We start from the raw sequence: 144,179 nt of genomic DNA, 5'->3' as shown, positions 1-144,179 counted from the left end.
GATTGTGTCACCTTGACAATGCACCCTGTCCTGAAATGGAATGGCCTGCCCAGAGGACTGACCTGAACCCAATGGAACACCTTCAGGATGAGCTAGAATGTCAGCTTCACTCCAGACACCAGAGTCCAAAATCACTACCATCTCTGGTTTTGGAAGAATGGGCTGCCTTACCCCTAAAGACATTCAGATGCTTCACTCAAAGTATCCTCACCTCCATCATAAAGGAAAAGGGTGGACACACTCTGTGTTAATGTTGACTAGCATGTGTCTAGATACTTTTGATCAAAGAGTGTAATTTTGCCCAGCTTCAAGTATTCAAGAATTCTTGTGTGGCTACAGGGAATAAAAAATGTTATTACTATTGGTTTGGATTGAATCATGGGTGGATGAAACTGACCTTCCTTAAAATCAGTTCCACACATCATTCTTTTAAAAAAATTGATGGAAGGGAACATGAGGATGAGAGGTGAGTGCTGGCATAATTCACATCAGCTTCCCACCGACAAACCCAGCTGAATACACCCACAGAAAACAATTGTCTACACCTATACCTACATCTATATTCTGCAAACCACTGTGAGGTGCATGGCATAGGGTATGTGCCAATGTATTTCTTCCCATTCCATGCACATATGGAGTGTGGGAAGAATGACTGCATGCCTCTTACCTTCAAGATTTATTTGTTCATTATACAAAGGGGACTGTAGTACACTATGCACATAAATTAAGGATAATGCTGATACATAGTGAAACAATGCTCTGGTGGGTGGTTTGCGGGTTTAAATCAGCTCGGGGTATGACCACGCGGTGTGTTTGACCTGCGGTTGCACGGAGGTGCTGGCAGCAGTCAACATACGCAGAGTTGTGTTGGTGCATGTCAGAGTACGGTGCAGCGAGTAAGTGTGCAGACATTTTCAGACGTGCTAATGGTGACTGTGTGTCAAAAATGGCTGAAAGAACACATACTGATGACGTTATGAGGGGTAGAATACTAGGGCCACTGGAGGCTGGTCAAACACAGCAGGTCGTAGCACAGACCCTCCGTGTGCCACAAAGTGTGATCTCAAGATTATGGCAACGATTCCAGCAGACAGGAAATGTGCCCAAGCACTACAGTATGGGACGTCCACAGTGTACAACACCACCAGAAGACCGATATCTCATCATCAGTGCCCACAGACGGCCATGGAGTACTGCAGGTAGCCGTGCTCTGGACCTACTGCAGCCACTGGGACGGTTGTCCCCAGACACACAGTCTACAGACGACTGAACAGACATGGTTTATTCACACATAGACCTGCAAGGTGCATTCCACTGACCCTCGTCACAGGAGAGCCCATAAAGCCTGGTGTCAAGAACACAGTACATGGTCATTGGAAAAGTGATCCCAGGCTATGTTCACAGTTGAGTCCAGGTATAGTCTGAACAGTGATTCTCACCGGGTTTTCATCTGGCATGAACCAAGAACCAGATACCAACCCCTTAATGTCATTGAAAGGGGCCTGTATGGAGGTCGTTGTTTGATGGTGTGGGTGGAATTATGATTGATTGCACGTACACCCCTGCATGTTTTTGACAGAGGAACTGTAACAGGTCAGGTGTATCGAGATGTCATTTTGCACCAGTATGTCTGCCTTTTCAGGGGTTGAGTGGGTCCCACGTTCCTCCTGATGAATGATAACACACGGCTCCACCGAGCTGCCATCGTGGAGGAGTATCTTGAAACAAGATATCAGACAAATGGAGTGGCCTGCCTGTTCTCCTGACCTAAACCCCATCAAGCACGTCTGAGATGCTCTCGGTCGACGTATCGCTGCACGTCTTCAAACCCCCATGACACTTGAGGAGCTCCGACAGGCACTGGTGCAGGAATGGGAGGCTATACCCCAGCAGCTTCTCTACGACCAGATCCAGAGTATGCCAACCCGTTGTGAGGTTTATGTATGTGTGGATGGTGATCGTATCCCATATTGATGTCAGGGTACATGCACAGGAAACTGGCGTTTTGTAGCACATGCGTTTCAGGACGGTTTCTTCAACTTATCACCAATACTGTGGACTTACAGATCTGTGTCGTGTGTTCCTATGTGCCTATGCTGTTAGTGCCAGTTTGGTGTCGTGCCACGTTGTGTGGCACCACATTATGCAATTATCCTTAATTTATGAGTGTATATTCCTAGAGTCATCATTGAAAGCTGGTTTTTGAATCTTTTTTGTAGACTTTCTCAGGATAGCTTATGTCTATCTTCAAGACTTTCCGTTCAGTTCCTTCAGTATCTCTGTGACACACTTGCCACAGATCAAACAAACCTGTGACCATTTGTACTGCCCTTCTCTGTATACATTCAATATTCCCTGCTAGTCCTGTCTGGTACAGGTCCCCCACACTTGAGAAATATTCACTACCAGCCACCTGTATCATTTGTAAGTAGTCTCTTTTGTAGACTGAATGCTCTTCCTCAGTATTATACCAAGAAACCAAAGTCTACTACCTGCTTTACCCAGAACTGAGCCTATGTGTTCATTGCATTTCATATCTCCACAATGTGTTACATCCAGTTATTTGCATGAGTCGGCCAATTGCAACATTGATTCACTGATATTATAGTCATAGGATATTACTTGTTTTCGTTTGATGAAATTCACAGTTTTACATTTCTGAACATTTAAAGCAAGTTGCCAATATTTGCACCACTTCGAAATCTTATCACGATCTGACTAAATATAGTATGCAACTTCCTTCAGATAGTACTCCATCACAGATAATTGTAACACCTGCAAAAAGTCGCAGGTTACTATTAACACTGTCTGCGAGGCCACTGATACACAACATGAACATCAAGGGTCCCAAGGCACTTCCCTGTGGCACATCTTTAGTTACTTCTACATCTGACAATGACTCTCTGTCTGCTGTGTCCTCCTACCAAAATGTCCTCCTCCAGTCATAAATTTCACTTAGTACCCCATATGATCATCCTTTTGACAATAAATGTTAGTGCGGTACTCAGTCAAATGCTTTTCAGAAACCAAGAAATACTGCTTCTAACTGACTGCCTTGATCCAAAGCTTTCAGTACATTATATGAGAAAAAGTGCAAGTTGATTTTCACATGATTGATATTTTCAGTGCTGGTTGGCATTAAGGAGGTCATTCTGCTCAATATGCCTCATTATGTTTGAGCTCAGAATATGATCTAAAAGTCTACAACAAATTGATGTCAAGGATACTGGACAATAGTTTAGGGATCACTTCTACTACCCTTCTTACAGACAGGTGTGACCTGTGCTTTTTTCCATGAACTAAGCACTGTTTGTTTGTTCAAGGGATCTATGTTGGATTATAGCTAGAAGAGGGGATACTTGGGTACAAATTCAGTATAGAACCTGATAGGGACCCAATTGTGCCTGGAGCTTTGTTCAATTTCAACAATTTCAGCTGTTTCTCAACGCCACTGACACTAATTCTTATTTGATTCATCTTTGCAATGGTATGAGGATCAAATTGGGGCAATTCTCTTGGATTTTTCTTTGCAAAAGAACATTTGAAACAGAGTAAAGCATTTCAGCTTTTGCTTTGCTACCCTCAATTTCAGTTCCTGTTTCACTGGATAGGGACTGGGAATTAACTTTGGTGCCATTTCATCCTTTACATAGGCCTACAACCAGAATCTCTTTCGGTTAATTTGAAATACCATTTTGACAAGATTCTGTTACAGTAGTCACTGAAGACACCACATATTGCTCCCTTGACAGTCAAATGTGTTTCATTCAGCATCTCTCTGTAAATAGCCCTACAGCTTAGTTTCACATGTTTTACGCAGTAATCTCTATTTCTTTAGAAATTTTCTTACAGTGACTGTATACCATGGAGGGTCCCTACCATTACGAACAGTTCTATTGTGTACATATCTGTCCACTCACTATTCTTTTAAACTTAAGCCATAGTTTTTCTTCATGCTCCTGCACTGTGCTGAAAGTTTTAAGTCTCTCATTGAAATACAACACTATCTATTTTTTTTTATCTAGTTTACTGAACTTACAAATCTTTCTGGTTGTTTAGTTGTATTAACTGAACATTCATATCTTTCTTTTTGTTGCACTTTTTCACAATTCTAAGAGAACACAAATTACAGTTTCAAGACAAAGACCTTTTATTTCATATTTCTGTGGTGCATACTTCTAGGAGGATACCCAGTTACCCTGCACATAAATGTGAACCAGGAAGAGGCGCCAAAACAAATTGATGAGAAAAGGGCTTTATAACACAATTTGGCTAAAGGAATGGATACATTCATAGGACACATCCTGAGACATAAAGAATAACTGATGCATAGCGTACCGGTAGCCCCATGTCTAGTTTAGGTTGAAAGGTCACTGACACAAGTTGACAAAGCACAATTGCAGGCTTCATTAACCCAAACTGTCTGTCTCTATAGTCTTAAATTTGTGATTATCGTTCACAGACATCACAACTCCTTCCTTTTCCACATTGCTTTTGCAGTAGGAAGCTGCTATTTTAACAACATTCAGCATTTTTATCCACGTCCATACTCTCCAATCCACCATGAAGTAAGTGGCAGAGGGTAGCCTACGTCCCATTGTAAAAGTTGTAAATGTTTCTTCCCATTCCATTCCCGTATTGTATGAGGAGTGGATGATGTCTGAGTAGTTGTCGCGTGATAACATGAGGTGTTCATTGCAGTGAGATAGGTTAAAAACTAATGGGAGAGGGAATAGGTTGGTAAAGGGATACGGTGTTACAGTGGTTGTTGATAGGCTGATGATTTGACAATGGAGAAGGCTCATCTCTAATTATGCCGATGAAGTATAGTTGTTGAAAGATTTGGTGAAAAATGGTTTTGAAGGTACGTGGTGATCAGAAGCAATGCCTGTGACAAGATCTCGGTACCGCTATACAGTGCAGACTGCAGCTAACGATGACGCCATAGGAGACAAGAAGCGACGACTGAACGGATGACACGTGCAATGGCGGCGGTGGCACAAAAACGAAACAGAAAAATTGGGAACGCAAAAACTTTACCCAAACAATGAAAGCAATCTGAGAGCAGTTAGGTTAACCACTCCTAGAGAAATAATAGGGGCTCCAACCCTCCGATGGGAGGAGTTATCTGAATTATTCTGGATTCACAGGGTACACATGCAGATGCAGAGTTTTGTTCGTAATTTGGGCTACCAGTTGAGAAAATACATGTAAGTTATCTCAGGACGAAACCATTAACACAGTAAGCTACGTAAAAACGATGCATTTCTTCCAAATAGCGCAAACAGTAAACCGACAACGTGAAAGATAATGCACTCATTTGGCCTCAACGTTACAAATTAGCGTTGGGAAGGTCCATAGGTTTCAATGTGCGTATTTCCTTTCAAAAATTTCGAAATGAATTTAAAGTTTTATTCTCTAGTGAAGCCGATGCGACCCCACAGACAAAGAAACACTAACATGAACATATAGAAATGACTTTTCTGTCACGATATTCACAGTAGTTACCTCACGTTTAGTGAATTTCTTTATTTTCCTATCTGAGCAGTACTAAAATTCCTTCTGCTGACGATATCTCAGTATACAGCTAATTTTAAATTCTTGAGCGTCGGGCCGGAGTTAGTATCTACCGTCTTACAATTGCACGCGTTGCTAATAGTTTTGCCGTGGTTGGTAAGCCTGGTCACTGAAAAGTACAGCGAACAACTGGATGCAAACGGGAGTTGTGGTTATTGTTGTGGTTAATGTGCAATGTTTTGGTTGGCGTTTATTATTGCGGATTTGGTATTGTGGGAGTTTTACAGAACAGTTATTTCTAAAGAACTTGCGCAAGAACAAGCCACATTTACCTAAGTTTATTGGGTCAACGAACTCTGATGCTGCGTCGGTCGTCAGGTTGAGGTAAGTTTCATAGCACATAATATAAGGAACCTGCCCGGGACAGGCCACATTTGTCTAAATTTAGTATGCCAGCCTACTCTAGCGTTGTGTCAGCCGTCAGTTTGAGGTAAGATTCATATAAGAAACATGATATTAAATACAGTATAGCTTTCGGCATCAATTTCGAAGCTAAACTAATTGTTAAAGTGTGCAGTGCAACCACCCTATCATTAATGTGGAACCACAGTGTATTCAATGAAAATCAACACGATACCGGTGTCTGCATTCGCTGCATAGGTAACGCGCTTAAGGTTGCAAAACAGCTGCGAGGTAAATTCAGAAACCGAAGTACTGGATACTAGCCAAGAAATGGTGGAAAGCCGGGAGGACCTAACTCGTTGGCAACAACACAGAGTACAATTTCTCATCCAGCCTTTTGTTTTAAATAAAACATGTAATTTACTCGTGTAGTGTTCATAAGACATATCATGTTAATCCTCCCCAATAGTGTGTCAACAGCAACAAGCAGCTCATTGATAGTTTTGATTGCTTTTGAACTTACTGAGGCACCTTCGTGGTTCGTGAATCTGTGATCGAGCAGTCTTGATTCTATAATGTTAAACTGTTCACTTTGTCGTCAGTGTGTTCTAATTTGTAATCGTGTTACTCTTCAGGCTGCATGTATATATTGACCAGGTGCTGAACATCTCAGTGCATAATAGGGGCACCAGTTGTATTATTTTTACAACACTAAACATTTCACATTTACACTTATAACTAATTCGTATTACTCATTCCTAAACTCGAAACTAATTATCTGCATTTCCGTAGTATTGGGCATTTGTGAACTAGGTTAATTATTCACTTATTTACCTTACTGACTTTGATTGTGTGCCAGATTTTTTATTTTATTCAGCATGCGATTTAATGGTATTACGCACAAATGCCTTTATTTACTTTGAACTGCAGATAATAGTTGTCAGTCGTAATAAGTGTAGATTTTTTTTTTTTAATACGTTCATGGCCCTTACGTTGTTTTCAACATCGATTTTACTGTGCTTCAAAATCGTCATAACTATACGCAATGTCGATGTTGTAATTATCGTTGATCATCTTACGTATCTAGGTCAAATCTGCACCGTAATTAGAAAACATATATGTTAGACACTGTGATTCTTAGTTTTCCCGGCGTACTGAATATTGGATGAGGTTTCGGGATTGAAGCCGGATAATGTTGACTTCTTGTCACAGTATTTTTGTTGGAAGATATTCACGTGAAGATGGCTGGACTATTGCCAAGGAGTCAACATGTTCCGGCTGCAATCCCAATCCCAAAACCTCATCGAATGTTAGAATGTGTCTGCACCCTATCACCCAAATTTAGAACTTCCTTGTATTAATCTGCAAACAAATGACCTCAATGTTGCCGAGGATCTTAAAATCTCACATTCCTTCCTAAATTGTAGCACCACAAAGAACGGTGAAAATATTACGATTATTTAACAGGGCATTCAAAAGTTATATTGCGCATCTAAGCGGCAAACTTACTTTATTTCGATTATGTATTGCAGAAAAGTATAGCATCAAATTGTTGTCTGGTAGTGGCAACTTTTTTGCTGCTGCAGCACTGAGGCGTCTGTGCTATACGTGGACCCAAAATAGCCGTAAATGTGTTATTTGATTTAAATTAGTAATAGTTCATAACATGTCATTGACAGGATACGAGATACTTCGCGCAGTTAGGTGTATTGAGAGTAGTCCTACAAGACACGGCTAGAAAGCAGTGACTTACGACAGCCAATTAGTCCTTATTGCAGGCTGTAGTTATATTCATGGAATGACAGGAATACATTTGCAGGTATCATTGTCTTATCATTTATCTAGGATTTTAAATTTAAAGTCCAGACTTTCCGTTTCATGTCCATGACTGATCTATCAACTGGTTATACAGAGACATTAAGAAAAAGAGTGAATGTTTGTGCCACAGAACGCAAACTAAACCGTCCTAGAGTAATAAATACGGTAGCTGAACACGTTGACAACTTCACAGAAACATTACGCTGATTCAAATAATACATTTGTACAGGTAGCAGAAAGAGACATTAATCTTATACGAAGTGAAGCACTAGGGGTGCTGCACTAAAAATTTCAGAAATATAATAAAAAAGTCAGTTCAGTTGTTCTGCGCCGGCCGCGGTGGTCTAGTGGTTCTAGGCGCTCAGTCCGGAACCGCGCGACTGCTACGGTCGCAGGTTCGAATCCTGCCTCGGGCATAGATGTGTGTGATGTCCTTAGGTTAGTTAGGTTTAAGTAGTTCTAAGTTCTAGGGGACTTATGACCACAGCAGTTGAGTCCCATAGTGCTCAGAGCCCTTTTTTTCCAGTTGTTCTGGAAAAAAAAAAAAAACTGTGGGAAATGTCTTTACGGTCGCTCCCATCAGTCACAGCGTTGAGTGTTGCCATCAGTTTGGCAGCGGATACTACTTCCACACGGGTAGCTATAGCATCACATGGATATTTCCCATTGTCCGACTATACTCCGCTCATCATAAGAATAAACCTCATGTAAACGTTACTCTATGCATTCTACCGCGTTTGCTGAGACCTCATTGGATTTCGTTTCACGTGGAGCGGAAGCCAAGCTGTCTCAAGTAAGCACAAAATGAGGATACTTCTTAGGCTGTCCGTTACGCGTGCATCGACTCAGCGATGATACGGGACAACAGCTTTACCGGCGCATTTAACTTGGACAGCGCTAGCCGGGCAAGTGATTCACCTAACCTGCAATGATGTGAACAGCTGCAGTAAAGACGCGAAAAGAGACGAACCGAGAAACAATATAGCTTTAAATGGCATTTAATTGTCAAACAGAAAGAAATAATACGTGGCAAAACAGGCGTTACGCTTAGCTGACCGGAACGGAAAACATAACATGCTGTCGATCATAGTTAACATAGTATAGTAACTAAAAGCAAGAGTGATGAAAATTTCTGATTTTAACAAATTTTTCTAAGTGAGCTATGTATGGCGTAAAACCGCACTACAGATTTCCCATGTAGTTAAATATTGAAGCCACTGAAGGTACTAGGAGTCAGCCGTCTGGTAATCTCATAAATCATTCCATATCGGACTCCGATGAATAGGGTACATTTCAGTACAGCTACGTTGATAACGAGGCAATCAGCAACTGCCACTAAAAAAAAATCCACATTTCCTCCTCTTTCATGATGTGCTGATCTGCATGTCATCGTTCGGCAGTTTCGCGCATTAGTTCCAGTACGTTTGGCAGCTTAAGTGTCTTGTTATTTCTCGCGACAAATTCCTTAATTTGGCTCCAGATCAATTCTGTTGGGTTCAGATTGTAGTGTTACGGCGACAACTGTAAAAATGCAGTATTTGTGCAGTGTGCTCGACTCCGCGAAAATTGTTTCCATGTTTCTACGACGCGTATCACTTTGCCTCGTGTGAGACCACATCTGTCGAAGAACAATATGCATATTCAGATAAAGAGTATTTGATTCTTCATTTTACTACAAAAAAATTAATTGTGTAATGGTTTCTTAACTTCAACAATCGTTAATAATGTTTCATAAAATATCGATAATTAAGAATGTATGTTTGCAATGAAACCAGAATTTCGCGTGCGATATCATCATCATCATCATTTAAGACTGATTATGCCTTTCAGCGTTCAGTCTGGAGCATAGCCCCCTTATAAAATTCCTCCATGATCCCCTATTCAGTGCTAACATTGGTGCCTCTCCTGATGTTAAACCTATTACTTCAAAATCATTCTTAACCGAATCCAGATACCTTCTCCTTGGTCTGCCCCGACTCCTCTTACCCTCTACTGCTGAACCCATGAGTCTCTTCGGTAACCTTGCTTCTCCCATGCGTGTAACATGATCCCACCATCTAAGCCTGTTCATCCTGACTGCTACATCTATAGAGTTCATTCCCAGTTTTTATTTGATTTCCTCATTGTGGACACCCTCCTGCCATTGTTCCCATCTGCTAGTACCTGCAATCATCCTAGCTACTTTCATATCCGTAACCTCAACCTTGTTGATAAGGTAACCTGAATCCACCCAGCTTTCGCTCCCATACAACAAAGTTGGTCGAAAGATTGAACGGTGCACAGATAACTTAGTCTTGGCACTGACTTCCTTCTTGCAAAAGAGAGTAGATCGTAGCTGAGCGCTCACTGCATTAGCTTTGCTACACCTCGCTTCCAGTTCTTTCACTATGTTGCCATCCTGTGAGAATATGCATCCTAAGTACTTGAAACTGTCCACCTGTTCTAACTTTGTTCCTCCTATTTGGCACTCAATCCGTTTATATTTCTTTCCCACTGACATTCCTTTCGTTTTGGAGATGCTAATCTTCATACCATAGTCCTTACATTTCAGATCTAGCTCTGAAATATTACTTCGCAAACTTTCAATCGAATCTGACATCACAACTAAGTCATCCGCATATCATCGCGTGCGATATGTAATTATGAAATAGAAAACATGGATTTTACTTCAAAAATGATGGTTAAGTGAGTTAACATATATTTCATGAATTTCATATTTAAATGTTATAGGTATTCAAACCGAATAAACAAAACTTATAGATCATTACGAGTTTCGAACCGCAGCCCGCCAGCATATACGAATATCACTCTATGAAGCTACCAGTTATGCCGCTTAAAAACGTCAGCGCTTATCTTTCTCTGCAATCTTGTGAAAAACATAAAGAACACATTGTTTCTTGCCGTTAACGGTGTTCGGCGCACGTGTTTCAGTACGAAGCGGGAAGTAGTGTCATTATTTTCACAGTACCCATGAACAGCGAGACAATCAGAGCAGAAGTAGCGTTTACAGAGACTGTGACTGTACGGGATTTTTTTTAAGTATAAATTTCACAGCTGAAGTATGATTAAGAAACACGTTGATGGCGTTAACACATCAGCATGTCTTTGAAAGGTTCTTTCACAGTGACGCAGTAATAAGATATCCAATACATAAAGTTGGACCTACTTCCATGAACGGAACAGCATCTGTGTACGAGAGCTACGGCTGACCATCATCGCGTTTGTGTGTATTTACAATAGGTTTAGTCTTATGATGGACGAAGTATATTTCCAGTCAGCCATGAATATTTCCACTCTGTGCGCGTCGTCGTACACGGAGGAGGGTTCATTATATTCTATAAATCGGAAATAATCATGGATAAACTTAACTGTATTATGTATTCAAAAACACTCGGTGTTACATAAGTTATACATAAGTTATACATGATGTGGTTATTTTGAAAAAAAAGTTTAAAATAATATAAAATTATGACAATGTGAGGTTTTAGTTTTGTGTCTCGCTGTCAGTTTTAACCGGGAACCTGTAAACAGTACGAACGTAGACACTTTTTCCGGCATCTACCGATCAGAACCAGTATGGTAGGACATTGAAACAATATACAGATTGTCTTCTTATACTGAACACTAATTTACGCATTTCACACCCTCTCCCCGCTGACACTGACGACCAGTGGCAATCGCTTTACTATTACTGCAAGATTTAGTGAAACTGTCATTATTTGCGATTGACAAGCGAAATGGAAGTAGGATACATAAATAAGACTTACTGCTGGTCGTAGAATCAGATCAGAATGTGGATCAGGTACTCCTCAGACAAGAATATTGCTGTCTTTGATAGCATTTGCGGACTAGAACTTCCCACTTTATAGTCTTCAACGCTTTGGTCCTATGGAGCAGTTTAAAGAGCCGTGTCACCACATGAGACAGAATTACTGGTGTGTGTAATCACTATTTTCTTAGATTCCTCAAACTTTAGAGTACAGTAATTAATACCTTTACAGCTAAATATTTGTGTAAGTTTTCAAAAACTTTTCTACAACGTTACTACTTACACGTGATGTTTTTACCACGTGCTCTAACGTCAGAAACATGAAATTCCCTACCAAGGTTAACTGGAAAGAAACGCTCATATTTCCCTTTTTTCGTAATCATTAATATTGAACTAAAATTCTACCACTTATTGGAAAGCTCAATTGGGAGCATGCCTCAAAGTTTGGAGTACATTTTATTGTGTTTCCATTGTGATGCAGGAAGGCTTCGAAGTTTAAAAATTTATCTAGTAACCCCAAAAGACGGTAGCACTTTTCTACACACCGACTTTGAAATAACTGGACCCAGTACAAGTTTGTTCGAACAGTTTGAAATTTGTTATACAGTGTGAGTCACTAACTATTGCCACCAAGAATAACTCCGGAAGTATGATAGGAGCTGAAAAAGTTGCATGGGGCAAAGGGGGCCATAATATGACGTTGGTTTTTTGTTACTTGATGGAGTCACTTCAGAGATATGAAGGTCAACTTTGTTTTTATAAATGGGATGCTATAGTTTGGTACCTATTTTCTGATAGCGACTATCGAGACGAATCCAATGATGTGTAACAGTTGGGTCGTTAACAGCACGTTGCAGGACATCCAAGATATGCTCAATAATGTTCATATGTGGAGAATTTGGTGGCCAGATGAAGAGTTTAGACGCACAAGAGTGTTTTTGGAACCACCCTATAGTGCAAAGTCTTGTGTGGTGCAGTCATCAAGGGTACGCGACTGGGTCTTCGGCTCCGAAAGCTCATATGGATGATGTTTCGCTGAATTGTTCGCCCACTAACACCTATTGATGGCCCAGCATTGAAATCTGCAGCAATTTGCGGAAGAGTTGCATTTCTGTCACGTTGAACAATTCTCTTCAATCGTCATTGGTCCCATTCTTGCATGATCTTTTTCCGGCCGCAGCGATGTCGGAGATTTGGTGTTTTACCTGCTTCCTGCACGGTACACACGTGGAATGGTCGTATGGGAAAAATCCCCACGTCATCGCTACCTCGGAGATGCTGTGTCCCATCGCTCGTGCGCCGACTATAACGCCACGTTCAAATTCACTTAAATTTTGATAATCTGCCATTGTAGTAGCAGTAACCGATTTAGCATCTTATATAGGCGTTGCCGATCGCAGCGCCGTATTCTGCCTGTTTAAAAATTAAATTATGACTGACTGCGTGCTCCGACGATAGAATTCTATTTAATGAGGTCGGGTGTAAAGCTACAGTTGTATTCAACATGCTGCCCCTTTCCTTGTGAGCAATCGCTGACGCATATGAACACAAGCGCAGGCACAAAAATTGTAGAATGAACGCGCGTTGGGTATTAGAATTTACACGTTGCTCATTGTTCAAGCAGTCTGGTATGTATCTATTTCTTTGCTCCGCAATTTGTGCTGCGTTTATTGTGACGAGAAAGGCCAGAAAAGAAAACACAATGTGGCTACGTGTAAAACTGTATCAAAATAACAGAAATACGACACACGAAAATTGATGGCAACGTGTTGTTGCCAAATTTCAGATGTAATTGACTGCGATTACTCCTTAGAGAACTGCAATGATAAGGCTGGCCATAACAATTCGCTTGCTAACAACCGGCGACTTATAAGGGTGTTCGGAAATTTCCGTTACAAACTTCTAGGACTTGTAGAGAGGAGTGAGTATATAATATTTTGAATAGGAACTCATGTCTCAGTGCAGATGTGTCACGCGTCTGTTGAGAGAAAAAGAGAAGTTGCATGTCCTGGTACGCAGTAGGGTAGACAAATTGACGTGCACTACGTCACACAGTCACCTGATCTAATGCATTAGTGCTGTTCTGTACTTCAGTACGCTGGGCCCTTTTATGTTTTGGAATAATGTAAACACGTAATGTTTAAGTGTTAATAATACACTTAAGTGATAAATGGCTGTTTCGTTATGTTTCTCTTTGAATTAATAACTAATAATTGTACTGCGTTGCACCTAAATCAGTTCTTCAGGCAAAAGTGGATGAGTCAAACATCTGAATGGAACCATTGTACCGACATTGGTTTCTGTTCAAAACTTCCCTGTATACAAGGTGGAGCTATTTAATACGTTTCTCGAAATAAAGCTTCTCGGTGATTATTCCTGGAATAGAAATACTTACGTAAGGCGCCTAGTAGTTCTGTAAAGTTATTTCATTGGTATTTTATAAAAAGTTGTTTAATTATTAACGTCCTCGTACCCTTCAAATGCGGTATCGCCACGGACCCCAGTCTCCACTAGAACGTATGCCCTTACGCACGGCCTACATTTAGAGGAAATAACGCATACACAAATGCACATGCGTAGTTGAGCTGTTGGAAACGAATGCGTACGCGCAACGTCGAACAGAAAAAGGCATCGTTTGGACGCATCTTAAACGACAACATATTAGAAAGAAATAAGATCCTCCTGTGTCTTGCTATGGTCACAACAGTCTTTGCTTTTAACAGAGAGGTCGTGCTACTGTGAAATGCGGTAGCGTATTTGTAGTTAATTACCCCTAAATGATCATTTTTTGAGTGGTTTTATTACAGCTTTACACTTTTGCATGTTGAAAGATATCGTATGTTTGAATTTCACTTATACTCCCGGAGGAGTGTGCAAAAATTGCCGTAGCGGACGGTATTTCACGTCCACTAGGCGGGGTATTGGTAAAAGTTTTCAACTAGCAATAATCGCACCTCGGATAAACCTCATTGGTTACGATATTGCCACTGCGCAAAGGTAACCGAAGTATGCTGCTGTCCACTACTTATGACCTAAGGCAATACCGATTTTTGACGAGTATAATATTCAGAAATTTGTTGGAAATAAGCAACGAGGATTATAAAACCATCTCAGCTCGTAAGCTTTTGGAAAAAAATCGTTTTTCATTTACTAAAATGAAATTTTAGTTCGTAAACAATAAGCTATAAGGGAATGAATAGAGCCCAATGTTGCAGAGTTGTGTCCTGCCATCTGGTATACAAACAGCAGTGTTGCAGTCGTGATTCAGTGAAAATACGGAAGAGGCGCTTGCGTCATTTCCCGGCATTCAACGGGTTTAGAAAACTATCGTCTGCTGGAATGCATGAATATCTTGTATTTAAAATTAATAAGTTATTGATGGTGTGTGGAATTATGACAAAGATCGTTATAGTCAGTGGTGCGTCTGGGCTTACAGTATCATGCTGTTAAGTTGCTCCCAGTAACTAATGTATTGGCTGGTTCATTTGAGGTTAGGGCGCTCACACCGAAGTTATTAGCGCCCAATTAATTTAGCATCGGACACATGTTTCCCGATGTATTATCGCTACTCTCGCACCTTATGTGATTAGTGTAGGAAGCTGCTGTAGTAAATTAAGTCACTGCGAATATATTCATTTTCAGCCGCAATAGTGTTAATTATGTTGGTATCATGGATTGCATCCCAGTATACACATTCGTATCCCGAGTTATCCCCATTTTTCTTATGGACACAAATGTAATTAAATCCTTGACGAACATAATCTGCAGAAAACACTGGTAATGTAAAGGTTGATAACAGTTGTCCAGAGTAATAGGGCATAATAAACTGTGGAAGAACTGTGACATTTAGGTAGGCCTAGTGTCCTTGACAAAAACGAGTCTTCATGCCTGTTTTTACAAATTGACAAGGAAGAAAACTCCACAGTGATACACACATTTTTTGGTATATGTATTAGGAAGACTTGAATGGGAGATAACGCCTTATCCATCTAAATGTAGTGTCACCAAATCATTAATCGAGATTACAACAGCTTTAAATATTCTTGAGACGCTCAAAAACGACTTCGCCGACGAAAAATTCTGTGTAGTCTCACCTTTGTAGAATAAGTAAAGACATTTAAAAATATACACTGTAAGATACCAGCAAAGGCAATATCTTGAGAAACGATAGAGAAACGATCAGACAACAAATCACAATCTCCATGAGACATTGTAGAAAGTGGAAGAGGTGAGAGATGTAAAGGTTGGGAAAGCACAGATAACATTAAGATAGGTTAAAAGTCTTACCACATTATATAAATAAAGTACTTCTTGTATTCTAAGACTGATTATAACAAACCAGGAAGAAAATTAAATATCCCAGACATGCATGAAGACAAATGTCATAGTGCCAAAGGTAGTACTGATATGATAATAGACATGTATTAAGTACCAATGTTACTTCTAGTCAAAACTGTCTCACCAGTTATACAGCTCTTGGCACGAATTGCTACTCTATCGCCCGCTGCAGGACAGACTAAGAATTGAAAAAGTGATAGCATTATTAACTAATCTAACAGGCACGAAGTTGAAAACTATAAAACTATATCACTCCTTTCAGCATTATCCAAAGATTTTGAGAGTGTAAATGCTTATACTGAAATGGATAGTAAGGTTAAAATTAGAATAATGGATTACACTGATCACATACCTAAAAACCTAGAGAATACTGGTACATATGTGTTGTAGGAGTAGTCAACTTTTATGTTTCTAAAGATCTCAATACTATCAGCTGTGAAATTCCTTTAGCCAAAACTGACTCGCTAGGAATTCAAGATGTAGAAAAAAAGGGTGGTTAAAATCATATCTGCGAAATAGAACATAATCTGTGGAACTCGTGTCAGTGCATACTAATAATAGAATCTGACTAGTACATTACAATCTTCCCTTTGTTAATGTTATTTCCACCTTTTATCTTAATGCTGGAATTACTTTTTTACTTCTCCTTATGATTGAGGATTGCTTCATTTTCTGTAGGCAGATAATAGCCTTGTGCTACTCCACTGTGAATCTGGATCTAATAGACTGGAGTGGGAATATTAAATATTGCAGTGAAATGATGTAGATGCATTGAAAAAGTTTTCCTAAATCATATTTTCATGTACTTATTTTCATTTATTTCATAAACATTACACTGATTATAATGGCATTGATTGCAGACGGTAAGCCAAGAATTGTTCCATTCCTCTACTTACTTTCCCATATCATCTTCTTCTTCCTTTTGGAGTCAAATGAAACTCTAGTCAACAGTAGAGATATCGTTGCTCAGATGGCCTTTTATTTGGGAATAAAATATATCAAGGTAAAAAAAAATACAAACATAACTGTAAATCATGAAATGAGGTGGATAAATTTATGTCACAGATAGAGGACGTTATGACAGTATCTGTTAAAATGGAATTTGAAATAATTGTATCACAAGATATGTGGTGGTTCATCATCTATATCAACATCCAGACCTCAGACACTGCAACCAATATCATGCTGTTCTCCGATGACAGTAGTGTAATTATAAGTGGTGTTAAGGAATCTTTGTGTAGCTAGGTAGTTGGTTACATGTTCCATGGATATTTTTACTTATACAACTACTGATCCCAATTTTCAGTCCACACATTCGTGCTTCAGTCCTAACAGACTGATACTTTCAAAAAATTTAAATTCAGTTTCAAAAACAGAGCTTTTCATTTAGACTGTGCCACATTGTCTTGGGATCAGAATGGAGAGATGTACTCTGGTGGCAAGATATTCAACAATATCTTGCCTCTTGCAGAAAACTATGTGCTGATTTTGCTGGGTAACCTGTTAGCTATGTCATGCCTGTACTATTATGTTAAAAAAGTCAAAGAAAAATAAATAAAAAGCTGAATAATAGGTCAAACAGTGGAAAATCCATGATGGAATAACAATATGAAGTAGGACAGATCGCTATTCATCTCATAGAGTAGGTATTCAGCAGCAGACGGGGGCATTTAACAGCATAGTTAAAATAAACTAAGCTATCAGACAAAGTCTTCTTTAGATTTAAAAAAAAAAAAAAAACACATACACATTCGTGTGTGTGTGTGTGTGTGTGTGTGTGTGTGTGTGTGTGTGTGTGTGTGTGTGTGTGTGAGAGAGAGAGAGAGAGAGAGAGAGAGAGAGAGAGAGAGAGAGAGAAGATGCAGTCAGTAGTATGTCTCTGGAAAAATTAACGGGAAACAAAGAAGAGCCTTCTGGGGTGTGAAATGAGTCAACTTATACATTTAAAGACCTTAACAGCCACTACAGGCTCATCTGTGAAAATATTTAAAAAAAATAAAGACTAGTGCTAATCTAGTCACTCTGACACTACAGGTAGTACTCATCTACTGAGTACAGCTTGAGCAGGAATAGTTGCACTTTCAATGTATGTAATGTCATTACATAAGAAGGCAGATTGATTAAGCATCTGTCTGGGTACATACAAGTGAGAATTATGTTTTAACATATTTTCCTCCTCCCAAGAGACACTGCTTTATATGGACTAACATTTCATAGATATGAAAATCAAGACAGAGGAATGATGTATAGATCTTTAATAGTAGTTTATAGGAGTCTTTGAAAATTTTGCTTTGACATTCTTTTCTGCTTCTGCTTTTCATGCATGCAACTTGCACACATGACCACTGTCATTTCCAGGTGCTCAGGCCATGCTCAAACCTCTGTTTTTATGATACTTCATAAGCTTTCACATTTTGAGTGTCTATCCTGCATTGTGGAGCTTTGATTGTTGCGTCTGTGCCAGTGCAGAATAGTTTTCCTACTGATTTGAAGCACAGAATTATTTTGTATAGTGTTTATCGTCCTCTGTTGATTCTTGCTTCTTCCGTCTGTGCCAGTACAGAAAAATTTCCTTACTGATGTGACATGCAGAATTATTTTTGGGAGGAATTGAGCCATTTTGGGAAAGAATGTTGGTGCATGCAAACAATCCTATAAACTATTATTTAAAGAACGGAAAATAATTGACTGCCTTGTTTTTGGCACCTATGAAATACTGGTGTATACAGTATAGTGTCTCGTAGAGGAAGAAAATATCTTGTAACATAATCCTCTTGCATATGTCTTTGGCAGATGCTTAACATATCTGTTTCTAATGGAATTACTTTAAATATATTGTAAGTGAAAAATATCTCTGACAAACTAGTGTATACAGTATAGTGTGTCTTAGAAGAAGAAGAAATCTTGAAACATAATTCTCTCTCAAATGTAACTAGGCAGATGCTTAACATACCTGTTTCTAATGGAATTACTTTAAATGTATTGAAAGTGAAATTAAATGGCTATTGCTTGGTCTTTCTCGGTAATCTACAAGTAAGGCGTAAGACCTGTGTTGCCACAAGTGAGTGGATTAACACTAGTCATAATCTGTTGTTAATGTTCTTCAGTGAGGTAGTCAGAAGTGGTTACTAATGCCTGTTAATTTATAAACTGACTTGTGCCATATCCCTGAAGTGATGGGATTTATGGAACGTGATGTGTAAATTAATCCAATGAAACAATTCTTCCCTGATCATTTTTCTGGGCACATCTTGCTGATAACACCTCATAACCAGTTTTAGATGTTCATAATGTTAGTGCATATATGTGAGATTATTTGTAGATGCAGCTGTAGGATAATTAGTTGCAGTTGTTTTGTAAACACTATATTTAACTCTTTTCATATTACAATTGATGAAATAAAAAAGCCCCAGGCAAAAGGTAGAGGTAATTGTATAGGTACTGTAATTGTGTTTCATTATAATTGTAATGTCTGAAGGTTGGCTTATTAAGACTTGGGCCTCTCGGTGGGAGGACTGGATAACTGACTTGGTCCATATGCCAGTCAATAAAAAATACATGGTAAAGGAGCAAACCTGGAATATACTGGTTGAGAGTTAATAAAACCAATGAACTGCATCGATAGATTCCTGACTGGATATGGAGGAACGAAGATCCTATGAACATATGTCCGGAAATGCATTGTTGCCGCACTAAAGGGCACTGATGAGCGACAGTTCATCTGACTACGCGCAATGTGTTCCTTGTGGGTTGCAGGCTGTGTAATTGACTCAGCTTACTGTAAGCAGCAGAATGGTCCATTATTACTGTCGGGAACAGGCTGAGATGGTGTTTGTGTACGACCAAGCAGATGGAAACAATTGAGAGGCAGCTCGGCTGTATCAAAACAAGTACCCTAAAGACGCCAACCCTATTACACATCATTCCAAGCCCCATTTCTCAGCTTTTTCCCCAACGTGAATATGGCACTATTCTGCTGCTTATAATATGCTGCGTCAATCCTGCAGCCGGCAACACTCAGGAACATACAGTACATGGTCAGAGGAACTGTCATTCGTTAGTGCCATCTACCGTGACAACTATGAATTTCTGGACCCATGTTCATAATAGCTCCTTTCTTCCAATGTCAGTGAGGAATCTGTCCCACCAGTTTGTCAGTTCTATTAATGTTCACTTTGTATATATATCATCATGAAATTGGTAACTGGTTGCAAATATATAGAGAACATTCCATGGCAAAGAAAGTTTAAGACCTCCTAGCCACTCATTCCTTTCCCAGGAAAAGTTTAAGTAAAAGTAAACAGCCAGATTTAATAAGATGCATGATGAAGATGTGGTGAAGATTAAGGCTGTTCTGACACAGTACATCAATCAACATGAAGAAACAGTGGCTCAGAGACACCTTTTTAAATTACCAAAGCTGTCAATAGTGGGTCCCATGAAATACTATTGAATAGGCTACATTTCTATGGATATGTCCCTGCCCTGATGCTGATATCCATGGATAAAAACATGTGCCAACGCAAATACATGGAAATATCCACCATGATAATTCTTTGTAGTTAAAAGTTAAAGTTGGTATTATGATTTTTTTCTGTATTGCATTCCATCGATAGGAATTACAACTCACTATTACCCATTTGGGGAGGAGTGAGACTGCGTAGTGAACAGGACGATGTGGGTCAATTCTTGTTTGCTATATGAACAATTGTTGTGTCAGCTAAAGATGTTCGAGATGTTTAAGTAAAGTAGGGGGGGTTGAATATTGACGCACCTACTGTGTGTACTGTATCTGTTCCTACAGAGAGGGCATACGAGGAAAGATATAGCTACAGTGTGCGGAAGCCAGGAGAATGTTGATTACTTGCTGGGCATCTGGTATGTGGTCCATGGACCCAAAAGACCCACACAGAAGAAACGGGATTATTGAATCTCTTAGAAGAAAGCCAAAAATATGTTTTTTAATTGTAATGTAAGAACGATTTTGTGGTGCTGTTAGATCAGCAGCACTCTTGTTTGAGTTCCCATAGAGAAAGATTGTATTAACATCAAGTTAATGGGCTGAATTGTAAATGCAGTTATGCAATAACCTTCTGGAAATAGAAGTTAAAAGTGAAAATATGTGTTCAGTCTTCATTTGTAATGTGGTGTAAGTTGTTAGCAATTTCCTGCATCAGAGAAGATGCTTCGGAGTAGTTCGCATGGGTGTGGCACAGCATAGCTGATCCACAAAATTCTACACGACGACTGCAATTAGGTACAAGCCAGGTAATCCTTTAACAGAACACCGTGACGCACATTACAGGATGCAAGTGAAATGGCACCTACGTTACCAAACTAAACTGAACCAACTAACACGAACAAAACCCAAATGGATATTTATTTTTTATTTTTTGCCATAACTGTATTGCTTGACTGAGCAGTGACCATGAGATGATAGATCTTTTGTTTATGTTGGCAAACACTGAAGATGGTGACATACTCAATTCCTGATTTTTCACACAGTCAGACTTGCATCCTGCTTCTGTCATATCAGCAGCTGCTTTAGGTCTGTCAGTTTGTTTTAGTTAACAGAGATCACTTATGCAGTTACCGAAAATTTTCACGAACGGGCATTAAGGCTGTCTTAGGACTCTCCATCCAATGGAATCTTTGTATCATAGTCTGATCCCTGTTTGTGCATCACATCTATTACAAATAATATTCAGCATAAAATCAGTAAATCTATCAAAATACTTCTTAAACATGTTTAGAAGTATACAAAGCAGTGCTTATTATGTTGAGAAGTGTAGCACACTAACTTGATGTAAACATTGTGGTGAATTTGGTAAACACACTAAATGAATAACTTGTATGCCAGGTACGATGACGACTTCTAACACAACTCCATTTGGCTTCTCAATGTTAAAGATATGTTCGGCAGAAAATTTCAGAAAACTGATTTCAGTAATTACAAAGGATGTTCAAAACGTTTTGCACAGTTTTTATTTTTTGCAGTAAGAGAATGAATTTTTTTTGTGAACGTACTTGGAACATTTAGCTATACATTGAGCACACTCAATGTAGCCTTCATTAGCTGTGACACATCTGGCCCAATGTTCTTTCCATGATGTAAATGCTTTGTGGTAAAATTCTGGGGATTGACTTTTACACCATCTCTTGACACAGGAAATAAGGTCTTTCTTACTATCAAATGTTTTACCATGCAGGTGGGCCTTCAGACGACCAAAGAGGTAAAAATCAGACGGAGCAAAGTCTGGACTGTAGGGAGGATGAGGAACAGTTTTCCCACCCATATTCCTGATTTTCTACTGTGTCATAAGGGCTGTGAAGGGTTTGGCATTGTCATGGTGTAGTCTGATGAGCTGACCCTGAAGCTGTAGTCTGTGGGTCTTGATGGCACGTCGCAGCTTGTCCAGTGACAAACAGTAATGGTACAGGTTAATTGTGGAGCCAGGTTCCAAAAAGGCAATGAAAGTGACATCACACTGATCTCAGATGAAAGAGGCGATCACCTTTTGGCCCACTGTTCATGAAAGTCTTGGTTTCTTCTTCTGGGGGAACCCAGATGACGCCACTCCATGGATTGGGGTTTGCTCTCAGGTTTGGGCAAAAAAATCCTGTTTCGTCCTGGGTAATGACAGCAAAACACGGTTTCCACTCTTCAGAGATCCTTGCACACATTCTTCCTCATCGTTTTCATTTCTCTTGTCAATAATTTAGGCACCCAAACTGCACAGATTTTTCTATACCCTAGTGACTGTACCAGTGATACCACACTACCCAGTGACAAACAAGTTATTTCAGCAAGCTGTCGTGTCGTCACATGTCTTTTATTGAGGATGATTTGATCAATGGTCTCCTTATTCACATCACTCACTACCATTGATGGCCTACCGCATTGTGGATTGTCCAGTAGAGAAAAATCACCTTCTTTAAACCTCTGCAACCGCCGCTGGATACTGCTGTGACCCACTGTGTCCTCCCCATAAACAGGGAGCAACTTCCTGTGAATCGATGTGGTAGAGTCATCGCCAGTCTTGAAGAGGAACTCCATCACTGACCATTGTCACAACCTGACATCTACTTCATGGTCCATTATGGCTCACCTGTAAATAAAAAAATTCTTTTATATGCCACCTTCTAGCTAAAAGTTCCAAGTATGTTCACAAAAAATTTCATTCTCCTCCTGTAAAAAATAAAAAAAATTAGAGAGGAGAGTTCAAAACTTTTTGAACGCCCTTTGTACAACAGAAATTTCTAATTTATGAAATGTATCAAGAATACATTATGAGTGGCAAGTTCACTAAAACTTCAGACCAGGTTCAATTCTATTGCCAGACTTCCAACATTCCAAACAAGTTAAAATGTTTTATGACATTTTAATATTCACATATGTGGTTAAAAGACTTGTAGATGTAAGTGCAGACATGAGATAAAGAACTTGAGGATATGTACAAATCTCATTTCCCTTATTTTTATTTTATTTTATTTACACGTCGAGTTCTGTAGGACCAAATAGAGGAGCAAATATCTAAGGCGATGGAATGTGTTCGTACATGAAATTACAACATAACAAGTAATAGCAGATTAAATAAAATGTTTATGAAACTAAAAAAAGGTCAAGCCATAAGTAAGTAAATGCACTCAACAATAAAACATAATAATCAGCTTAATTTTTCAAGGAATTCGTCAACGGAATAGAAAGTGTGTCCCATGAGGAAACTATTCAGTTTCGATTTGAAAGTGTGTGGATTACTGCTAAGATTTTTGAATTCTTGTGGTTGTTGTTGTCTTCAGTCCTGAGATTGGTTTGATGCAGCTCTCCATGCTACTCTATCCTGTGCAAGCCTCTTCATCTCCCAGTACCTTTTGCAACCTACATCCTTCTGTATCTGCTTAGTGTATTCATCTCTTGGTCTCCCTCTACGATTTTTACCCGCCACGCTGCCCTCCAATACTAAATTGGTGATCCCTTGATGCCTCAAAACATGTCCTACTAACCGATCCCTTCTTCTAGTCAAGTTGTGCCACAAACTTCTCTTCTCCCCAATCCTATTCAATACCTCCTCATTAGTTACATGATCTATCCACCTTATCTTCAGCATTTCGAAAGCTTCTATTCGCTTCTTGTCCAAACTATTTATCGTCCATGTTTCACTTCCATACATGGCTACACTCCATACAAATACTTTCAGAAACGACTTCCTGATACATAAATCTATATTCGATGTTAACAAATTTCTCTTCTTCAGAAACGCTTTCCTTGCCATTGCCAGTATACATTTCATATCCTCTCTACTTCGACCATCATCAGTTATTTTGCTCCCCAAATAGCAAAACTCCATTACTACTTTAAGTGTCTCACTTCCTAGACTAATTTAATCCGATTTAATTTGACTACATTCCATTAGCTGCCTTTTGTTTTTGTTGATGTTCATGTTATATCCTCCTTTCAAGACACTGTCCATTCAGTTCAACTGCTCTTCCAAGTCCTTTGCCGTCTCTGACGGAATTACAATGTCATCGGCGAACCTCAAAGTTTTTACTTCTTCTCCATGAATTTTAATACCTACTCCAAATTTTTCTTTTGTTTCCTTTACTGCTTGCTCAATATACAGATTGAATAACATCGGGGTGAGGCTACAACCCTGTCTCACTCCTTTCCCAACCACTGCCTCCCTTTCATGCCCCTCGACTCTTATAAGTGCCATCTGGTTTCTGTACAAATTGTAAATCGCCTTTCGCTCCCTATATTTTACCCCTGCCACCTTCAGAATTTGAAAGAGAGTATTCCAGTCAACATTGTCATAAGCTTTCTCTAAGTCTAAAAATTCTAGAAACGTAGGTTTGCCTTTTCTTAATCTTTCTTCTAAGATAAGTCGTAAGGTCAGTATTGCCTCACGTGTTCCAACATTTCTATGGAATCCAAACTGATTCTCCCCAAGGTCCGCATCTACCAGTTTTTCCATTCGTCTGTAAAGAATTCGCGTTAATATTTTGCAGCTGTGGCTTATTAAACTGATAGTTCGGTAATTTTCACATCTGTCAGCACCTGCTTTCTTTGGGATTGGAATTATTATATTCTTCTTGAAGTCTGAGGGTATTTCGCCTGTCTCATACATCTTGCTCACCAGCTGGTAGAGTTTTGTCATGACTGGCTCTCCCAAGGCCGTCAGTAGTTCTAATGGAATGTTGTCTACTCTGGGCGCCTTGTTTCGACTCATGTCTTTCAATGCTCTGTCAAACTCTTCATGCAGTATCTTATCTCCCATTTCGTCCTCATCTACATCCTCTTCCATTTCCATAATATTGTCCTCAAGTGCATCGCCCTTGTATAGACCCTCTATATACTCCTTCCACCTATCTGCTTTCCCTTCTTTGCTTAGATCTGGGTTTCCATCTGAGCTCTTGATATTCATACACGTGGTTCTCTTCTCTCCAAAGGTCACTTTAATTTTCCTGTAGGCAGTATCTATCTGACCCCTAGTGAGATAAGCTTCTACATCCTTACATTTGTCCTCTAGCCATCCCTGCTTAGCCATTTTGCACTTCCTGTTGATCTAATTTTTGATATGTTTGTATTCATTTTTGCCTGCCTCATTTACTGCATTTTTATATTTTCTCCTTTCATCAATTAAATTCAGTATTTCTTCTGTTACCCAAGGATTTCTAGCAACCCTCGTCTTTTTACCTACTTTATCCTTCGCTGCCTTCACTACTTCGTCCCTCAGAGCTACCCATTCTTCTTCTACTGTGTTTCTTTCCCCCATTCCTGTCAATTGTTCCCTTATGCTCTCCTTGAAACTCTGTACAATCTCTGGTTCTTTCAGCTTATGCAGATCCCATGTCCTTAAATTCCCACCTTTTTGCAGTTTCTTCAGTCTTAACCTACAGGTCATAAACAATAGATTGTGGTCAGAGTCCACATCTGCCCCTGGAAATGTCCTAAATTTAAAACCTGATTCCTAAATCTCTGTCTTATCATTATATAATATATCTGATACCTTTTAGTATCTACAGGATTCTTCCATGTATACAACCTTCTTTTATGATTCTTGAACCAAGTGTTAGCTATGATTAAGTTATGCTCTGTGCAAAATTCTACAGACGGCTTCCTCTTTCATTTCTTAGCCCCAATCCATAATCACCTACTATGTTTCCTTCTCTCCCTTTTCCTACTGATGAACTCCAGTCACCCATGACTGTTAAATTTTCGTCTCCCTTCACTACCTGAATAATTTCTTTTATCTCATCATACATTTCCTCAATTTCTTAATCATCTGCAGAGCTAGTTGGCATATAAACTTGTACTACTGTAGTAGGCATGGGCCTCGTATCTATCTTGGCCACAATAATGCGTTCACTATGTTGTTTGTAGTAGCTTACTCGCACTCCTATTTTTTTATTCATTATTAAACCTACTTCTGCATTACCCCTATTTGATTTTGTATGTATAACCCTGTATTCACCTGACCAAAAGCCTTGTTCCTCCTGCCACCAAACTTCACTAATTCCCACTATATCTAACTTTAACCTATCCATTTCTCTAGCGTATTGAAAATGAATGCAGCAGTATTCTGCACTCTTTTATGCAAAAGAGTTAAGGAAGTGTGATTCAAATGCAGATTAGATTTTTGCCGAGTATTAACTGAGTGAAAACTGATAATTCTTGGGAATAAGCTGATATTGTTAACAAGAAACGACAGTAAAGAACATTGAGATGGCAGTGTCAGAATACCCAGACTATGGTACAGGGGTCGACTAGAGATTTGCGAACTTATACCTATTATTGACCAAACTGTCCACTTTTAAGCCAAAAATAGCCTTTTAGAATGGGAAGAGCTATCCCATAATATAATACCATATGACATCAGCAAATGAAAATAAGGAAAGTAGACTAATTTTCATGTTGAATGATCATTTACTTCAGATACTGTTTTAATAGTAAAAATGGCAGCATTAAACCTTTGAACAAGATCCTGAACATGGGTTTTCCATGACAGTTGACTATCTATGTGAACACCTAGAACTGTAGAGTTTCACTGATCAAATGCCCATTCTATGAAATTTAAAACGTCAGGTTTTGTTGCATTGTGTGAACTGTAAAAATTGAGTCTTACTGTTTGAAGAGTTAGTTTATTTTCTACAAGCCATGAGCTTATATCAAGAACTGCAATTACCTCCTTCTATGAATTTAGAGGAGATTCTATTTAATTATTGCAGTCTTAATTAATTAATAAAATGCAGATGCCATAAGTTAATGCCACATTTTTAGTACCTACAAATTTGGGTCTCTCCTCACAGGTCTGTTCTCGGTCCAGCCTTGCCTGTATATACACTCCTGGAAATGGAAAAAAGAACACATTGACACCGGTGTGTCAGACCCACCATACTTGCTCTGCACACTGCGAGAGGGCTGTAGAAGCAATGATCACACGCACGGCACAGCGGACACACCAGGAACCGCGGTGTTGGCCGTCGAATGGTGCTGGCTGCGCAGCATTTGTGCACCGCCGCCGTCAGTGTCAGCCAGTTTGCCGTGGCATATGGAGCTCCATCGCAGTCTTTAACACTGGTAGCATCGCGCGATAGCGTGGGCGTGAACCGTATGTGCAGATGACGGACTTTGAGCGAGGGCGTATAGTGGGTATGCGGGAGGCCGGGTGGACATACCGCCGAATTGCTCAACACATGGGGCGTGAGGTCTCCACAGTACATCGACGTTGTCGCCAGTGGTCGGCGAAAGGTGCACGTGCCCGTCGACCTGGGACCGGACCGCAGCGACGCACGGATGCACGCCAAGACCGTAGGATCCTACGCAGTGCTGTAGGGGACCGCACCGCCACTTCCCAGCAAATTAGAGACGCTGTTGCTCCTGGGGTATCAGCGAGGACCATTCGCAACCGTCTCCATGAAGCTGGGCTACGGTCCCGCACACCGTTAGGCCGTCTTCCGCTCACGCCCCAACATCGTGCAGCCCGCCTCCAGTGGTGTCGCGACAGGCGTGAATGAAGGGACGAATGGAGACGTGTCGTCTTCAGCGATGAGAGTCACTTCTGCCTTGGTGCCAATGATGGTCGTATGCGTGTTTGGCACCGTGGAGGTGAGCGCCACAATCAGGACTGCACACGACCGAGGCACACAGGGCCAACACTCGGCATCATGGTGTGGGGAGCGATCTCCTACACTGGCCGTACACCTCTGGTGATCGTCGAGGGGACACTGAATAGTGCACGGTACATCCAAACTGTCATCGACCCCATCGTTCTACCATTCCTAGACTGGCAAGGGAACTTGCTGTTCCAACAGGACAATGCACGTCCGCATGTATCCCGTGCCACCCAACGTGCTCTAGAAGCTGTAAGTCAACTACCCTGGCCAGCAAGATCTCCGGATCTGTCCCCCATTGAGCATGTTTGGGACTGGATGATGCGTTGTCTCACGCGGTCTGCACGTCCAGCACGAACGCTGGTCCAACTGAGGCGCCAGGTGGAAATGGCATGGCAAGCCGTTCCACAGGACTACATCCAGCATCTCTACGATCGTCTCCATGGGAGAATAGCAGCCTGCATTGCTGCGAAAGGTGGATATACACTGTACTAGTGCCGACATTGTGCATGCTCTGTTGCCTGTGTCTATGTGCCTGTGGTTCTGTCAGTGTGATCATGTGATGTATCTGACCCCAGGAATGTGTCAATAAAGTTTCCCCTTCCTGGGACAATGAATTCACGGTGTTCTTATTTCAATTTCAAGGAGTGTATTAGTGACTTGCTGTATAACTTAACTGAACCAGATACTTTCAGGTGATCTTGTTGCCTGCGTAACACCAGAAACTACGGGGGTACTGTGATACGAATTAAGAGTGAAAAACTGTTAAAGTTGAAGAGTGGTGTAATGCCAACTCCCTTTCTACCAGTAAAGACAAAGTGTTTGTGTGGTATCGTAACATGCAAATGGAAAAGGATGTAAGTGCTGTTAATGTCCTTGGGATAACAATTGATTCCAAACTATTTTGAGATAATTGTATCGAGAAAGTGATGTGGAAAATGAATAAGGGTAACTCGCTCTGAGGAAACTAGTCCTGTGTGTTACTTCTCCTGTTCTCAGTTTTGTTTATTATGCCTTGATATGCAGTCGTAAACCATCTTGTAAAATTTGTTTGGATCACTAAAGGAGTGCAATCATTGATCACAGTTAAACTTTCATAGTATGACATGCTCTTTAATAGAGATTATATTTACAAATGACAAATAAATTTTTACAGATATTTGTCACTTTGTTTAAAATTGACAGTAGTCACGCCTACATTGATGGATTATAAATCTGGTATTAACTACTTTCAGGTGATCTTGTCTATGTAACACCAGAAACAACAGGATACTGTGATATGAATTAAGAGTGCACAACTGCAAAAATGGAAGAGTGTTGTAGTGCCAACTGCCTTTCTACCAAAGCATTGGCTTTATTGTCTTTCTCGGAGTATGAGTGTTGGCACAGGCTTTGTCAGTTGCAAGAAATTACTTACAAAGTTTAATTCCGATTACCAGTGTAGCTCCTGCTTGAATATTACAAGACTTCCAATAAGGTAGTATTTTTGGTAGTAAGTAAGCAGTGTGTCTTACAATGATAAACCAACTTTCACAGAAATACATTTCCCTGCGATTCCAAATGACCCACGTTTACAACATTTCTTCCCACCGACCACGAGATAGATACTGCAACCAAAGCAAAGGATCTAGTCCTTTACAAAGCTGGCAATTAAAGTATTTAAATTTTTCTTTAAACAAATTTTTAATGTAAATATTACAAAATTTAGTGAAAACATTATACTTTAACTTTATAAAATAAACATATTTATGTTTTTCCTTAATTAACTGCAAAATTTTTCTGTCTGTGGTAAATGAAAGAAGAAATTCACACAATTTACATATAAATCAATTTATACATAAAATTGTTATAATGAAGCCGATCATGAGGATTTAGTACATCACAACAGGAATAAAAGTTCACAGGTGAACAATGTTGATGGCAGATTCCAGTTCTACAGCTTGGCTGTATTCATTGTTCTTAAATTAAATAAAAAAGTGGAAAAGAAAACACTTGTATGTGAGTACAGCAATGTAAAGTGTTCGCTCGCCATTGGATTCCCAATCCTTCATCTGTCCAGGAGAGAATGTTTCACAGAATGGTATGTGCAGCCGTACATGTAAACAGACGTGAGATGCAATGTTGATGATAATTTCTTTTGTGCCTGAGCACATATTCTGTCAATTCTATAAATTTATTTTATTTGTCTTTTAAACTTTTTTCCCCCAAACAAAAATCTTCTTTTTTATTTTGAAATTTCCTGTTTCTCTATAGGGTTGGCAATGTTTGTGTCATATGGTGGTCAATTGTCTTCTTGATGCCACCAACCCCTCCAGGAAGGAATCTGTGTACCCCAGTTGTTTACGTCTGCCACAGACGTGTTTTCTAAATGTTCATGTAGCATGTAGCTGAAGCAGGACATGGGGACCAGCCAGGTGTTTACTTAGTTGGATGTGGAAAACTGTCTTAAAACCACATTTAAACTGGCCAGCCCTCCACCCCTCATGAATCTGCGAGGCAGATTTGATCTGTCTCTCCATGACCTGGAAGTGTGCACTTCAGCACTAATAGGTGTCTGGGCAACTCTATATATATTTTATTGTGATGGTAATTAGCTCCAATGTTGAAGGTGGACGTGCTAGGAGCTGTTTTGTGTGTGTGTGTGTGTGTGTGTGTGTGTGTGTGTGTGTGTGTGTGTGTGTGTGCGCGCGCGCGCGCGCGCAAATGCCTCCTTCCATTTGGCTTCTCTCTAACTTGTAGTTTTAGATGGTTATGTCATCAGCTAAATGGAGAATTAGTTGCACATTGTTGAATATTGACAGTGCCTGGTATGTAACTGGTGGCAGTTGGGAAGTACTTCCGACCACATGTATTCCATCCTTCCTAGAGGTGCCAATTCAGCAAGCACAAGACATGCAGGGACAATTATACTGCTACCATCTGCACATTGATTCCATAGCAGTTCCTGACAAACCCAGGAAGTCATAGATATCCTACTACAGGGTAAAAGTTCAACAGTGATAAATGGCTTCAGATTATCTGTAGGTTTTGTATCCACCCTTTAGTGGAACAATGAGAGGCTGCACCATCCATCACAAAGAAACTACATAAACAGTCAGAATTTGCAGATAAACTGGTGTGTAGCAGCTAAGGAATGTTTGTAAAGGATGTGCCAGACTTCATTTACAACATTGAAATCCAGGGGCAGTTTAAGGCCCATGAAACGGAAGTGACTGTGTGAAGTGCAAAAGTTGTGTACAGGATGTATCATAATTAGGGAATTACAAACAAGCATTTTGATGTACCAACAATTAACTCTCTCCGTCATTTATCATGCTAATAGTTACCAATAGTAGCACGCGGCAGAGAAGGTATGATACATTGTACGTGCACTTTTCGGAGTATCTTAATTATTATTTTATATTTCCTATTTTTGTACCAAATTTTTATTCCATAGAAATACTCACAATTTCATATAGTTATTAATTAATAATGAAAATGCTATTTTGCCTTAAAAATCATGATTCAAATATACATATTTGTTAATTTACCTTTCTTAGTCCATTCGTCACAGAGTGCTGCAGTGAGTAGAGGTTCCGATGTTGGTCAGTGTGGCCTGGCATGAACTCGGCGTTCCAAAACATTCCAAAGGTTTTCTGTAAGATTCTGATCAGGAATATGTGCTGTCCAGTCAATTACAGGGATGTTATTGTCATGTAACCACTGTGCCACAGGCTGCGCATCATGAACAGGTGCTCAATCGTGTTGAAAGATGCAATCGCCATCCCCAAATTGCCCTTCAACATTGGTAAGCAAGAAGGTGCTTAAAACATTAATGTAGGTCTGTGCTGTGATAGTGCCATGCAAAATAACACCACCGCCTCCGAATTTTACCGTTGCCACTACACACGCTGGCAGATGACTTTCACGCGGCATTCGCTATTCCCACACCCTTCCATTGATTGCCACATTTTGTACCGTGATTCGTCACTCCACTTGACGTTTTTCCACTATTCAATTATCCAATGTTTATGCTTCTTACACCAAGCGAGGCGTCGTTTGCCATTTACTGGTTTGATGTGTGCCTTATTAGCAGCCGCCCAACCATGAAATCCAAGTTTTCTCACCTCCGGCCTAACTGTCATAGTACTTGCAGTGGATCGTGATGCAGTTTGGAATTCCTATGTGATGGTCTGGACAGATGTCTGCCTATTACACATTACGACCCTTTTCAACTGTCGGCGGTCTCTGCAGTCAACAGACGAGGTTGGCGTGTACGCTTTTGTGCTGAATGTGTCCCTACACATTTCCACTTCACTGTCACATTGGAAACAATGGATCTAAGAACATTTAGAAGCCTGAATGACGTATGACACAAGTGACACCAAACCACTTGACCGCGTTCGAAGTCTGTGAATTCCTCGGAGCATCGCATTCTGCTCTGTCACAATGTCTAATGACGACTGAGGTCACTGATATGGAGTACCTGGCAGTAGTTGGCTGCACAATGCTCCTAATATGAAATGCGTATGTTTTTGGGGTGTCTGGATACTTTTGATCGTGTAGTGCATTTGTTCAAACTTAATGTTAATTTTTTGTGTGTGTGTCACAAGTGCTGGTGAAGGAGAATACTCTGATCAATAAGGTTATTGTATTCAGCTTGTGCAGGAGGTCATTAATATGCTAAGCACATGAAAATTTGCCATCTGTTGTCAGTCTACAGGGTTGCCATAAGTTTTGGAAATCAGGGAATATCAGGGTATTTGAAAGGTATGAGGGAAATTTGGAAAAAAAGGGAAATATCTTGTTTTGTCTCAGTAAATGAAATGGTTTGTTTGCTGAGATGTTACACATTGTCACTAGCTGGGCGCAGTTTGATAATTTGTGGAGACTTTAACACTGACTTTCTTATTAAAGTAGGAATGAAGATGGACTTTGAAACCTTGCAACAACCTACAATTTAAAAGTAAAATGTTTCTATCTAACAACGTGTAAAACAGCACTTGATCACTTCCTGGGTAACAAGAGTTTATATGACATACCACTGGAGACCATCTGGCTCAAATACTAAGCATAAAACTAAAAATAAATGTCAGGAATAACATTTTTAATAAGAAAAAGTAAATGCTGTAGTCAGGATAACATAGACCATTTCAACAGATTGCAAAAACAAAGGAAATAAAAAAAAAAACATTAATAAAAAACTCCCAAAGTCTTTGTTGGTATACTAGTTGTGCCCAGCATGTGTTGCAATGCTCTTTTTCTTGTGATCTCTCAGGTCATTTGGCATCATTAATTAATAGTGTGTTTCAGGTGTTCTGTTGAGTGGCTGAGCTCATTTTATGTGCTTTTCTAAGTAGGTACACATGTATAAAACACACACATTTAGAGGTACAAAATAAAGGCAAGACAATGATTTTTGTGTAATAAGTTAAATTTGACAAGTTTATTCAAGTGCTTTCTGTCTTTCCACCTTCTGCAAAACAAACAAATTTTTCGGTGGCCCTACTCGCGAGCGTGTAACATATAACTGACCGTACAAAAAGCATGGATTTTCGAGATTTAATCCACACACTTGAAGCGGTTGACCTTGAGTCGTGTTGATGGCCATTGAGAATACAAGGTGAATGGGATTGCACTCATCTGAAATCAAATGGCCTTTGATGGGGATTATGGGAATACATAGAATCAGCACCTATTTTCCTTTTGACATATCTTTCAGAATTGTCATTTCAGTGACATTTCGCAAGCTTGGTTCCATTGTACAATCTTGTTGGATTAATGTTGTGCAAAAGAATTATTGGTGAGCCAATTTTGAATGACAATATGTGAAGTGGCACACAACAAAGAGCCAATGACTTTAAAAAACACATTAGCTAATTTAAAATCTCAATTGCATGGCAGCAGATAACTGACACATGTGCCTTTGCTAACAGCATATCATCATCACCTGTAGCACCTCTCCTGTGCTTGTGACCGTATCAGTTGGACAACTGGAAAACCATGTCCTGGTCAGATGAGTCCTGATTTCAGTTTGTAACACTTGATGGTAAGGTTTGAGGGCGGCGCAGACCACATGAAGCAGTGCACTCGGATTTCAACTAGGCACTATTGCCAGCTGGTGGTGGGTCCATAATGGTGTGATCTGAGTTTACATGAATGGATTAGTTCCTCTGTCCAAGTGAATTGGTCGTTGACTGAAGTAGACCATGGACTTCATGTTCCCAAACAATGATGGTTTTTTTATGGATGAGAATGTGCTATGTCACCAGACCACAAGAACATTCTGGACAATTCAGGCAAATGATTTAGCCATCCAAATTACTTGACACAAATCCCATCAAACATTTGTGTGATATAATCAAGAGGTCAGTTCATGGACAAAGTCCTACACAGGTGACACTACTGGAATTGTGGATGGCCACAGGGGCAGCATGGCTCAATATTTCTATTTCTGCAGGGGCTTCAAATGACTTCTTTGAGTCCATGCCAGTGAGTTGCTGTACTGTGCCAGGCTAAAGGCACTCTGACATGATATTTAGAAAGTTATCCCATGACTTTTGTAACCTCAATGCTTGTAATGTGTTTTCACCCGGAACCCTAAGCACTATGGCTGTTAGGGGTATGTTATTTCCACAATAAATTTTTCCAGATAGCAAATGCCAATTTTTGTAGAAATTCATCGAGTCATTACAGAAAGATGTGGATATGTCACTGTCTTTGCACCTCCCCTACCCCAACGGCTGGGGTGAAATGTCATTGTGACTGTCACCAATAAGTGTAATGACCCCGAAAACTATGGATTTGATATTAACATTGGTCGGCATTGAATATTTTTACTTGTCATTTCTTCTCATACCCACAACTACCCCTAGAAGTTGTTTGTGTACATTACGTCCACAATATTGCATGTATATATAAAACTTAATTGAAACTACTGCAGATATTCCTGAGTGAAGCTTCTGTGCCCTCCCCTCTTCTAATCCACACCTGTAGGTAGTGGTTCTTATCCCCACAGAAACCTCCGTGAGCATCAGAACAATTACTTACGAAAGTTTGATTCTAATTGGATGAATGGTATAGGAGTGTATAGAAGATGAACAAACAAATATCCATTTTTGTACATCACATTGAACCATCAGTTTCAAAAAGGAAACCTGAATAGACCATTTCAAATCCAGCAACTTAATTCATCTTTAGAGATGTCAGGGCCAAGTTACATTCATGTATATGAAAATCACAAACACTCTGAGAGTGACATTCCGAAGAAGGTCTGTTTGAGTATAGCTTTTTCTTCGCAGTTTTTTTTATGTGTGTTGTACAGTTTAGCAGGAGGTCAGGCATGTTTGCTCGACCTCGTTCCAGTGATGACAGGTGCTGTGCCCAACAACTTACTGTGCATTTGTGCACTGTAGGGTCTCCATAGGCATTCTGCAAGTGCCTACGAATATCTGCAATGCTCTGGTTTTCCACTAAAAGAAACTTCAATGACAGCTCTGTGCTTGGAACACACCTCAATTACAGACACTATTTTCAAGACTATGGATAGCGCCTTTATCTATTGGTACTTAATAAAACTATAAGGGCTAAAGTGGGAATATTCAGTGATGTCCCACAACAAATTATGCATGTTTTCAACCAAAGTTGGCTGAGAAAAAAAAAATGTTGCATTACTTACTGAACCCGACTCATACGATATTGTGTGATGTCTAGACTCTGTTGGCTGAATGGAAATGACTTGACAACTATAATTTGTCAGTCTTTCATTGCTGGAGGTTTGTAAGAACACTATACAGAGATAAGGAGAAAAACCTTTTGGTGTCTCTCAGATCTAAATATACCTGAATGTTCAGCATACAAGATGAGGTGGGGATTGTTCACTTACATGCAGTCCCCGAGAGTGGTTCCATTTCCGTCTTCTTCCACGTGAGCCCACTCATGGCTGTGGCTGTTAAATGAGTGTAATCATATTATGTGATTGTGTCTAAAATAAAATGAAAGGTATAAGAAATGAAGCTGTGCCCGAAAGCTCTATGCAAGTGTCTTTTACCTGCGGCTGTGTGCAACTTGATGTGTCTTCTTTATGATAAGTAGCAATCTGTCTTTTTCCTACGTTGTGTATAATAATAAAATTATGATGCCAAAACTTGAGCAGTATTGTATTCATTGCCTGTTCAACAGCTGTGTAAGTTCCTTTGCTCAGTAATAATGAACAAGCATGAAGCACACCAGTTGAAACCTTAAAAGTAATACAGAATATTTATAAGGGTGCATCATGATCACTTGAGTTTTCTCAATGTGGTTGGTTAATAATATGCTTCCGGATGTTCTAGTGAGTTGTTGTTCCCATTTTGTGCACAATATTTCGGTGACTGATCCAGCTGTCTTCTTCACATGCTGCGAGCTTTTTTGTTCTGTGTACTGCTGCCTGGGCTGATAGTATGAATGGAATTGAAACAACTAATACTTGGCAGGACACTCAGAAGCATGCCATTAGGGTACATAATATTTGCTCATGACTTCCCAGTTTTGCCAAAAGAAGAAAATGCAGCCATTTACCCTTCACAATGAATCATGCCGTAGTGAGAAAACAATAAAATGTACTTACCATGGTTACTTTATTTCCCATATTTTATGAAGTCATATTTTGGTGAAGCTCAAAGGCAGCAATGCAAAAAAAGGGAGGACATTACAGACATGAGTGGATGCAAATATAAACCAGTTTTTTAAAATCTCAGATATTCCTCATTTACTGTGTAACTACATTACTGAAACTCTTATGTTCTTTAAGGTAAATGTTACAGAAAAGGACACATGACTGAAAAAAGATTATATCCATTACCATCGTATCAGGCTTAACAAAAACTTGTGTTTGACATATATATATATATACACACTCCAGCATCAGAAAATTTCAAACTTTATCACAAACCTGCTGAACTTAAGAAAGCAGTTACTGAGGTAAAAACTTTTAGAAATTGTTTAGCATCATATTTAAAGTATAACGTTTTTGCCTTATTGATAAATATCTGAATGTATAAAATTATTATATGGTGACATGCATAAAAGTAAATGCTTTCGAATGTATTATGTGAAACTCTTAAAGCTTTTTAAGTAAAACAAACAGCTTTATTCTTCATGTCTTCACATTTGCAGCCCTCTGTCATTTGAGGGTTCCAAGTTGTATTGTGTAACATGGCAGTGTGTAAAGGAACTGTGTTAGTGGGTGAGTTACAGCGCTCTATAATCAAGTTTCGAATCCAAAGACTTTGTCTGCAAATGAAGCACCATCTTATTCAGCATGACAATGCCAGACCACACACGAGCTCTGTGACACCTGCAACAGTCTGACACCAGGGTTCACTGTCATTGATCATCCAGCATACCCCATCTGATTTTCAGTTGTTTTAAAAACTTAAAGAACAATTTTAATAGCAATGAAGCAGTGCAAGCAAAGGTGAGGCCTTTCCTGTCTCTTATGTAACTGAGAGACTCCTTAATTTTAGTATGTAATTTCTTAATTAGTAATTATTGAATAAACATTCATGCTTAGAAATGTAGTTGTATGTGTAATACATATTATCATCTCATCTTTGTCTTCATGAATGCACCTTTCACGTATATAAACAGAGTTGTCCATTACCTGACACACAAACTACTTATGAAGATAAACAGGACCAATAAAAATACAGTCTGTGAAAATCATAAGTCTCTCTCTCTCTCTTTATAAGGAAGAACTCATCATTCTTTTGGCATATTCTTCCATGGTCTATGACATCTATACAGGGTATATCTTTTAGGAGATGTTTGTATAGAGTAATTTGAATTAAACTTTTCACGTAACACGTATCCAGTTTTTTTATGCTTACAGAAAGAGATAGCTGCTCACAGATATATGTTATCATTTTGTATGTTGGTATTCCAATTTCTGGGTTTATTTACCAACTGACATTTTTGTTTTGAAGTTCTAAGTTGTGAAGCTGTGATGAAGTATACATAATTGAATCTACTGTACTGTACTTTTACAAATGCTGAAAAGATCACTGTATTGTAAATAGGACAAGATGAAATTCTTAACTTTGAAACAATTTATTGCCACAGGAATGTCATATATTTTTGTTACTGTCAATGAACACTAACATACCACTGGGCACAGTACAAAGTAATAGTCTCTTCTCTTAGAGTACAGTTGACTTGAACTTTACTATGTGATTCTGTTTAAGACTACTTTTGCACTGCTGGCTGTAGTCTTTCACACTGCTGGCTGTAGTGAGATGATGCTGTCATCTTCAGCAGTGATGGCAGACAGGAGCTGACTGGCACTCCGCTTTGGTATAAGTATGCATGCTGCAGCAGTGGCCTGCATAACTCTTGAGGGTGTATCCATACCGACTTTGCTCATTTGTTCCTGCATAAGGCAGCGAATATGCTTACTTGTGGTTCCATCGCAAGTTTACAACTTTGTCTTGGGACCTCATTCCTCAGACAACAGCACAGTTTCCTGACCTCGGAGGATGAGCTTCGAGAGTGTTTAATTGTGTTTCCATTAAACTGGGGGGGATGGTGACATGTCCAGCAGTCACACCTCATCTGTGTGGGGAAATTAACAGAGTGTGGCTGAAGTAGATGACATTATTCTGTAGGCAAAACAGAGCCCTTCAACAAGCACACACAGAATTTCTAATGTATTCGTGTTTCACGTTCAAGAGTACAGTGGTCATTACATAGGCATGGTGTGACCCTTCACAATTAATAGCAAATTCAACATCTTTGAAAATGAGATGACTGTAGACAATTTGAATTTTGTTTCTGGTTAATTTCAAACTGCTGTGTAATCCCATTAATACCATTTACTAATGAAGCCACTTTCATCTATGATAATACTCCCTCACATCAGTGGTCTGACAGAAACCTGCACTCCTTTGTGGAGGTGCATTTTGAAGAACGCATCTCTGTAAATGTATGGTGTGGGATGGCAGACAGTCAGCTGACAGGGTTCTTGTGGTGTAACCATTCAGGCCAAAGAAAGATGTTCATGCAAACCATGAACATTGTTTAATGTACTTGATAAGTGTGGAACTTCCCACTGTATGTGATCTGCTTTATTAAATGAGTAGACGGGATGTGAAAACATCAACAAAGTGCAAAGGGGAATAAACATCTGCATCTGCTTGGTGGAGCACTTGTTCCTTGGGTGTCACAGTTTGGTGGTGCCTTACAGGTCATGGGGCAAAGGGTGGAGTCGACAACATAAACACCCGAACAGTTGAAGATGTAGAAATCTCTCTCGCACTTTGAAATGTCATGTTGATACATGTACATGACCTATTGATAGCTACACATTAAGAAATATCTTCACTACAAATTGTAATCAAGGTTGTAAAGAATTAAGATTCTGTTATACATAAAGAAGAGTTCATGCAGATGTGAGTTTGTCATTTGGTAGCTTGAATAGATCGGGGCTCTCTTTTAGCAGTTGCACATCAGAACAAGCTTAAGAACCCAATATCACAGTTCAGTGGCACTGCATAACATGTCCACTACTTCGAATAATTTCAAGATCGGTGATCAAAGATATGTTATAAGGTAAAAGTTGACACAGACGTCCAAAAGGTGACAGATCATACAGTACCTGCTGTTAACAACAGTAATTCCCTCCTTACCTTGTTGCTCACAAGTTTGCATTCAAGAATCAAGAAATTTTATTCACTATTGATCATTTTACAATGAAATAGTCTTTGTCATTGTTGTAAAATACAGGAAGTAGAAATAGATATGGCTATATAGTAATAAAATAAACTAATGTCAGTTAATTGAAGTATACATGAAACTTTCTGGCAGATTAAAACTTTGTGACCGACCAGACTCGAACTCGGGACCTTTGCCTTTCGCGGGCAAGTGCTCTACCAACTGAGCTACCGAAGCACAACTCACATCCGGTACTCACAGCTTTACTTCTGCCAGTATTCGTTTCCTACCTTCCAAACTTTACAGAAGTTCTTCTGCGAACCTTGCAGAACTAGCACTCCTGAAAGAAAGGATACTGCGCAGACATGGCTTAGCCACAGTCTGGGGGATGTTTCCAGAATGAGCTTCTGTAAAGTTTGGAAGGTAGGAGATGGATACTGGCAGAAGTAAAGCTGTGAGTACCAGACGTGAGTCGTGCTTCGGTAGCTCAGTTGGTAGAGCACTTGCCCGCGAAAGACAAAGGTCCCGAGTTCGAGTCTCGGTCGGGCACACAGTTTTAATCTGCCAGGAAGTTTCATATCAGTGCGCACTCCGCTTCAGAGTGAAAATCTCATTCTGAAGTATACATATTAACCATCACAATAATAATATATGCTGCAGGAAGATTGCTAAGAGCTAATATTCATAAGTTATACTATTATGTAATGTGGTTCAAACACTGTGCAGTAATAACTTGGTAGATTATACAGGACATAATTATACAAAACATAGAAGCATAATTATCCAAAGTATAAACTTACCACATAATGATCCAGTAGACTATCGGAAAATTTTTTACGTGCTAATATCTCAAAGAATTCTTTAAATGGTAAAATGGGCGATGTGATAGCCAGCTGTACCATTTAATTAAAAAAATTTAGATCCATAGACCAAACATAGATTTGTAATTTGTTGAAAAGTTTGAGTGGTTCAGTTTGTGAGAATTTCCAGTTCTTGTTAACCTGTGCCTTGGTATATCTAAATTAGCCTTAGCTCTGGTGTTGTGTTGAGTTTCTCCCCTAGCATCAAATTCTGAAACGTTATTCTTAACATAGAGCACAGACACATATAAGTATAAATTTATAATTGTGAGTATTCTGAGCCGGGAAAAATGAGGTTGACACTGCTCCAAGTACTGCTTGGTTCTGTCTAGGGTTGAATGAATCATAATTACATTATTACTTTGCAATGAGCTACTGTGGACTGTGGGTCCCCTGAACCAAGGTATCCCTGAACAGCCTCTGAAAGTTTGTTGGTGGAATTCTTGTTTACCCTGTAGATGTCAGGTGACATATTACATAAAAATGACGTTCCCCCACAGAAATGGCTATGATTCCTGGTCGCCAAGATCCCCTGACCTAACCACCTTTAGATTTTTGCCTGTGGAGGTGGTTGAAAAGTGAAGTCTACAAAGAAAAAGTAAACGCAAGAGAATAATTGATTGTTAGGATTAGTAGTTGTACATTACTATGGAATGCCTGACTTATTACATATCAGACCTGACAGTGCAGTGAGGTAAGAAGGGAGTGAAATAAAAAACGAAAAATTAGAGCCTTGATTTGAATTCACAGTATTTTGATTTCGGAGGCTTACTGATAACATTTCTGTTGACCAATTTGGGGTGAGAGTGAAGGTGGAGGTTATCATTGTGCATTGTGTGGAACAATACCAGTCAAACTTCGTTAAATACATTATTTTATATTCAGCTCATTATGTTCTGTAAAAGTGGATTTGATAATGTAGTGGCATTATCGTGTGGCAACTTAATTTCACCTATGCAAAGTTGTAGGACCACCCTAAATACCGGATTACTGCATTTAATAAGTTGAGCCGTGTGCTGTTGGCCTTAATCAATAATGTGAGGTGCGTAACCTGCATTGGCACGTTGCCCATGTGAGTGATTCGTATTATGATGGGTTACAGGTAAAGGTAATGTAGCTAGGCACTGAATTGACAAGTTCTCTCGAGAAAATAATCTTCTGTACGCCACTATAGAAGATAAACGTTGTTGTTATAGACTAAAAGCTATATTGGGGAATTTCGTAAGGAAAAATGTAGTAATTGAGCTAAGAAATAACACTCCAAACGATATATTTCAAACGTCATTTGAATATGAAATCTGTTTCAAGAATAAGTTTAATGCTTTCCTTGTGGTGTAAAACGGAAAATGAAAGTACATTAACGCAGCAAAGTCGATCATTTTTAATTAAATTGATATTTTCTCGTCGTTCTGCTACTGGACAAAAAAAAAAAAAAAAGTAATGAAAGTTGACTGTGCTATAAAGTTAGATATCTATGGCTGTGTATAATATCCTTGACGCACGAGGTTTGTTTGTTAGTTTCAGAAACGTCAAGAGAGGGAAGAGTTATGTGTTTACATATCTGAGTAACACACTGATGTTTAGGTTGAATAATGGAGTGTGGCGCTTTCTCAAAATAAGTACAGGAATTGTATCTCATTCTGGTGCAAGGAGATCAATCAATGCCTCATACTGCAGCAAAGATTTGTACATACCGAACGCCGATGTAGGTTGATGTAGGCTTCTCGGTTTCATAAAGGCCGAGAGAGGATGGAACCAGATCCATTAAGTGTCATTCTTGTGAAGAGCGATAGTAAAGGTGACCGTTTATTATTTCGGTATCCTTATGCAAATGACTTGCGCACCGAGTCTGGACACCAGAAACGCCGAAAAAATCCCTATGCACTCGTTGTGACTGAAGATTTGCTCCAGAGTCCACCTCCTCAGACTTCCAACATTTCCAAAGGACGGCTGACAGGTTTTTCAGATGAAGTACTATCAACGCTGTTCGCTGTAAAACCTGAGTTATGTGAGAGAAAATTTGAACTCAAAGTGAACGATGTGCGTTTTGTCGGACATCCTACTTTGATGCCGTCAGTACACGGTAGAAAAAGAGATAATTCTTCGGTTATATTGATAAATATTGTTTTTGCACTGCGAGCAACTGCTAGCCACTCAATTGTGAAGTGTTATTACGACCTCAGCAAAAGGTTAGGCGTGGCGTTAAGACATGAAGAAAAGCGTTGTGGATATGTTAGCCAGGAAAATAGAATAATGGTCACAGCTCATGATGAAGTAGCCTCCAGGTATGTGTTGTCAGCCATAAAATAATAATAATAATAATAATAATAATAATAATTTGTATGTTTAGCGAAGAAACACTGTGAAGCTGTATCAGGTCAGGCACTGCAATTATAGAACTGTCTCTTGCTTTGATTCTCTTATTTTGCAACTACCATGAAACACAGTTGTTTTTTACTTCAGTGGATTTGTAATGGTCATTCTCATTACATTTTAAGAGCACTCATTATAGTCTTAACGTAAATTGCAGTTCTCGTTTCTTGGATAGTGGTGTTGCGTAGCAATTGATTCATCGAGAGATACTTTTACAATGGTATAAGGTTTGTAAACTTCCTACAGATAAAAGGAGAACTCATAAATACAGGCACATAAACGTATATAGATGTGTTTAACTAATATTAGATAGGTGTTCAGCAGTACCCTGTTTGAAGAAACCTTAATCCTCCTGAATCTCTGATTGGTGTCTTTAACTACCACATTAATTTTACACCCATTGTACATTGCTCTTATTGTTTATTGTAGGGATTGCATACCTGTCATTACTAAATGGGCAGAAGTTACATATTAGACTCCCTCTGAAACCTTGGTTGTAGTGGCAGACTAATACATAGCACAGCTTGATGTCTAGATTAGGTTGGTGGGTGACAATTTGGTTAGAGTTGGTAAAGGCAGTGAATGTGAAATCAGAATATATGGTTGTGGTAACAAACTGACCTGTAGCAAAGCCTAATGTTTACATCTGTACCATATTGAAAAATGCAAGGGGAGCCCAAAACATAACATTTACTGATGTCTGGTAATTTTTATAGTGGTCATTCTTTCAGAAGGATATATCGCAAAAAAAAAAAAAAAAAAAAAAAAAACTCTGTATACATTTATAAATGCAAACAATAGTATAGAAATAGATGCTGAATAAGGGGCTGAAAAGGACAATAGTTTTACTGTGGGATGCATAAAGTGTTCTTTCCTTGCAGTATATATTTAAAACAGAGGAAAACTGAAGTTTTAATTAACATCATTTGAACAGTTAAGCTTTTATTTGTTGTAAATGGTAGACAGATACTTAACATTAGCGTTTCCTCACTAGTAATGTTTTCTGTAACTCATTCCCATGTTTCTGAAACATTTTCTTCATGCCAGGATTCACAGTTTACAAGGAACAAACACACAAGTGAGGATGTTTATTATATGTCACAGTAGAAAACGTGATGTTCAGAACAAAAATTCAGGACTGCAACTTGTATGTTCAGTTTGTGAATTTTTTGTAGGCCTACCGATGTTGCCAAGTGTTCATGCAGAGTGACTAGATCGTGTAGCTTAACCAGATAGTGTTGAGAAATTATGAGTAATGAAGTTTTCCAATGTTTTGATGATGTACAGTATTTATATTATATTGTGTGCTAGTAGTTGATTACCTGGTGTTGCCCAGGTATTTATTTTATCCAATCTTCTATTAGTCCATTTCCTCCTTCACATCTTCTAGCTCCCCCCCCCCCCCCCCCCTCCTCCCAGCTCTCTTCCCATCTTCTCTTCCCTCCTCTCTCTGTTTGCTCCTCCCCCCTCTGTATCTATCTCCTCCTCCTCCATCCTTCTGTGCATCTTCTCCTCCCCTTCTTCTTGTTCATCGCCTCCCCTGTCCTTAATGTGTCCTTATCCTTTCTCTGTCCATCCCCTCCTCCTCCTCTATCTGTTCATCTCCTCCTCCTCTCCCCATCTCTGTCCACCTTCTCCTCTTCCCCCTCTCTGTACATTTCCCCCTCCCCTACCTCTGTCCATCATCTCCTCATCCCACCTGTGCCTGTCTCCTCCTCCCCCCCTTCCCCCCCCCCCCTCACTGTGTGTCTGTTTTCTCATCCTCCCTTCTTTTTCCACGTTACCACATTTACTCCAGTAGGAGGATGGTGGTTCTTACACCTACAGTATTACTTTCCTGATTGTAACTAATATGTGTACTAAATGTAATTTAAATCATTCTAGGTGTTTAGGGCGAGCTGTTTACCCATGGCCTTGCCCACCTATACACATCAAATATATAACATATTTCACGCATATTTGTATGTATATTTGATCTGTATGTCTACCGAATTTCACCCTACAGTTTCATTTTTATGCAGCTTATTGTTTTTGATGATGTGTCTTGTGAACAGTGTACTGTACAATGATATAATTTTGCTGGTACATCCACTATTATATGAGGCTACTGTCTGTGAAATGTGTTGTCAATAGAATTAGTAGTAAAGAAGTGATAAATTAGATGTAATTTTTCTGGTGCGTTCAGTGATATATCTGAATATTGTACTCAAAATGTGTCATGAATCTAGTCAGTAATACAGATGCAATAAATTAAAACTGCATGCATTGTGTGGCAGTTTTGCAGCCTAAAGTAGTGAAAGGTAACCTTTTTCTCCTTTCTTCATTTTGTGGCAGTCATCAGCGAGAAAATGTTTCATAAAAGTTTGAAATTATGTGTAAAGTTTGTTCCATGAGACTAATCGCTTTCATTCTCAGATGAAAGTCTAATGTTGCAAGATCCGGATTGCAAGGTGAATCCTGGAGCATCTCCCACCCAGATTTCATGATTTTCGCATGAACAAAAACAGCAGCTTCGGAGGAGAGTTTTGTGATGAAGACTTTTGACACTGTTAGCATTAAAGTTGTGGTGTTTGTCACGGAGGGCACATCTCAATTTAACCAAAGTTTTAATTTAGGCTGTAGCATTCACACTGCTTGTATGTTCAGCCAAGTTCATCAATAACACACCATGCATATATCAGAACACTGTCACAAGAACTTTCTTGGCTGTTTGAGTCACTTTGAATTTTTTCATACTGGGGAACCATCATGTTTCCACTCCAGTGAGACCTGCTTGGTTTTGGGAATGTAGTGGTATGCCGATGACTCGTCTCCTTTCAGAAAGCCATGCTCTTCTGTAGTGTAATGTTTTAAACGATCCAAGCCTGTCATCGTTCGCTGGCCCTTGTGGTTGTCTGTCAGGTTCTTAGACACTTATGAGCACTAACTTCACGAAATTTTCACGTGTCGTGAACAATATCATGCGCCACACCATAGAGAACAATGAACTGCTGCGGTAAGATTCACAGTTCAAAATTTCTGCCTTAGTAGCTCCAAGATTCTGCAGGACTGCAGCTTTTCCCGGCTGCCAGGAGTGTGGTGAATCCCTAAGATTCACACAGCGCTCAAGAATGAACAGAGCCTGGAGACATTGCTACAGTCTATACAGTCATCCCCATATAGGCCACACATGTCCCTGTGAATTTCATTCGGTTTATGCCCTTTGATCCACAAATATCGAACTACTCTTTGCTGTTCTTCGCGCCATGTTTGTTTAGTAGTTCAGGCTTCTCTCACTGATCATGAAAACAAAATTCCCCCTGTAGTGCAAACTTTAAACTATATCATCATCAAATTTCAACATTCCAGCTGCAATACTGGGGGGGGGGGGGGAGTTATTGTGCATTGCTTTCTGATCCTCCCTCATAACTGGATATAGTATTATATTGTAAGATTTATGTTAATAGTCCAATAAGGAGTGGAGAATGTTTAATAGGTGGTAATAAATGGTAGTAATATTATCTAGAAAGAAACATCTCCACAAATACTTTGCAAGAGTAAAAAATATACCGGTATATGAAATTGTTTCTTTTAGTTAAATGTTTTTGGTGATGAGTTGTCATGAAGTAGATGATTTTTCTTCTTATGTCTAGTCCTCCCTCTGTTTTGAGCAACAAGTTCTGGTGTCAATATTGACTTCTGCCAACAGCTTTTAATTTTAATAACCAGTAGTGTAACCACAGAACCTATCGACACTATGCTTTGGTTTTAACACACAAGGCAGAATTTCTGACCAGTACCAACCTTCAGGATGCTAAATGTGTAGAATACTGATGCACACATATAAAAGTGACACACTATCTATCATTTGCAAGTACTAATTTCTTCCTTGGGGAAGGTTGAAAGGAAGGGCAAGTCACTTAGCTCTAGCGTGAGAGATACCCGCCTATGGGGGTCACTCCATAAGGCTACATCTATTTGCCTATTCTGCAAATTACACTGAAGTGCCTGGCAGAGGGTTCATCGAACAGCCTTCACACTAATCTATAAATCCACTCTCGAACAGCACACGAAAATAAAACATACATCTATATCTCTCCATGTGAGCTCTGATTTCCCTTATTTTATTATAATGCACACTTCCCCCATGTAGGTCATTATCAACAAAATATTTTCGCATTCGGAGGAGAAAGTTGGTGATATAAATTTTGTGAGAAGATCCTGCCATGAGAAATGCCTTTGTTTTAATGATATTCATCCCAATTTCTGTATCATATCTGTGACACTCCTCCCCTGTTTCTCAATAATATAAAAAACATGCTACCCTTCTTTGAATTTTCTTGATGTACTCTGTTAATCCTCTCTGGTAAGGATCCCTCACCATCCAGCAGTACTCTAAAAGAGGATGGACAAGCATAGTGTAGGCAGTCTCTTTAGTAGATCTGTTTCATCTCCTTCTGCCAGTGAAGTGAAGTCTTTGGTGTACCTTCCCCACAACAGATTAGATTAGATTAATACTTGTTCCATAGATCATGAATATGACACTTCGTAATGATGTGGAACGTGTCAGGTTAATGAAAGATGTCTGTACAAGATATTACATTACACAAAATATTGCATGTCACTAATGCTTAAGTTAGTTTTTTTCCCCTCCCTTAATTTATATGTAAAAATTCAGCCAATGTTCTTTCCAATTTAAGTTGTTCGTAATTGTAATTCCTAGTTGAAATTATGGTCTTTGGATTTGATTTATATTTCTCGTAAATGAAGTTTAGTGGATCCCTTTTAGCACTCTTGTGGTTGACCTCACACTTTTCGTTATTTAGAGTCAATTGCCAGTTTTCACACCATACAGATATCTGAATTGTTTTGCAATTATTTTTCTGATGACTTTACTAGGCGTTAAGTGGCAGCAACATCTGCAAACAGCTTAAGATTGTCTTCTAAATCGATTATATAGATAAAGAACAATAGAGGGCCTATAACAAAAACCTTGTGGACTGCCAGAAATCACTTAAGTTTTGTTCGATGACTTTCTGCGAGTTACTACGAACTGTGATATATGCCTGACAGGAAATCACGAATCCAGTCGCATAACTGAGACAATATTTCATAAGCAGACAATATGATTGCAAACCACTTGTGAGAGACCGTGTCAAAAGCCTTGTGGAAATCTAGAAATATGGAATTGGCTTAAGTCCCTTGTCAGTAACACTCATCACTTTGTGCGAGTAAAGAGCTAGTTGTGTTTCACAAGAACAGTGTTTTCTAAATCCATGTTGACTTAGTGTCAAAAGACTCGTGTCTCTTTGAGGTAATTTGTAATGTTCGAACACAGTATACACTATTTGATCAAAAGTATCCGGACACCTGGCTGAAAATGACTTAAAAGTTCTTGACACCCTCCATCGATAATGCTGGAATTCAGTATGTTGTTCAACCACCATTAGCCTTGATGACAATTTCCGCTCTCGCAGGCAATCAGGTGCTGTAAGCTTTCTTGGGGACTGCAGCCCATTCTTCATGGAGTGGTGCACCGAAGAGAGGTATCGATGTCGGATGTTGAGGCCTTGAACAAAGTCGGCATTCCAAAATATCCTAAAGGTGTTCTATAGGATTCAGGTCAGGACTCTGTGCTGACCAGTCCATTACAGGGATGTTATTGTCGTGTAACCACTCCGCCACAGGCCGTGCATTGTGAACAGGTGCTTGATTATGTTAAAAGATGCAATCACCGTCCTCAAATTGCTCTTCAATAGTAGGAAGCAAGAAGGTGCTTAAAACATCAATGTAGGCCTGTGCTGTGATAGTGCCACGCAAAACAAGGGGTGTAAGCTCCCTCCGTGAAAAACACGACCACACCACACCACCACCACATCCTCCTCCTCCTCCTCCGAATTTTACTGTTGGCACTACACACGCTGGCAGATGACATTCACTGAGCTTTCGCCATTCCCACACCCTGCCCTCGGATCGCCACTTTGTGTACCATGTTTCATCACTCCACACAATGTTTTTCCACTGTTCAATCATCCAATATGCTCCTTACACCAAGTGAGACGTTCAAATGCTTCAAATGGCTCTGAGCACTATAGGACTCAAATTCTGAGGTCATCAGTCCCCTAGACTTAGACCTACTGAAACCTAACTAACCTAAGGGTATCACACACATCCATGCCCGAGCCTGGATTCGGACCTGCGACCGTAGCGGTCGCACGGTTCCGGACTGTAGCACCTAAAACCGCTCGGCCTCCCCGGCCGGCAGCGAGGCGCCGTTTGGCATTTACCAGCATGATGTATGGCTTATGAGCAGCCGCTCGACCATGAAATCCAAGTTTTGTCACCTCCCTCATAACCATCATAGTACTTGCAGTGGATTCTGATGCAGTTTGGAATACCTATGTGGTGGTCTGCCTATTACACATTATGACCCTCTTCAACTGTCGACAGTCTTCGTCAGTCAACAGACACAGATGAGGTCAGCCTGTACTCTTTTGTCCTGTACGTGTCCCTTCACCTTTCCACTTCACTGTTACATCTCAAACAGTGGACCTAGTGATATTAAGGAGTGTGGAAATCTCGCGTATAGACATTTGACACAAGTGACACCCAATCACCTGACCACGTTGGAAGTCCGTGAGTTTTGCGGAACTGCCCATTCTGCTCTCTCACGATGTCTAATGACTACTGAGCTCAATGATATGGAGTACCTGGCAGTAGGTGGCAGCACAGTGCACCTAATACGAAAAACACATCTTTTTAGCGGTGTCAGGATACATTTTATCACAGTGTACATTCCAAAATCCTGCTGCATATTGGCATTAATGATATGGGCCTATAATTTAGTGGATTGCTCTTATTGCCTTTCTTGAGTAATTAGTGTGCCCTGTCCAACTTTCCAGTCTTTGGGTATGGATCTTTCGTCAAACTAGCGGTTGGATTAATATTGTTAAGTTGTAGCTATTGCATCAGTAAATCGAACTTCATAGGTATGCAATATGTAGTGAAAGGCTTGAGATATGTTCCAAGGGAGGTACTGTCACTTAAGAGTTGGATGTAAAAGATCTTTGACAGTGTAGGTTAGGTTTCGGTGATTGAAAGCACACATGAAAACACACCAGGAAAATGGGAACATTTTCTCTGTACTAGTTTTTTAGCCACACATTCAAGAGGGCAGTGAGCTGGGTCACTATCACGTAATAGCCACTTATCCTCCTTACCACCAGAGGCACATGTTGCCCTTGGGAGGTGGCGTCTGCCACAAGAAGTACATATACATCTTGCCTGTGGGGTGTTGTGAAAGGACAACTGGTCCAACGAGGTACTCACCAATGATCTCTGTCCACACATTGAGGCTGAACTGGTGGTGATGGTTCATGGCAATAATACTGTGCGGATTGAGTGTTGTGAAGGTTGTCAGTACTGTTCCTTGTAAAAGTAGCCTCATCTGTGAGCAGCATGGATGGCAGAAATGCCAGCACCGTCATAGTTTATGCGACAAACCAGTGGCAAAACTTTGACTGTGGAGGCAGATCCATAGTTAATAATGTGCACAGGCATTGTAAGTGATGTGGATAGTGGCAATTCTTGTGGAGAGTTTTCCACACTGTTGTCTGGCTTACCCCATGCTGGCACACCACCTGTGTGGTTCTGCTAGTGGGATCACTGTCAGAGATCTATCTCCACCTTCAAGTGGGTGTACCTGCCTTGGGACGCATTTCCTGACATATGCCCGTATGACCTTTTTTTACTTCTTATCCTCATAGGGATTGTTATTTGCCTTTTGTCCCCATTTAGCAAAATTGGGGGGGGGGGTTAAATCCAGGATGGTGTCTGGCTGCAAGGATGCGTTGTTGGTCAAGTTCTCAGCTTTGGAGTTAAAGGGTGTGAGGAACCAAATAGCCTCTGTGATTTAGCAATGAATCATGCTGTAGAACATGTTCAGCTACTGGGTTCTGTGTCCCACAAATTAGACATTTCTCATAGGCCATTCATGCCTCATGCCATTTACAAGCTCACTTGCCAGATTTTACAAGCATTAAATAATAAAATAGTGCCAGTTGGTGTTTTCTGTGACCTATCTAAGGCATTTGACATTTAATCATAGTCATCTCCTAGATAAATTCAAGTTTTATAGTATTGATGCTGTAGTCAACCAATGGATAACATCACATCTGACGTGAAGAATACAGAGAGTTGTACTTAGTACTTCACCCAGTGTAGTCAGGGGACGTAATTCTGACTAGGAAGAAACCACATATCGGGTTCCCCAAGGCTCAATCTCAGGTCCACTGTTGTTCCTCAAATGTGTAAATGTTCTTCTGTCCAGTACACAACAAGCAGAATTGAAGATGGCATCAGTATTGTAATCAAGCCAAAGAAGCAGAAGAAATGGTTAACAGAGTTCTTAAAAGTATCATTGGTTATTTGCAGATGGTGTCACTCTCCGCTTTAAAAAGACAGTGTATTCTTCTCTGCATATTTAGGGGTACCACATCAGTAATAAGTGTAACACAAGATGACAAAATAATAAATATGGAGGAAAAACTTCAAAATTCTTAGGTGTCCAGTTAGAATTTAAACTGAAAAAAGCTCATTTTGGAACCCATAAACCAACTTAGTTCAGCCAAATTTGCACTTTGAATCATTGCAAATCTTGCAGAGAGACAAATCAGTAAGTTGAGATATTGCACAAATTTTCAATCAGTGATGTCATATGGAATAATGTTTTGGGGTAATTTATCTTTAGGGAAGAAAGTCTTCATTGCTCAAAATTGGGGACTCCCTATTGCTTCACAATATATTTATTCTAATATATTTATTCTGTTATGAAATTTGTTGTAAATTATCCTTACAGTTCAAAACGAACAGTGATGTACAGAATAACAATACTAGAAGGAAAAACGACATTAATTACTCTACATATATGTTGTCTTAAGCACATAAAGGGGTGCACAGTACTGCACAGTAGGGAAACAAACAGAGAAAGGTTCTCCTTGACAACTTCTTCTGTTCTGTAGAAGAATTTATATTATTGTGTTGAGTAAAAGTTGGTGGATAAGAACTACTAACTCACATCTTTTTTTCTTCTTCTTCTCCCCCGTCCCCACCGTTTCTTAGGAATGATCAGCATGTAACCACACATATAAATTAATTTGTGATGTGAATTTAAGATGGTCCATGGGATATGAAAACTAACGATCTTATTATAGAGAGAGAACAGCACACTGAAATATATTTAATTTGCATCTGTGTTAGTTTTGTGACTGAATGTAGCTTAAGATGACAGACTGATCTGTAGTGTAGTCTGAGGTCTACATTAGGTTGGAAGTTGACAGTTTCCTTGAAGGTTTACAAAGTCAACAAACCTGAATATGAAATCTTAGTTATAGAGGGTACCGGGTTGTAGTGTATCCCGAGATTGGAAACGGACAGTTTGGTTATGAGCTGGTGAAAGCAGCAGTTGTGATGCAACAAGAACTATCATTCTTGTTGTGATGTGTTGTTTTCCCAGGTTCTGAGGATCATAATTGTGACCTCTCATCATGATATGGAATGGTTCAGTTCTGCAATTATGAGAGACTTCAAAATGGAAGTAGCACATTATTATGACAGGCCAAGTAACTTCCACTAAATGCTGTATTTCACTTCAAGATAATGCAGATACACGTATTTTTCAACATAGCCAGGAAGTTCTACCAGTAATTCAGTTCCTCGACGATAAAAGGCATTTGAGAACAGCTGTGCGAACGTCCCCGTCATCAGAAAATCTGCAGTCGCTTCAAATCGATTCCTCAGTTGCATCAGCTTTGTTATCTGTGGTCGAAGTTGACGATTTTACTTTCTGATCAGCATCATTCACGCATGTGCAGCCTCTGTTAAATTGTTAGTGCTGTTTCACTATGAACAAACATGGCATTGGATTTGGTCTACATACTGCCAGAATTTCCCCATGGGTCCTTGTGCAATTTAGGCATTTTGCTGGCAAGAATTGTACTGTGCTCTGTATGTGGGAGTATGTTTCCCAGTGTCAAGCCATTTAATTTGCACATTGTAGTCCACCTGTTAACCATAATGCAGCAGAACTGTGTAAGTAGGGAACCTATAGTATGTACTCTCTTTTGACAATGCACCACTCTTTCATATATCCACCTTCTATTACAGATGGAGAGTGGGCAGTGGGTGCTCAGTATATGAGAATTAATGGTAACACCTTCAGTCACCATTCTTCTTGCACAATGGCCTTAGTGTGGGACTCCAGACAAATGCGCTGGGATGGTTCCTCTGAAATGGCACGTCCGTCTTCCTTCCCTAATCCGATGATACTGATGACCTCGCTGTCTGTTCTCCTTCCCCAAAACAACCCAACCCTTAGTGTGGGACCAAACGTGTAACTTACTTTTTGAAGTCCCCTCCTGTTTTATCTCATTGGAAAATATGGCAACAAACTGACCATGCATATAATATCCCCCCCCTCCTCAAATCTGTCTCTTAAACACATCCATTCACATGTTGGATTTCAATGAGTGGCTTATGTCCACCTATTTGATAATATCATGGGTGAATGCAGACAGGAGACTGTTATAAAGTTCAGTATTTCCAGTTTTGACTCCTTTGCACCACAGTATTTGCCTTTACGTTCTCAGGGAAACTAAAGTAAATATAAATGTTGGTGGATGGATGAGCGTTTGTTAATGTATCTCAGTGTCCAAAATTGATAGATAGGGTGTTTTTTTTCCAGTGGTGATTCTTCAACTACATTTTGAACTGTAGTCTATTATGATTTCTACTTACCTATGCAGTGTTACGTGGCTTTATGCTTAATTACAGACTTACTGATTCATCAGTTGATTTGTTTTCGCCTCATAACGCCCACGGTTTACGTCCTCCTTCATTGCTGAGCGATGTATCATTTTCCGTTCTGACGCTGCAACTCTTCCTTTCCTATATCTTTACTGCTTTTTATCTGTATAAATGATGAACTATTGGTTTTGTCGTTTAACACCTATTTAATAACTGTGTAAGTATTAAAGGCATCAGGTCCCACCTAAAGAGTCACCCGCTTAAACGTTTTACAAGAACCTTTCAAGACTCGATCGATCTGTTTACAAAGATAAAAAAAGAATATCTCTTCCTTTGACGTTGTCCAACAACAACCTAGGAAGCTCGACGCCCTCGCGGCCCAGACTCTTCTATGGCTCACGGTAGTTTGCAGCATTCGTTTTATTCCTTGCCAACTTGCCGCTACATCGAACTTTTGTGGTGATAGTTGGGCAACATCTTCCACATTATCTGCAACATAGATAAACTTTCTTCCCACAGTATTTCTTAAAACCCAAAAAGACAAATGTAAGAACATAATAATACTAACTATTCTTACAATTTTTTGTATAAGTCTTCGTCGATTTAATAAGAGGTGGGACAGACCTAAGCCTTGTGACACCACACCTGATAATTGAAGGGATCGGCAGTAGAAATTGTGGACACTCAGTGTAGTATTTACTAGCCTAATCACATTATCAGTTGTGTTCCGGAATGCACCACATGCTGGGATCTAATAGTTTCATATGTAAGATTAGAGAGCGCTGTCTCAATGAAGTCGCTGTTAGAATCAGCCAACCCATAAATATACCTGGATGTAACACTTTTTAGGAATATGAAAAGGAATGATCACATAGGCTCAGTCAAGGGTAGGTAGGTAGCAGATGTTAGTTTATTGGTAGAATACTGGGGAAATACATTCAGACTACAAAGGAGATAGCTTACAAATCACTTGTGTTACCAGTTCTAGAATATTGCTCGAATGTGTGGAACCCATACCAATTAAGACTAACAGGAACGTGGAACATGCACAGAAAAGGTAACAGCTTTGTTTGATCTATGGCAGTGCATCACAGAGATACTGAGGGAACTGAACTGGAAGACTCTTGAAGATGGATGTAAACTATCCTGTGAAAGTCTACTAACAAAGTTTCAAGAACTGGCTTTAAATGACGACCCTAGGAATATACCCCCTACGTATTGCTCAGCTAGAGACCGCGAGGATAAGATTAGAATAATTACTGTATGCACAAAGGCACTCGGTCAGTTATTTTTCCTGTGCTTCATACGTAAATGGAATGGGAAGAAACCGTAATAATTGGTAAAATGGGTCTCAGTCTCTGCCATGCACTTCACAGAAGTATGCAGAATATAGATGTAGATGTAGATATAAATTCTTTTGACTTTTTGTATTTATGTTCTTGTCTTTGAATTCCACAAAACATATAACATACAATAACACAAAATATACTGTTTTCGGTAAGCCTTTTCTTCTACCGATCCCTTTAATTCTTCCGTCTTCTTCCAGGAGAGTTTGTTCAAAAATAATTCAGTATCTTCACAATGATTCTACTTGTTTACATTTTTTATATTCTTGTGTGTTGCGAATCCTGTTATAACACTTACTACATTTTTTATTGTTGGTTGATACTGTACTGTATATTTACAGGCCGGAGGAGGATCGAGATCGTGGGAGCCATTTGGACGATACTGAGTGTCCCTTCGAGCTGATAGTGCAACGCTCTGCTCTAGCTCGCAAGTTGCGCTCTGTGTACGAGGACTTGAGCACTACGGGGCTGGTGCAGATCCGCATCAACAATTGGATAGAAGTGAGCTTCTGTTTGCCACAGAAGGTGCACCAGTGCCACTGCAGGGGCATTGTGCTGGAGCCAGAATCCATCAAGAGGTACCTTGAGTTTGAAGAAAGGTGCGATATACAATCTAACATATGCCTGTTGTGCACTGGACCCCGCTTACCGCACTTTTCTGTATTTTTCTTCAGTCTCGTCTTATGCTTGTTCTTTGTTGGTTGTGGAATTGTTGTATCAAGTAATGTATATAATTTGTTAAATTATGAAGGTAAGGAAATGTCCACATACTAATAACATAAATTCAAATGAAGGAAGCAGCATTATACATTGATCAGCCAGAACATTATGACCAGCGACCTCCTGTCAGTATAAATCGAGGAATGACTGCTAGTCAGACATATGCATGGTGCATGTAGTTATCAGTGTGTGTGCTGTCTGTGTGTGGAATGGGGAATGCGTGTGATGTATCTGGGTTTGACCGAGGGCAGATTGTGACGGCCTGGAGGCTCGTCATGAGCATTTTGGAAACTGCAAGACTTGGTGGGTGTTCAAGGAGTGTCTTTAACATGTGGAAAAACCAGGGTGAAACCATGTCCAGATTTGTGGTTAGGTGGCCACCCCTCATTACAGATGTTAAACATCGTAAGCTGGGCGGACTGGTAGACAGGACACGCAGCAAATTGCGATGGAACTAACATCAGACTTTAATGCTGGGTGGAACACTTATAATGATGGGCCCCAGAGCATGGTCCGATGAATCCCAATACCTCCTCCATTGTGCCCATGAGAGATCACAAATCTACCATCTCCCAGGGGACACAACTCCTTGACACCTGTACTGTGGAATGGAGACAAGCTGGCAGTGGCTTCATTATGCTCGGGGGAACATTTACGTGGCTATCTGTGGGTCCAGTGGACCTCACGCAAGGCATCATTATGGACACGGAATATCGTACACTGGTTGCAGACTACGTACACCCCTTTATGATGATTGTGTTTCCTGACAGCAGTATTATTTTTCAGGAAGATATTGCCCCAAGTCATAAGGCCAGGAAAGTGATGGATTGGTGTGAGGAACACAGTGGTCCCAAGTCATGAGGGCAGGAGAGTGATGCAGTGGCTCGAGGAACACAGTGGTGAGTTTCAGTTGATGTGTTGGTCTCACAACCCGCCGTATCTGAACCCGATGGAACACATCTGGGATGTGATTGAATGTGACATTGGAGCCCATTGCCACCCTCCTCGCATTTTGCAGGAATTGTGTGCAGAGTGGTGCTCTAGCAACCTGCCAAGGCCTCATTGTTTCCATGCCGCAATGTGTCACTGCTGTTATCCATACCAAAGGTGGACATACTGGCTGTTAGGTTTGATGATCATAATGTTCTGGCTGATCGTTGTAAATCAGTTGGCATTTTAACACTTAATTTTTTTAGCCAAGGATTCTCTGTTAGGAGCTAAATGGGCCAAGAACAAGCATGTTTTATAAAATCTTCTCGGTTCACACGCAGTGTGTGTTTATAGTCGGTGTGATGAATGACAGCTGGCTCTGAATGTAGAAAAATGTAAGTTAATGCAGATGACTAGGAAAAACAAACTCATGTTTGAATACAGAATTAGTAGTGTGTTTCTTCACACAGTCATGTCGATTAAATATCTAGGCATAACACTGCAAAGTGAATGGAATGAGTATGTGAGGTTTGTAGCAGGAGTCACGATTGGTTGACTTTAATGTATTTGGAGAATTTTAGGAAAGTGTGGTACATCTGTAAAGGAGAGTGCATGTAGGGTACTAGTGTGACCTATTCTCGAGTGTTTGGGATCTGCAGCAGGTCGAATTAAAGGAAGACGAAGCAGTTCAAAGGGAGGCTGTCATATTTGTTATGTAGGTTCAAACAACACACATCTATTATGGATTTGCTGTCTGAACTCGTATGGAAATTGCTGGAGGGAAGGCAGCATTGTTTCTGAGGTGCACTATCGAGAAAAGTTAGAGAACCAGAATTTGAGGCTGACTGCTGAATGGTTCTACTGCCACCAGTGTATGTGAAGATTAAGAGGTTAGGGCTTGTACAGAAGTGTGTAGACAGTCTTTTCCCCCCCTCACTCTTTTGTCAGTTGAACAGAAAAAGAAATGATTATTGGTGGTACAGAGTACCCTCCACCACGGACCATATAGTGTATGCAGATGTAGATGCGTCCCAGTTCCATTAGGATGATGGGTATGAAAAATAATTGGTTATGTTCACAAAATCACTGTATTCATTCAAAGTAGCCTCCCCCTGAATCAATTCACAGCTGAAAACATTTTATAAGTGTTTTGAAACAATCACTGTAGTTATTTTTGAAACCTGGGTCTCTGTAACTGCATTGCAACCATGTTCCTTCAATACTAACTTCAAGTTAGGGAAAATCCAGATATCTGTTGACCAAGGAATGTGATCCATTTTCCGGCAAGAAACTCATGCACTGTTTTTTCTTTGTGGGCTGGGGCATTGTTGTGGAGGAGCGACTGGGAACCTACCTTATTTTAGTCAAGTTAAATTCAACAAATTTTCATCTACAAACATTTGGAGGATGTTGAGATAATACTGAGAATCGATGGTTTGCACATGTGGTCCAAATGCCTTGTGAATCATTCCTTTGGAATGGAATAAAAGTGTCAGATTTGTCTTTGCATGGCTCTTCTCGCAAGTGCACTTTCTTGGGTTTCAGCTTTTGTGGGCTAAACCACACTACACTCTGCCACTTTTTAAGGGCTTCCTGTTGGAAACGCCATGTCTCACTACCAATTACAGTATCACTTTGAGCTGCTTGTAACAGGTCATTTCAGAGTTGGACTCTGCCATATTTTTCATTGCCTCAAATTGCATGCAGCACAAACCACACTCAAATTGCCCAAACCCTCAGGCAAAATTCTGTGCACAAACGTTTTTGGTATTCCTGACAGCTCCTTGATTAGCAATGGAGAAAAACATGTATCTGGTGCAATGATATTGGCTTCTTTTTACATATTTTCATCTGTACATCTTATTTGTGGCTTTGATGCTCTTGGCATCTCCTTAATGTCCTCCCTGCCATCATGAAACAAAGCATACCATGACAAAAATTTGGATGACTTAAACATTCACTGCAATAAACACTTTTCAAACATTTTACTGTATGTGAATAAATGATTGAATAAAATAGAAAGAAACTTCCACATGGGAAAAATATATTAAAAACAAAGATTCCAAGACTTTCCCCAAGCGGGAAAGCGCCGGTAGACAGGCACAATAAAATAACACACAAACACACGCACAAAATTACGAGCTTTCACAACCGGCGGTTGCTTCATCAGGAAAGAGGGAAGGAGAAGGAAAGATGAAAGGGTGTGGGTTTTAAGGGAGAGGGTAAGGAGCCATTCCAATCCCGGTAGCGGAAAGACTTACCTTAGGGGGAAAAAAAGGATAGGTATATACTCCATATATACTTTGGAGTATATACATTCATTCCTTAGGGGGGGAAAAGGATAGGTATATACTCCAAAGTATATATGGAGTATATACCTATCCTTTTTTTCCCCCTAAGGTAAGTCTTTCCGCTCCCGGGATTGGAATGGCTCCTTACCCTCTCCCTTAAAACCCACATCCTTTCATCTTTCCTTCTCCTTCCCTCTTTCCTGACGAAGCAACCGCCGGTTGCGAAAGCTCGTAATTTTGTGTTTGTGTGTTATTTTATTGTGCCTGTCTACCGGCGCTTTCCTGCTGAATAAATGATTGGTGTGACTAATTCAGCCAAATAGTATAAATCTTAATCTATAGGTAAGACAGTTGCAAATATTAGTTATTGGCTGATGTGCCTAATTTCAACAAAAAACTTGATGTTGCCTAACTGTTCCAGTGCCATTTTCCAATGAGTGTAAGGCACATACTGTTACATTTGCAACTTGGACATCCATTGCAGCAACGATAGCTCTTTGATCCTCTACACAGCCGTTGTTGAAACTTCAAGGATTGTAATGTAACAACTTGCCACGAGTTAGCCTTGCAGTTTGTAATTACACACAAGCGTTCCTAATGTAACTGGGGCATGCTGTGCTTGCGATGTCTTAGGGATAAGATAGTTGAGCTCTGTTAAATGGTGGGTCATGGGTCATCTGTCTTTATCAAACAATGTTTTTGCAACCTTTTCAGGAAATTATTGGTTGATATGTCTCTAAAAGATGGCATTTCTTCCTACTATGGTGATGTTTGTAGCAAAACATTAAAATATTTTATTGCATCACTAGAATTCCCTTGAGTGTCCTTGAGATCAGTCAGTGATTCAAGGAATATCCTCTAACAGATGTAAGCTCACTGGGAAAAGTATTAGTCACCCCATTAACACTTTGAAGTTGGCCATTTATAGGAATATTGGACCAAGAAGACTGGTTATTTATGCTATTATTTATGGCACATATGTCATTGATGTAATTTATATAGCAATACAAAGACCAAGCCTCAAGATTTATTTTTCATATTTACTTTGGTTCTTTGATAGCTTCTAATTTTTAAAATAATGATTATGGTGTCACTCAGTTCTCGAGGCAAGTGTCCAACAGAAAGTGTGCACTGCATATGAGGTCCAGCAATATCTCATGCTACAGTCTACGTGAAGATCAATCTCATCATTACGTCTGCCCCTGGATAAGTTTGATGTACCACAAACGACTAAAGGCCGTCTTCTCATGCGGCAACTCATTCAAACACTGAATTTTCCTATGAGATTTTGCAAGTTTGTTTGGCATATACATTCTAAACCCACACCTTCCCAGAAAGGTACAAAGATTTCACTCACACACATTGTTGCACCAGCAGAGTAGCAAAGTTGACTATTTTCAATGAAACACAGGATAATTTGTGAAATTGCTGCTGACTTGTGTACTTTCTTTGTCTCCTCCCAGTCATTTGGACTGTAAAATTGTAATACAGATAACAAAAACAGAAATCTCTTTTTACTAACAGTGCATCTGAAAACATCTTTGCCTGTCTCATTGTTTGTAAACAAGCTGTGAACCGATTTGTTTCCCAATTTGAAAATGCATGAATATGTTAACAGACAAATTATGCTTTTACTTCATTGACATCAGCATCTCGTAGATAGGATAGGTCATAATCTGTTTCCTATTCTGAATTTGTTTTGTGATCACTAAAGATATTGAAATCTGGATTATTATCTCTGTAATCAAAGGCTCATCTGAAGATTCACTGAGATGTCTTGGAACATCCGCATCTGTCTCACATAAAATGTGTTCCATAGAAGGCCCAGCCCAGCTTTCCCGTTTCCTTGCAATGAAAAAACAGTAGCATTGAACAGAACACTGGTACATCTGTGGGACCTCTTAGGGTCCATAAATAAGAAACAAATAACAGCAACAATGCAAGATTTCTGGCATGTGTTCCTTGCCAACCAATAGGAAGGTACACAGAGGAGTCTATTTTACTTCGCAGAGAAGGGTCGAAGTATCACAATGCAAGAAATCGTAGCAGTCTGAGAGATGGTCCATAGTAGTTAAGGAGTAATTAAATTCAGTTACAAAAAGCCACACTTCCAGCTCAATTTACTACAGTGTAAGAGAGCAGAGTTACAACAAGCAATATAGATGGTTAAACAAAGGGAAAAGCGCACAACTTATTAGGAATGAAAATTGTAATTCATACAAGAAATAATTATGGTCCAAACATTGCGTGCAGCACACAGCTGGCCGGTTAATTATTATGTATATTATAGGATAAATGTTCACCAAAGGAGTCGTATCACAGCAAGGCTTGGCATGCAGCCGTTAAAAAATACTTACAACTTTCTACAGAACAACGCCTTAAATAGCTTATCTAAAATAAGAATGTTCTTACCGTATAAAAAGTACCTCTGTAAAAATGTGTTGTTGCCTTAGATTGCCGTTACTTTTATTTTACGGCTCGAAAGCACTTCGAGTGGTATTACAAGACAGTGGGTCTCTAATGGATCACTAATCAGTAGTTGAAATGTAATGAAGTTCAAGATCACCAGATTCAGTAAAAAAAGTGGATGAAACTTCTATAATACCTTCACAGAAACTGATGTCCTCCATCGCTCACCACAGGGGATGTCGAACACACTGAGGCCTGCCTCCGGAACTCGTGATGCCGAGTTTGAGGCCCACTTGGCTGTATACTTCCATTGATTGGCCGTGCAATACACGCAGAGAATGTCGCATCAACTCAGCCATCACCCCCATTTTCCGTGGAATATAAACAGTGGTTTCAATCTTTCAAATGCACAACCTGCTGCTTCAGAAACGAGAACCAGTAAGCACTGCAAAGCCTTCAGAGACAAAAGTCACATCAGCAAGCTCAGCATCAAGTTTCCTTCTCTGCCTCTTTGTGTGCTGTCTGCACCTGTTGGGAAGCCACAATATCTGTCAGCAAGTCTGTGAGTAGCAATGTCTCGCAGCTCGTCGATACGAGCTGGTACACAGCTCAGAATCAGTGCCACACGGAATTGCTGATGTTTTGCGTTTGAAAGGTGGATCAGCTCACTGTTAAGCAGGTGATTACAATGTTTTGGTTGATCGGTGGTTTTCAACACACTGGGTGACAGGTGTTGGCCGTTCCTCTGCATCTTCGTGATGACTGTGCAACTCTTACCATAATACTTGGAATACGTGCGGAGTAAGCAGTGGCACAATGTAGTCTGAATTCAATCACTTCATTTGGTCAGCTGTTTACATTTATTATCCTAATGTATGGAATTGCTTTAACTTTCATGTTTTGTTTCTTTACCTTGGCATTTTAAATTTCTTCTGTGGATTGCTGAATACAGTTTCTTCGAATACATTGCCTTAACCTTTTAGTTACATTGGCACGTGAAAAATAACGTAGAATTACTGCATTGGAGATTCTGTGTCTACTTTTTTTATCGTCTTGTTCTTATAACAAATTGCACTGTATGTGGTGATATTAAAATAAGGAGATGGTAGAACTGCTTCAACTAATTGCTAGGAATTGCTGTGTCTGTCTGATACTATTTCATTGGCCACTTACAACCAGTCTCCAACTCACCCCCTTGCTTTTCCACAGCACTCACAACAAGCATGTACTGACACTGCCATAGTAGACAAAATCGTTCTTGCTTTTTGTTCCACTGCAGACCCTTCAGTTTTAAAACTAGTGTGTAGCTTAGATAGCGAAATTGTAAATACATACTTTCGAATTTGTAGTTCTCTTACAAGTAGTTATCTTATGACAAGCTGCTATCTGAACTGGTGAGGATCTGATATATTTGTGTATTGGAGAACAGTTAGAATATGTGAGTTCATAATTTTTGATGTTTTATAAATTTGCATTAATCCACTCATTTTCACATTTCTCTTTGCCCTATGGAGTAGGATAAAAGAAATAACTATTGATTTAGTATACATAGCAGAGTTATTTTATTTGGTAACACATTTTCGAGGGGTGTGTGTGTGTTTTAAATAGATACTGTTTTGAAATAAAAATAAAAGAAGTAGACTTCTCAACAGTTTTATTTTTTACATAAAAGTCTGTACTTTAATCTATGTTTCTACGTAATTCCCACCAATATTAAGACACTTACCATAGTGTACAACCAACTTTGAATACCATCCACATAGAACTCTGCAGCCAGAACAAAACTTTCAGGTTTACACATAGAGCACTTAATGCAATTGTTAAAGAACATCTAAATTATCGAACGTTATGCTGAGGTAGCAGAATCCTACAAGGATGGTATTGAAAGCTGGTTTAATGGTACAATCCATGTACCAAAAAAATTGCTAAGAAAAGTCTGTTTGCTTTATTTTTATTTCAAAACAGCACTTACTAAAAAAAAAAAAAAAAAAAAAAAAAGTGCCTCGTACTTTAGTACCTAAACATCTTGCAAGGGAATACCAGACTTTTTTTGGTGAACTAATTTCAAAACCTCTCAGTGTACAGAAATTCAGTACTACTTCTAAAAATAAAAACTGTAATAAAGGAAAATTGTAGATTTCAGTTGCATATGAGGTTTGATCACAAAGTAATGGGAATTTTTGATTAAGAAGAATTTTATTTATTCATCATCATCAGCTTTGTCTCCATCAAAGTAATACTCCTCAGATATAATACGCTTGTGCCATCATTTTTTCCTATCTTGGAAGCACTTCAAGAACTCTCTTATTATTAAGTTGTTTAACTCCTTCAATGGTTCTGTTTTTATCTCATCAGTGGCGGAAAATTGATTATATTTCGTGGTTCTGTTCAGCCTTGGGAATACGAAAAAGTCACTGTCCTATGCACCCTCCCACTACCACCTACTCCAGTCCTGTAACCCGGAAGGTGTACACGATCAAAGGGAGAGCCACGTGTGAAAGCACCCACGTGATTTACCAACTGACATGCCTGCACTGTGACGCTTTCTATGTGGGAATGACCAGCAACAAACTGTCCATTCGCATGAATGGACACAGGCAGACAGTGTTTGTTGGTAATAAGGATCACCCTGTGGCTAAACATGCCTTGGTGCACGGCCAGCACATCTTGGCACAGTGTTACACCGTCCGAGTTATCTGGATACTTCCCACCAACACCAACCTATCCGAACTCCGGAGATGGGAACTCGCCCTTCAGTATATCCTCTCTTCTCGATATCCGCCAGGCCTCAACCTCCGCTAATTTCAAGTTGCCGCCGCTCATACCTCACCTGTCTTTCAACAACCTCTTTGCCTCTGTACTTCCGCCTCGACTGACATCTCCGCCCTTACTCTTTGCCTTTAAATATGTCTGCTTGTGTCTGTGTATGTGCGGATGGATATGTGTGCGTGTGTGTGTGCGTGCGTGCGTGTGCGTGCGTGTGTGTGTGTGTGTGTGTGTGTGTGTGTGTGTGTGTGTGTGTGTGTGTGCACCTGTCCTTTTTTTCCCCCTAAGGGAAGTCTTTCCGCTCCTGGGATTGTGACTCCTTGACTCCTTACCCTCTCCCTTAAAACCCACTTCCTTTCGTCTTTCCCTCTCCTTCCTGAAGAAGCAACCATCGGTTGCGAAAGCTAGTAATTCTGTGTGTGTGTTTGTGTGTTTTGTTCATTGTGCCTGTCTGCCGGCGCTCTCCCGCTTGGTAAGTCTTGGAATCTTTGTTTTTAATATATTTTTCCCATGTGGAAGTTTCTTTCTATTTTATTTACACAGTCATAAATAAGGAACATAAGTCGTCAGAACCCGTACTACAATTTTCAAAACCTTCCCACAGTATGCAATAGATTCTTGCCCCCACACAAAAACAGCAAAATGGTGCAATATTTTTGAATTATGATAAAGGTGTGAAAGTAACGTTTGTCTGCATTTAAAAGAAACTACAAGCTGACCAGCAAACTAGAGTATGTGACAAATTATGTAATATCCTAGTGCACACCAAAACTGTATCCACATCACTAACGTTGACATAAACAAGTTCAATTTTTCATATTTGTTAGTAACAACCACTCACACAGTTGCAGATGACATGGCATGCTGCATGCCAAAGAAATGACAACCAGGCACACAAAATACACCGAAATAGTGGCAATGAACATGGAAACCGTGCTGTCATTTAAAGTAAATACATTATAAAACTATTCACAGACTACAATATTTCGAACCAAAAAGTACACGTGTAATAGTGTTTTTAATGTATATAATGAAGCTGATTTTGCATTACAGACTAATGAAAAACCCACTGGCGAGGGTGATACTGCCGCTGAAACTAGTTTGGGAAATCAAATAAATAAAACAAAAGTGTTTTGCATCAAAGTGGATCCACAGTCCTCGTTTTGTTGTTGCGTGTAGGATGGTGAAAATTATTAATCTTTAAATGATTTTCATTTCGCCCCCCATCACATTGATTGCAATACTCTTACTTAGCACTGGTTCTCCATATCTGTAATTGTTCCTGCTGCTTCTTAGAGATATGGTGTGGCACTTAATTCTTTGTCATTCGTACTTGTTTGACCATACTGGAAATGTCTGCATCCGCCCACTGTGTCACTTGATGGTGTACTGTTACTATACATTTCCAGCTTGGAATGGGTTGTTGCAGTGTTGCTCCCCTTGAGAGGCAGAAAATGAATTGCCACACCATACTTCACTTTATCAGCAGTCTCTGCCATTTTCTCTTGGCTCGTCTAGCGGTGTGCTACATTCCTGTGATTTCAAACCTGGGGATTTCAATGTATAACATGTTTGCAGACATGTACTTCCAAACAAACAAAAAAATTATTAACTAACTTATGTTTTAGGTGATTATTAAAACTTTGGTTCCTGTCATAAAGGAGCTTTCTGGCATCTTCTCTCTCATTTTTCATCTCATTTCCTTACAAGAATTGTGTGTTACTGACCAGTTGTCATACTTTTTGCAAAGTAATGAACTTAAGAAAATACTGGTCTCAGTATTTGTGGCAGATGGAGTCCACATCCCCTATTCTGATGCAGAGGCACCGGTTTATTTTCACTGCTGTGAATGCTGTTTCATTTTGGCACGGAGTGATGGAATTGTGGCTTATCGATATTAACTAATTAGAATGCAAAATCAGCTATATTCTTTTTTGAAAGATCAAAGCGCTGCTGAGATTTAAATCTTCCCTGGCTTTCAGCTGGCTGATGGTATATGACTGGTACAGCACAAGGGGGTACCCAAATCAACCAAAATTTTTCAACTTATTTATTCAAATTTTAATCACAAACCTTCAAAGTAATCTTTACCTGCAGTAGTACACTTGTCTAATCTTTTGTTACATTTTTAAAACAGTATTTAAATTTATCTTCCGTGATGCTTGACAGCATCTCCATCTTTTTCGTCTTCACCTCAGCAACATCAGCAATACACTTTCATCTCGTGTCACTTAACATTGTAGGGGGGGGAAAAAAAAAATCTTACGGGGCGAGGTCTGGTGAGTATCAAGGGTTGAGGAACAGGGATCAGTCATATCTTTTTCGGTAGAGAGTCGTCGAACAGACAGGGCTGTGTAAGCAAGAACATTATCGTGATGGAAAAACCAGTCACCTGACTGATTTTGCCACACACAGTTTTGCAGGCAATTCAAAACTTCCAAGTGGAAAGCCTGGTTAACTGTCTGACCTTGCAAAAAGAACTCTGAACTGACAATTCCTCTCACATTGAAAAAACAAGTCGGCATTGTTTAAATGTTTGATTTTACCTGGCGAGATTTCTCGGGGGCAAGGCATACTTAAAATCTTCTACTGGCTTGATTGTTGCTTTGATTTAGATCATAAGCATAGCACCAAATCTCGTCCCCTGCAATAATTTTTGAAAAAAAGTTTATACATTTCAGGAAGCAGCTCAGAATATGTGGAATGCACAATCATTTTAGAATTACTGGAGTTTTATTTGGGTTGCCAGCCGTATGATGTGTAAAATCAATGAGTACAGCAATAGTTGGAAGAAAACTGAGGGAGACACTCAATCATTGTCTGATTTTGGATAAGTTTCTCTGTATTTTGACAATCTGCAATTGGTAAATAAATTAATTGCAGACTAGTTATGGGAAGTGCAACAAAAATCATAGCTGTAGCTGTTGAGCTTCTGTAGCAAATGCTTTGGTAGTTTTGATTCTGTGAACTTTCTGCAAAGACAAGACACCCCTTCTAATTTAAATAAAACCACAAATTCAGCTTTAAAAAAGTACATACATCCATCCTTACCTTAATGTAATGTTTCAAGCTTCTCATAATAACCATGCATATTTCCTTCATGATTGATCTTATTGACTATAGTGAGTGATATTGCACTCATTATTTTTAGGACTTCAAATTAATTTCCTGTAGCCAAATAATGTAAGGTATTAACAGGTGCTGAGTTGTAATAGTAGTATCTTGCAAATGATGGTCGTTTTTCTTAATTATAGGTGTAATCATTTGCAACAATACATCAAATGAGTAAGTGTCCATCCTCAGAAAGTTCTGATAATCATTTGGCTTGCTTCTCCTCGAGTCAGTAAATTTTCATGTATCAGTCTTCCCTCTTTTTCCACCATTCCTTAACCCATGTACGCTTCCTCTTTTCTGTCTATGAGTGCGGAAATGAGCCCAGTGGCCAAGTAACAGCTGGCATCTATGTTAGTCATATTGCCCCATCAAAATTTAATACTGAAATCACTTTGGTGTCTGGAGACAACCGTTATTGTATTGTCCAATATAATTTTGACAGTCTGTGGGCCATTACACATTAATGCTCTCTCTGGAAAGCTGCTGAAAATAAATTGTTCCTTCTGTGGACTTACTGACTTCTCTATACCACTGGTATGGATTCTTAATACACTGTTCACTGCTTTTTAAGTGTAAATTCCCACTCCCCCCTCCCCCTCTCTCTCTCCCCCCCTCCCCCTCCCCCTACACACACTATCCCTTACCAGTGCCTCAATGTAAAATTATCACAAAATAATTAATGATAAAAGATTAAATGCTTATTGCAGTTGTTGTAATTTGGTGATAATGGCACTTCACTAATGATAATGTTTGCATGGAATGTCCAAGTTGGAATATCAACAGTATTATGAAAAGGGTAGGTTGCTACTCACGGTAAAGTACGTTGAGCTATAGACAGGCATAACGAAAAGACTGCTTTCGCCCAAAGCCTTCTTCAGAAAAAACACACACACACACACACACACACACACACACACACACACACACACACACACACACACACACAAAAGCAAGCACTCCTCACAAACATGACCTCTGTCTCCTACCACTCTAGAATGCCAGAATTCTTGCCATAATGTGTGTTAGGTGTGCTTGCTTGCTTTTATGTGTAGGTGCATGCGTGTGTGGGTGCGCACGCACTCGTTTCCTTTATAAGGAAGACTTCATCTGAAAGCTTATATGTAACATTATATGTAAAATTGCGCCTGTCTGTAACTCGGTGTCATTGATATTATATTTCATTGTAATTGATATGGCTTCTTGGGACGACTAGTGAAGGTCATGGCTGCTAAACTAACTGAGAAAATGGGGGCACAATTCAAAAGTTGAATATTGGGAAACTCAACACCTGAGCAGGTAAACAACTTGGCTATGCAGCACCTCTCTAACTCTCCTGATATGATGCTCTCACTGTCTTATCTACAGGTTGTCTAAAGTAATATATACTCGCTTTGAAACAGAATCTCTCTTTGATTAAACCAGATAGAAATAATTTTTGGTGTACAGTGATTCAGAAGGCAATGGAAAAACTTAGCGATGCTTCCATATGTTGCAGGTTTGGAAATAATGTTTACCGTTATCATTTGGAGAATGGAAGTGGGTGTTAGTGTTACTGGAAAACAGTGTGTGAATGTTCGATGATGCTGGAGAGTTGAATTAGGAGCACCACCTCTTTCACAATTAGCAATTATAAGAATCTGAGACAAGTTTGAAGTTGATGGAATGGTGCATGATGTGCAAAATGGACATAGCGGAAGAAAGAGATATTCAGCAGATAGCAAAAGTATTGACGCAGCGATTCAGATGTACACACAATACCTGAAAAAGTCTGTGAGGAAATGTTCTCATGAGACTGGGAGCAGCAAAACTGTATTCGCAGAATTCTGCTGTCTCAGAGAGATAGGAGATTCGCACTCCCAACACTTATCCATGTCGTGAACGAGATTGATCCCAGTAGGTGAATTGAATTTTGTGACCAGTTCATCAAAATGGGTGAGGAAGATGAATGTATCTTTGGTTAGATGAAGTTACCTTTAAGCCTAAAAGAAAAATTGATCTTCATATTTGTGTGTACTGAACTAAACTCCCACTGAACATGCTGTGAAGGCCCGACAATACCAATCAGCTGCCGTGCCATCCTCAGCCTACAGGTGTCACTAGATGCAGGTATGGAGGGGTATGTGATCACCACACCACTCTCCTGGCCATATTTCAGTTTACAAGACCATAGCTGCTACTTCTCAATCAAGTAGCTCATCAGTTCACCTCACAAGGGCTGAGTGCACCCCCACTTGGCACCAGTGCTTGGCAGACTGGACGGTCACCCATCGTAGTGCCAGCCCAGCCCAACAGTGCTTGACTTTTGTGATCTGTTGGGTACTGGTTTTACCACTGTGGCAAGGCTGTTTTTACCACTGTGGCAAGGCTGTTGGCTATATTTGTGTATTATTGTTGTTGTGGTCTTCAGTCCTGAGACTGGTTTCATGCAGCTCTCCATGCTACTCTATCCTGTGCAAGCTTCTTCATCTCTCAGTACCTACTGCAGCCTACATCCTTATGAATCTGCTTAGTGTATTCATCTCTTGGTCTCCCTCTACGATTTTTACCTTCCACGTTGCCCTCCAGTACCAAATTGGTGATCCCTTGATGCCTCAGAACATGTCCTACCAACCGCTCTCTTCTTCTAGTCCAGTGGTAACACAAACTCCTCTTCTCCCCAATTCTATTCAATACCTCCTCATACCTCCTACCCATCTAATCCTCAGCATTCTTCTGTAGCACCACATTTCGAAAGCTTCTATTCTCTTTCTTGTCTAAACTGTTTATTGTCCATGTTTCACTTCCATGCATGGCTACACTCCATACAAATACTTTCTGAAACGACTTCCTGACACTTAAATCAATACTCGATGTTAACAGATTTCACTTCTTCAGAAACGCTTTCCTTGCCATTGCCAGTATACATTTCATATCCTCTCTACTTCGACCATCATCAGTTATTTTGCTCCCCAAATAGCAAAACTCCTTTACTACTTTAAGTGTCTCATTTCCTAGACTAATTTAATCCGATTTAATTTGACTACATTCCATTATCCGCCTTTTGTTTTTGTTGATGTTCATCTTATATCCTCCTTTCAAGACACTGTCCATTCATTTCAACTGCTCTTCCAAGTCCTTTGCTGTCTCTGACAGAATTACAATGTCATCGGCGAACCTCAAGGTTTTTATTTCTTCTCCATGGATTTTAATACCTACTTAGAATTTACCTTTTATTTCCTGTACTGCTTGCTCAATATACAGATTGAATAACATCGGGGAGAGGCTACAATCCTGTTTCACTCCCTTCCCAACCACTGCTTCCCTTTCATGCCCATCGACTCTTATAACTGCCACCTGGTTTCTGTACAAATTGTAAATAGCCTTTTGCTCCCTGTATTTTACCCCTGCCACCTTTAGAATTTGAAAGAGAGTATTCCAGACAACATTGTCAAAAACTTTCTCTAAGTCTACAAATGGTAGAAACGTAGGTTTGCCTTTCCTTAATCTTTCTTCTAAGATAAGTCGTAGGGTCAGTATTGCCTCACGTGTTCCAACATTTCTACGGAATCCAAACTGATCTTCACCGAGGCCAGCTTCTATCAGTTTTTCCATTCGTCTGTAAAGAATTCGTGTTAGTATTTTGCAGCTATAAACTTATTAAACTGATAGTTCGGTAATTTTCCACATCTGTCAGCACCTGCTTTCATTGGGATTGGCATTACCACATTCTTCTTGAAGTCTGAGGGAATTTCGCCTATCTCAAACATCTTACTCACCAGATGGCAGAGTTTTGTTAGGCCTGGCTCTCCCAAGGCTGTCAGTAGTTCTAATGGAATGTTGTCTACTCCTGGGGCCTTGTTTTGACTTAGGTCTTTCAGCGCTCTGTCAAACTCTTCACGCAGTATCATATCTCCCCTTTTATCTTCATCTACCTCCTCTTCCATTTTCATAATATTGTCCTCAAGAACATTGCCCCTCTATAGACCCTCTATATACTTCTTCCACCTTTCTGCTTTCCCTTCTTTGCTTAGAACTGGGGTTCCATCTGAGCTCTTGATATTCATACAAGTGGTTTTCTTTTCTCCAAAGGTCTCTTTAATTTTCCTGTAGACAGTATCTATCTTACCCCTCGTGCGATAAGCCTCTACGTCCTTACATTTGTCCTCTAGCCATCCCTGCTTAGCCATTTTGCACTTCCTGTCGATCTCATTTTTGAGACGGTTGTATTCCCTTTTGCCTGCTTCATTTACTGCATTTTTGTATTTTCTCCTTTCATCAATTAAATTCAATATTTCTTCTGTTACCCAAGGATTTCTACTAGCCCTCGTCTTTTTACCTACTTGATCCTCTGCTGCCTTCACAATTTCATCCCTCAGAGCTACCCATTCGTCTTCTACTGTATTTTTTGCCCCCATTCCTGTCAATTGTTCCCTTATGCTCTCCCTGAAATTCTGTACAACCTCTGGTTTAGTCAGTTTATCCAGGTCCCATCTCCTTAAATTCCCACCTTTTTGCAGTTTCTTCAGTTTTATTCTACAGTTCGTAACCAATAGATTATGGTCAGAGTCCACATCTGCCCCTGGATATGTCTTACAATTTAAAATCTGGTTCCTAAATCTCTGTCTTACCATTGTATAATCTATCTGAAACCTTTTAGAATCTCCAGGGTTCTTCCATGTATACAACCTTCTTTCATGATTCTTGAATTAAGTGTTAGCTATAATTAAGTTATGCTCTGTGCAAAATTCTACCAGGCGGCTTCCTCTTTCATTTCTTAGCCCCTACTACGTTTCCTTCTCTTCCTTTTCCTACTGTCGAATTCCAGTCACCAATGACTATTAAATTTTCATCTCCCTTTACTAGCTGAATAATTTCTTTTATCTCATCATACATTTCCTCAATTTCTTCATCATCTGCAGAGCTAGTTGGCATATAAACTTATACTACTGTGGTAGGTGTGGGCTTCGTGTCTTGGCCACAATAATGCGTTCACTATGCTGTTTGTAGTAGCTTACCCGCACTCCTATTTTTTTATTCATTATTAAACCTACTCCTGCATTATACCTATTCGATTTTGTATTTATAACCCTGTATTCACCTGACCAAAAGTTTTGTTCCTCCTGCCGCCGAACTTCACTAATTCCCACTATATCTAACCTATTCATTTCCATTTTTAAATTTTCTAACCTACCTGCCTGATTAAGGGATGTGACATTCCATGCTCCGATCCGTAGAATGCCAGTTTTCTTTCTCTTGATAACGACACCCTTTTGAGTAGTCCCCGCCTGGAGTTCTGAATGGGGGGGACTATTTTATCTCCGAAATATTTTACACAAGAGGACGCCATCATCATTTAATCACACAGTAAAGCTGCATGCCCTCGGGAAAAATTACGGCTGTAGTTTCCCCTTGCTTTCAGCTGTTCGCAGTACCAGAACAGCAAGATCGTTTTGGTTAGTGTTACAGGGCCAGATCAGTCAATCATCCAGACTGTTGCCCCTGCAACTACTGAAAAGGCTGCTGCCCTTCTTCAGGAACCACAAGTTTGTCTGGCCTCTCAACAGACACCCCTCCGTTGTGGTTGCACCTACGGTACGGCTATCTGTATCGTTGAGGCACGCAAGCCTCCCCACCAATGGCAAGGTCAATGGTTCATGGGGGGGGGGGGGGGGAGATTTGTGTGTACTAGGCTAATAAAAATCTATAAGTAACTGAAGAAAAACCTATTAATCTGTCGTGAGTATCAGGCCGTTGTGGTCTGCCACCTTGAAGGTTAATCGGACTGTACTTCTTTGATGAGACTGACACCTAGAAATTATCCATGGTAACTCTAGGCCTTAACAGTATTTTTGACGATGAATATTATTACTTTTAATAGGATGGGGCACCACCTCACCTTCAACTCGAAGTGTGGGGAATTTCTCGTTAGCAAAGTCCCTTGAAAATGGATAGGACAAAGGGAAAGTGCTGTGAAGAATCCATCTCAATCGCCGTTTGTAACATTTTAGACTTTTGTTGTTGGGTTTCTACCAAAAACACAGTACACTGCAAAACCACAATCAGTGGTTGATCTAATTGGCCAAGCAGTAATACTGTTCCATTAGAAACAGTACAGCTGGTATCCATTCTAAGGTGTCATCTATGATGCATTGTGGTCAGAGGTGGTCATTTTGGGCATATACCACCTTCTTAAATTTCACCTTAATGTATACGACACCAAAAGCTTTTTATTTCTGTCTGCTTTAATTAAAGGGGTATTAAGTTCCAAAGAGTGTATACATTATTTTGACACACAACATATTTTTAGTGGATGTTTTACACTGCCCTCAATTTCGTGCAGGTGTCTGCAGTCCCTGAAGCCATACCATGGCCTGCTGTTGCTGGTTGAGCCCTCGGAGCTGCTGGAGACACTTTCTCCAGACTCGTCACCAGCACTTGTGCGCCTCGTGCAGATCTACTCCCCCATAAAGTCGCTGCAGACACTTGCTGCCGATGCGGACTTAACGCTTCGGCAGGTTAGTGCCTTTGTATGAGTGCCTTCTATTATAGATTGTAGATTTTATTGGTCCTGTTGTCTACATAGCAGCTTATGCATAAGACATTGGACAAGTCAAGTTGTAAATATACAGGCTGAAAGTAATTTCAAGGCATACATATTTAAGCTTACAATAATACACTTTACACGTAAGTATTTATATAACACATTTCATAAATTTAAATATTCTTCAATGGAGTAAAAGCAGTAATGCTGTAAATATGACTTTAGAGATTTTCCAAATGTATTGACCTCAGTGATAGCTTTTATGTTTTCAGGAAGTTTGTTACAAAGCTTAACTCCCATGTGAAAAGTACCTTTTGGCACAGTGCTGTGCTGATTTGAGTCATATGTAAGTTTCTGTTTTGTCTGGTAAAGTGCTCATGTATATCACAGTTTTTTTGTAGTCTCCGGTCCTTGCCTATTACATTTAATTTAAAGAACAAAAGGGTTTCCATAATGTATACACATGGTAATGGGGGAATACCGGATTTCTTAAACAGGGGTTTACAAGAGTCTCTAGGCTTGCACCCAAACAACATTCTAATGGCTCTTTTTTGTAGTTTAAAAGTGCTATTAGCTGTTTTAGTGTTTCCCCAGAAGGTGACCCCGTATCTAAGACGAGAATGAAAGTACGCATGATATGCATTCAATACTGATGACACTGCCTTAAAAGTTTAAGGATGCTGCAGATTCTGTTATCCGTAAATTGCAAGGGATAATTTTTAAATTACCCTAAAATAAACTGGGTGTATGGTGTAAGATGTAACACCCCATTTATTTACGGGCAGATTAAAATAAGTTATTGTTAGATCTCATTATAAGAAAGGTGACAAGAAAAACATAAATAATTACTGTCCAACATCCTTACTGAGACATTTTTCCAAAAAAAAAAAAAAAAAAAAAAAAAAAAAAAAAAAAAAAAAAAAAAAAGGAAAAAGTAATGTACTGAAAAGTAATCTCACATTTAAGCTGGAGCAATTTACTTAGCATGTCATGGTTTGGATTTGAGAAGGGTTGCCTAACTGAGAATGCTATTTATAAATTCACTCCCCAAATATTACAAATTGTAAATTATATAATATTGCCAATGGTTTTTTTTATTTATTATTTCTCAGTGTGTTTTCATGTATAGATCATGCTACTCCCCTGGGGAAACCTAAGTTTTATGGAATTGATGGCTTTACACACAATTTGTTTGAATAATACTCAACAAACAGAATGCCAAAAGTTGCATGAAATAATTCAGGAGAGAAAATATTAGAGCTTTGAAGAGATCATGAAGAGAGTGCCACAAGCTTCAATTTTGGGTGCACTGCTAGTCCTTACATATCTGATTGCTCTACCTCTTAACATTCATCAAGCGGAACTGATACTTTTTTAGAGATGATACTAGTGTGATAATGAATCCCATTGGGTAGAAAACAATGGAAGTGATTGTTACTTATGTTTTTTCAAAGAATTACTTAACAGTTCTGTGAAACTGTACTCCCGCTAAATTTTGAGAAAACACATTATATTCAGTTCTGTGCAACAAATAGTCATACCAACAATTGATGTAAGACATAAGACATCAGAAGGCCATTACATTTATTCTGTATTGTTTATTGTTATCCCTTGCTGCGTAAACTTGACTACAAAGATTGTCTGTTTATTCTTGACTTTGACTGGTGGTACCATGTGATGCCATTCCGTTGACTGACATTTAGACTCTGAGGTCATGTGATAAATCCACCCCTTATCCTCTGTCAGAATATTCTCTAAAAATTGATCATCTTCCTCATTATGATATTGGTGAAAAAAATCAAGAGCGCTAGCCATTATTTCCATTTTCTGTTTCTCGGTAAACAGCCTGGGAACCCAATGTGTGCATAATTTGTGAAATTACAGAGACAGTTTTGAACAGAGTTGTTCTACCCACATTTGAAAATTCTAGTGCTTAAGTTGAAATTGTGAATCACAACACTTCACAAACCTTTTTGTCCACAGCTTTGACCAAACCTGCTGAGCTCACCAATGGTTGACTTGATCACACTTTGTCCTGGATATTTACCCACCTTTTCCTGAAAGCTAGATCTCACCCTTTTATGCAGTTTATCATCACTTGTTGCACTGGGGCCATAGACCTCACTTATCTGTTGATGAATTGCCACTGTTGCTACATTCCTTGCTGTCAAAATACTAGTCAGTGACCTTATTTCACACTTGGTGGACAGAGCAATTGTTTTAAACATTTTGAATGAACAGTGTTGACAGCACATTGCAACAGTACCAATGCAAATGACATCGTTTGATGAGCAAGGCACGTTGGGAGTGGGTGCGCATGTGCATTTCCATGTCCGTGTGACATTCAACTAGCCAGTGCGATTTAGACCTTACTTTTTGAATAATCCTTGTAGTTTGCGTATTTCCACTCAGTAATATCTTTCTGGGACAACTCAAGGAAGAAAGTATTGACTGAACAAAAGTGAGCAGTAGGAACATGTGGTGTTCACAGAAGAGTGTTGTGTAAGGAGTTAGGAAGTTTAACTTTGCCATCACAATACATGGATGTCCTGATGAAATTTGTCATAAATAATCCATCACAATTTGAGAAGAATAGTAGATGTACACATCACAATAATAATGGAAAAATGACCTCTATGTATCCATTATTAAAGCTGTTAGTGGCTGAGAAAGCAGAAACAAATAATACTTGACCATTTGCTCAATGACATAAGATGTCTGACAGGTAGTGAAGCAAGTTTTAAATCTAACCTAAAATCATTTCTCCTCGACAATCTTCCATTCCATGCCCAAATTTTTATTTAAAAACTGTTAGCCTGCTTACAAAAAATCCCTAGTTTTTAAATGTAAAAAAACGCATTCATGGATGTTAACATGAATCAATAATATGTATACAAGTCCTATAAGCTGACCCATTTCACGTGATTTCAGTAAAATAATTGTTCAAATGATCTGTGGAACATGTAAATAAGTCGCTAAGTAACTTTCACAAATGGCTTATGATATCAAAATGAGATTTTCAACAAATCATAGTACACACAGTGGTATATACTTTTGTTGTCTGTTTAATCTTGTTAACTCTTGTTACTGTACCTGTATAGAATCTCTGTAGCCACCATATGATGCATGCCGGACAGTACACTGTATCAGTGTTAGTCATTCCCTTCCCTGTTCAACTCACAAATGAGCGAGATAAAAATGACTGTCTATATTCTTTCAAGAGATGTACAGTGGACATCTTCATGATCTGGACTCACAGTGAAGAACAACTCCTGAATTTCCTCTCCAACCTCAACTCCTTTGGTTCCATCAGATTCACCTGGTCCTATTCCAAATCCCATGCCACTTTCCTTGACGTTGACCTCCATCTGTCCAATGGCCAGCTTCACACATTCGGCCACATCAAACCCACCAACAAGCAACAGTATCTCCATTATGACAGCTGCCACTCATTTCATATCAAACGGTCCCTTCCCTACAGCCAAGGCCTTCGTGACAAACGAATCTGCTCCAGTCCTGAATCCCTGGACCATTACACCAACAACTTGAAATCAGCTTTCGCATCCCGCAACTACCCTCCCGACCTGGTACAGAAGCAAATAACCAGAGCCACTTCCTCATCCCCTCAAACTCAGAACCTCTCACAGAAGATCCCCAAAAGTGCCCCACTTGTGACAGGATACTTCCTGGGACTGGATCAGACTCTGAATGTGGCTCTCCATCAGGAATACAACTTCCTAAAATCCTGCCCCGAAATGAGATCCATCCTTCATGAAATCCTCCCCACTCCACCAAGAGTGTCTTTCCGCCATCCACCTAACCTTACGAAGGTTCGTCCCTATGAAATCCCCAAACCACCTTCCCTACCCTCTGGCTCCTACCGTTGTAACCGCCCCCAGTGTAAAACCTGTCCTATGCACCCTCCCACTACCACCTACTCCAGTCCTGTAACCCAGAAGGTGTACACGATCAAAGGCAGAGCCACGTGTGAAAGCACCCACGTGATTTACCAACTTACCTGCCTAAACTGTGAAGCCTTCTATGTGGGAATGACCAGCAACAAACTGTCCATTCGCATGAACGTACACAGGCAGACAGTGTTTGTTGGTAATGAGTATCACCCTGTGGCTAACCATACCTTCCTGCATGGCCAGCACATCTTGGCACAGTGTTACACCGTCCGGGCTATCTGGATACTTCCCACTGACACCAAACTATCAGAACTCTGGAGGTGGGAACTTGCTCTTCAATATATTCTCTCTTCTCGTTAGTCACCAGGCCTCAACCTCCGCTAATTTCAAGCGGGAAAGCGCTGGTAGACAGGCACAATAAAAACACACACACACACACACACACACACACACACACACACACACACACACAAAATTTCGAGCCTTCGCAACCGGCGGCTGCTTCGTCAGGAAAGAGGGAAGGAAAAGGAAAGATGAAAGGATGTGGGTTTTAAGGGAGAGGGTAAGGAGTCATTCCAATCCCGGGAGCGGAAAGACTTACCTTAGGGGGGAAAAAGGATAGGTGCGCGCGCACACACACACACACACACACACACACACACACACACACACACACACACACACACACACACACAAAAGCAGACGTATTTACAGGCAAAGAGTTTGGGCAGAAATGTCAGTCGAGGTGGAAGTGTGGAGGCAAAGATGATGATGAATGACAGGTGAGGTACGAGTGGCGGCAACTTGAAATTAGCGGAGATCCCTGCTGGAGAGCCACATTCAGAGTCTGATCCAGTCCAGGAAAGTATCCTGTCACAAGTGGGGCACTTTTGGTGTTCTTCTGTGGGAGGTCCTGGGTTTGTGGGGATGAGGAAGTGGCTCTGGTTATTTGCTTCTGTACCAGGTCGGGAGGGTAGTTGAGGGATGCTAAAGCTGTTTTCTGGTTGTTGGTGTAATCGTCCAGGGATTCAGGACTGGAGCAGATTCGTTTGCCACGAAGGCCTAGGCTGTAGGGAAGGGACCGTTTGATATGGAATGGGTGGCAGCTGTCATAATGGAGGTACTGTTGCTTGTTGGTGGGTTTGATGTGGCCGGATGTGTGAAGCTGGCCATTGGACAGATGGAGGTCAACGTTGAGGAAAGTGGCATGGTATTTGGAGTAGGACCAGGTGAATCTGATGGAACCAAAGGAGTTGAGGTTGGAGAGGAAATTCTGGAGTTGTTCTTCACTGTGAGTCCAGATCATCAAGATGTCATCAAAAATCTGTACCAAACTTTGGGTTGGCAGGCCTGGGTAACTAAGAAGGCTTTCTCTAAGCGACCCATAAATAGGTTGGCATACGAGGGGGCCATCCTGGTACCCATGGCTGTTCCCTTTAATTGTTGGTATGTCTGGCCTTCAAAAGTGAAGAAGTTGTGGGTTAGGATGTAGCTGGCTTAGGTAATGAATAAAGAAGTTTTAGGCAGGGTGGCAGGTGAAAGGAAGTGCTCCATCGCAGCGAGGCCCTGGACGTGTGGGATATTTGTGTATAAGGAAGTGGCATCAATGGTTACAAGGATGGTTTCCGGGGGTAACAGATTGGGTAAGGATTCTAGGCGTTCGAGAAAGTGGTTGGTGTCTTTGATGAAGGATGGGAGGCTGCATGTAATGGGTTGAAGGTGTTGATCTACGTAGGCAGAGATACTTTCTGTGGGGGCTTGGTAACCCGCTACAATGGGGCGGTCGGGATGTTTGGGTTTCTGAATTTTAGGAAGTAGGTAGAAGGTAGGGGTGCGGGGTGTCGGTGCGGTCAGGAGGTTGATGGAGTCAGGTGAATGGTTTTGTAGAGGGCCTAAGGTTCTGAGGATTCCTTGAACCTCTGCCTGGACATCAGGAATGGGATTACCTTGGCAAACTTTGTATGTAGTGTTGTCTGAAAACTGACACAGTCCCTCAGCCACATACTCCCGACGATCAAGTACCACGGTCGTGGAACCCTTGTTAGCTGGAATAATGACGATGGATCGGTAAGCCTTAAGATCACGGATAGCCTGGGCTTCAACTGTGGTGATGTTGGGAGTAGGATTAAGGTTTTTCAAGAAAGACTGAGAGGTAAGGCTGGAACTGAGAAATTCCTGGAAGGTTTGGAGGGGGTGATTTTGAGGAAGAAGAGGTGGGTCCCGCTGTGATGGAGGACGGAACTGTTCCTGGCAGGGTTCAATTTGGATAGTGTCTTGGGGAGTTAGATCATTAGGAGTAGGATTAGGATTATTTTTCTTTGTGGCCAAGTGATATTTCCAGCAGAGACTATGAGTGTAGGACAGTAAATCTTTGACGAGGGCTGTTTGGTTGAATCTGGGAGTAGGGCAGAAGGTGAGGCCTTTGGATAGGACAGAGGTTTCGGATTGGGAGAGAAGTTTGGAGGAAAGGTTAACTACTGAATTGGGGTGTTGTGGTTCCAGATTGTGTTGACTAGAATTTTGAGGTTTTGGGGGGAGCGGAGCTGGAAGTGGGAAGTTGAGTATATGGGAGGGACTGGGTCTTGTGCAATGAGAGGAGGTTGAGATTTGTTGAAAAGTTTGTGGAGGGTGAGTGAGTTGCCTTTCCGGAGGTGGGAAGCCATGAGATTGGATAGTTTTTTGAGGTGGAGGGTGGCATGCTGTTCTAATTTGTGGTTGGCTTGTAGGAGGATGCTCTGAACAGCTGGTGTGGATGTGGGAGAGGAAAGATTGAGGACTTTGATTAGGGATAGGAGTTGATGGGTGTGTTCATTGGCTGAGTTTATGCGTAAGTGAAGGATTAGGCGGGTGAGGGCTATGGATTGTTCGGTTTGGAACTGGTATAGGGACTGATGGAAAGAAGGGTTACAGCCATAGTTGGTAACTAAGTGTGAGGCCTTTGGGGGTGATGCTAAATGTCAGACAAGCCTGAGTAAATAAAATATGGGAGCGTAATCTGGTTAGGGTGAAGGCATGTTTGTGGAGGGAATGTAAATGGTACTTAATGGGGTCGTTGTGGGGATGTTGTGAGGGTAACATGGTATTGGAAGGTGGAAAGTGTAACATGAGGCTAAAGTGAAAATAAAAATATATGGGGAGAGAAAAAGGTGAACTAGAAAGCAACTGGAGTTCTGGTGTGAAAAAAAGTCGAAAAAGTGTTGGTTTAAGTTGAGCTATGTTGATCCTGTGGTGAACTTAGGTTGGTAAACAACGATGTGTACAAAGGTTAGGTAGTTGTGTTGCCTCCAATACCTACATACACCTTGTCGTGTTCTGCAGAGAGATGCTTTCAGATATGTGGTGGTGGATCTGTAAGACAGGAGAACACAACACTTGGTACAGTAGATATAGCTGACATCAGTCACTAACGAAAATATCTCCGAAACATTGATACAACCACTGTCCTGCGTACTCGGGATATATTATTTCAAATCGAGTTTTTCTTTCACACACTCCTTCATCCCAAGTTCACGCACCATGATGCTACAGTGGGCATCTGAATGGTGCTCAGGTAACGATAGCAGACAGCCAGGCAATTTGAGCGTGCGGCACTGGAACGAGAATCATGGAAGTAGAGTGCGGTTGCCCCCTCAATCCAAAGCGACTGTACTTACATCTGACTGATTTTGGTGGAACTATGTGCACCGAGCAATTCGAGTGTGCATAAACGTCAGGTGCAGGGTCTAGTATATGCTCATGTTTAAGTGAACAGCATTTGGTGAAACAACCAAACCATTGAAAGGCTTGAAACAGTAACGGGACCAGGCACAAGAACCCCATTTGGTGGTACTACACTGCAATAGCTGATTCCTTTCACCTTGTCTTTCAATTTTAGCAGCTTTTGTGGATATCTTTACAAAAAGTTTAATGCCAATTGTTGTTGTTGTTGTTGTTGTTCTGGTCTAAGGAAGACTGGTTTTATACTAACCTATCTCAACAAGCCTCTTTATCTTGATATAACTTCGGCAACCTACATGCATTAACTTGCTTAATGAGTTCATACGGGGGTTTCCCATTATAATTCTTCCCCCCCACACTTCCTTCCATTACCAAACTCATGGTTTCTTCATGCATCAGGCTGTGTCCTATCAATTGATACCTTGTTTTAGTAAAGTTGTGCCCCAAATTTCTTTTCTCAGTGTTTCGGTCTTGTATCTCTTCACTAGGCAGTTAGTTTGCCCATCTAATTTTAGCATTCTTCTGTAGCATGACATTTCAGGTGCTTCTATTCTCTTATTAATTTTTTCATAATGAGGGGCCACAGTCATAATACATTTCTTTAAAGTCAGAACTGCCATTAGACCGTTGGTTATTTACAGTGTTACATTTACACTTACACAGTTTTAATATGTCAGTGTGCCGTCTCAGGCAATTTATAACACTAAAAACACTTGATAATGGCTCGTGGAAGCCGAAATCATGACTGTGCAAGTGTAAACATAACACTGCAAATAAACAACAGTCTACTGATGGCACTGACTTTAAAGAAGTATTCTTCTATTATCTGATCACCTTTTCATCCGTGTTTCACTTCTTTACAAGGCTGCACACCAGATAAATAACTTAAAAAAAGAATACTTCCTAAAACTTAAATTTATATTAGAAGTAACCAGAGTCCTTTTCTTCAGAAACAATTTTCATGCTTTAGCCAAGATGAAAGCCAATTGCAGAATGACTTGGACACTATATCAGTATGGTGCAAAAAGTGCCATTGTCTCTGAATAAGGAAAAGTGTGAGGTCATTTACATGAACACAAAAAGAAATCTGTTAAATTTCAGTTACACAATAAACCACACAAAATTAAAGTTTGTTGATTCAACTAAATACCTAAGAATTACAATTACAAACAACTTACATTCAAACAACCGTGCAGACAATGTTGTGTTGAAGGCAAACCAGTGACTATGTTTTATTGACAGAACACTTAGAAGATGCAGCAGGTCCATTAAAGAGACTGCTTTCATTAGACTTGTTTGTCCTCTGGTAAGAATACTGCTGTGTGGTATGGGATAGGATTGACGGAGAATGTCGAAAAAATCCAAAGAAGGGCAGCTCATTCTGTTTTATTATGAAATAACGGTAAGAGTGTCACAAATATGATATGCAAACTTGGGTGGCAATCATTAAAACAAAAAGCATTTTTCGTTGTCATGGGACTTTTTTTTTGTGAAATTTGACTCAACGTCCTCCTCTGGATGTGAAAATATTTTTTGTCACAAACCTACATAGGGAGAAATGATCATCATGATAAAATAAGAGAAATCAGAGCTTGTACATAAAGATGTAGATGATCATTTTTGCCATGGGATGTAGAGAAATAGTGTGAAGGTTTTGAAGAACCCTCTGCAAGGCACTTGTGTGAATTGCAGAGTAAGCAGTATAGATGTTTATCTGCTCTCTGTCAGCAACTGTAAGTTATTTTTCAGCCCAGGTAGTAAAGTCATAAACTACTTTTAGTGGTTCATTTCCTATTATTTGATTTGACAACATTCCACTGCCCTTGTTTTACTTTTATTGATACTCATCTTATAGCCTACTTTCAAGACACTCTTCATTCCATTTCACTACTCTGCAAAGCCTACTGATCACTGTTCCTGCAATCTTGAGGATATTTCTCCTGTCTTATATATCTTTCACACTATGCCTTCATGAACAGTTGTTACATCATTCTGTCATTGACAGAATTACAGTGTAACTGGGAAATTTGCAACGCTTTTATTTCTTCTCTCTGAACATTAATTCCTTGTCCAAATTTCTCCTTGGTTTCCTTCACAGCTTGCCCCCGAGGTCAGCTTCTACCAGTTTTTCAATTCTTCTGTAAGAAAATGTGTTTGTATTTTGCAATTGTGGCTTATTAAACTGGTAGTTGGGTAATATTCACACCTGTCAACACCTGCTTTGTTTGGGAATGTAATTATTACATTGTTCCTGCAGTCTTGAGGATATTTCTCCTGTCTCATATATCTTGCACACTATGCCTTCATGAACAGTTGTTGCATCACTGTACTTGTCTTTAAAGAGTATCTAAATGCCATTAAAATAGCACGTCATTGGGACAGTAGTAAGATATCATTCACGAGAATTCCAAGAGTTTAGAGTATGCTTTTATTTTAAGTTTGAAGTTGTATAGCATATGACAAAAAAAATGTATTGTGTGATGTAATTATAAACTAACAATATCTGCACTGTTCAAACATTGTTTCTCGCAAAATACCTTGATTCTAGGCCAAAAGGAAGTATCCCATAGGTTTTGATGATTGAGTTTGCATGTATTACAATATGTTACATAAATGACAGTGTTTTTTGATTCCAGTGAGTTTGAAGCTTCAATTTGTAGCACTACCAAAGAACCATAGACTTCAGTGTGTCACATAAATTCCAACGTGATACGTTTACCCATTCCTGAGGATACAGATTTTTAACAATTGGATGGACAAACAGACTGATAGACAGACAACAAGGTGATCCTGTAAGGGTTCCATTATTACCAGTGGTACAGAACCCCAAAAAAGGGACAAAAAACCTTTCTTCCCTATCTCAATTACTTCAAGAATTCAGAGGATTAAACATACAGGACAAGTGTAAAATATTTCCCCGACTACAAAAATTTATTTCCAAGGTACTGTGCTAGATACAGCTATGTGGTTTCTTGCAAAAGCTACCTTAACTCGCAAAGTTTGTTATGGATACATTTGTATGTGCGCTCTGTTTGTTGCTCGTAGTACTTTTAGGCAACACTCAATTTCTCTCCACGTCTTTGCCGTCATCTCTTCCATCATTGCCTGTACAGCAACTTGTGTTCATGCTGTAAGAGCTCGGACATCAGGAACTGGTGAACTAAACACTTTATCCTTAACATAAGTCCACAAAAAAATCGAGAAGGATTATTGTCTGGTGAATGAAGGATTATTGTCTGGTGAATGTGGTGGCCATATCGGACCATCTCCACTGATCCACCCCTCCAGAAAGGTTTCGTCTAAGAAGTGGCAACCAAATAACTCAAAGTGTGGTAGGGTACCACTTTGTTGAAAGACTACGCATGGTTGGAAATTCCTGTAACTGAGATGCCTGAGCACATGTAGAAGTCTTCCATAAAAACTGTATGAGTTAAACTACCATTTGTAACAAATAACTTATCTGCATATGTCGTAGTTCCTTAGAAATAAATTTTTGTAATTGTGGAAAGACTTAATGCTCACCCTGACAACAAAAGTAGGTGCTTCTCTGCACGCTACCATTTGTCAAAGACCCTCGTTTCAGTATCCTGAATTATTTGTGAAAGAAGTTGGGTTTTATGTCTTATCCAACTCACACTGTATCGCATATGGATTTGATTGTATGTTTAAATCTGTATACTTATTACACTTGCTTTAGTTGCTCTTCTCTGACAGCTATAAGTGTGTGCCCCTTTATTGCTGTAAAAAAATTTAGCTGTGATTTTGTAAATTGTTTTGTCATAAATGTATTTTCTAGTTTTATTAAAAGGAAAATGAGACTAAAATTATTAGAAGACAAAATGGCTGACCAGCACTTACTTTCAAGATGTAGAATTCTGTGCCTTAGCTAATAGAAACACTTAAAAATACAAATGCAGTAGAACCTTGCTAATCTGACCTTGGCTGGTCCGAATCTGTCCAAACATCCTATTTCTGGTGTTTGTTTCAACATATCAGTGACTTATCATCTGCGGTACGGATCGGTAGGCGGTTGACCGATGATAGGTACCACAGTTCTATCAGTTTTATTGTGAAGTAACTTGTGTTATTGTGCACACACATTTTATAGGAAAGTGACAGTATTCTTACATATTAATGTCTGTAAAACTAAATTATGGCATCAACTAAATGTAAACATCTGACACTGTCTTCTGCGGAGAATCTGAAAATACTTGTAAGGTTAGACAAAGGCAAGTCTCTTCAAAAAACTGCAATGTAACAACTGTTAAAGTCTGGAGAAAAATTTGGAAAACTCTTGAAAACCACACAATGATGATGATAAGAAAGAACTGAAAATAAGTAGGGTTTTTAAAGAAGCCTGTCATCTGGACCAATCATAAAAGAAAAGGCACTGAGTTCATATGAAAAATTATATGGAGACAATGAAAATGAAAAGTTTACAGTGAGTGAAACCTGACTATAGCGGTGGAAAAAAAAAAGTGACATTTTAAATGTAATGATTCCAGCGAGAAGCTGTCTGCTGATGAAACAGCTGCCCAGAGAATTTGTTCCAGAATTTGAGAACTAAGTTAGAGATTAAGGTGTTCCATAATCAAGTGTTTAACATTTGTGAGTCCAACTTAAACTGCAAAATGCTGCCTACAAGAACTCTTGCAGTATGAGTCAGTTGTCTCTGAATGCAGTATGATAATTAGCTGTGTACAGTTCTTAAAGTATTACTCACAGTAATGGAATCTTACCATACAATACAGACATATTTACAGTACAGGCATTGCTGTATTAACCTTTCGTGCAAGATATTTAAGTGTGCCAACATTTTCTTTTTGTTTTGTTACTGTTTTAAAATGGAACAATGTTTCGGATAGTATTTACAGTTGAAAATTAAAGTTTTACCGTACCGTGTTGTGATGTTAAGGGTCAATAAAAGTGTTACCCTGATAATCTGACCTTTTTTTGCATTCTGGCCATGCCCCCCCCCCCCCCCCCCCCCCCCCTCCATTTCCTGTAGGAGAAGGATTGATGTGCCCCCTCCATTTCCTGTAGGAGAAGGATTGATGTGGTTCTACTGTAAACTGTATCTGTCAGTCAGATATTGTATATTCCTTCCATGAGGGAAGGGATTGCAGGGTTGGGAGTGGTTGGACAGTAGAGGCTCGGTATTGCTTTACCTACTTGTTAAGTCCTTTTTATTGGTGAGTAAAGGATTTTCCACATACAATGGAAGCACTTTTTCCAACATTGTGAAGGAACCAATACCACTGCATATGTAGTTAGGTCAGTAGGCAGAACGTAGAATATTGGACTAAAATACAAAATCAGAAACCTGCCATGCTAGTTATATCAAAACCATGTTTTAAGAGAAGTTTTGCTGCCATCAGCTTGAACAGGAGACTGATTAAACTCGTGGTAGGTCTAATGTCTGGTGACGGGAACTTCAAGAAACACCTGCACGAGATGGGGGTGTAGGGGAAGAAGCCTCTAAGAGCAGACTCTTGGTACGCGGGAGGAAACTGTACCACATGTGTTCTTCCAATGTGAATCACTGGAGACCAAAGGACTCGAAATATTCAGTGTATGTGGTGTGCATTCTTTTACATCTGTCCGAAAGAATAGACACCATTGTGATCCTGCAGCCACTATGAATCAAGAAGCAAAGGAATTAAAAACATTAGCTACCAGTGGGCATTGATTTAAACCACATGAGAAATTTGAAAATTTGTACTGGACCAGGATTTGAATCCAGACTTCCTGGTTATGGGGCAGATGCGCTGACCACTACGCCATCCAGACACAGCAGTCATTGCAACTGCACAGGTTACCTTAGAACACCTCCCATTAGGCTCAAATTCTCAAGTTACCCATACACTACTATGTAGTGACCCTTGTACATTACCACCGAGCGAGGTGGCGCAGTGGTTAGCACACTGGACTCGCATTTGGGAGGACGACAGTTCAATCCCGCCTCCGGCCATCCTGATTTAGGTTTTCCGCGATTTCCCTAAATCGCTTCAGGCAAATGCTGGGATGGTTCCTTTGAAAGGGCATGGCCGATTTCCTTCTCCATCCTTCCCTCACCCGAGTTTGCACTCCGTCTCTAATGACCTCGTTGTCGACGGGACGTTAAGTGACGTCTCTAATGACCTCGTTGTCGACGGGACGTTAAGTGACGTCTCTAATGACCTCGTTGTCGACGGGACGTTAAGTGAATGAAAGCATACTGGCAGAAAACTTAGAAGCTGCTGTGAATCTACTAAAGAGATGCCTACACTGTGCTTGTCTGTCTGCTTCTGGAACAGTGTTCCATTTTACGGGATCCTTATCTGATAAGGTTGATGGAGGACATCTGAAAAGTTTAGAGAAGGCCACCTTGTTTTAAATACAGGAGAGATTATCATGCATATGATATGTGAGTGGGGACAGCAATCACTAAAACAAAGCTGTTTTTCATTGTGGTGAGATCGTTTCATAAAATTTCAATCACTAACTTTCTCCTCCAAATGCAAAATTAATTTGTTCACTCCCTCCCATAGGAGGAGAAATGACCAATATGTCCTTTTCATAATACTGTTGTTATCCCATCCTGAATTTTCCATCATAACAAAATAAGAGAAATCAGATCTCATATGGAAAGATTTGAGATGTTAATTTTTCCCACGTGCTATTCAAAAGTGGAACAATGGAAAAATAAACTGAAAATGACAGTAACTTTGTAGGTATGCAGGTGCAGTAGTTGATGTAAGTCAGTAGTTTGTGTGTTACCTGGACCAGACATACATTAATCCATAATGATGTGATGATCTGGAATGGCAGTTAATTCAAAATAATTTGATTTTTTATTTGGATGAGACTTCAACTAATGTGCCCGTTTGAGCCCAACTCTCCCACCTATTATTAACTCCTGTATGGAGGAGAATAAATTGTCCAACAGAATTTATTTCACTTTGTTTTTAAAAGTAATTTATGTGCCAGCATATTTTATTTACCAAGAAGGCAATGAAAGTCTTTTGCAACTTCATAATTACCAAACAAGGCGGTGCTGTAGTACGACACTGGACTCAGTCTAAAAGCCAACACTTCAAATCCCTGCCTGACTGTCCAGACTTAGATTTTCCATAGTTTCCTTAAACTGCTAAAGGTAAATGTTGGGGTGGGACCTTTAGAAAGGACATTTTGGAAAGGACATGGCCGATTTCCTTTTCCAGTTGAGCCTCGTCATATGTTGACATTACATTAACATAGGGCTCCCGAAACTGTATTTCATAAACCAGTTTCCCAATGCTACTTCTGGTTGGTCATGCAAACACTCCAATATTGGTTCTTGTAATGCTATTTTAGCTGGCAGATTTCCTTTTCCACAATAGATTTTTGTTCCCATGTAAATGCACAACCGTTTTTGGAACGTGCTTGTATTGTCAGGTACATATTCTTTTTAAACATTTTTGGCTACTCTGTACAGAGTGACTCTTAACTGAAGAGAAACAATTATCGTGCTGACTAAATCTGAAACCAGAACAGCTGATCTCCAGAGGCCATTTATATTTTTAAAAAAAATAATGATGATCGGAAAACCGATATTTGACTGGTCTAGCAAAACCAACTGAGCCATAACCTGTATATAGGAGAGTGAAAAACACGTCGAAATTAAGGCGTCGTCTTCTGGAAATTGTCTCTCACATAAACATGGTCGATGACAGTGTTGTTGACAGGACAATAAATTGTACATTATTATTATTAATTTTTTTTTCCTACCACCTGTGGAGATGGAGTTTCAAGACATGTATAGTGGTGATCATTTTTATTACTAATTTTATACTAATGAATTACATTTTTGTTAGTTTTTGAATAGTTAATAAGTTTATCATGGAAGTAATTGTGTTGTGAGGCTGTTAAACCTATCACTAGTTGCATAATTATTTTACAACATAGGAGAGTGTCAAGGCCTACTTCCTGCTGTTACTCTTTTTTCACATTTTTATGTAAATAATGTCTTCTGTGTAATTTAAGACCTTTCACATTACACTAATGAATGAAATTAGATGAATCAGGCTAATGTTCTGGTAGTTCTTTCAACATCCCCAGCTTCCAATGAAATACTTTTGCCTTTCCATAAGAGAAGTAGCATTTTAATTGTTCTCTGGAAATTGGCAACAGCCGTAAATCCTATAAAATTCAGAAAATAATTTAATGATACTTGAACAAGAACATCTGTTTCAGTTATGTAACTCAAGAGGGTGATTTATTTTTGTCAGTACAGCAATGACACGTTTCCCATTATTTTTTCATTTATGTAGTCACACAGTCAGGATAGAAGTCAATCACTTCTTATTTCACCATTTTTTGTGATTAAAAAATATATATTTTTGTTTCTGAAAAGATTTGGCTGTACAGAATAAGTCAATAGAGCTGCTGAATTGACTGAAACAGCAGAAAAGTACAGGGATGTTATTGATATGAAACTGGGCTAATTGTCTTACGTACTCTCCATTCTCTGTGGTGGCTGTGTCACAATCTGTTGCCAAAATCGGCAGCTACAGGTGGATGAAGATAGCTGAACAAAGGCTTTGTAAAGTGTGTCAGCTACGTGCTGTGTGCCTTTAGTGTTCCAGATTTGCTCCCTCAAATTTTTTGGACGTCTTGATAGTTGGCCAGTCTATTATTGCTTTCTTCCCCCTGCTCCCACTTTCCTCACCCAGTTCTTTTTCTTATTTACAAACATAATCCTACCTTGTACAAAACTACATTTGCGTGTCAACAAGAACAATGATATTGGCTCAAAAAAGTAATGAAGTCCAGTTTCATAAAGGAAATGAAAGGAAGTTATCTCCACTTGTCTTTCAAAGAATGTGTTTCATTATGGTATAGAAACAGTGCATAGAGCACTTTGTAAAGTGCTGTAAACTATGTTCTGGAGAAATTTAAGATGTTGTTTGAAGGGGAGAAGAATGAAATTCCAGTTATTGCAGTTGGCTAGTAAAAGATGTGTTATGGGTAATGCTATGTGGGTGCACAAAGACAATTCACAAGAAGCCTGAATATTTATGATCGAGACTTCTAGTACTTAAAGTTTTGTCACGTCAGTCCGGTGTGTCTTTCCTGATGTGTCAGAGTGCAGTTAGGTTTTGCACAGATAACACACGTGAATGCAAACTGCAGTTGTAAATGTATGTTAAATTAGTTCTGTAAATTTTTTACAGGTGTTCCAGCTAACAGGACATTTGGTGTACTGGGCAAAGGCAACTGTGATCTTCCCACTGTGTGAGAACAATGTGTATGTGGTTTCACCTGATGCTCCAACTGGTATCAACAGTCCTCTGGTTGAGAGGTTCTCAGAAAGCTTCCCAGGGCTCAATCTGCTGCAGGTTAGCATATTTTGTTTCCTGCCTCATCCCACAAGTTTCAACAAAATTTTTATTACAAGCATGGAAAATTTATATATCGCTAATATGAACACATTAGCCAATGGTTAGTAATACTCTTGTAATATATTCCTTGAAGACCACTTCAGTACGGAACCATCTAATAATGGTTTAAGATTTCATTAAAATCCTTCTGGATGAATTGCCACATCAACTTATAAATTACTTAAAATACTGAAATAGATTGATATTTCACCACACGGGGTAGCCGCGCGGACTGAGGCGCCTTGTCACGGTCCATGCAACTTCCCCTGTCAAAGGTTCAAGTCCTCCCTCAGGCGTGTGTGTGTGTGTGTGTGTGTGTGTGTGTGTGTGTGTGTGTGTGTGTGTGTGTGTGTGTGTGTTGTCCTTAGCGTAAGTTAATTTAAGTTAGATTAAGTAGTGTGTAAGCTTAGGGACCGATGACCTCAGCAGTTTGGTGCCGTAAGACCGTACCATAAATTTCAAAGACTGATATTTCAGCCGTTTTGTAGCCGCGTTTTTCAGGTCTAAGATGAGGGCTGAGCAACAAACTGATTTTTTCCTGTAGCTTCCATGTTAGTTTCCTATCTGTACCATGAGTATTTGAAAAAGACAGGTTGTCGTTTCTCATTTCCATAGGCACCAGCACACTCATATCAGTAGTTTGACAGTAACACTAGTTTGCAGATGCTCTTTTCATTTCACATAGCTAACAGTGGAGGTGATGTGAAAGGAGCAGTATGGCGCAATAAAATTCTGTGTTTGTTTAAACCGTGCAACCACTGAAACTTACAAAAAGCTGCGGCGAGCATGCTGGCCGCTGTGGCCAAGCGAGTCTAGGCACTTCAGTCCGGAACTACGCGGCTGCTATGGTCGCAGGTTCAAATCTTATCTCGGGCATTGATGATGTGTATGTTGTCTTTAGGTTAGTTAGGTTTACGTAGTTCCAAGTCTAGGGGACTGATGACCTCGGATGTTTAGTCCCATAGTGCTTAGAGCCATTCGAACTATTTTTGCATCAAGTGTACAGTGAAGATGCACTACGTTGTGCAATAGTGTTTGGGTGGTTCAAGGACTTCAAAGAAGGCCGGCTTGTCTGTGTTGGGTAAGGTGGACCTAGTGTTTTGGCTTTATATTTATTATAATTCCTGTGCATCGATACAATGTTTTTATTACTTATGTTAAATGTCTTGGATACGCTCGGGGGGCGACCAAGGGTATCATACATGCAACACATCATGAATGACGTTGGATGGAAGACGTGTGGAAATAAAGAGGAAGGCAGACAGAAGAGAGGAATGGCGCTCTGATGCAAACCAACCTCAGGGTTGAACACTAAAAGAAAGACACTCCTTTCCTGTTCACCCTCTTGAAAACCTTTTCATAATCTACGAATGCAATTTGAATTTCTAGGTTGTATTCATTTAACTTTTCAATCAACTGGTGTGCAGTAGCGACATTATCATTGCAAGATCATAACTTTCTAAACCTATTTTTTTTCCCCATTAGCTGGACATTAGCTATCTTTATCATTCTACTGTTAATAATTTTTCTTAGATTTTGTAAAAAGCTTTGTTAATATAGCATTAAAAATGTTAAATATTGCATTTAGGATGTTTTGTGTGTTACCTTCATGCCTAATGCTTATCAATACACCGTCAGACCCTCAAAAAACTTAAAACATGAATTCAAAGAGTTCTTCCACACACGGAGCACCATCTTCTTCAGCATGACAATGCCATACCACACGAGCACTGCGATATGTACAACAATCTAACGATGGAAAATCCAGGATGGAATGTAACAATATTATGAAAAGGAAAGTTGCTACTCACCATATAGCGGCGATTCTTAGTCACAGCTAGACACAACAAAAATACCGTTGCAAAGAAAGCTTTTGGCCAATAAGACCTTCGTCAGAAATAGACCACGACGACACACACACACACACACACACACACACACACACACACACACACACACACACACACGTGTTTGCAAATGCAACTCGCAAACACAACTGCAATCTCAGGCAACTGAAGCCTCTTGAGTGTGGATTCAGTTGCCTGAGACTGGCAGTCGTGTGCGAGTTGCGTTTGCGCGCGCACACGCGGTTGTAAGTGTGTGTGTGTGTGTGTGTGTGTGTGTGTGTGTGTGTGTGTGTGTATTTTTGACTTAGGTCTTACTGGCCGAAAGCTTTATTTGTGATTGTCTTTTTGTTGTGCCTGTCTGCGACTCAGCATCGCCTCTATCTGCTGCGTGAGGTTCACTATCATCGATCATCCTCTGTACAGTCCCCACTTGGACCTCTCTGATTTTCATCTGTTCCTAAAACTTAAAGTACACTTTTGAAAGCTTCATTTTGATGGTGGTGAAGCCATGCAAGCAGAACAGAGGTAGTGGCTCTGTCAACAAAGTCGGACATTCTATAGTGACTGTATCAACTAACTGGTCTCTTGTCTGGGGAAACGTGTTCATTGCCAGGGTGACTTTGTTAAATAAATTTATAGACAAGAAGAATAAAGATGTAGAATATTCCATGAAGTGCACCTGGATGATGTCAACTTATTGCCACAGTATTTCGGCTGACAACCATTTAGCCATCCTTAGGTGAGTGGTTTGCACTGGACATTACAAGTTCACATTGCACTCTTTATAGCAGAAATTGGTCCGGAGACATGCACAAGGCAACTGCTACATGAGTGACCTGCATCGAGTTTCCCTCCTTCTTCCAATATTGCTCCATCTCTGGCGTGCAGGCCCATGCATATTAGTGATACTAAATGCACGCTCTCTGTCAGATTGCAGCCTCATAGAGCTGAAATTCAGATGTCAGATTAATAAAATTAACAATCATCAGACATGTCATTAGTCATAAAATGTTTCCTTTCTGAATATATTAAAGAAATCACTGGGTCCCATGTCTTATCCAATTGAAAACCACCATCATGATTCATCAGGTCTTATGCCAAACGTACTTCCATCGACTCCTTAATTATTGAAGCCCAGAAGGATCTAGTCAAAGCAAAGATTTCTGTAGCTGTATAATCCTTGGAATGTCATGTGGAGATTTAATTCTCAGGTATGGCTGACTTACTGGGCTGAGAAAGGCACATGTGTCAATTATGCTCAGTGCACCTTTCACACACAGTGTGTGTTTTGTGATCAATAGAGGGTTTGCCACACTGGCAAAGTATTCTGTAGATTCCAACCCTCCATAATCCCAGATTGTCCTTCACCAAATCAAGTGGAGCACATGACTTTGTAAGTGGGTGGAAGATTATTTTACAGGATGTTTCCTTAAGATTCTAAAGCTGTGCTGATCCGACGAGAATACCCATTATCTTTGAACACATATTGTAGGTGTTCCAGATCCTTTGCAAAGCTGTCTCCACCAGACGCAAGGTTTGCCCAGTGCACCAATGTTCAAAGGATTCTCATAGCCTGTGATGTGTGGTGGCAACTAGATACCTGCAATTACAAGTTTGTATGTGTGTTCTTACGATAAACAGAATGGCACAATGATCTATCCACTTTCCAACTGACCAAGCATCCAGAAACATCTGGGAGCTGCCCTTATCTGCTTCAATCTTAAATTTGATATTCTCATGGATTGAATTCAGGTGCTGCAGAAAGCATGACAGTTCTTCTTCACTGTGGGACCACACTACAGAGATATCGCCTACATATTGCCAGAAGACTTTTGATTTAAGTTCTGCCAAATCAAGTGCTGTTTCCTGAAAGTCTACCATGAAAAATTTGATACCAGAGGGGAGAGAGGACTACCCGTTGCAACACTGTTAATTTGCTCAAAATTATATTCAACGGTGAATTTTAGCTCTATGAGTCCCCACTCTGAAAGAGACAGGGGTGTATGTGCCCCACAAGAATTGCGAAATCCGGGAAAAAACCCTGGAATTATTTCATTCAAGAAAAATTCAGGAATTTTTCATTGGTTTAGATTTCAGTTAAATTTTTGTAATTTTGACTGATAAGACCTGCCACTCTAACAAAGAATTTCAATGTAGCAGAATAATATGGCAGCAATAATACATAAACTAGAGAATAATTCCAAAATAAAACTTTAAGTTTCAAAGAAAATTTGCCATTTACAACAACAAAACACAGTGACCGCATAAGTGTCTGCCGACGGCAAAATGTGTCAAAGGCTATAGGATAAAGATTATGCAATATGTCGTAACAACAAACTACTTTCAGTAAGTGTGATGTCACAACTGTTTACATGTCTCACAGGATGCAGGAAAATAATGTGAATGGTGGTTTGTAAAGTATTAGTTTCAAAGTAAATTTCCTTTTACATGAGCTGAATTATATTGCATGTGAGAACGTGCCATGTATTTCTTAAATGAAAGAGCATTTGACTTGTGCAAAAAGTTTGGGGACCAGCCACTTAGTAAAACTTTGGGTCCAGAAGAGCAGCCATTTGTGCCATAATTTAAAATTTTTGTTTGTGGTACATCCTGAAGTGTAATAACTAAAAAAGACTAGGCTTCAAGGTTAGTTTTAATGTTTATTTTACTGCTTTCATAAACTACAAATTATGCAACACTGATGATGAAAAGTATAATTATCCTTAAAAAAAGTGTGAGATGAGTTCTTGAGTGATTTCACACACAACTGGCTTTTCTATGGGAAAGTCAAAGTGCTTCACGGAACATGTTATTCAGCCAGGTATCCCATAAAATGTTCAGTGCACAACAGTGAATTTATAATTGTTCTTGTAAGACATATATAATTGCTGCAGTTCACCAAAATACTTTATTTTTTTGCTGGATCTCATTTCCTAAAAATATGGGAACTTCTACACCTGTTGTATAAAACCTTTACCATTCTAAGGATTGATATGTTTTATAGCTCCAAGGGAAAGTATATTGTCACTTAACAAAGAAAAATGTGTGTCCACCCAGGGTATAGTGTGCTTTCACCAAGGGGAAAGTGTATTTTTGACGAGGAAGCATTTTTTCTTGTTTATGTATACACCCTGAGAGAGCATGCGTGTAGTATCAGCATTATACAAGTGCCTGTGCCCCATAGGTAGAGCTGTAATGGAAGAGGTCCTGAAATTTGACATAGGTTGCTCACATAGCTACTACCTTTGTGCGTGCATCTCTACACCACTTTTTGGTACACAGTTAACTGTGTGAACTAGCAACCGTCAGTACAAAACACTTACCTGATGATGGCTCATTGATTGTCAGCTGAAATACAGTGGCAAGAAGTCGATGTTATCCGGCTGCAGTAGTGAAACATCACAGAACACTCTTTACACCAGGAAAATTCCAGGAATCACGCAGATATAGAATGTTAATAAAGTTTGTTTTATTTAAAAATCTTTAAGAGTTTTCACATAAATTAAGTGACGTTACTTTGCAGCATGCCCACGTACAATTAGTTGTTACTACTTTAATACTGAACATTTTCTTAAATCATAACACAATTTGGTCATAATAATTAGCACTCGCCAAACTGTCTCCTCCAGGTGATGAGCGACTTCTCACTGCCGACTCCCTTGGGGCAGAAGAAGAACCCCTTACACCACCCGCAGCAGCAGTCACAGCTGGTGAAGGTAGTCGTGTGGCTGCTGCAGCACAAAATGCTGCTGCAGTTGCACACGTATGTATACTTCATGCCAACGGCGAGGGGCCCTCCGTTAAGAAATCAGGTAATACACTACTTCTGTCAAAGAGGACAGTACATCTGCAGTGACAAGCAGTCCTTTGCCGAGTATGTTGGGGAGCTTTACAGACAGGCATTACCCTCTTCCCCCGAATGTACACCACCATATCTGTGCGCGCGCGCGCGCACTCACACACACACACACACACACACACACACACACACACACACTCTAATCTCTCAATAAACCATATGCTAATGGACACCACTTCATTATCTAATATCACTCTGAACTAATTATTTTATTTATTTGTTGTAATCCACTTTCTTGACAACAGCAATGGACTATCACATTTATGTGAATCTATGACATTTTTTTCCCTAAAAATTTAACTGAGTTTACAGCACCTGTCATGGTATTTTACTATTTATCTTATTTTGTTTCTACTACTATAGCTCTAACATTTACTGTATATGGGTACATATAAACTACTCTACATTTAGTTCCCCAACACCATCTTTCCAACTCTCAGAGGTTTTTTTCTACGCTAATACAAATATTTCTACTATGAGTACTTACGATAATGTAAGGGTCACTTACTGTCGGAGAACAGTTCATTAGCATACTGTGTAACTTCACTGTTCCTCGTGCCTGTTTGACATGCAAGTGCCCCCCCCCCCCCCCCCACACACACACACACACACACTATGAGTTTACCTAGTTTCTCAGTTTCTCTGTATATTTCGTACCTTTGCCGTCTGAATGAAGTGCACTGACAGATCAAATCGCACCCCTCAGGGGCTCACCACATTTTCGTGAGTTCGTGCTTGGGTACTGTGGGGCCCTAACCTTTGTAGCACTTCTCCCTTCCATACTGCATGTCTATCCTCCTGTTACTCTTTTTCCCCTCTCTTCCGGAATATGTCTGGGATATTTTTGGAAATTTTCAGTAACCTGACATCAGGACAGTTCCTCCACTGTTTTTATGTTCTTTTTCTTTTTTTCTTTTTTCTTCATTTCCCTCCTCCTCTTTGGCATTTGAGGTTCCTCTTTTTTTTCTTCTTCCTCCCTATGCGCTCCTGAAGGCGAGCCCACGTGTCCGACGCGTAACAGACCTGGGTCTCCAGTGAGGATTCACACATACCCCCCAGTACAGGCCATGTCCAGGGAGGGGTGATTGCCGAGCTTACCTCCCGAAATTGCCAATTGGTCCCTCTTTCAGGTGTTTGGAAAGTGTGACCTGAGGTGTGAATAGTCACCCAAGGCAGGTGCATCCCCATCTGAGGCGGGGTCCCCCAGTTGGAAGGAGCGTGCTGTTGGAGGCTCTGAAAGTCTTGGGGGATTTTCTCACAATGAGCCAAACATCATCATCTCAGTCTTAAGCCTACTAAATGTAAATGGAATGAAGCTAACAATTCAAAGACCTTCATGGCTGCATCTCGGTTCTTCATGGTTTCAGGTACTGAATGAAGGTGATCGATCCTTTGCTACTGTTAATCCATTTGTTATTCTGAAAGGTACTGATGCAGTTGCTGGCCCTGTGAAATCCTGCTCTTGTTTACTCAATGACACTTTGCTTTTGGAGATTACTTGTGATTATTATCCACAACAACTGCTTTCAGCTTTGCTCCTCCACAGCTATCCTGTTAGTCTAGAGGCCCATCGAATACTGAATTCTTCACATGGTGTTATTTACACTGGGCTTCTTGATGGTCTGATCAAGGCAAAAGTCCAGACTTCTGATCAGGGCATCATTGCAGACCACTGGGTGATGAAAATGGTAGATACATCCTTAGTGGTCACACAAACTCTCTTCTCACATTTGATAGAGTAGTGTTTCCATCTAAGATCAAACCAGGCCGTGAAGTCATCACAGTCTGACCGTACATTCACCACTATCAAATGTTCTGTTTACACCCGGCCAGATATTTAACCTGTGCTATGGACACTCATGAGGCAGATTGTGTGACTCCTTCTCCCTGCTGTATCAATTGCATTGGCGACCAAACAGGCTCCTCTCGAGAATGTTGTGTGTATCTTGATGAACAGGCCATCCAGGAGATCAGGGTGAAGGCAAAAGTGCCCTACCCTGTTACCCGTAAGTTGTTGGCTGGTCAAAAACCCTGCAGCACTTACAGCACCATTGTTGCTACATCTTGCTACACGAAGGATGTGGCTGTGCAGACTTGCATCCTCAGATTCAGCACTGCGGTTGTAAAATTGCCCAGTTTCTGGGAAGCATCCCCATCTCCTCCTCCTCCAGCTGTGAAACAAGCCACTAAATTTTCACCTCATACGGCGAAATCAGCTGCTACACAACCAACAGGTCGGACATTCCCTCTAGCCAACGAACATCTGAGTCTTCACCTGAAAACTGCAAAGGCTCCAAGAAATCTAACAATGACAGTCAAGTCTTCTTCTTCGGTGATTCGGCAATCCTCTTCAGTGGTGTCGCCGTGTGATACTCTCACCCAGCCGACCTCTGTGTGCCAGTGCACACAGTTAGCTGTTGTTCTGCCTCAGACTCCAAAGACTGACTGAGGGAGAATGCTGACACCTCTGTACACCTCATGGAGCAGGATTCTACACCCTCTGTGCCCTGTAGCAGAGAGATTTTGAAGGTTTGCACTTGGCAGTCACTGAGGTGACACCCCTTCAGTTTTTCCCTCCTCCCCTTTCCCTGTCATGACACTCGTCCAGTGGAATGTTCGCAGCCTTAGAGCCAACAAGGAGGAACTATGGCTGCTCTTGGAATTGCAATGTCCACTTGTTCTCTGCCTCCAGGAATCAAAATTGCGTCCTCACAACCTCTTTGAACTCTCACATTTCTTTCCAGTCCGCTTTGACCTTCCATCTCATGGGGAAGTCGCAATGCTCATCAGGATGACATTCATAGTCAAACCCTTTCACTGAACACTCGGCTGCAAGCTGTTGCGGTCTAATGTTTATAAATAATTTACCTCAATTTCAAATAGAAACCAGATGTTGACCTAGGTTTAGGCACAGATAACAATGCCTTCTTCAGAACACACTAAAACTACAAACTGTCTACGGAGGCATGGTCCAACATTAATACAGAACGACCAAAAGGGCAAAAGATTCGCATAAAATGTAAAATAAACAGTATGTGTGTAACTTCTGAAATTTTCCCGGCGTATTTGTTCTTCTAATAATTTCCGGGTATGCAGCCGGATCCTGTCGACATTCTGCCACGATATTTCGGCCCAGAGACGTCCGGCCATCACCAGGTGAGTACACAACTACTGAAGAGCCCAGGTGCAGTCACGGTATTTATACCGATTCTCGCGCACGTGTTGACATGCGCGGCATAGTCGAGTTGTACGTGCTGCCCTCGGTGGTGAAAGTAAAAGATCATCTAGTCATTGAGTATCGAATGACGCTGTCTATTCCGCTGTGAATGTATAATTTTAATAACAGGATTCCAAGTTTTATCCAGTTGAAAGCCGTTGTCACGATTTATAAGATTATCGGCAAGACGTATTTCCACTGATTCCTTGATTACGGAATCCCAAAATCCGGAAACCTGGGCCGAAATATCGTGGCAGAATGTCGACAGGATCCGGCTGCATACCCGGAAATTATTAGAAGAGTATGTGTGTACTATGTCAATAGCTGTACTTAGTTTAAATGTCAGAAGCGTGCTTCTTCACTCCACCCAATGTTCGGTGGGCCACGGGCTCTTTTTATAATCATAAAATTATTCACGATTGCTGACGTGCTGCAATGTTAAAAGTTGCCCTGTTGCAGTCTGCATTTTCCTTCCTTGCTTCCTTTTTTTCTCTCTGTGTACCATTTACACCCTTGCAGTCTGCACTTTCCTTCCTTGCTTCACTTTTTCTCTGTGTACCATTTACACCCCTCCGTCATTTGAAGTCACCAGAGCAGACTTCCTCCAGCTTATTGTGCACCTCCCTCACCCCTTTCTACTGCTCGGTGACTTAAGTGTGTGGCATCCCTTAGGGCGCTCCTGGCACCTGTCAAAGAGGTGTCCTCTTGGCTGACTTACAATCAACTCAACCTCATCTGCCTTCACACTAGAGCACCCATGTGCCTTTCAGACTCCATGCACACCTATTCCGATTTGAACTTCTCCTTCTGCACTGCCCAGGTTGCCCGTTGTCTTGAGTGGTACGTTCTCTCTGACACACACTCAAGTAACCATTTCCTGTATGCTGTCCGTTTGCTGACTCCTACCCCACCTACATGCAAACACAAATGGTAGTTTTCTAAGGCCGATTGGAGGAGACCTTCGACAAACAACTATTCATCAGTTGTGATGTGGTGGTGGTCTTCAGTCCTGAGACTGGTTTGATGCAGCTCTCCATGCTACTCTATCCTGTGCAAGCTTCTTCATCTCTCAGTACCCACTGCAACCCACATCCTTCTGAATCTGCTTAGTGTAGTCATCTCTTGGTCTCCCACTACGATTTTTACCCTCTACGCTGCCCTCCAATACTAAATTGGTGATCCCCTGATGTCTCAGAACATGTCCTACCAACCGATCCCTTCTTCTAGTAAAGTTCTGCCACAAACTTCTCCCCAATCCTATTCAATATTTCCTCATTAATAGTGTGATCTACCCATCTAATCTTCAGCATTCTTCTGTAGCACCACATTTCGAAAGCTTCTATAGTCTTCTTGTCCAAACTATTTATCGTCCATGTTTCACTTCCATACATGGCTACACTCCATACAAATACTTTCAGAAATGACTTCCTGACCCCTAAATCTATACTCGATGTTAACAAATTTCTCTTCTTCAGAAACGCTTTCCTTGCCATTGCCAGTCTACATTTTATATCCTCTCTACTTCGACCATCCTCATTTATTTTGCTCCCCAAATAGCAAAACTCCTTTACTACTTTGTGTCTCATTTCCTAATCTAATTCCCTCAGCATCACCCGACTTCATTCGATTACATTCCATTATCCTCGTTTTGCTTTTGTTGATGTTCATCTTATATCCTCATTTAAAGACACTGTCTATATCGTTCAAGTGCTCTTTGCTGTCTCTGACAGAATTACAATGTCATCGGCGAACCTCAAAGTTTTTATTTCTTCTCCATGGATTTTAATACCTACTCCGAATTTTTCTTTTGTTTCCTTTACTGCATGCTCAATATACAGCTTGAATAACATCGGGGATAGACTACAACCCTGTCTCACTCCCTTCCCAACCACTGCTTCCCTTTCGTGTCCCTCGACTCTTATAACTGCCATCTGGTTTCTGTACAAATTGTAAATAGCCTTTCGCTCCCTGTATTTTACCCCTGCCACCTTCAGAATTTGAAAGAGTGTTCCAGTCAACATAGTCAAAAGTTTTCTCTAAATCTAAAAAATGCTAGAAACATATGTTTGCCCTTCCTTAATCTAACTTCTAAGATAAGTCGTAGGGTCAGTATTGCCTCACGTGTTCCAACATTTCTACGGAATCCAGACTGATCTTCCCTGAGGTTGGCTTTTTTCATTCGTCTGTAAAGAATTCACATTAGTATTTTGCAGCTGTGACTTATTAAACTGATAGTTCAGTAATTTTCACATCTGTCAACACCTGCTTTCTTTGGGATTGGAATTATTATATTCTTCTTGAAGTCTGAGGGTATTTCGGCAGTCTCGTACATCTTGCTCACCAGATGGTAGAGTTTTGTCATGACTGGCTCTCCCAAGGCTGTCAGTAGCTCTAAAGGAATGTTGTCTACTCCCAGGGCCTTCTTTCGACTCAGGTCTTTCAGTGTTCTGTCAAACTCTACACGCAGTTTCGTATCTCCCATTTCATCTTCATCTACATCCTCTTCCATTTCCATAATATTGTCCTCAAGTACATCACCCTTGTATAGACCCTCTATATACTCCTTCCACCTTTTTGCTTTCTCTTCTTTGCTTAGAACTGATGTTCATACAAGTGGTTCTCTTATCTCCAAAGGTCTCTTTAATTTTCCTTTAGGCAGTATCTATCGTACCCCTAGTGAGATAAGTCTCTACATCCTTACATTTATCCTCTAGCCATCCCTGCTTAGCCATTTAGCACTTCTTGTCGATCTCATTTTTGAGTCGTCTGTATCCCTTTTTGCCTGCTTCATTTACTGCATTTTTATATTTTCTAGTTCATCAATTAAATTTAATATTTCAAAATTAAAGATTCCAAGACTTACCAAGCGGGAAAGCGCCGGCAGACAGGCACATGAACAAAACACACAAACACACACACAGAATTACAAGCTTTCGCAACTGGCAGTTGCTTCGTCAGGAAGGAAGGAAGGAGAGGGAAAAATGAAAGGGTGTGGGTTTTAAGGGAGAGGGTAAGGAGTCATTCCAATCCCGGGAGCGGAAAGACTTCCCTTAGGGGAAAGAAAGGACAGGTATACACTCGCACACACACACACACACATATCCATCCGCACATACACAGACACAGTGTCTGTGTATGTGCGGATGGATATGTGTGTGTGTGTGTGTGTGCGAGTGTATACCTGTCCTTTCTTTCCCCTAAGGGAAGTCTTTCCGCTCCCGGGATTGGAATGACTCCTTACCCTCTCCCTTAAAACCCACACCCTTTCATTTTTCCCTCTCCTTCCTTCCTTCCTGACGAAGCAACTGCCAGTTGCGAAAGCTTGTAATTCTGTGTGTGTGTTTGTGTGTTTTGTTCATGTGCCTGTCTGCCGGCGCTTTCCCGCTTGGTAAGTCTTGGAATCTTTATTTTTAATATATTTTTCCCATGTGGAAGTTTCTTTCTGTTTTATTTACAAATTTAATATTTCTTCTGTTACCCAAGGATTTCTACTAACCCTCGTCTTTTTACCTACTTGATCCTCTGCTGCCTTCACTACTTCATCCCTCAAAGCTACCCATTCTTTTTCCATTGTATTTCTTTCGCCCATTTCTGTCAATTGCTCCCTTATGCTCTCCCTGAAACTCTGTACAACCTCTGGTTCTTTTAGTTTATCAATGTCCCATCTCCTTAAATTCCCACCTTTTTGCAGTTTCTTCAGTTTTAATCTGCAGATTGTAGTCAGTCTTCATCTGCCCCTGGAAATGTCTTACTATTTAAAAACTGGTTCCTAAATCTCTGTCTTACCATTATATAATCTATCTGATACCTTTTAGTATCTCCAGGCTTCTTCCATGTATACAGCCTTCTTTTATCATTCTTGATCCAAGTGTTACCTATGATTAAGTTATGCTCTGTGCAAAATTCTACCAGGCGGCTTCCTCTTTCATTTCTTTGCCCCAGTCCATATTCACCTACTACGTTTCCTTCTCTCCCTTTTCCTACTACCGAATTCCAGTCACCTATGACTATTAAATTTTCATTTATTTGATCATACACTTTTTCAATTTCTTCATCTGCAGAGCTAGTTGGCTTATAAACTTATACTACTGTAGTAGGTGTAGGCTTCGTGTCTTGGCCACAATAAAGCGTTCACTATGCTGTTCCTAGTAGCTTACCCGCATTCCTATTTTCCTATTCATTATTAAACCTACTCCTGCACTACCCCTATTTGATTTTGTATGTATAACCCTGTAGTCACCTGACCAGAAGTCTTGTTCCTCCTGCCACCGAACTTCACTAATTCCCACTATATCTAACTTTTACCTATCCATTTCCCTTTTTAAGTTTTCTGACCTACCTGCCCGATAAAGGGATCTGACATTCCACGCTCCGATCCGTAGAATGCCAGTTTTATTTCTCCTGATTACGACATCCTCTTGAGTAGTCCCCGCCTGGAGATCCGAATTGGGGACTATTTTACCTCCGGAATATTTTACCCAAGAGGACGCCATCATCATTTAATCATACAGTAAAGCTGCATGCCCTCGGGAAAAATTACGGCCGTAGTTTCCCATTGCTTTCAGCCGTTCACAGTACCAGCACAGCAAGGCCGTTTTGGTTATTGTTAGAAGGCCAGATCCGTCAATCATCCAGACTGTTGCCCCTGCAACTACTGAAAAGGCTGCTGCCCCTCTTGCGGGCAAGCACTTTCTCCTTCATACATACAATCACACCTGGGCAGAGGCCACATTTCCCAGACACTGACATGAAGCCCTTGTCGTACCCATACCTAAGCTCGGTATGGACTAACACCTTCTTTCAAACTAACGTCTAATATCTCTTACCAGCAGTGTTTGCAAGGTGATTCACACCCAGCTGGTCTGGTGGCTAGAGTCTTGCAATTTATTGGCCACTGCACAAGGTGGATTTATGAGTGTGCTGTTCTGCAGTTGAACATATTGTCACTTTGTCAACCCATGTCATGTATGGTTTTCTGCAGAAATACCAGACTTTGACAGTGTTTTTTGAATTGGAGAAAGCCTACAACACCTGTTGGAGGACTGGTGTCCTCTGTACTCTTAGTACGTGGTGATTCCATGGCCACCTACCCTGTTTCCTTCTGGAATTTTAAAGACCAAGTTTTCAAGGTACACGTGGGTTCTGCTTTTTTGGACGTCTTTATCCAGGAAAATTATGTGCCTCAGGGTTCTGTCCTGAGTGTGGTCCTACTGTCGCCTTTAATCCTATTATGGCCTCTTCCATCGGGCATCTCCAGCTCCCTTTTCATTGATGATTTTTTGAGCTATTGCAGTTCTTCACAGACTTGTCTCCTTTTGCAGCATTGTCTTGATTGTCTTTACTTGGGGAGCATCAACATTGGCTTTCGCTTTTCCACTAACAAAACCATTTGTATGAATTTCTGTTGGTGCAGCAGGTTTCTTCCATTGTCTTTACATCTTGGGCCTATTGCTCTTCTGTTCACTGAAACTACAAAATTCCTGGGGCTCATGCTAGATAGGAAACTTCCTTGGTCTTCCCACATGTCTTACTTGGCTGCCCACTGTATCTGGTCCCTCAATGTCCTACATGTCCTCAGTAGTGCTTCCCGCGGAGCGGAGCAAACCACCTCTTCAGTTTGTACTGATTGCTTGTCGACTCGAAACTAGACTATGAGTGTTTCCTTTATGCATCTGTATGTCCATCAATTTTACACCGTCTCAACACAATCCACAATTGTGTCATCCCATTGACCGCTGGTGCCTTTTACACCAGCTTGACTGAGAATCTGGATGCAGAACCTGCCAAACTACCGCTGTCATACCAATGCGTCATTCTCCTCAGCAGATACATATCCTGTTAGCCATGCCTGGCCACCCACACTGTGCATCCTTCTTCGTTGACTCCTTTGACTGCCAATATGGGGTGCGTTCCTTTTTCTCTATTGCTCTGGCAGGTTAACTTCACACTACCTGCCACTTTCCCAATGGATGTGAACCTTTCACCACCTTGGCTTCGTGCAGCAGCCCGTGCTCTTTTTCTAAGGACACTATTGCAGCCTTGCTCTTATCAGTGTAAGCTTCTCAACCTCCGCACGGAACTTTGTGTACATTGATGGCTCTCGGACTGATCCTGGTGTTGGGTATGCCTTCATCATTGACTCCGACAATTTTTGGGATCGGCTTCTGAACACTGCTCTGTATTTACAGTGGAGCTCTTTGCCCTGTATCAGGCCACCCAGTACATCCAGCTACATAGGCTTTTCAATTGTGTCATCTGCTCTGACTCTCTCAGTGCTCTTCAGAGCCTCTGTGTGCTGTACACTCTCAATTCCGTGATGCAACAGGTCCAGGAAAGCTGTCATTTGCTTGCTTTTGATGGAGCCACTGTGGTGTTTTATGTGGGTCCCTGGTCACCTCGGTCTGATGGGAAACGGAGCTGCTGGTGCTATTGCCAAGGCTGCAGTCCACGTACCTTGGCCCTCTAGTTCTTCCATTGCGTCAATCTCTGTATTGCCATCAGTCTGTAAGCAATATCCCTTCGGGCTCACCATTGGTCTTCCTTTCATGGGAACAAGCTCCAGGAGTTAAACCTCCCCCAGCATTTGGGTCGACCTCCTCTGCGCTCTCTTGCTGCAAGGAGATCATTGTAGCTAGGCTCCGTGTTTTTGGCACTGTCATTTTAGCCATCGTCATTTGTTAAGCGTTGATCGCCCACCACTTTGTGTTCATTGTCATCAACCTTTGATGGTTCACCATTTCGTGATGGAATGCCCCTTTTTTTAAGCACTTACGTTCTAATTTAGGTTTTCTGACTTGAGTTATCGGTCGTTTTAAAGAACGATGTGTTGGCTGTTGCCCACATTTTGCTTTGTATCCAACTTAGCAATATGGCGAAAGTAATTTAATCTTTTGTTCAGAACCTCCGTTGTCTCTACGGCGTATTTTGTGGAACTTTATCCAAGAGAAAGTCTCTGTTTAAACTGTCTCTCCGTCTGTTGATTGGGCTCAACATGTAGTAGCTTTTAATTCCTTTTTTGTGTTCTATGGTTCTGATGTAAGCGCTTATGACCTTAGTTCTTTTTTCTCCCTACAACAAAACAAAATAGATCAGAGCCCATCACTTCTATTTCACTGAATCTTCTTGTTCTTCTTCACCCCTTCACTTTTCTGGTATTCGACCTTGTCGTCATAGAACTGTTGGACTTCATTCCTGTTCCATCAGGTGAGCTACAGGCATAACTTGTCCATACTGCAATGTCTGTTGGCTATAGTTATACCTAGCTTGTTCTGAGACAGTGTCAGCTACAAGATTTAGGGTAACGAAATCCTCTTTTCTCAGAATAAGGACTGAACAATTTGTCTACATGCTCCACTAGTAACAACTTGACTATATGCCCCACTAGTGTTTTGTCTCTTTATCACTGTGAATAAACAAGAGTGTTCTTCCTACAATCCGTACTACCCCTCAGAGACTGGTATTCCATTGCTCACTGAATGTAAAAAAATACCCTTGCTTGTCTATTCACACACCACCTCATGACACATTGCCACATGTTCCACATCCCTGTGGGACACCCATTTCTGAGACGTGTTGGATGCACTCACCAAGCACAACGTACTCTAGCCCCATCACAAGCTTATCCTATCCTGTCAGAGGCAGGGCCACCTATGCAAGCACTCAAGTCATATTCCAGTTGTGCTGTAACTTCTGCACATCTTTTCATGTGGGCAATAGTACCAACCAGCTGTCCATCTGAATGGATGGTCACTGCCAAACTGTGTCTGAGAGCAGAGTTGACTACTTGGTGACAGAACATGCTGCTGGGCACAGCATGCTCGCTTGCTGTATGACCGTAACTTAACACTTCCTGCGCTGATACTATCCATTCTGCAATATCCCTCTTTCTCTGTTACATGAGGGTAATCCTGAAAGAAAGGTCTCCCAAAACATTGGAGACGCAGAAAAATATTAGGTACACGCAATTTTTTTTCCGTAGCGTTCTTGTTTTTCGTGTCGGTGTTGCTGTTGCTATGAGTTTATTTATTGAGTGTAATTTTTTATTTTTTTAGTTGCATGTTGCCATTTGAGTTTATGTATTGTCATTTGGAGAGAGTGAGTGGAGCTTTGGATGTTAGAAAACAAGAGTACCAAGTACAGAAGTCAGAGCATTTCTGATGTATTCTTCAGTTTGAATTCAGTAGAGGGGTGACAGCAGTGGAGGCAGCCAGAAACATTTGCACCCTGCGTAGGCATAATGCCATTGAATGGAGCATGGCAAGAAAATGATTGTCTTGTTTTGAGGAAAGATAGTTCTCACGTTAGTGACTCTCCATACTCGGAAATACCTTCGAGGTGTGATAAAGATTGTTTAAACACATTAATCCAAAATGATCTATGTCATTGTACTCAAGAAACTGGTAAATGTGACGAACTGTGATCATTCTACTGTGAAGCAACATTTACTTGCAATGGGGAAGGTTCAAATCGGGTGTATGGGTAAGGCATGTTCTAAGCAAAAAATCACAAAAATCAGCAGATGGCCATATCTGCACCTCTGCTTGCACGCCACGAGTTGGCTCATGCTATCCTGTATCGTTACTGGTGACAAGAAATGGTTTCGGTATGCTAACAGAAGGAAAAGAAAGGAATGGATGAGCCCAAACAAAGTAGCAACTCTCCCTAGAAAGACATGTACACACCCACAAAAGATAATGTTCTACATCTAGTGGAACAGTGATGTTGTGGTGTACTACGAATTGCTTCCCCAAGGTGTAGCCATCACTGTTGACATTTATCGCCAACAGCTGAGGCGTTTTGCAGATGCAGTCCAAGAACAATGACCACGGGGACTGTGTGAAGTGATGCTATTCAGTGACAACACCCACCTACACTCTGCTAGACTAACAAAAAATACTATACAGGAGTTGTTCCACACACATCTTATTCACCTGATCCCTCAGGTTTTGACCTTTACCACTCCCTATCGAACAACCATCAAGAAACTTTCTTTACAGACTAAAATTGTTCTCCAAACATAGCTCAATGAATTCTTCACCTCCAAACCACGTGATTTCTACAGTCGCTAAATCAGAAAAGTACAAAGTGATTTTATAAGGGTTCCGTTTTTACTGATTGAGGTACGGAACCTTAAAATGTATTGTCTGAATGGCAGTTATGTGGATAAACAAACAAATTTTCAACTGTAGGATGATCTAAATATTATAGAATACATTTTTTTTATTTCAGAAAAAAAATAAGAGAACACTTTACTTTTGGGATTACCCTCAAATTTTCTTCTGTTGGTGCTCTCCTCCACTTCCTTATGTACCACATGCAACTAGTTTTTCCTGTGTTAGAGTGAGATCATATTGTAGTGCTGTGTTTTGTAATAGCTTCAAACATGGTTTATGAACTGGTCAGCCATTTAAAAGTCAAACACACAGTGATTGATTACTTTGACTCCTTCCATTATTTGTATGTAGCCTTTTCTTTCTGTTATCCCTTTGTGTCAAAATATTTGAATGAAATGGCAAAGATCTTGTTTGTTTGTCAATTTCTAAAGAATTTAGATTTTAGAATTTCTAGGGTTTTGTTTTCAGAGCTCTATATTTTTCAAAGTATTACATGTACAAATGTGATTGATGTATGAATAGAATCGTATAATCAGTGGGTTTGCTTTGTGCCAAGTGTTAAAAGTGCAGTGCCTTGACAAAATGGCAACAGAGCAAGAAAAGATTTTTTTGTGTGTTGGAATATGCAAGATGTTTATCAGTTACAACAGTGGAGTGTGTGTTCAGAAGGAATTACAAAACTTGACCACCATGTAAAGAGAGCATTGTATGTTGGTATTGGTAATTCAGGGGCACTGGTTGTCTCTTGTAGAAAAGTACTGGTCGACCGAATGTGCAAGATGCAATGTTGAAGAGGGTGAGGGAAAGTTTTGTACGCAGTCCACAAAAATCAATGGTCCACTCAAGCCGATAAACTTGGAACACCACAACAAACTGTGTGGATGATTTTGTGATATTGGTTACATTTCAGACCATACAGTCTCCAGCTTTTGTGATAGTTAAAACTGGAATATTAAGACCAGCTTCTTCAGTTATGCGTCACAATGCAGGAAGCACTTGATTATGAGCACTTTTCCTTCAAGCTGATACTCAGCAACAAAGCAGCTTTCTTATCTAGAAATGTTTAATTTCCACAGTGTGCATGCGTGCGCGTGTGCGTGACGTCCAGTACTTCCTTGTGAAATTGTGGTACACAAACAATATTGATTGGAGGTTAATGCTTACTTGCAATGTCACAGACAAAACTGTATGAGCTCTTTTTCTTCTGTGAAAAGACTGTGGTGGTACACTGTGCGATCAAAATTATCCAGACACCTGGCTGAAAATGACTTAAAAGTTTGCGGATCCTCTATTGGTAATGATGGAATTCAGTATGGTGTTAGCCCACCCGTAGCCTTGATGACAGCTTCCACTTTAGCAGGCATACGTCCAATGAGGTGCTGGAAGATTTCTTGGGGAATGGCAGCCCATTCTTCACAAAGTGCTGCACTGAGGAGAGGTATCAATGTCGGTTGGTGAGACCTGGCACAAAGTCGGCATTCCAAAACATTCCAAAGATGTTCTATAGGATTCACATCAGGACTCTCTGCAGGCCAGTCCATTACAGGGCTGTTACTGTTGTGTAACCATTCCACCACAGGCCGTGCATTATGAACAGGTGCTTGATCTTGTTGAGAATTGCAATCGCCATTGCTCTTTAAGAGTGGGAAGCAAGAAGGTGCTTAAAACATCAATGTAGGCCTGTGCTGTGACAGTGCCACGCAAAACAACAAGGGGTGCAAGCCCCCCCTCTATGAAAAACACGACCACACCATGACACCACTGCCTCCAAATTTTACTATTGGCACTACACACACTGGCAGATGGCACTCACTGGGCATTCACCCTGCCTGCGGACTGTCACATTGTGTACCGTTATACATCACTCCACACAATGTTTCCTATTATTCAATCGTCCAGTGTTTATGCTCCTTACATCAAGCGAGGCATCGTTTGGCATTTACCAGCTTATGGGCAACTGCGCGGCCATGAAATCCAAATTTTCTCACCTCCTGCCAACTGTCATAGTACTTGCAGTGGATCCTGATGCAGTTTGGAATTCCTATGTGATGGTCTGGGTAGATGTCTGCCTATTACACATTACGACCCTCTTCAATTGTTGGCAGTCTCTGTCAGTCAACAGACGCAGATGAGGCTGGCCTATACGATTTTTTGCTGTATGTGTCCCTTCATGTTTCGAATTCTCTATCACATCGGAAACAATGGACCTAGGGATGTTTAGGAGTGTGGAAATCTCGCATACACACGAATGACACTAGTGACACCCAATCACCTGACCACATTGGAAGTCCGTCAGTTCCGCAGAACACCACATTCTGCTCTCTCACGATGTCTAATAACTAGTGAGGTCACTGATACGGAGTATCTGGTAGTAGGTGGCAGTACAGTGCACTCTAACATGAAAAACATATGTTTTTGGGAGTATCCGGATAATTTTGATCACGTAGTGTAGCTGTTACCTTGATATATTGTAGTTGTGGTTGTTTCCACAACCGACAGCCAGTTTCAAAAATTTCATCTCCGATTAAGATGGGGCACCTCCTCATCAGACCATTGATGTTTGTCGCTACCTAAATGACATACTTCCTCATCACTGGATTGGGCACAGTGATAAAGACGGCGTGGCTCCGTTCGCTTGGCCTCTCAGGTTGCCTCTCAGGTCACTTTTTCGTTTGGGGGTACATGATGGACCACATTCAAGTACCTCCACTTTGAAGAACACGAAACACTTCAGAGAATGCATCAGCACAGCTATGGTGACCATTGACAGGACATTGTTACATTAGGTGTGGAACGAACTTGATTGCTTTTTGGATACGTATTCTGTGACCAGAGGGGCACTCGTAGAATGTTTGCAGTGTCCCAAATACAAACTTGGGATGAGATTACAGTTCTTTTCATGCATCAATCATACCTGTTCATGTAATACTTTGTAAAATATAGAGTTTGAAAGTGAGTGAATCACTAATAGTCATCCTGTTCATTTCTGTAATGAAAGAAGCATTTTACTGTAATTGTGTTATTAAGTGGTCATAATTGTGTGACCTAGACTTGAATTAAAATTGTTTTGTGACTGTCAGATGTCATTGGTGGGCAGCAGAGTTGCTGGTCCCACACAGCACACCACATGCTGATGAGATCAGTAGTGGTGTGTACTGTCTTTATCAGTATATCTGTGAAGCATACAATACTGTAATCAGAGGTTTGAAGGCAAATAAGAGAGAGAAGACAAGTGGTCACCTACACACATGTTGCAAAGTAACAAATTAACCAAATAAATCAGTTGAATTTTCCATAACACACACAACCACTAGTGGATGCACAATGCTTATATCTGAATCACTTTCACTATTGGTTGTGTGATCACTAGAACAGCGGTCAGTATTTAATGAAATAATAAGTTGTTAATTGCAGTTTTCAGCCACACATGCATTCTCCCATGCTTTCATTATTACTTTCTTTTTGCCTGTTTATGATCCTACATTTTAAATTTGTTAACATCAAAATCTTTTACAGATTTCACATTTCTGATAAAGTGTGCGATCGTCTTCATAAAATTCACAAACTATTTGTCTTGCATGAAAATTCTTATTTCTCTTAATATTTGTTAAATGTCCTCACATATTAACTGTACATTACATATAATCAGTCTTATACTGTTTTGAAATTTTAAGAAATGTGAACTTGTGCTCTACATCTATGAATGAAAGTCAAGAGGTTCCATAGAACCTAATCTTATTTAATTTGTATTTGCAAACCAAGAGAGTTAAAAAGCTCTGGGTGGTAAATTCTCATCCAATCAGTTAGAGGAGCTGGTGTTGAGATTAAGTGAAGTGGAGAAATCAAACCAGGCAGCAGATGGCAAGTGTCATGAAGTTCTGGCCTGCAATAAAAACTTCTAACTTATTTTTGTTTTAATGGATTTATCAGTTAAAAAAAAAGTACTGCAAAACCATAATTTTACAGCAAGAAGTCCCACGAGTTCTTAACTAAGCACCTAACGTAACTGATAACTGCGGCTTTGACAGAATGGTAACTACTTTCCATGTCTCTGCTGTATTAAAGCAATAAAGCCAGTATAGTCTGAATTCGTTGGGCAACCTTGGAAAGGTTGAGTGTTAGAAACGGACAAAACAGGTGCCAAATAGTTGCATGTTTGCTGTGACAGTGTGTTTCATAGTATTGAAAACTGATTCGAGTGAAAGTATACAATAATAGATGCAAAAATAGTCCAGTAAACATGTTGGTGAACAAGCCGTCTTGCTTGATAATTGCAGATGTATTGCAAGGAAACTTATATGCTGTACAGTGGTCTGTATGTAATCATGTTCAGGGTCAACCAGGTCAGCAAAGTTCTCCAAAGAGTTGCCATAAGCCCAAAGAAAGCTGTGGATCTGCTTGAAATTGTTGGCAACTTTTTTTAAGAAGAGGCAGTCAGCAGAAGGCTTTAATAATGTGATGAAAGTAAAGCAGTCAATCCAAAGATTTTTTTGAACATCAAAGTGTTTTACTAGGCACAGCCCTGTCTGAGGTGATATGTCGTTGCCTTCCTCTGGCCTTCGCACTGATTTGCACAGCTGATGATAAGGGGACCTTCTGTTTAACATGGGTTGCAAACCACAGAGCAGCTCAACATTTTTCGCATCAACCAATGTTGTCAGAGGTGAAAGAAGTGATAAGTGACAGACAAAAATACTAGGAATGAGTGGAGATCCAACCTGAGACATTTAGATTTGCAGCCTGGCACTTTACCACTGAATCACCAAATACTCCAGTTTTACTCAAGTATGAGATGACCCAGTAGATGACACTTCATTTCATGCGCCCCCCCTCCCCCCCCCCCCCCCCCCCACACACACACACACTCTATTTTTATTTTAGAGGCTCCTAAAAAAAAAATATATATTTTTAACATGTACTGAATAATGCAAATTACAAACATTATATGAATGTATGGGATCTGTCCAGAAAGTTAAATTTATGCCCGCTCTAAGTTTATGCCCTTTATTAATTATCTATGTTTTTATAATACAAGGAGAAATTAAATAAACAAAAAGAAATTGTTTATATTAGTTTCAGCCTTGACTATATTGTCATCATCCTAACAAGATAGCAGTGAAAATTGTATCTTCATTGTCACAATTATTTGACTGTTTCTGCCAAATATGTTGTTGCTATTTCTGAGATTGTAGTTACTGTGGAACCTGATAACACAGCTTTGCACTCCTTGTGATTCCTGCAATAGAAACACTTCTTTGCCAGCAATCCCTTTAACCAAAGCCAACCTAATTCCAACATTGAACCCTGCCTCACCCAATTCAAACCACTAACCAACTGTAATCCTTCCCTTACTTGCATCTGGCCTTTGTGGCTGAGCGGTTCTAGGCACTTCAGTCTGGAACTGCGCTGCTGCTGCTGCTATGGTCACAGGTTCGAATCCTGCCTCGGGCATGGATATGTGTCATGTTCTTAGGTTAGTTAGATTAAAGTAGTTCTAAGTCTAGGGGTCTGATGACCTCAGATGTTAAGTCCCATTGTACTCAGTCATTAGAACCAATCTTACTTGCAACCTGGCCTCACCATCCTTCCTCAGGTCTCTTCCTAAGAACATCAGCCTTTCAGGAGAAGAAAGGATAGCCAAACACAGTCTCAAAACAGATCCAGACCCAGACATATTTGCAGACAAAGGCTCCAATACTACCATGATCTTCCTACTTCGTGGAAGACCTCTGCCAACTGCCTGTCTTATCCACATATAAAGTCTGCCAGAGTGATTCCATCCCTGAATCCAACATAATCTCCAATCCCTGCTTAAAGTCTTAAGCCCTTCTTAGAACCTCTCCCATGACCCCATTTCCTTCCTCACCCCTGTGACACCCTTCGCACCAACCTTCTGCACGCTCCCCAAAATTAGCAAACCCAACATTCATCGATGCCCCATTGTGGCTGGTTATTGTGCCCTCACTGAATGGATTTCAGCCCTCATTGTCCAACACCTCCAGCCAGTTGCCTGTAATTTTGCCTCTCAAGTAAGATACCAACCACTTCCTTCACCAACTCTCTACCATCCCCACCCTCTTACTTCCTGAGTTCATAATTGTCACAGTCAATGACATGTCCCTATACACCAATATCCCTCATGCTCATGCTCATGCTCTCCCAGTGTTCTTCAGATTCCAAACCCGCTATCTCATTCCCCATCCAGTCAACTAGATTTATACTAAGACATAATTACTTCTCTTACGAAGGGAAGGTATACAAATAAACCCACGGAACAGCTGTGGGCACCCACGACACCCTCGTATGCCAACTTGTTTATGGGCCATCTAGAGGATGCCTTCGTAGCCTCCCAAAAACCCAAACCCCTGCTCTGGTTCAGGTTCATTGATGATATCTTCATGATTTGGACTCACCCCACAATAACTCCATCCTCATTCCTTCACAACCTCAACACCTTCTGTTCTGCCCACTTCACCTAGTCCTCCTCAGCCCAATGTGCCACCTTCCTAGATGTTGACCTTGTCCTCTCTGATGGCTCTGCCCACAGCTAAGGACACATTAAACCCACCAGCCATCAATAGTACCTGCATTTTGACAACTGGCATCTCTGCACCACCAAAAAAGTCTCTCCCAGACAGCCTTGCCACCCAGGGGTGGCATATCCTCAGTGACAAGAACTCCCTTTCCCAGTATGCTGAAGTTGTCACCAAGGCCATCACAGATAGGTACTACCCCCAGAGCTATTTTGCAGACAGATTTCCCGTACCATTTCCCCACACACCCCCAATCCTCCTACCACCCCCAAGAACTAGCTACAAAAGTCTCCCCTTTGTTACCCAATACCACCTCTGACTAGAACAACTGAAACACATTTTTCATCTGGGTTTTATTATCTATCATGATGTCCTGAAATAGGGACCCTACCCAAGATCCTTCCCACCCCTCCTAAAGTGGTGTTCCATCGCCCATCCCAACCTCCACAACATCCTAGTCCATCCCAATAGCAGTCCCAATCCCAACCCCTTGTCACACTGGTCACATTCCTGTGGAAGACCCAGGTGCAAGACCCGCCAAATCCACCCACACAGCAATCATGTTACAGGCCTATCGTGCCCTGTCAAAGGCCGAGTCTGCTGTGAAAGTGGACATGTATATCATCTCTATTGCAACAATTGCAAGACCTTTTATATTGGTATGACTACCAACTAGTTGTCCACTATGACGAATGGCCAACGCCAAACTGTTGCAAGGAGCAAAGTAGACAACCAAGTAGACAACCAAGTGTCACAACGTGCAGCTGAACATAACATGCTTGATTTCAATGGCTGCTTCACAACCCAGACCATCTGGACCGGTACTTCCACCACTAGCTTTTCTGAGCTGCACAGATGAGAGTATCCTTAAGACTTTCTCCGATCCCAAAATCATCCCGTCCTCAACCTGTGGTAACCTACTGTCCCCACACACTCCACCCAACAGTTTCCTCCCCTCGTCCTAGCTTTTCTTCCCTTTTCAGATTCCCTCACCCTCTGCCAGTGTACCTGCCTGCTGCCTTTCCACTTCCCTGTTCTTCTTTTCTGCTGCGCCAGGTTTTTCCCCCTACACTCCACCTCCTGACACTGCGCCTGGCAGTCTCTTGTCCCTGCAACCCCCTCCTCCACCCCCACCCACCAGACAGTGTTCTTCTCTATCCCCACCCATACCCTACTATCCCTCCCCCTTGCCTGGCCCACCCCGAATTGCTAGCCGAGTGACAGTGCACTGCGGTCAGAACTGCCCGTGGTAGCGGTCATGTGTGCGTATGTGTGCTTGCTTGTGTGAATGTGTGTTCTCTTTGCTGAAAAAAGCTTTGACCAAATGCTGTAATGTGTAACAGTAATTTTGTTGTGCCTGTCTGCAATTCAGTACGTTGTCTTTATAGTGAGAGCAGTCTGTCCTTATCCTAATATTGTAGAAATGTATTTCTGTTACCGAGGGATGTCTGGTAGTATGTCCAACCTAGCCTCACCATCCTTCACTGTCATTTTCATGATCGTTAGATCCAGATTTTGTTTTAAATATCTTACCAAGGAAATGCAACCAACCTGGAAGGAGGGAGTGAGGGACAGTGTTTTCAAACCGACCGGTCCTCTGTTTAAGGCGGGAAGCAGTAGTGGAGGCGGAGGAGGGAGCTTCCGCGGGACTCCGGACGAGAGCGACCTGAGTTCAACTGTGAGTGACGAGGGCATCGGCAGCCTGGTCCCTGACCTCCTGACCCCCGTGGTGGACCAGCCACCGTTCGCAGAGCTGACCGACGACGAGAGAGCCGCCGTGCTGCGGTGTCCGGCAGCTGCCAACCCCGAGGACTTGCGGCTGCTGGCACGGCTCTGTAGGCAAGTTGGCAGCTCTGCTTTTGTACTGACACAGAAACATGACACTTCCCATTTGCTGTATGTACATAATAAGTGAATATGGACGTTCCTAAGAGTTACTTAGGATTTCCTTATCCTGCTTTGGTAACCTGGTGTATTGTGCTTTGTGCTTTAATGATTTGTAGTACTTTTGGAAATACTTCTTCAAATTTGAATTTAAATATTGATATGAACTTTGAAAAATTTCCATATGTGCTAGTCTCTGTGTACACTTCTTCCCAAGTTTCATTGTTCGTCATGGCAAATTCAACTCTTTTCAGCTTAGAGAAAATCCTTTTTGTTTTAGTTTTATTTTCTACAGAAATGTTTAATTTTAAGATCTTAGTGGAATTCTCTGAAAGGTCATAGTGACCTGCAACAATATGACAACTTTCTTTCTGTATGACCGTTAGTATATGGTCAATGATTCAAACTGAAAGCTATGTTGCTCTTGTAGCAGTGTTAATTGATATTGATACCCTATAGCTGTGCGTAATGTTCATGAATGTTTTGCGGAGTCTGTTGGAGCTCATCCTGTTGATCTTTAAATCTCCACAAGTAATAATTTTCGACAGCATACACGGACTCAGTCACCCGGGTAGCAGAGTGACTATCAAACTACTCGTTGAACGTTTTGTCTGGCCAAGTATAAGGAAGGATTGGCGCGGTTGGGTAACAACATGCATGCTGTGCCACAGGAACAAGGTTGGACGGCATGTACGTAAAGCAGTTGGAGATTTTCCCTTGGTAACAAAGAGGTTCTCCCACGTTCATTTGGACATTGTGGGCCATCTACCACCTTTGGAAGGTTACATGTATTTGTCGACATTGGTGGACCAGTATACAAGATGGACAGAAGCTTCTCCACTATCAGACATTTCAGCAGAGACGGTAGCTCGAATATTTTTGGCTTCTTGCATCACCCATTTTGGATGTCCACTATATGTGACAACCGATCAAGTATGACAATTTGAATCCACTTTGTTCCAACAATTAGCCAAGTTCAGTGGATCCTGCCATCACCGCACCACCACTTACCATCCTGCGAGTAATGGCATGGTTGAGTGGTGGCACAGGACATAAAAGACAGCATTGATATACCATAAGGACAGCTGGACTTCAGTGTTGTCAGTGGTGCTTGTAGGTCTCCAAACTGCCTGCAAATCAGACCTAGGTGCATCGATGGCTGAACTGGTTTACTGAGGGAACCTCAGGCTGCTGGCAGAATTTTTCATTGAACCGACAGAAGCGACAGGGGGCGACATGCCTTATGTCTTACAAGGAAGTCTGCAGCCACATGGCACAGCTACCAACACCTGGTTCTCGACGTGGCACCAACACACCATTCGTTTACCAGCAGCTTAGCAATTGCCCTTTTGTGTGGCTAAGGACAGACGCTGTACGAACACCTCTTCAGCCACCATATACTGGATCATATAAAGTACTCGTGAGAGATGAACATATGCTGCAGATAAATCATGACGGGAAGCGACAAACAGTTTCCATTAAGAGAGTTAAACCAGCGCACATGTGGCCACCAGCTGATGAAGAAAACCGTGACTCCAGTGAAGAACCGCTGCCTACACAAAATGATGAAGAGGTGTTGTCAAAAGAGAGCAACATGTCAAGCCAGAAGCAGGAAACAACACCGGAAGAGCCACCGTTCTCAGGGAAGTGCTCTAGGGTGGGCAGAATTATAAAATACAAGTATCCTTATGTGCCCGGAGCTCCAGTCTACAAGGAGGGGGGACTCTGTAGGAACCGCTTGGTGACACAATGAAATCACACAGTTGACTTTGGTGTTTATTCTGTGAAGAATGTTGTTTACGATGTGTTTATTCTTTGGTTTTGTTCTAGTGCTATGCCATATCTTTTTATATATCTCGGCTGTGTTATTGTTCCTGTGTTCGACAACATGCAAAAATAGTTATATTCTTGAACGCATTACTCTCCCGTGAAAGTAATTATTAATTAGCTTTAGTGGCTTTAACGTAGTTAGGTAGCCTATGGAACATGACAGGCTTGCTTATCTCTATAGCTAGTATCTCAATGCTTTTCTTCACTTAACGAAATAATATTATTTGTAAATTGGGACATAAACTACTCCTATACATGTATACTTGCTCCATCACCTCTCATAATGCTTCTACCATAATGCAAACATTATAGGAGGGTCATTGCAGAAGTTATTATTTTTGCCTCAAAAATGGTAACGAATTAAAAAAAATTCTGAAATATATGAATAAAAGGTTAGTTCATATGTAAACGTTACTTGTAGGGAAGTTGTTGATCACACACTGCCATAAAGATACAGGAAAAGGAAAAATACAAAACAAATTTTGTCATTTCAAATGTGTTTTACTCTCAATTGCAACAGTATACAATAGTACAGGGCAGGATCACAGGCTTGTGACATCTTAAGAGTCCCTCAAAATGGTCTCCCAATGAATCCGTCGCACACTGTCAACACTGTGGGAGATGAGCGAATGGTCGCATCTCGCGCATCACTGCTGTGGTAACATCTTCATGTGTTCCAAAGTGTATTTCACACAATGGCTTTTTCTCCTGGAAAGGACTGCCATGTAGTGTCATATCATGTTACTGTGGCTTCTTGGGGAGACTCCTGACGGATGAGTGTACTTTGTAATCTACTGTTGTGTACTGTTGCAACTGACACATTTGCACCGACAAACTTTTTTTCACCATTTTTCTCATGCTATATCTTTGTGGCAGTGTGTGTTCATCAATCTCCCTACGTGTAATGATTACATAAGAACTAACCTTCCATTTGCATATTCCAGAATTTTTTAATATGTTGCCACATTTGTGGCAAAAAATAGTTGCCATGACTTGTGCAGTGACACTCGTAATATCTTCAGGTACATCTAAATAAAGATGATCAGTACACGATATTGTGAAAAGGAAGGTTGCTACTCACTGGATAGCGGAAATGCTGAGTCGCAGATAGGCACAACAAAAAAATTGTCAGAAATAAGTTTACGGCCAGCAAGGCCTTCGTCAAAAATAAGACCACACAGTGTGTGTGTTTGACGGAGGTCTGGCTGGCCGAAAGCTTATTTGTGACAGTCCTTTTGTTGTGCCGATCTGTGACTCAGCATCTCCATTATATCGTGAGTAGCAACTTTCCCTTTCATAATATTGTTTCATTTCATCCTGGATTTTACTTAACCTTCTTTTCTCCCTTTTTTTTTTTTTTTTTTTTTTTACGGCAAGGCTCTAGGGAGAGAAAATTACAGTGTGATACAAGATGTCAAAACTGACAAAAGCTACTTTAAACATAGTAGTCGGCTTACTTATTTTCACATCTTTTACATGAAACAGTTGATTGAATTGGATGTCCCATAATTCCCATTCAGGTTATAATAAATTCATTGAAATAGTGATGAAAGTCATAATTTAAAACAGGTGGAATGAAGAAGACGACCATAAAAGCAGGTCAGCTCTGAAAGGACAATAAAGTTGTAAAACGAGGAAAAGCGTCTTAAAGATGTACAGAGATATTAATAGTAGCTGCACTCAAAAGGCGTAAGTAGTCATAAGTGCCAGAAAAGTGAGATGGACGAAAATTAGAAGGGATAAAAGAATGGTAAAGATGTCCAAAACAAATAAAACAAGACTTAATGGAACGGATCTTCTGCATGTTCATCACAACTGTCACTGGCAGTTGCCACCATACCTCAAATAATTGTAAGACATTCAGATTTTGCAAAATAGGAATTGTCATTTGCAATGTATACAAAATAGTAGAAACTAAGTGAAGAGATCCTTGTCACACTTAAATAGTTTTTTTTTTTTTTTCTTACTGGTTAGATGCGTCCCGCCACGAATTCCTCTCCTGTGCCAACCTCTTAATCTCAGAGTAGCATTTGCAACCTATATCCTCGCTGGATGTGTTCCAGTGTCTGTCTTCCTCTACAGTTTTTGCCCTCTACATCTCCCTCTATTACCATGGATGTCAATCCTTTGTGTCTTAACAGATTTCCTATCATCCTGTCCCTTCTCCTTATCAGTGTTTTCCTCATATTCCTTTCCTCTCCGATTCTGGATAGAACCTTCTCATTCCTTACCTTATCAGTCCACATAATTTTCAATATTCCCCTGCAGCACCACATCTCAAAGCTTCGATTTTCTTCTGTTCCAGTTTTTCTACAGTCCATGTTTCACAACCATACAATGCTGTACTCCAGATGTACACTCTCAGCAATTACTTCTCGTGGCCAGGAATGCCTTTTTATCCATAGCTAGCCTGCTTTTGATGTCCTCCTTGCTCCATCTGTCATTGGCTATTTTACTGCCTAGGTAGCAAAATTCCGTAACTTCAACTTCTTTGTGACCCTCAATCCTGATGTTAAGTTTCTCGGTATTCTCATTTCTACTACTTCTCATCACCTTCGTCTTTCTTAGATTTACTCTCAATCCATACTGTGTACTCATTAGACTGTTCATTCCATTCAGCAGATCATGTAATTATTTTCACTTTCACTCAGGATAGAAATGTAGTCAGTGAATTGTATCATTGCTATACTTTCAACTTGAATTTCAATTCCACTCCTGAATCCTTCTTTTATTTCCATCATTGTTTCTTCAATGTACAAATTGAACAATAGGGGTGAAAGGCTACATCCTTGTCTTACACCCTTTTTAATACGAGCACTTCGTTTTTGGTTGTCCTCTTTTATTATTGCCTCTTGGCTGTTGTACATATTGTATATGACCCATCTCTCCCTATAGCTTACCCCTACTTTTTTCAGAATTTCGAACATCTTGCACCATTTTCCACTGTCCAACACTTCTTCCAGGTCAACAAATCCTATGAATGTGTCTTGATTTTTCTTTAGACTTGCTTCCATTAGTAACTGCAACATCAGAATTGCCTCTCTCATGCCTCTACTTTTCCAAAAGCCAAGCTGATCTTCATCTAGTGCATCCTCAATTATCTTTTCCATTCTCCTCTATATTATTCTTGTAAGCAACTTGGATGCATGAGCTGATAAGCTGATTGTGCGATACTTCTCGCACTTGTCAGCTCTTGACTGCTTCTGAACTGTGTGGATGATGCTCTTCCAAAAGTCAGATGGTATGTCGTCAGACTCATACATTCAAAACACCAACATGAACAGTTGTTTTGTTGCCACTTCTCCCAATGATTTTAGAAATTCTGAGGGAATGTTATCTGTCCCTTCTGCCTTATTTGATTTTAAGTCCTCCAGAACTCTCTTAAATTCTGATTCTAATACTGGATCCCCTATCTCTTCTAAATCAACTCCTGTTTCTTCTTCTATCACATCAGAAAATTATCCCCCTCGTAGAGGCTTTTCAGTGTATTCTTGCCAAATATCTACTCTCTCCTCCGCATTTAACAGTGGAATTCCCATTGCACTCTCAATGTTACTACCCTTGCTTTTAATGTCACCGAAGGTTGTTTTGACTTTCTGTAAGCTGAGTCTGTCCTTCCGACAATCGTTTCTTTTTCTGTGTTTTATCATTTTTTCTGCAGCCATTTCATCTTAGCTTCCCTGTACTTCCTATTTACTTTATTCCTCAGTGACTTGTATTTCTGTATTCTTGAGTTTCCCGGAACCTTTTTGTACTTCCTCCTTCATCAATCAACTGAAGTAGTTCTTCTGTTACCCATGGTTTCTTCGCAGTTACCTTCTTTGTACCTATGTTTTCCTTCCCAACTTCTGTGATGGCCCTTTTTGGAGCTGTCCATTCCTCTTCAACTATACTGCCTACTGAGCTATTCCTTGTTGCTGTATCTATAGCCTTAGAGAACTTCACTGTATCATGTCACTCTGTAGTACTTCTGTATCCCCTTTCTTTGCGTATTGATTCTTCCTGACTGATGTCTTCAACTTCAGCATACTCTTCATCACTACTATATTGTGATCTGAGTCTTATCTGCTCCTGGGTACGCCTTACAATCCAGTATCTGATTTCGGAATCTCTGTCTGACCATGATGTAATCTAATTGACATCTTCCGGTATCTCCCAGCCTTTTCCAAGTATACCTCCTCTTGTGATTCTTGAACAGGGTATTCGCTATTACTTGCTGAAACTTGTTACAGAACTCAATTAGTCTTTCTCCTATTTCATTCCTTGTCCCAAGCCCATATTCTCCTGTAACCTTTTCTTCTACTCCTTCCCCTACAACTGTGTTCCAGTCGCCCATGACTATTAGATTTTCGCCCCCCTTTACATACTGCATTACCCTTTCAATATCCTCATACACTTTCTCTATCTGTTCATCTTCAGCTTGCGACGTCGGCATGTAACCTGAACTATCGTTGTCGGTGATGGTCTGCTGTCGATTCTGATTAGAACAACCCGGTCACTGAACTGTTCACAGTAACACACCCTCTGCCCTACCTTCCTATTCATAACGAATCCTCCTCCTTTTATACCATTTTCTGCCGCTGTTGATATTACTCTATACTCGTCTCACCAGAAATCCTTGTCTACTTTCCACTTCACTGACCCCTGTTATATCTAGATTGAGCCTTTGCATTTCCCTTTTCAGATTTTCTAGTTTCCCTACCACTGTCAAGCTTCTGACATTCCATGCCCCGACTCATAGAACATTATCCTTCCATTGCTTATTCAATCTTCTTCTCATGGTAACCTCCCTGTTGGCAGTCCTCTCCTGGAGATCTGAATGGAGGATTATTCCGGAATCTTTTGCCAATGAAGAGATCATCATGACACTTCTTCAACTACAGGCCACATGTCCTGTGGATACACGTTACGTGTCTTTAATGCAGTGGTTTCCATTGCCTTCTGCATCCTCATGCCATTGATCATTGCTGATTCTACTGCCTTTAGGGGCAGTTTCCCACCGCTAGGACAAGAGAGTGCCCTGAACCCCTGCACCCTCTTCCGGCCTCTTTGATAAGGCCGTTGGCAGAATGGGGGTGACTTCTTAGGCTGGAAGCCTTATTAATCAGAATTTAAACAGTGGCAGGATTCGAACACAGGACCGAAGACGTTTTGATTATGGATCAGAGATGCTACCCCTAGATCACCAAGTAATTACCATTACTTTTTAACATTATATTTGTATTTTTAGGACGCCTCCCCAAATTAAAATTATTTACAGTTTTATTTCTCTTCTTGGTAAGCCGTGTCTACTGTTTACTTGTCACTCGCGCGCACATGCTCAGTATTCTGCTGGCAGCTACCTGCGATGCTTCTTACCGATGTGCATCAGTTCTGTTCCGATATGAGTTGTTTTATTTATTTTGCATCTCTTTACCATTTATTTCTCAATTCTGATTTTATTCTGTTGTGCTTTTCACTCTGTCTTGTCATTTGATCGCAACTACTATTTAATATCACTGTACATCTTTAAGCCCCTTTTCCTTGTTCTACAACTTAATTGTCCATTCTGAGGTGACCTGCTTTTATAGCAATTTTGACTGGGAATAATGGGACATCCAATGCGTTCAACTTTTTTATGTAAATGATCTCAAAATAAGTAAGTTGACTACTGTATTCATATTTGCATCATATATCAAGCATCATGTTTTCTTCTCTGTAGATTCTTGCCATTTCTAAAAAGGAATTTGTGAGCTTTAAATCCTAAATCACTCATGTACTATCTCTTTATTTAGATGTACCTGAAGATCCAGTTCTAATATTTGGAAACCAGTAGTATTATAAAAGGATCATACAACAGTCATTTGTGATTTATTTTTCAAGAATGTCTAGTGTAATGACATGTTAAGAGTTTGGAGCTACATGTGTTATTTGAGATCCCCCACACTATTGTTCTGTTATGCAAACAAGTGAGCTATCAGTAGTCTGTTTAATTTTATTTCTTATGGAATGGATATTTTGCTAGTGAACTGAGAAACACTGAGCACTGATTACATTGAAGACTTTTTGTTTTGCTTGCCTTGGTCTGATTGATACGAATTGAGATAAGTAATTTGAAAACGAAAGTGTCTGTTAGGTTACATGAAACCCAACTTTCAGTATACAAAAGTTTGGACTATCACGATCAAAGATCATATGATCTGAGCAGTGGTTAGGCCTAGGAGGAATGCTTGCAGTTGATCTCAGATTAGCATAAAGTGCAGAGAAATCAACAGGATTACATCACACTTTGTTTTCTGTCAACAGAGCAGGCTATTTGCGTGGAGAACACCACCTGGAAGAGATCATGTACCAGGAGAACTTGCGCCGATCCACACTGCTCCAGCTTCTGGACAAGTTCCGTGATGTCCTTGTTACCTGCGATACTGAAGATCCCGACATAGCAGTCTTCCACACACACACCGACAGTCCAGGTATCTGCTAAGCCTATATTCGGGCAGAAAAAGGACAGGAGTGGATGCTTTTTCTGCAACCTGAAGGTGTGTCCGTGTCAATTACCCCGAATAGCATTTTGTGCTGTGGATGGTATCTTGTTCCTAAGTAATAAAAGCTATTTCTTTATGATGTGGGCAGAATCACTAGTTTGGTAGTTCACCATATCTCGACGACCATTCCGTGCGTGTTAAAAACAAGTGGAAACCAAAACTACGAGGCACAGGAAAGTACAAATGTCTGACTTGTATTTACTAAGGAATATACTGAGTAATTGAAACTCTGTGCTACCCAGTTTTAAGCCAGTGTACAAAACTGTGATGTGAAATTTGTGCCTCTACACTGTTACCATAAAGACAATCTGTGATGTCTTCTTTTTCTTTTTTTTTAATTGTGATTTCTTTTATCCGTAAAGTTTTACCAGAAGCATATGTAGCTTACACAGAGCACATTTGTGAACTCTGTGCAATAATTTTGCATGTATTGAAAGGCCAGTTTGCTTCTGTATTTACAAATTTTTTTATAAATAAATATTTATATACTGTTGTGTGTGTTTTCTTTGTTACCTGGATGTAATAGTAGTAGCAGTGGTGATGATAATGTTTATTGGTCTTGTCATTTACCAGAATGGTATTACACATGTCAGGTTGTACAGGAGTATAGAAGCCTGATACAAACAGTTCCACTACAGCTGTGTTACATACAAATGTGTCGTCCCACACTATTGGTATGAGACCAGCAGTAACTGGACAATGGAATTGCCCTCCTCTGTGTTGCCTGCCAGGAACAGCACAACACATATAGCTGTGCTTGGAATGGTGGTATGACCACAAAGCATGGACAGCTGACGAATAGCAATGAATTTCAGTTCTGCACTCCTTTGGATGGCCACTGTTGATGAGTATGGGGGGACCAGGGGAGAGGTCTCATTCTTTCTATGTTTTGAAGAGTCACAACAGTATTACACCTAGCACTGTCACATTGTGGGAAGCCTTTGGGTACAACTACAGGTCAGGACTGGTAGTGAGTGAGTGAGAGAACTTTGACGGCAGAACAGTATTACACAGATATCCTGTATCTTCACGCATTAGCTCTCATGCGACAGTATTGTGCTGGCATTTTTCAACAGTACAATAACACACCTATACATGGCATGTGTCGTTCCGAACTGTCTGCCTGCCTAGCACACAGGACTCGCATTCAGGATGACGATTCAAATCCCCATGCGGCCATCCTGACTTAGGTTTTCCATTATGTCCCTAAATCACCCAAAGTAAATACTGGGATGCTTTCTTTGAAAGCACACTCCAGTTCCCTTCCCCATACTTTGGTATTCCAAATTACCTCAGTGTAGACAGGTTGGTAAACTCTAATCTTCCTTCCTTCCTTGATGTACTCACATGGCCACCAAGATTCCTAGATCTGTCCCCTATGAAACGTGGGTGGGACCATCTTAGATGTTACTGAGTCCCATATCCAGTATCCAGGATATTGAAGACCAGTTACAACAGTTGTGAGCCAGCTAGCCTCAGGAGGGGGTACAGTGTCTTTGACACCATTCCAAGCCAAATCAGCAGGTGCATCCAGGCCAGAAGGGGTGCGACATCGTACTTACAAATGGGTGCTTATACGGCTAAGTTATTTGGAAATTTCATTTGATGTTGTAATCATTGAAAGTAACATCAGAAGCTCTTTAACACATGAATTTTCATTTCCTCCTCTCTTTCTGCATGCTTCACCTTTTTTTGTCGCAATATGTTTCGTATCCATGCGCTTACTGACTAAAACGAAACTAGACTGCTTGCATTCCTAAGGAACAATTTGTTATGGTGACAACTGTTTTTCAATCTCAAACATGTTATTTATGCTATGGCACATTTTTATAAATTCTGTCAACTTGGTGGCAATGGATAATAAGATAACTACAGATGTATTGTTGCCCTCCAATGAAAGACAAAAATGGTGCAACACATACGCAGCTTTATGGAAAAGATGTGCAGGAATGATTTGAGCAGTGGAAGTTATCTGTGCAGACGTCTGTACTGTCAAATTGGCCCCACTTTTAATTTGCTACTGGTAACTGAAGGTATTCAGTAAACAAACGAATTTGCATCAGCCTCATTTATATTGTATCAGCACTCACACCTGTTACCTGGACAGTCTTGACTATTGGGCAGGTCATGAGTCATGCTCGAATAACTTGTTGGTATAGCATTTTCCTGCAAAAAGACAAAGGTCACAGCTTTGAGCCGCAGCCCATCGTACTGTTTTAATCTCTCAGGATGTTATAAGTAAGTGCATGCTCCACTGCAAAGTTTATTCTCACTTATATAGTTATTCTCAATACTGTCTATTCTATGCATTATTTCTGTAGACAGACCTGTATGTTTTTACAAATGATTTTATGATATCAATTACTTTATTCTTTAACAATTCAGATTTACTATTCGTTTCTGAAGGCAAACACTGTAAAAATTTTTTGAAAGTTCAGACAACAAACAAAAAACTTTCATGTGCTTGTGTAGTGCTTCAACTCCCTGAGTTTCCAAATCTACCTTTTCAATAAAGCTTATGGTCTTTACTTGTCTGTACTTTTCACTTTCATACATGACTACACTCAAGTACTTCCAGAAAAGACTCCTCTGGTGGCAAGATATTTCTCTTTTACATAAAAGCTTCTGCCATTGGGTGTTATTTTGCTGCCCAAGTAGCAAAATCTTCATATAGTTTCAGCTTACTTCCCAATCTAATTACCCTCAGCATTGTCCAACTTAACTGTTTTTGTTTGTGTTCAACTTATTACCTCTTTTAAATACACTGTCCATTCAATTGAACTGATCTTTCAACCATGGCAGCATTCACTGACAGAATTATAATGGGATGGGCAAACCAAAGTTTTTATTACTTGCTCATTGCAGTGATTGAGTAACATGGAGTATAGTCTACAGCAGGGCTTCCCAACCCGTGGTTGGCGGACACCTAAGGGCTCTTTCTAGGGGGTCCGCGGCCACCTTTCACCAAATCGTGTAAATTAATGAGTAAAATTATTGAATAAAAATGCATCACTATTTTTTTGTGTGAAAAACATGTGTACTTTTACTTCAGGTCGTATTCCCAAGCAGCCTTTGCGGTTCCTAAGTGAGAATGCATACACAGTTTAGTGCCGAAGAATGCGGCTTCTTTGATCGACTGTTTCGCAACAATTCGGGGGGCTTTTGTGCCCCGCCTCACGGCGTTAGATGCGCTGAAACCTTTTACGCATGTGCGGACTGAGCTTTGTTGACCAATCACAGCGCTCGCTGGAACGTATGTGGTCTCAGGCATCATTAAATGTTAAATTTGCTTTGTCAGTGCACTACCTATTTCATAAGTTGATTTTTGACCAGTTTATTACTTCTAACATGGATCGGTGGCTGAAGTCAGGATGATTGAAGAAGGGTGCAGTTTCTCCATCGCCTTCACAACAAGGGAAGTTTTCAGTTGAAATGAATGAGGAGGGAGGACGACCAAAGGAAGACTTTACATACATTTGAACATTTTTCTTCGGATTTCACGAAAAACCACACACACACACACACACACACACACACACACACACACACACACACACACGACTGTTACGAAATATGCGTGCTCCTTACACAACAGTAGCCAAATAGTGGAAGTGAACAGACCATAAGTGGCAGCTTGTCAACAGTGAACAGTTTGGACGTGACGTTGATTGATCTTGGAGGCAGACAGCTCCATCGTGTGAAATTTCAATTACCAAGTAATTTTAATCAGGCTATAGTGTTCTAAACAAAGTGATTAAATCCACTAGTAAGTGTCTGGATACAGTGGGAATTCAAATTGGATCGTTAATTTCAAGTTGTTTTCATTCATCTCTAAATTTAAGACTATTCCTACATCGGTCGGGGGGGGGGGGGGGGGGGGGGTTGTCATTGGGAACATGGCACTTGCATTAAGAAGCTTTCAGTTCCCATGGGTTTCGCTCTGAAATTTAAAATAACTGTGTTCTTGACTGATTAGGAGTCCGCAATGGATTTTCGACTGAAGAAGGGGTCTGCCAGCTGAAAAGGTTGGGAAGCCCTGGTCTACAGCATAGTGTAACTCCCTTTGTGTTGCATGTAAATAAAAGTGCATTTGTTTCAGGTCGCTGAAGAGACTTACATAAGTTTAGACAAAATATGTGTCGCGAAACATAAACTGATTTCATTCACATAAGAAAAACATAACAATTAGGTGGCAGAATTGCTGCCCTGCTCATAGCACAACACTTGTCAAACCACCCAGTCACCAATGTTGTGCCTGTGTCCATGGCACCACTTATGCTTGTCCCTGTTTTTGATTGTTTAAACTAGCAATCTTGTTGTTGAAAATGGCGTTTTGAAACATCTTGACAAAGGAGAAACAATAAAAATCCTGCTCTTGAATACAGTGCCAACGAAGTTACTATTGGTGACTGGTGAAGAAACTGACTTAAATTGGAATAGTTTTCTTCAAAGAAATGCTCTGAAGTATCTGTCAACCAAAAATCTATAAAGAAGTTGGACTTTGAGAAACAACTGAGACAGTGTTTATGTGGGTTATGCAACAAAGAAAAAAGGGGGCTCCGATTTCTGTTCCAATCTTGCAGGAAAAAGACCTACAGGAGGGAGATGACAGTCTCTCCCCTAATGTGGGCTGGCTCGACAAGTTCAAGATATGATGTGGAGTGTTTCTGCTAGATGTTTGTGAGAAAAACTCTCCTGTTTTGGGCTTCACAATAAAATACAAAAAATATCATAACTGAAGAAAATTTATCTAATGAACAAATTTACGACTACAACAAAACTGATTTAAATTTCAAAATGTTGTAGCAAGAACAATTGCTTCTCGTAAAGAAAAAAATGTGTCTGGGCAAAAAAATTAATAAATAAATTAAACAGTTACTCAGCTATGGCAGCTTCAAATGCAGCTAGAAACCACAGAGTAGAGCTGGTTGTGATTGGGAGGTAGGCAAGCCAACAGCATTCAAGGATGTAATCATGTCGGCTCTTCCAGTTGTCTACATACATCAAAATAATGGTTGGATGAATCAGGAAATCCTTAAGAGTTGATTTTTGAAATCATTTGTACCAGAGTGCAAAAAGTTCTTAAAACCAAAATGGATGCATTCTCACATCCAAGTGTAGAAGAACTGCTGTGCCATGGGATCTGCTCCTTGTTTCTCATACAAAATGTTACCAGTCTGATTCAGCCGATATATCAGGGCGTTTAGAATGCCCGAAGAAAAAGTATCGTCAGCTATTACTGCAATCAGTCTTGCAATTTTGATGTCAGTGAAGGCATTGTAGGAATTTGACTGTGAAAGACTTAACTGGATCAGGAGCGAGATAATCAGATACAGTTTTTAAGTCGTGGACAGAAATTTTACAGGAACGGAGGCCTAGCACAGAAGATGAAGATTTGGCAATGAGGGAGGATGATAACCCATTGTATAATTTAATCAAAAGGTTGCCAGTCTCTGTAGAGGCAGAAAATCTGGAAATAACTAAATGATGAAATTCTACTGAACAATTGAAAGTGACAGACTTTTCTGCAGTTGACATTTTAACACCCCAAAACAGTGTGAGCAAGATAAGGATGACATAGTCAAGAGTGTATGATGATGGTGACGATGATAAAAGAGAAGGGCAGCTTGTAACTTAGCGATCTGGTTCACATGCCTCTGTCTCAAAAGTGCCATAAAATTTCTATTCTAATCTTTGGGGACTGATGACCCCATAGTTTGATCCCTTTACTCCCCAAACCAACCAATCTAATCTTTGAAAAGTTGTCTACTTGCCATTGCAAGTTTGCTCTCAGTTTATATTCGTTGTCATTAATATTAATATCATGACCAGCATCATATCTCACATGAAGGTTTGTCAGGTATGCACTGTCACAATCCTACAAAACAGTAGGACAGTGTCAAGGTAATCACAGTGAACTTTTACATACAAAGTCTCACAAAAGAATATCACCACAATAGTTGCAGTTTGCTCACTCCATTAACACTTCAAGTTTCTAGGCATTTGACAAAAATGCATAAATGTCCATGTTGTTGACTCAGACATGGATGGAATGAAAGTTATTCTTGCTTTCACTCAAAGAAACTAATAATGATACTACAAATGATAAAGTATCGTTTATATTAATAGTAGCTACAGACCCATTGCATAGCTGTTGTTTCTTGGGCAGTAGCTCTCATAGGCTGAAGATTTTTGGGTCGGCTGGCTGATATAAAGACTTGTGCATGAATATTTTTGGGAACATTATATTAGCACTTTGTCACAAAGCAACATCCAAGTCTGGTTTTCCCACAGTTCCAGTCTCTTCCCGTGCACAGCATTTAAAAATGCGCTAAAATTCCCTGGTAGACTTCCTCGTGTACCATCTGAAGATGTCATGCAAATCCGGACGGACAGTGTCTTTGCAACACCTTGATCTTGATCGATTAATGCTTGCTTATCTGGGATGAGGAGACGCTTTATCCATGCTTTCCATATGCTTGGCTTAGTGATTGAAATGTCCCTGTAAAAATTTTTCCAAGTTTGTAGCTGTAATCCCCCCCCCCCCCCCTCCTGCTCTCTCTCTCTCTCTCTCTCTCTCTCTCTCTCTCTCTCTCTCTCTCTCTCTCTCTCTCTCTCTCTCTCTAACACACACACACACACACACACACACACACACACACACACACGCACACATTGTTTTTCAAGCTCTTTCATTGCCCCTTTGTGAGTGATCTGACATAGCTCGGTACTAATGGTCACGGCAAAATGAGGCAAACAGCTGCTGGCTGGGATTGTAACATATCGTTGTAACATACCTTTTCTTTCTGTCCGATAAAATTAAGAGAAATATTTAAATTCTGCCAAAATGACCTAACACATGAATATAGGTTTGCCTTGGGAAAGATACACCACAAATGTGATGGCACAATGTGGTTAATAGTATGACACTCATCAAGGTACAACCAGATTTTCTGTTGTACTGAATTCCTGTCATTAAAGACCCATACAATCGTGAATGATGATCTTTTGAAGTATCAGGGCCTGGCAGCTATTGAACATCATCACAAGCTGAAAGCTTGTTGTCTGTGAAAAATACTGTTGTTTTTCCACATAAAAAATGGTAATAAATATTAATTCAGACTTTGTAAAAATAAGTCTGCAGGTTTGACTTGTTGAGACTATGATGCTAAGATGAAGTGCAATAAGCAATCAGTCATTCTGCTTTCAAACAATGTGTGCACAATTTCCTTATACATCTCTTGGAGTACATGATATCATCAAAATAAAATTAATATGTTAATTACGAAAGGTTTTTACAATGGATGCAGACACCAGCAATTATGGATAAAATGATTATTATTCAATAGATGCCGCTGCTTGTGTGGAATGATCCTATTAAATATACAGGCACCCCTGAGACCACTTTAAAGTTTCAAGCCACAAGGACAAATGGTCAACAAGGGGTTTTACTGTGAAGTACTCAAACAGCTGCACAACAGGGTTCCATGCATCTGAAAAGAAATTTGCGACAGTTGGATCTTGCACCGTAGCAACACGTCAACGGACACTGTGCTCATTGTATCCAAGCTCCTGGCCAAGATGGGTGTGTCAACACTGCCCCAGCTGCTATACAGCCCCAATCTGGCACCAGAGGTCTTTTTTTTGTTCCCAAGGATTAAAAGAACCAATAAAGGAACTCAAGGTGGGGTGTTAAGAGGCAGTAAAAGCAGCTTGACAACTGCACTAAAGAACCATTGAAGACTTCAATGATTGGATGAAGCGTTGACAGTGGTGCATTGAAGCATGGGGAGAATACTTTGAAAAGTTCTGGAAAGACTGTAAACTGACATTGAATAAATGATTTAACAGAAATGATGCGGAGTATGAAGGCATAACTACAAAGGCAGGCTGGGTCAAATGCTTTACAAAGTTATGTGGTAATAGAGTGTGAATACGTTCAGTTGCCAAATGTGTTGGAGAGGAAGATGGAATGAGGGCTGAGCCAGCTGCTTCCCCAGAGTCTTTGAAAGATAAAGATAAAGATATTCACCTTTTTTGTGCTCCAACAGGAGTATTTTCCTGTTGGCCTCTGAAAACTAGTGTGTCGCTCATAGTTTGCCAATACCGAAGCATCTTGGATCCCTCAACTGGAATCAGTTGGACTTTTTGGGTGGGGTTGTTTAAAAGCTTTGTTTTCTTCCTGCCTCCTTGACAGTGTTTATGAACTCTGGCAATGCATTGTATATGGTTGTCAATGATTGCGGGACATGACAGGGATTTTTTAATGTATCGGTGAGGGGACATGTTGAACCTTGCTTGACATGAATGGTGACCATATCGGGCGCTTGTCATGATGTGTTTGTCCTGAAGTGCATATTTTCAGTTTGGATCCTCAGAGACTGTATTTAAGGTGTTCATGTATTCAGTTGTAATACGTCATATCGGGGAAACTATTGGTTTCTGGACCTATGTTTGTTTAATTTCACTCTAGCCGCCCTTTTTGTCTGTAATTATAAAAGTCATACATCATGTACATTTGCTCCCATGAAAAACACTCCACCTTTTTTGAAACGGGTGTTGTCAGGCTACAACTTACTTTTAAAAATGTTGGCTCATTTCCACAGTGTAACAAATGTGCAGTAAAGGGGGAGAAGAAATATTGGACTGACTAAGAAGGTACCCACATCCTATATTTAAATATTGGAATCTAGAAGTGTTGACTTCCTGAGGCCATTAGTGTCAAACAACTAATTATCGGGAAACACATATTTTTACTAGATTAGCAAACTCTGTTCAGGCTCTAACATCATGATCATGATAAGGGTGTGGCGAGATAGGTCCCTTCCAAGAGCGCAGGACTGGGCAGTGCAAAAACTGACAGGAAAGGGAAGAAAGATGGTTTGGGGCCTGTAGTATGCTGTCAAAAGATCTATGACATGTCTTTTATAAAAGCCAGGAACAAGCTCTAACTTGTATAAAAGATAAGACACAAGTACGCCATCAAAGATGTGTTTTATAAAAGATATTTGGCAAAGTTCACAGTGTAATACGGGACTAACAAGGGGAAACTTTCAGACACAACCAACCGAGAGAAAACCACCCCTAAAATCCATCACACCCAATCGACTCAAAATTGACAGGTTCGATAGATAATTGAAAACTGAGCATTTTTCACCATTATGCACTTAAGAGCCAAAGAAACTGGTACACTTGCTTAATATCGTGTACGCCCCCCCCCCCCCCCCCCCAGCACACACAAGGCCGCAACACAACATGGCATGGACTAGACTAATGTCTGAAGTAGTGCTGGAGGGAACTGACACTGTGAATCCTGGAGGGGTGTCTGTAAATCCGTAAGAGTACCAAGGGGTGGTGATCTCTTCTGAACAGTATGTGGCAAAGCATCCCAGATATGCTCAATTACGTCCAGGTCTGGGGATTCTGGTGGTCAGCGAAAGTGTTTAAACTCAGAATAGTGTTCCTGAAACCAGTCTAAAGCAATTCTGGATGTGTAGAGTGTCGCATTGTCCTGCTGGAATTGCCCAAGTCCATCGGAATGCACAATGGACATGTATGGATGCAGGCGATCAGACAGGATGCTTATCGTACATGTCACCTGACAGAGTAGTATCACTCCAACTGCACATATTCCACACCAGAACCTCCACCAGCTGCCGACATGCAGGGTCCATGGATTCATGAGGTTGTCTCCGTACCTGAACACGTCCATCCGCTCGTTTCCAGTCATCAACAGTCCAAGGTCGTTGTTGACGGGCCCAGGTGTGGCATGAAGCTTTGTCTTGTGCAGTCATCAAGAGCACACAAGTGTTCCTAAAAGCCCATATCGATGATGTTTCGTTGAATGGTTCGCACACTGACACTTGTTGATGGCCCAGCATTGAAGTCTGCAGCAATTTGCGGAAGGGTTGCACTTCTGTCACGATGAATGACCTTATTTAGCCGGGTGCTGTGGCCATGTGGTTCTACATGCTTCCGTCTGGAATCGCGCGACCGCTACGGTCGCAGGTTCGAATCCTGCCTCGGGCATGGATGTGTGTGATGTTCTTAGGTTAGTTAGGTTTAAGTAGTTCTAAGTTCTAGCGGGCTGATGACCTCAGATGTTAAGTCCTATAGTGCTCAGAGTCATTTAATTCTCTTTAGTCGTCGTTGGTCTCGTTCTTGCAGGATTTTTTTCCAGCCGCAGCGATGTCGGAGATTTGATGTTTTACTGGATTCCTGATATTCACGGTACATTCGTCAAATGAGCAAATGGGAAAAACACCACTTCATTGCTACCTTGGAGGTGCTGTGTCTCCTCGCTCGTACGCCGACTAAACACTATGTTCAAACTCACTTAAATCTTGATAACCTGCCATTGTAGCAGCAGTAACCGATCTAACGACTGCGCCAGACACTTGTTGTCTAATACAGATGTTGCCGACCGTTGCGCCGTATTCTGCCTGTTTACATATCTCTATATTTGAATACGCAAACCTGTATACCAGTTTCTTTGACGCTTCAGTGTATATGCGATCCGCAAATGCATATTTTCCTAGAAATCGAAGAAAGAAACTTTCACGACTGCCGCTTATATACCTATAATGTATAAATTGTTCATAGAACGTACCTTAGGCGTAAAACACCAAGACATCTGGCTGGGGTGCAGTGAATATTTGTTCGATTCTCAAATCCATACCACAGTTTTTTTTTATTTGTGTCTTTGTACGTGAAATTGTAAAGAATAGAAGGGTTCATAGGGAAACGAATGAATAACTGTGTGACAAGGAAGTGAAGGGAAGTGAGGACATGTAACAGAGAGAGTGGAAGAGCCATTGCAAAGCGATCAAGATTAAAATTTTAATTATTTAATAATCCAAACTGTTAGACAAATTTATTTACCTACCTTGTCGTAATTCTGTATTGACTTGTTTGCCTTATTAACTGCCCTGTTTCTACCAGTATGGAGATGGAAAAAATACGAATGAAAATAAAAGTCGAGAATGAATTTCGAAATCGAGTACAGGTACTCTCCTCTTCAGTCTAAGACCTTGGTCGCTACACCAGCGTCACTTTTGTTGAGCAGCGTTTATCTTGAGGATACATAAGCGACAGTCGTACAAGTTTCTTTCCTCGATTTCTAGGAAAATATGTGTTTACGAACCCCATATCGTTTCAGTATGAAAATAGTTCAGTTTTGAGTCGCTTGTGAGTCATGAACTTTATAGGTGGTTTTCTTAAAAGCGGCAATTGTAGAAGTTTCTTTCCTCGATTTCTAGCAAAATATGTGTTTGCGGATCTCATATCGTGTCATTATGAAAACTGCTCCTACTGATCTCGTCAATTTTGAGTCGCTTGGGCGTCATTAACTTTAGCAATGATTTTCTAAAAAAACAGTGGAGTGTTTAACTAAAATATCTTAGTCTTTCATTTTAGGTTGTATACGAGTGATCTGCCAAATCGGTTGGTCATGTCTGATCACTTCCCCTTGTAAGCACTAACCAGAGAAGGTCCTACGAGGGGCATTCAACAAGTAGTGCAATTTTCTTGGCCAATTTAGATTGAAAAAAATGATGAGTTTACTGTCGGGAACCGTGGAATATTCCAGCTTCAGCCCCGACAGTTTGATGAAGCTTTGACAGGTGGCGAAGCTAGCGTAGCTTTCGAAATGGCTTCTGTAATGGAGGAGCAGAGAATTGTCATTTAGTTTCTTTTGACTGAAAACCAGAGCATCGAGGTATTCTTAGGCGTTTTCAGAATGTCTATGGAGATCTGTCAGTGGACAAAAGTACGGTGAGTCATTGGGCAAGGGATCTGTTATCATCGCAACTGCGCCGCATAGATTTGTCAGTTCTCTCGCATGCAGTCAGGGCACACACAACTGTGGCTCCTGCAATGTTGGAACGTGCGGACACACTCATTCGAGGAGATCGACGGATCTCAATCAAACACCTCGCTGCTCAACTGGATGTCTGTATTGGTAGTGCTGACACACCCATCTACAAGCTCACAAAACGTCGTTGAAATGTTCTTCGTCATCAATTGTACAACCTGGATCTTGAACGTTCCGACTTCCATATCTTTGGCCGAATGAAGGATTCAGTCTGCTGGAAGAGTTTGTGGGTGATGGGGAGATTACTGATGCAACAAGACGTTGGCTCTGATGTCTACTGGTAGACTGGTACATGTCCTGTTGAAAAATGGCACCACGATTCTGCTGCAAGAGAGGTGATACATGAGGATGTAGTATGTCCGTGACACACTGTTGTGCTGTCAAGAGTTTACTCAAGCTCTACCTGGCCTGAAGTCATACCCGACAGCTCCTCACAAAATGATACATGGAGTAATACCGCTGTGCCTTTCTAAAACACTGGAAGAATGGGACCTCTGCCCTGGTCACTACAACACTCGCCAAAGGTGTCCATCCAGTGTAGTGTAGAACGTGGCGTAAGGCCGTCGCATTGAACGCAGATCATGTTGAAAACTAGGGTTTTGTAACCAAAAGAGTGGGGAATAATATGGTGAAATGGAATTCTGAATAAAACCAAACTGCCGCCAGAAAAAATGTTTTTGCATTACTTACTGAATACTCCTCATATCTTCTATCTTCGAGGAAGCCTTTCCCTCTGCCCACTACTGTAAAGAGATGCTGTTTTCACTATATCATTTCTACAACGTCATTTCATGTAAGTAGCATCATAAAGAAATGACTGCTGCCGAACAGACGTCTGTCGTAAATATGCTTTATGTGTCAACAGTGCTGCTGTGTTGTAGGATCTCGAAGGTCAGCCAGCAGTTGCTGTAGCAAGCAATGCTATCTGACCAAAGACGTCTGAGGACTGTAGCTGGACTGAGCTTCGGAGCTTCAGTTTCACAGAATAAGTGAAATGGAAAACAGACCTCACTTCAGATCATGTCATCTGATTTTAATTTGTGTTTAGGAAATGCCTTAAATAGGAACTCTGTATCCTATCCTGAAAGATGAGAAGTTGATTTTCATACTGAATGTAGGCGAGTTTTTGATACAGCGAAGCGAGTTAAGAAAATACAAGCTTTCAAATTCCAGGTGAAAGAGTTTATGAACAAAATTGACTCGGCGTCGCAGTTGGATATTTCGAAGATTTTTCCAAAGTACGTGTTTATACACTAAAGAGCCAAAGAAACTGGTACACCTCCCTAACATCATGTAGGGCCCCCGCAAGCTGGCAGCAGATCCGCAACACAACGTAAGATGGACTCGACTAATGTCTGAAGTAGTGCTGAAGGGAACTGACACCATGAATCCTGCAGGGCTGTCCATAAATCCGTAAGAGTACGAGAGAGTGGAGATCTCTTCTGAACAGCATGTTGCAAGGCATCCCAGGTATGCTCAATAATGTTCACGTCTGCGGAGTTCGGTGGCCAGCGGAAGTGTTTGAACTCAGAAGAGTGATCCTGGAGCCACTCTGTGGCAATTCTGGACGTCTGGGCTGTCGCATTGTCCTGCTGGAACTGTCCAAGTCCGTCGTAATGCACAAAGGACATCAATGGATGCAGGTGATCAGACCTGTCAGAGTCGTATCTAGACGTATCAGGGGTCACATATCACTCCAACTGCACACGCACCACATCATTACAGAGCCTCTACCAGTCTGAACTGTCCTCCTGCTGACATGCAGGGTCCGTGTACTCGTGAGGTTGTCTCCATTACCGTATACGCTCATCTGCTCGATACAATTTCAAACGAGACTCGTTCGACAAGCAACATGTTTCCAATCATCAACAATCCAATGTCGGAGTTGACGGGACCAGGCGAGGCGTAAAGCTTTGTGTTGTGCGGTAATCAAGGGCACACAAGTGGGCCTTTGGCTCCGAAAGCCGATACTGATGATGTGTCGTTGAATGATTCGCACGCTGACACTTGTTGATGGCCCAGCATTGAAATCTGTTTGCTGAAGGGTTGCTCTTCTGTCACGTGGAACGATTCTCTTCAATCGTTGTTGGTCCCGCTCTTGCAGGATCTTTTTCCGGCCGCAGCCCTGTCGGAGATTTTATGTTTTATACGATTTCTGATATTCACTGCACACTTGTGAAATGGTCACGTGGGATAATCACCACTTCATCGCTAACTCGGAGATACCGTGTCCCATCGCTCGTGTGCTGTCTATAATACCACATTCAAACTCACTTAAAACTTGCCATTGTAACAGCAGTAACCGATCTAACAACTGTGCCAGGCACTTGTTGTCTTATATAGGCATTCCCGATCTGAGCGCCATATTCTGTCTGTTTACATATATCTGTATTTGAATACACGTGCCTATACCAGTTTCTTTGGTGCTTCCGTGTAGATGTTTATACAGACATCGAAATCATTTCGAGGATACACTTCCTGACAAAAAAAGGAACATCTGGAAGGGGAAGAAGAAACGAAAATCGAGTCAAATTTGCAAAGAACTCACTCACAAGCATGATATTGCACCCCCTCTGACCTGGATGCATGTACTGATTCGGTTGGGACGGGTGTCATAAAGCCGTTGTAACCTCTCCTGAGGCTATCTGCCCCACAACTGTTCTGACTGGACTTTGATATCCGGTACATTGGTACAGGAACAGGATGTTGTTCGAACTGGTTCCTCACAGTCGTACATTGTCAGGAACACAGCTGGTGAGTACGTCAACATCATGCACGTAGGCCATAGACACACGTATCGTATGTGGACGGGCGTTGTGCTGTTGAAAAATGGCACCATGATCCTGTTGCATGAGAGGTAACACATGAGCATGTAGGACGTCCGTGACATATTGTTGTGTCATCAGACTTCCCTCGAGCACTACCTGTTGTGGCCTATGTAGAGTCTTGTACCAAGGAAGCAAGGGAGAGGATGTTTTAGTGAGTGGCCAGTATCCTATTTCTACAACACAAATGCACTCGTGGATTCATACGATTCTTCTGAATACTTAAACTGAATAGAGTACATATGTCGTGGCACAAGCTCATCAGTAATAGTCCTCTTGCAGACAAACTTTAGTGTCACTGCCAGTCATGATATAGGCACTAATCTGCTAGGTAGGAACTGGTGTAGCTTGTGACGTGAAGTGAGTGCACTCAGCAGTTGTACTGACAGACGCCAGACTCGATGATTGAGTGAGCGAGGCCCTACGGTCAGTGGTGGTGGCCTAAGTACTTGCTGTCGAGAGGGCGTTGGCGGCATGTTGCTTGTCGGTGTCTCTCTGGCCTCTCTAGCGATAGGTGCGCTTGATCCAGCGCCTAATGTCAATCTTCACGCTTCATCTTTGCCGATCAGTGTGCTGGCGACAGCTTATGCCAGTACAGCCTGACGTCATACCCAATGGCACCCCACAAAATGATTCACGGAGTAACACCACTGATATGTTTCTAAAACCTCTCCCCAGGTCACCACAACACTAGCTAAAGATACCTATCCAGTGTAGTTTAGAACAATTCATCACTAAACACAATAATTTCGTAACCATGGTCGACCAAGGTGAATACCATCATACATTTATGGGACATAAACTGGAGGTCAGTTCGTGCATTCATCTGCAATCCGTTCTTCCTGGTTGTGGCACCACTCTAGCTGATTGTGTTGTGGTGTTAAGGGCAGCCTGCATGTGAGACAGTAATTCGCTATTCTGCTCACTGATAGGCTCTGAGCAATGTGTGAGGTGATTCAGACTGTTACAGGGAGTCCATTACTTATTCTCAAATGGCAGGTGCAGATGTGAATTGATCACGATCTGCTTGGTGCAGAGTATGGCGATCCTCTAATGTGGTGGTCAGATGTGGCCGACCAGGAACTTGATCTCAAGTGTACCTGCCCTCAAGTTCCCATGTAAGCCAACATTGGGCTGTCACAACTGATGGATGCCCCGCAAATGTGGATATTCGATTATTCAACCAGCCATCCAAAAGGAGCCCCACATAAGGCCTGTGTTGGCGTAAGCTGTCGCCAGCTCACCAGTGAGCAAAGACGTAGCAAGAAGATCAATAGTAGGCGCTGGAAGAAGCATGCCTATCAGGAGAGTGGCCAAAGATAGACTTGCAAGCAACACACCGCCAACACCCTCTCGACCGCAAGTATTTAGGTAGCCGCTGCAGACCAGAGGGCTCAGTCTCATTCATTAGGGCAGTCACTCAGTCACTAGCTCAGCCGCTCAGTCACTGGCGCACTAACTCACACTCCAAGCTGATGTCTGTCAGTGCACTGCAACTAGCATAGTGTTTGTAGTAGCACTTGTACTTCACCAACAATAAGGCTAATGTGGACTATTATGGAAGAGCTTGTACCATAACTCAAGGACTCTCTTAAAGATAAGTAGCTTCCTGTTTATGTAAATAAAGAACCCTGTTAATACATGTGTGCAGTTGTTTTGTAGAAATAGGACATGACCACCAAACAACATCCTTTCCCTTGATTCATACGGCACAAGACTCTACAAGGCCCCTTTCGGATTCTGTCAGGTGCTGTTTACTTAGTCTCACACGAGAACACGGCATCTCCGCGTCTTTCACAGTGACCACGTGTCATCGACGCCGTCACGCCACTTATATATCCTGCACAGCCTGGTAACAATACTGAGCACGAGGAACACTACAGCACTCTGTTGACCGTACTACCTGTCATGGAAAATTGGAACTCTAGTAGTTTACATATCCACTGATGGTGTGTATGAGTACGGAGTTACACTGACAACCGGCCATATCTTATGGGCTCTTCACATTATTCGTCAGACAGCATATACCAATTTTCAGATTTCACTGTCAATTGTCGAAGGCCAAAGAAGCTATAAACAGACTCTAAAACGACAAAGATTTTTAAAAATTATAAGCTCAAGCTACTTTTATTACAGGGCAGCTTTTAGTTGCTTGTACATTAAGGCGACAAACGTGATACACACGTATACAGGTGGCGGTAATATTGTGTACGTAAGGCATAAAAGGACAGTGCTTTGGTGGAGCTGTAATTTGTTCTCAGGTGATTCACGTGTGAAAGTTTCCGACGTGATTATGGTCGCATGGCGGGAATTCACTGACATTGAACTCGGAATGACACAGACACAGACACCGGGGACATGCTATTCGGTAACTCGTTAGGGAATTTAGTGTTTTGAGATCCATAGTGTCAAGAGGAGCATACACAGAATACCAAATATGAGGCTATACGTCTCGCCACTGATAACGCATTACTCGGCGGCCTTCACTTAATGACTGAGAGCAGCAGCATTTGCGTAGGGTTGTCAGTGCTAACAGACAAGCAACCACGCGTTAAATAACGGCAAAAATAAAAGTAGGACGTATAACGAACGTATCCGGTAGGACAGTGTGGTGTAATTTGGCGTTAACGGTCTACGGCAGCAGACGACCGATGCAAGTGCTTGCATAAAGTTGTCATTGCTGACAGACAAGCAACACTGCGTTAAATAACCGCAGAAATAAAAGCGGGACGTACAAAGAACGTATCCGGTTGGACAGTGTGGTGTAATTTGGCGTTAACGGTCTATGGCATCAGACGACCGATGCAAGTGTTTGCATAAAGTTGTCAGTGCTGACAGTGAAGCAACACTGCGTTAAATAACGTCAGAAGCAGATAAAGTGCCACTAGAAGCCTTCCTAAAAGACAACTTCCATTCCTTCCGAACTGACTGTGCGAATGTAGACGAGATGTGGCTCAAATTCAAAGATATAGTAGCAACAGCAATTGAGATATTCATACCTCATAAATTGGTAAGAGATGGAACGGATCCCCCGTGGTACACAAAAAAGGTCCGAACGCTGTTGCAGAGGCAACGGAAAAAGCATGCGAAGTTCAGAAGAACGCGAAATCCCGAAGATGGGCTAAAATTTACCGACGCGCGAAATTTGGCACGTACTTCGATGCGAGATGCCTTTAATAGGTTCCACAACGAAACATTGTCTCGAAATTTGGTAGAAAATCCGAAGAAATTCTGGTCGTATGTAAAGTACACAAGCGGCAAGACGCAGTCAATACCTTCGCTGCGCAGTGCCGATGGTACTGTTATCGACGACTGTGCCGCTAAAGCGGAGTTATTGAACGCAGTTTTCCGGAATTCCTTCACCAGGGAAGACGAATGCAATATTCCAGAATTTGAAACACGAACATCTGCTAGCATGAGTTTCTTAGAAGTAGATACCTTAGGGGTTGCGAAGCAACTCAAATCGCTTGATACGGGCAAGTCTTCAGGTCCAGATTGTATACCGATTAGGTTCCTTTCAGATTACGCTGATACTATAGCTCCCTACTTAGCACTCATATACAACCGCTCGCTCACCGATAGATCTGTACCTACAGATTGGAAAATTGCGCAGGTCGCACCAGTGTTCAAGAAGGATAGTAGGAGTAATCCATTTAACTACAGACCTATATCATTGACGTCGGTTTGCAGTAGGGTTTTGGAGCATATACTGTATTCAAACATTATGAATCACCTCGAAGGGAACGATCTATTGACACGTAATCAGCATGGCTTCAGAAAACATCGTTCTTGTGCAACGCAGCTAGCTCTTTATTCGCACGAAGTAATGGCCGCTATCGACAGGGGATCTCAAGTTGATTCCGTATTTCTAGATTTCCGGAAAGCTTTTGACACCGTTCCTCATAAGCGACTT

The 144,179-nt window shown here is 40.7% G+C and overlaps 1 protein-coding gene and 1 non-coding gene across 3 annotated transcripts; one reads left to right on the top strand and one right to left on the bottom strand.

Annotated features, from left to right (window-relative positions):
* Positions 1-14,364: 14,364 nt before the first annotated feature.
* On the bottom strand, positions 14,365-14,505 carry LOC126292378 (U4 spliceosomal RNA). The gene has a single exon (XR_007552114.1). It is a non-coding gene; the product is annotated as a U4 spliceosomal RNA (small nuclear RNA).
* A 27,032-nt stretch (positions 14,506-41,537) lies between these two features.
* LOC126291746 (GATOR complex protein NPRL3) lies at positions 41,538-126,061 on the top strand. 2 transcript variants are annotated; one of them, XM_049985423.1, is made up of 7 exons: positions 41,538-42,767; positions 55,325-55,582; positions 73,533-73,707; positions 90,556-90,720; positions 96,239-96,421; positions 116,938-117,170; positions 125,331-126,061. In XM_049985423.1, exons 1-7 carry the CDS (start codon positions 42,232-42,234, stop codon positions 125,506-125,508), a joined length of 1,728 nt encoding a protein of 575 aa, XP_049841380.1. In that variant the 5' UTR covers positions 41,538-42,231; the 3' UTR covers positions 125,509-126,061. The 2 variants fall into 2 exon arrangements, with proteins under 2 accessions (XP_049841380.1, XP_049841381.1); XM_049985424.1 differs by having other exon boundaries at positions 41,963-42,767; positions 55,325-55,561.
* The last annotated feature ends 18,118 nt before the right edge of the window (positions 126,062-144,179 follow it).

This window comes from Schistocerca gregaria, chromosome 9 (genome assembly GCF_023897955.1).
Source record: "Schistocerca gregaria isolate iqSchGreg1 chromosome 9, iqSchGreg1.2, whole genome shotgun sequence".
NCBI classification, from domain to species: Eukaryota; Metazoa; Arthropoda; class Insecta; order Orthoptera; family Acrididae; genus Schistocerca; species Schistocerca gregaria.
This window is presented reverse-complemented; position numbering and strand designations above follow the sequence as displayed.

Bases quoted from the DNA above. Each gene is read 5' to 3' on its own strand.
- LOC126291746 (XM_049985423.1), top strand. From the start codon at position 42,232: ATGGAACCAGATCCATTAAGTGTCATTCTTGTGAAGAGCGATAGTAAA. The intron at 73,708-90,555 runs GTTAGTGCCTTT...AATTTTTTACAG, and splicing joins CGGACTTAACGCTTCGGCAG to GTGTTCCAGCTAACAGGACA. The intron at 117,171-125,330 runs GCAAGTTGGCAG...TTCTGTCAACAG, and splicing joins CTGCTGGCACGGCTCTGTAG to AGCAGGCTATTTGCGTGGAG.